Source organism: Tenrec ecaudatus, chromosome 1, assembly GCF_050624435.1.
Source record: "Tenrec ecaudatus isolate mTenEca1 chromosome 1, mTenEca1.hap1, whole genome shotgun sequence".
Lineage (NCBI taxonomy): Eukaryota > Metazoa > Chordata > Mammalia > Afrosoricida > Tenrecidae > Tenrec > Tenrec ecaudatus.
The window spans coordinates 159,006,030-159,150,208 of record NC_134530.1 but is presented as its reverse complement, the minus strand read 5'-3'; the positions used below and the strand labels follow the sequence as shown (position 1 = coordinate 159,150,208).

The following is a 144,179-nucleotide window of genomic DNA, read 5'->3' as shown; positions in this document are numbered from 1 at the left end:
ATGAAACACACAACTTTCCTCTAGTTCTTTGGTGCTTCCTTCCCCCAACTATCATGACCTCAATTCTACCGTACAAATTGAATTAGACCAGAACATGCACACCGCTACAGACAAGAACCCACAACATAGGGAATCCAGACTAGATAAACCTCCCAGGGCCAACAATGAGAGTAGAGATATCAGGAGGACTAGGGGAAGGTGGGGGGGAGGGGAATTGATCACAAGGATCAACCTATAACCCCCTCTCAGGGGGACGAACAATGGAAAAATGGGTGAGGGGTGACGGAGGATGATATAAGATATGAAAATAATAATTTATAACTTATCAAGGGTTTGTGAGGGAGGGCGGGTGGGGGAGGGAGAGAAGAAACGAGGAGTTGATATCAGGGGCTCAAGTGGGAAGAGAATGCTTTGAAAATGATGATGGCGGCATATGTGCAAATGTGCTTGACACACTGGAGGAATGTATGGATTGTGATAAGAGAGGTAAGAACCCCCAATAAGAGTATTTAATAATAAAAAGAAAGTGTTATGACATTAACAACAAATGGCATGATCTTGATTTTCAATAAGCGTGACATTTTGGTGAGCACACTCAGTATAAACATTTAGTTCAGTCCTAAAGCCCTGAACATTCAAAGTGCTACATCCATGGGTCTAGATTTTGGCCAGACTCTGAGTTAGAACAAAATATCTAACTAACAAAGCTTCATATTCCTCCTGGCAGTCAAACGGACGCTTCTGATGGGTTTCAGAGCCAGTAGATTTTACATTTGATCTAGTTGTCCTCTGGTGAAAACCAGGAACATACAGAAAAGGAATAAGACAAATCAATAACAACAACAACAACAACAATAACTATAATTCTAAAGGCAGTCACTTGTGTATATTTCCTGCCAAGTCTTTTAAATGCATCTAGAAAACATTTGTTATCGTAGAATGCAATTATGTTTTCTACTTTTCCTCCTAAAATTATATACTATCAGCATTTATTTTGAATCATTGTTTAAGATGCCTACATGATAATACTGTACAGTGTGTCAGAAGTTAGTCAATCATCCTCCAAGGTTGTGCATTTAGATTATCTCCAATTTTCAATATTTGGATACTTCAGTGACCTTTTTTGTGTGCACAAGCTCTTTCACATATTCAGAAATACTTTCCTTAAATCAGATTCCTGGAAGTGGAGTTGCTAAGCTGAAGAGAAAGGACATTAGAAATTTTTTTCTCCAACAATTTTCTTGGCATATAATTCACATATCATTTGTGCATATTATTCTCTCTGCAGGGCTATCTAGATAAGATAGGTGGGATAAACAATTTGGAGGAAAAAACAATGGGACCGATGGTTCAGGGGGGGGTGCATGGGAGAGGAGGATAGGGGGGAAGGAAGTGGTGTTAACAAACACAGGAACAAGGGAACAACAATGATCCAAAATTGATGGTGAGGAGGGTGTAGGAGGCATGGTAGGGCTTGATCAAGGGCAATGTAACCAAGAGGAATTACTGAAACCCAAATGAAGGCTGAGCATGATAGTGGGACAAGAGGAAAGTAAAAGGAAATAGAGGAAAGAACTAGGAAGCAAAGTGCATTTATAGAGGTCTAAATACAGGCATGTACATATGCAAATATATTTATATATGATGATGGGATAATAGATCTATGTGCATTTATTTATAGTTTAGTATCAAGGTGGCAGATGGACATTGGACCTCTACTCAAGTACTTCCTCAATGCAAGAACACTTTGTTCTATTAAACTAGCATTCCATGATGCTCACCTTCCTGACAGGCTCCCTGAAGACAAAGCGGGCACAGAAGCAAAAGTGGTGAAGAAAGCAACAAAGCCCACATGGAAGAAACACGCCAGCCTGTGTGATCACAAAGTGTCGATGGAATCAGGTATCAGAACAAAAAAATCATATCATTTTGAATGAGGGGGAGTGTGGCGGAGTAGAGACCCAAAGCCCATCTGTAGGCAACTGGACATCCCCTTACAGAAGGGTCACAGGGAGGAGATGAGCCAGTCAGGGTGCATACAACTTTCCTCTAGTTCTTTTTTTTTTTTAAAACAATTTATTGGGGCTCATACAATTCTTATCACAGTTCATACATATACATACATCAATTGTATAAAGCACATCTGTACAGTCTTTGCCCTAATCATTTTTTCTCCTCTTTTCTTTTTTTACATTTTATTAGGGACTCATACAACTCTTATCACAATCCATACATATACATACATCAATTGTATAAAGCACATCCATACATTCCCTGCCCCAATCATTCTCAAGGCATTTGCTCTCCACTTAAGCCCCTTGCATCAGGTCCTCTTTTTTCCCCCTCCCTCCCCTTTCCCCCCTCTTTCCTCTAGTTCTTAAGTGCTTCCTCCTCCCCACTATCATGATCCCAATTCTACCTTACAAATTCAGCTAGACCAGAGGATGTACACTGGTACAGATAAGAGCTGGAAACACAGGGAAAACAGGACCAACATTGAGAGTAGCAACACCAGGAGAGTAGGGGGAAGGTGGGGTAGAAAGGGGAAACCGATCACAATGATCTACATATAACCCCCTCCTTGAGGGATGGACAATAGAAAAGTGGGTGAAGGGAGACATTGGACAGTGTAAGACAGGAAAAAATTATAAATTATCTAGGGTTTGTGAGGGAGGGAGGGAAAAAATGAGGCGCTGATACCAAGGGCTCAAGTAGAAAGAAAATGTTTTGGGAATGATGAGGCAACAAATGTACAAATGTGCTTGATGTATGGATTGTGATAAGAACTGTATGAGCCCCCAATAAAATGATTTTTTTAATTTAAAAAATGCTTTGGGCAACATTCATTCCTTTGGATGATTTGCACCACTGTTTTCCTTTGCTCGTGCCAGTGGAGCTGTTTGCTTAAGGACACATGTTTGTGCTCAGACTTTAGGACGTTCGAGTGGTTGGTTTGGGACCTATGGTGCGGGCGCATCTTTTTCGGAGACACAAAAACCTGAAGAGTGCTCTGTAGATTCCCAGCCTGAGACTGACGGCCGGCCAGCCCGCTTCCTGGTGGAATCAGTAGTTTCCGTGGGCTGCAAGCTTCCCCCAGTAGCTGAAAGCAGAGACTCCTGGAAACTTTTCTTGTTTTTTTTTTTTTCCACTTAAAAAAAAAGTCTTCCTTCTCCAGAGTTTTCAGAGTCCCTTGCCGCCTCTGTTTGTCATGACGTGTCCTGAAGGACAGAATAGAAAATGCCAAACAAGACAGCTGTCCAGGAGGTTTTTCTTCTTAGAGAACTTGACAGACAAATGGCCCAGGGCTCCCTGTTCTGGCCAGCTGAGCACTGAGCTGGGGAAAGCGCTGCTCCGCGGAACAAGTGGGGCAGTGTGGAGGGCCTGAAAGGCTTCCCTGACCAACAGCCGGGGCTCTTGTCCCTCCTCGTCTGGAATGCAGGGCCCTTCGGAAGCCAGCTCTCCAGAGTCCTGCACCCCCAAACTTAAAAAATGTCGTTTTCTTCCTTTTTTTTTTTTTGCCGTCATACTTGGTTTTCCAAGTGAAATTCCTGGAAAGGTGAATTTTGGTTTTGCTTGTTTATGTCTTGGGTTTGGGTGCCAGCCACCGATCCCCAGGCTCCCTGGTCTTCCTTACTGGGAGCAGTGAGGATCTGGGCAGCAGGCTGAGGCGGTCTCCCTGAAAAACCAGTGGTTCAGCAATGGAAGTCTGTTTTCTGACGTCCAAGTCTGAGCTGGAGTTACGTGGAGGGCTAGACCGAGAGCAGTAAGGCGGATTGGAAAGGCTTTCAACGGTGACTGCTCGGTTCTCGGTTTCCTGGGAGGCCGGTCTGAAGAGGCTGAAGTTTACACGAGCACTAACCTACTAGGAGTGAGAAGGTCCAGTCTGCGGACAGGCTGGGCCCAGTGCAGCTGGTCTGGAAAGAGCGGGAGCTGCCCTGTGTAACTTGTGTCTGACGCCAAGAGCTAGTTCTTAGACTTAATATTTAATTTTTTGTACTTCTGTGTCATGTAGCTTTCCTTTTTTGAAATGGATTTGCTGAAAAATAACAACCTTTAACCACTGCCACTTAAAAAGAAGAGGTGATTCCTTTTCATTCAAAGGATCCTTATTCCCACAGAAGAAGGGATGCAGCGGGCAGGCAAGTCCTTGTGGGCTGGTCCTGAGATTCGTGGCCTCTCCAGGCACATAGTTTGTCCAGTGAAGGGGCGGGGACAAAAAGCAAATGTGAAGCGCCATGGCTGGAGATGAGAATCGGGCGCCTTGTAAGGGAAGTGGAAGCGTAGAAGAGTCTAACGGAGGAAATGAACTCGAGTTCACAAGTTCCCTGTTCATACATGAAAGAAAGTAGGCTTTGATTCAAGTTCAGTTTAAACTTCAGATGCCTAGCTGCAGTGAGAAGATGGCTGATGGGGGAGGGAGGATTTGGAAGAATGGAGTGAGAGAAACTAATAGGCAGACTGCTTCGGGAGCAGAAGGGAGAAGGTTGATGGCTTGGGCCTGTTGGGACAGAACCTTGAACAGTAACCTTGGCATTCAGGGCAAGCAACTGACAATTGACTTTCAAACAGTCTTTCATTCAAGCTGCAGCTTGTGCATGGGTGTGACTGCTAGTGTGTCCTCTGCTGGCTTTCATTCTCACTAAATAGCCTGGATATCCGGCTCCTATGGAGTCAAACGAATTATGTTTTTAAAATCTACCCCTTCTAACGCCATCAGGCCCTACAGTTTGGCAGGGCTGAAACCGAGAGGGCACGAGTTAGGAAGCAGGCGATCAGAATTTGGGCATTACTTAGGAAGCAGGATCATCAAGGAAAGCTTTTGAGGAAAAAGATTTTGAGTTATACGTTTAAGTTGTTGTTTGATTTGAACAAGTAGGGCCTCCCACAGTGGAAGCTGACTCGCCCTGCGCGTGAACAATGAGAAGAGGCGATTGCTGTTACTGGTGACCATGTATCCTTTTAGAATTTTTTGTGCCATTGGAAACTTATATTTTAACATGTACATTTTTCTTTTTAAAAAGTAGGAGCATCTATCTTGACATCCTCCTAACCGTTACTTCTTCACTTAGCAATATTATTTGGCCGTCTTCTCACCTCTACGTCAGTCTTTTTAAGGACTGCCTATAGCCCGCTGGCTGTGAATGCGTTGTTGCGGTGCGGTGAATTGCGTAATAAGGCTCTTCTGGCTAATAGTCTTGGTAACTTCTGTCAGATGCCTGGGCCCAAAACCAAACTCACTGCCACTGAGCCATTTCTGACTCAGTGGCACTCGTAGGGTTTCTGAGACTAAATCTCTCCAGGCGCAGATGGCCTCTTCTTCCTCACTGATCTGTGACTAGATGCCTAATGCCCAGCCCACAGTGATGCCCCGGCTTCTGAAAGACGGGATAAACGCCACTCACTGCCATCTGGTTGATTCCCACTCAGAGCGACCCCAATTGGAGAACTGCCCTTGTGTGTTTTGAGACTGTAGCTCTACTGGAGCAGAAAGCCTTGTCTCTCTCCGGAGCAGCAGCTGGTGGGACCATGCAAATGTAAGCTGTTTCTGGTCCACCAAAGGACTGATTAGCTCGCTAATGCGATATATTTGGTACCTGGTATCTTTGTGGGGGGTAGGGTTATGCAAATAACGTTTATGGAACTCTAATGGTGGCTGTGAATTGAGTTGAGTTTGAATGTGGGGATTGGTCGGTTTTGCCATTCTCCAAGGCATAACATCAACCATCCAGGAGACAGAGAGGGGGATTGCATGATGACCAAGAAAAAACAATCAGGGGTAAGGCAAGTGCTCTGGATCCAGGGCCTGATCTGGGAACCTCCTTGATCCAGGAGACCGAGGACTGTGAGACTGGAGCTGAGCGATGGCAAGGCACAGTCGTTGAGAAACAGCAGTGGTGGAGGCAGCAGAAGCAAGAGACTGGCCCAGGGAATGGGAAGCTACCTGCCTCTAGGCAGGCGGCTTCCTTGCAGAGCGAGGCACTGCTGGGCACTACTCGCCTGAGCAGGGCGATGACCAAGGGGTCACAGGGCCAAAGACTGAGGGCCAGAGAGGCATGTCGGAGGGCACAGCCGAGAAGAGGCTGTCCTGACTGGAGAACTGTATCCTAAGTGATTTCTGACTCTGAATTGTAACCGATCGCTTCCCTAATAAACCCCATAGTTAGGAGTATTTGTATGAGTCCTGTGGGGCTGTTGCACCCGGCAGTGGAGTGGACTGTGCCCCTCGAGGGAGCGTGGGTGTGAGGATTGGTAAGCAGGTGGAGAGTGGCGGGCTGTCTGCTTTGCTTCCCAGAACTCACTCTTGGGGTGCTGCTGCTGATCACCCCCCCCCCTTCTCCTCCTGTTAGCGAAGGTCAGATGCTGCCTCCACACCATTTCTACATGTATAATTCATTTAAACTGATCCCCAAACGATGGGAATTCCAGCTGTCTTCCAGGCTTTGGTAACGGAGTTAGACGTTAAGTAATAGAAGAGACTCAAATGAAGGAAAGAAGACTCCTAGGTGCTGAAATGGCTTATACACAAACAGGGTCCCTAGGATTTTGTGGGGGAGGAATTGTTCTTGATCTGCCTTAGCTTTCGAGAGTCCACATGTACGGGTCTAGAGGCGGAAGTAGTTGCTTAGACAGACCTTTGAGTCTTTGCTTTGAACTGGGAAGTGATTTAAGAACTGGGCGTTTGTGGCAGGGATGGATGGCAGCTGGTCTGACTCACTTCACCAATTACCCACCCCCTCCCGTCCCAGGGGAGAGGCTGACACAGCTACAAACATTGCCCATATTCCCTCAAAGTAGAAATGTCTACTTGCCCATCTGCAGCTGCCAGCCTGCAGGCATCTTAAACCCACCTGCTAGCACCCTACGCATGGCGAGAAACAGGACATAGGTTTGCTGGCTTGGATGGAAAGCTGTGGGTTGGAGCCATGAGAGATGATCCACTGGTCCCTCCTCTTTGTTTAAGCGCATTCTCGGGTTGCCTACCGATGTTGAAAGAGGTGGTTTCAGAGCCAGCCATTTACTAGTCACATGATCCTGGACAGGCCTCAATAGTTTGGAGTTTTAGCTCCCCCATCAAGAAAATGATCATGTCAAAGGGTGTATGGTTCGTTTGACTTTTTCCTTAGTCCTTGTCAACTCGCAGTCTGTAAGACATGTGGTCTGACCAAAGCCGATCAAACTCCCTGTCACGGAGTTGACTCATGACGCTGACTCACAGTGGCCCTGTAGGCTAGAGCAGAACTGCCCCTGTGGGTTTCTAGGCAGGCTGCACATCCTCACAGGAGTAGAAAGCCTCATCTTTCTCCCGAGGAGTGGCTGGTGGTTTGGAACTGCTGACCTGTGGAGCACAGCCCACTGTGTGACCACTATGCCAGCAGGGCTCCCGCTGTCCAAAGCCAGTGAAGGGCAATCTGTTCTTTGCAAGGGCACGCCTCCCGGTGTAAGCCTCCCAGGCCCTCAGCCTAGGACATTGCTTCACCTTTGGGGAACTCATATCCGCTTCTTTACCTTGATATTGCAATTGTTGACGGCTGGTGAAGAGACCGTAACAACAGTTATCCATGGGAGTCTCTCAGCAGCTTTCTGGAGTAAGTAGGCCACATATTTTATTCCCATGTAACAGATGACGTAACTGAGGCTCAGAGAAGACACACAATAACCAGCAAGCAAAGAGCATGAAGAATTCACTTCTAGATTCTTTCAAGTCTAATAATGTGAGAGGTAGCTTCCCTGACCTCAATCTGCCTCGGCTTGTAATTCTGTTTGTTTTTTCAAGTTATAAAGGTGAAAATTTCATGCAGCATAAAACGATCATTTTAAAGAAATCATCTACTAACTCTTAGTGCAGTCATAATGGAGTGTAACCACCACTGGATGAGCTTTAACGCGTTTTTATCTTTCCACACTGAAACCTCACACCCCACGCGCGTTCTGCAGCCTGCCTCAGTGGGTTCACCTACTCTGGGCATTTCTGAGTATGGACTCACGGAATGTGGCCACCTGGGACAGACTTCTTCCACACACCATAATGTTTGTAGCAGGCGTCGGTGCTTGCTTCCTTTTGATGGCCGGGCAATATTTCTTTGTATGAATACACAGCAACTTATCCATGCATCTCTTGATGGACATGTGGGTTGTTGGGCTTTCTGGCTATTGTGAACAGTGTTCTATAAATAGGCACCTCAAGGACTTGTCTGGGTCCTGTTTTCTTTCTGTCGCTGTTGTATATCTAGGAGTGGAATTAAAGGCCACACGGTAATTCTGTTTATTTATGTCTTTGAGGAGCCGCTGAACTGTTCTGCACAAGGACTGTATCATCAGGCATCCCCGCCAGCAGTGGGCGAGGGTCCCGTCTGTGGTCTTGCCGGGCCCTGTGATCTCTCACTCTTCCACCCTCCGTTAGTGTAGCCGTCCTAGTGGCAGTTCACTGGTACCACATCATGGCTTTGATTTGTGTTTCTCTGATGATTAATGATGGCTAGAATTTTTCTTCAATTACTTACTGGTCATTTGTATATCTTCTTTGGAGAAATGTCTCAATTCTTTTCCATTTTTTAATTGGGTTATCTTTTTGTTGTTGGTTTGTAAGAGTTTCAAAAATAATTTTGTGCCCCAGACTCTTAGCAGCTATGGGACTTACAGATGGTTTATCCCACTCTGTAGGCTGCTTCTTTTCTGAAATGTCCTTTGCTGGACACAGTATTTTTATTTCGCTGAGTTCTAATTTGTCTGTTTTTTGCTTTTGTGCTTATAATATTGATCTAATAACTAAGAATCGTTGCCATGTTCAAAGTAATGAAAATTTCTTCCCTTTTTTTCCCCTTGGAGTTTGGCTTTAACCCTTATATCTAAGTCATCAGCCCATGTTGAGTTATTTTCTGTACAGGGTGTGAGATAGAGACCCAACTTTTCTTTCACATACGTAATTCCAGTTGCCCCAGCACCATTTGTTGAAGGGACCATCCTTTCTCTGTTGAATGTCTTTGGCACCCGGTTGAAAATCAGTGGGCCATAGATGTATGTGCTTATTCCTGAACTCTCCATCTCACTGTCTTTATGGCAGCATCTTACTGTACGACTGCAGACTTTAAAATCAGAAACTGAGGGAGGGGTTCTCCAACTTTGTTCTTTTCCAAGATTGTATCGGCTATGCAAGGTAGACTTGGAATTCTTAAACTTGCTTCCCCGATCACATTTAGTAAAACACATATCACTTCTGAAATAAATTAAGCAGAGCAGATATTATTAATTCCTTTTACAGATGAGGAAAGAGACTTAGGAAGTGAAGCCTACCAAGGTCAATATGGGGCAGAGTCAGCATGGGAGCTTGGCTTCTGGCCTGCAACTTCAATACATTTCTGTACTTTCATGATTGTTTATTATTATTATTGTACTGTGTAATTCTTTTTTTAATTAAAGTTAGCTAAGTTCATGGAGCCACACACGGACAACTATTGAGCAATGGTGTAATTTTTAACCATCTAGTTGGGAGAAAGGTAAATACAAAGCACGTCAGGCTGTTTGGAGTCTTTGTAAGTGCTTTTTGATGACAGGATGATGACTTTCACTCAAATGTTAGTAACCAGGACCGACTTCGGGAAAGCAGCGGTATCAATGGTAACCCATGTGTGCAACACCCCAGCGCCCAGCCCCCGTGGATTTCATAAGGTTACATCGCGAGAAGGCACTGGTACTTTCTTGGCATTTTAATCTGTAGGAAATTACAGGCTGTAGTGTGGTAGCACATCATCAAGGGATGTCAAGTAGACTACAGTATTATTTTACTTTATGTCACCACTGACATTGTTTTGGTTTCCCCTTACAAACAGCTACATGCACTAGATCTTATTCAGAAAGAGTGCAGCCAGGGCACCCGTGGGGCGGCTGTGCTCGGCCACCATTTCCACAGCGTCACACTCCCGGGGGATGTGCATTAGGGGGATGTGCATCAGGGGATGTGCATCGGGGGATGTGCATCAGGGGATGTGCATCAGGGGGATGTGCATTCCTCTCGCTTGTCCGCAGCGTGTGCTTGTTCCGGCCTGTAGACTTTGCCTCCTTCTGCCCTCCAGGTCGCCATCAGTCACACTGGTGGTTCATTTGTTCCATCCTTCTTGGTTCTCCAGGGCACTGTGGATCGGAAGCGGACCCTGAAAGAGGAGGGATGGACCAGCGCCCAAGATTTACCGAGAGCAGTGTCTTGAGAGTACTAATTAAAAACAGAGAAAAAAGTAGGACTCTCCCAAAACTCAATTTTAAGGTTGGATTTGGTCACTTTCTCTCTCGATGACTTGAGCAACTAAATTTCTCTGAGCTTCATTTGAAATTCTTTAAATTGAGGGTCTTCCCTGCCCTCTTTCCATCACTGTGAAGATTGAAAATTAAATAATGTGCACAAAAACTATTAACAGCCAGTAAGAATATGCTCCTCAACAGGCCAACAAAATATATTAATATAATTACAGTGGAACTCAGTGGTGGGAATGAACGTGAGAGGGACGTCATTCATAACCAATGCATGTCTATCACTTACAAAGTACTGGGGAGATAACAGTGAGCAAGTTAGGCCCTTCCCTGTGGGGCTCATTTGACTCTGCTGATTGGCGTGAAGGAAGCAACTGGAACGTACGATGAGCCCAGGGGAAGAGGAAGGTCCCGAGCTGGAGCACAGGCTCCCACGCTTATTGGACTGCCTGCCTCCTCGGAAAACAACAAAACAAAACAAAACAAAACTCAGCATTCGCCGGACAATTACAAACTTGTGTACTACAGAGAGCCCATAATCCAGGACAAAGCGTAGGCATCTGCTTGTGCAGCCTCCCTGGAATGATCCAGCGCACACCCCACCCTCAGGGGGCAGCACTGCCCACCGTGGAAAATCCCGAGCTATAGTGTTGAGAGAAGAGCGGACAAAAGAGGTGGAGGAAACTGTTTCAGGCAGAAGGACTAGCCAGGGAAAGCCCCGGAGGTTGGAAAGAGGCTGGTGTGTTTGAGGAACAGAAAGGAGGCCTGCGTGTGTGGAAAGGGGATGAGGGCCTGGGGCAGGTGACGGGAGAGGCTTGGTGGCTAGGAAAAGGAACTGTGATGCGATGCTTGGATGGTTTGACGCAGGACCGTGAGTTACTTTACGAAGGCACACCGGTGGCTGGCAGAACGAAGGAGCAGTGAGTGAGAGCCAAGGGTCTGTAGCTATCCAGGGAAGGGGCTGATTTTCACGGAGGACCACAATAATCAGACAGTTTCGATGTTGGGGATAGAGAGTGTGGGGGGAAGAAGGGAAGTGTGTCTTAGCTCTAGTGCTGCTCCCACAGAAGGACCACAGTGGATGGTTTCACCCCCAAACTTCGTTTGCTCCCAGTTGGAAGCCTGAGTGCAGGGCACCGCCCAGGGGACGCTTTTCTCCCCATTGGTTGGGTTGAGGGAAGGACCTTCTTTCTTGTCTCTTCTCTTTCTCGCTCACTCTCCTGCACATCACATGTCTGTTTTAAATTCTAACCATCTTATTGACAGGCATTTCACAAACCCTACATTTCAGGAGCTCGGTCATATCCATCATGACCACTCACTGTGGGTCCCTCTCCCATTGCACCTCCTGTGTTTTGCTTTCTCCGCTTTCCCCTCTCGGTGAGTGCTTGCCTCTGTGTCTACCCAGTTTCTCTGCACAGCTGATGAGGAGTCTTAAAACACACTCTAGGCTGACATGACCTGATGAACAGCAAAGGAGACCCTCTCCCGACGTGAGCTTACACCCACCGACAGCATCACACACACTTTGGGGACATAATAGAGATGGCCTTTGGGTTTTCTGGGTGGCAGAGGCCAGTGGGGGAGCTAGCAACAATGAGTTCAAGAAAAAGAAAATGGTTTGAAAAGGATTGTGGTCGTGATTGTGCAGCACTGTTGCATGGGAGTGAACAGTTGACTGCTCTGATGTCTGGATTACGTCCTAATAAAGTGATCTGAAAAAACAACTAGCTAATAAAATCTCGATGAACATAAGTATTGGAATTTATTGAGTTACCAGAACTGAAACTATATCTTAAAACCTAAATAATTAAAATATAATAGAGGAATTTACCAATTAAAATATGAAACCAAATTTTCAAAGATTTAAAATGATCTACTCAGATCCTTTGCCATGTTTTAAAATGGAATGAGGCATCTTTAAAAAATCATTTTATTGGGGGCTTGTACAACTCTTATCACAATCCATAATGCATCCATGTGTCAAGCACATTTATACATTTGTTGCCATCATCATTCTCAAAACATTTTCTTTTTACTTGAGCCCTTGGTATCAGTTCCTCATTTTTTTCCCTCCCTCCCCCACTCTCCCTTCCTCCAAAGTCCTTGTTAATTTAGAAATTATTATTATTTTTTCATGTCTTACACTGACCAATGTCTCCCTTCACCTACTTTTCTGTTGTCCGTGCCCCAGGGAGGGGTTATATGTAGATCATTGTGATCAGTTCCTTCTTTCTCCCACATCTTCCCCTTCCCCTCCTGGTATCGATACTCTCATTATTGGTCCTGAGGGGTTTATCTGTCTTGGATTCCCTGTGTTCCCAGCTCTTATCTGTACCAGTGTACATGCTCTGGTCTAGCCAGATTTGTAAGGTAGAATTGGGATCATGAAAGTGGCTGGGTGGGGGGATAGGGGAGAAGGAAGCATTTAAGAACTAGAGGAAAGTTGTATGTTCATCAGTGTTATACCGCCCTCTGACTGGCTCATCTCCTCCCTGCAATCCTTCTGTAAGGGGATGTCCAGTTGCCTGCAGATGGGCTTTGGTCTCCACTCCGCACTCTCCCTCATTCACGATGATGTGATTTTTTGTTCTTTGATGCCTGATAGGTGATCCCTTCAGCACCTGGTGGTCGCACAGGCTGGGCCAGTGGGATTCAAGATTGGAGAGCCGCTCAGAAGGTCATGCTAAGGGTCATCTGGATAGATAGTCCTGAAGGACACAGGGTGATCCTGAGCACTTCCCTTGAAGCTTTAAGAAAATTGAAAACTGCATTGGTGAGAACAAGACAAAGAAAGTTGTTTGAAGGAATTGTTCCCACGAGGACAATGCACCTATGTATTCTTGAGGGCAGCAAGGGCTCCGACCAGAATCCTTCTGGGCACTCTTACCCTCCAGCCTAGACATGCCCTTCAGACTCCTTTCTGCTCTCAAAACTCAAAAGAACACTCACAAGGAGCATGGTCCACGCTGCCATCGGACAGTTGAGAAAGAGAGAAACACTGCCTTCAGAAGCACATCCATCGAAATGAAGGATCAGTCGAGGAAAAATAACTGCACATTTTGATCTTTCTGCTTAATAAAAGTTTCTATGATCTCATTTTTATTTACCTTCATGTATAGCCTACAGAAGTGAGAGCAGTAATATGAGTAGACATATGCACACCCATGTTCACTGCAGCATTCTTCCCACGAGCAAAAAGGTGGAAATGATTTAAATGTCAACCAATGAATGAGCGTTCATCTAGTGCTGGTATAATCGAATACTATGTGAGGTAGTTAGTTCATTGTGCCAACCTGGCCAATAAACACACGTGGGGTTAATTGAAGAATGGAGGGATCAACGGCTCCATGAGCCTCACCTTTCTAGTTCTCGGGTCTCTTGCTTTGTGATGGTCGCACCAGGGTGCAGCTGCCTTAGCAGTTCCCTGCTTCAGCTGGCAAGGCTCACTTTCTGCAAGACATCCCTGAGGAGAAGCCACATGGACCTAGCCTGATGCAGCCCTGGGTGCTGGAGCAGCCTTGTAGAGACCCCTGCCAGTGCTGAGATGCTTAAAAGATCACTAATTCGGCTTTCCTCCTGAAGTCAGCGTCATAGTGTGTGTTTTGTGAGATGGAGGAGGAGTTTGTGGATTGGTGTTAGACAGGTGGGTTAATGTTGGATTTGTGGGCTTGGGCAGCACTGGGTTGGGATGTTTTCTTGATGTGCACTTAACTTTTATATAAAACTCTCTCATATACATAAGAGTTTCTGTGGATTTGCTGCTCTAAAGTACTCAGACTAACACAATCACACATAACTTTGGCTTTGGCCTTGCATCGTAGCTCTCTGGACCAGCTTTGCTTCTTACATCTGCTCACCTCCTTTCTTCCAGTGCTTAGAAAGCCATAGCTGGGTGCAGGAAGGTTGGAGGGATGCGGGCAGGGGGAGTATGAGTGAGCCCCATCCTAGCAAAACTCAGCTTAGCCAGTTCCCTGCTTCAGCTGGCAAGGCTCACTTCCTGTAAGACACCCCCCGAGGAGAAGCCACATGGACCTACCCCGATGCAGCCCTGGGTGCTGGAGCAGCCGTGTGGAGACCCCAGCCAGCGCTGAGATGCTTACACATTCACTGATTCGGCTTTCCTCCTGCAGTCAGCATCATTGCATGTGTTTTGTGAGATGGAGGAGGATTTTGTGGATTGGTGTTGGACATGTGGGTTAATGGGTTAATGTTGGACTTGTGGGCTTGAGCAGCACTGGGTTGGCATGTTTTCTTAATACACACTTAACCTTTATATAAAACTCTCTCTTCTACACGAGTCCCAGAAAACCTCCAGCTTAAAATCTGACACATGGACATGAACCAAGCACATGGACTGAACGGTTTCTATAGCTGTGTGAGCCATTTCTCATGCTATAAACATTTCTCTCTATAGACACGTATGGGTGTCGCTGGTTTTGCTTCTCTGGAGAACTGAGCCTAACACAGCAATGTTGATGATCAACCCTCTCTCGCTGCCAAGTAATACAGATGCTCCAAAGGGTGAAACCTTAAACTCTACAAAATTCAAGGACCTGCCCTACTACCAAAGTTGTTAGTGGTCCATTGGTCAAGGGCAATGATGAGCCATCCCCTCCAAAAGCAAAGGTCAACTTGCTGCATCTTGCATCCCCAGACTAGTGCATAGTGCAATGATAAATAACAATTAAACTGAAACATATCGCAATGGGGTCGGCACTAGATAACATTATTCTGAGTGAAATGAATCAATCCTAAAGGACAAATATTGTATATGACCAGAAAGTAAAAAAATAGATTTACCCAGAGAAAGAAACACTCTTTGATGGTTATGATTGGAAGAGCAGGAAGGGCCAATCGCTACCTCACTATCAGACACGTGTAAATGTGGGTGAAAGGAAAGGCAAACGCACTGGGGTGAAATCAGCAGCACTTGCCCAGGGGACAGGAAGCCCCGGAGGGTCCTGCAAGCCGACAGGGCCACGACGGCAAATTCCATAATAGACACAGTCCTGGGACAGACGTAAGCGTAGGCAGTGACAATGAGTGATAATTGTGTGAAGGGATGCTAAGTAGACGTGGGTGATTGTACGGGAGGACACCTGCATCCATAAATATGTGTGATTGTGGACTTTTGTTCACACTCATATTTGTAAGTGCTACGTGCACAAAGGGACTTAAAATTTTTTGTGGGAAATTCCATGATCTTTAATTCCATTTTCCGTGAAATTTTTTGAAGCCTCCTCAAATATTCACATTTATAATAGAGCACACAGTAGGGAATACAATGAGGGAAACTTTTTTTTTTAACAAAAGATCATTTTATTGGGACTCTTACAACTCGTGTCACATTCCATACATCACTTGCATCAGGTGAATTTGTACATATGTTGCCTTCATTCTTTTCTAGACATTTACTTTCTTTAAAAAAAATCATTTTATTGGGGCTCATAGAACTCTTATCACAATCCATCCATCCCTCCATTGTGTCAAGTACATTTGTACATTTGTTGCAGTTTTCAAAGCATTTTCTTTCTACTTGAGCCCTTGGTAGCAGCTCATTTTTTTCTCCTCCTTCCCCCTCTCTCCCTCCCTCATAATCCCTGATAATGTATAAATTATTATTATTTTTTAGACATTTACTTCCTATTGAGTCCTTAGTATCAGCTCCTCTTTTGGCCCCTCCCCCACCCCATAACCCCTGATACATTGTACATTGTTATTATCTTCATCTCTCACTCAGACCGCTGTCTCCCTTCCCCCATGTTTTCTGTTGTTCTTCCCCTGGCGAGGGGTGTATGGTTATGCGTGGATCATTGTGATCAGTTCCCCCTTTCTCCCTTCCTCTCCTCTCTTCCCCCTACCCTTCTGGTATCACTATTCCCACTCCTGTCCCCGGAATCTGTGTGTCATGAGCTTCCATCCTTTCTATACCTGTGGACATGTTCTGGTCTAATCTGAACTGAGAAGCAGCACTGGGGTCCTGGTAGTGGGGGGTGAGGAAACCTCAAGGAACCAGAGGAATACAGTGTGGAGAGAAACTTCTTAGACATCTAATGGAACTGGGCCACTAGGCTTGAAGGTGAAGGACCGTAGTCTCAGAGGACAGTTAAGCCAATTGACCTCTCGGGGGACAGTTAAGCCAATTCACCTAACCGTTCAAAAAGATTCTGTATCCTGATTTGGTGAGTAGTGTCTGGGGTTTTAAAAGCTTGTGAGTGGCCATCTAAGAGACAATGACTGATCTCTTCCCATCTGGAGCAACAGAGGATGAAGAAAACCAAAGATTCACGGAAGCAATTAGCCTAATTAGAATAATGACCCACTCAAAGCACAACCTCCTCCAGCCTGAGACCAGAAGAGGTAGATGTGGTCCAGTTACCATGATGGACTGCTTTGAGCAGGGTGTAAACTGTAGAACAAAATTCAAATCTATAAAAAAAGACCAGACTTTCTGCTCTGATAGAGGCTGGAGGAATCCCCACGACCATGGCCCTAAGACAAACAACCTTATAACTTGGAATGGAAGCCACCCTCTGGGACACCTTGCAGCTAGCTCCCTGGTAAACAGGCCTATAACAGAAATAACACCCAATGAGGAATGCGCTTCTCAGAACGGCAGACTGTGAGACCGAAATGAAGCATATGCCCCAAAGCGAAGAGGGGCGCAGGGAAGCCTGGTGAGGAGAGAGCGGAACTGGGCGGAGCACTGCCCCATCGTGAGGAGAGCAGTCACGGAACAATTTGTGTATGAGTGGGTGGAAAATTAATTTGCTGTGTAAACTTTCACCTAATATGCAATAAAAGTTATAAGTATATTGGGGGGATTAATATCTCTACAAGAGTGGAAGGAATATGATTGAACAGAGAGAGCCTCGGACTGAAATGCAGATCAATGGTTGGCCAGCCCATTGAGGAAATCCAAAGCGAAGATGGCTCATGAGAGAGACGTGCTCACTGGGCAGAAACGTCTGGGCTGACACTGTCACTCCTACTGTGCTCCGTCCTTGGATGGGGCTGTGGGGGCGCAGGATACATATGCCTGCACTCAAAATCTGGGACAGATGCGAAGGCACTGGCATCAGAAGCGACAGCGACCTGCGCTGCTTACTGCTGAGCAACAAGGTCTTTCTTCAAGACAGAACCAAGGCGTGCGCCTCCCTGGCTGCCAGGTCCATCTCTTGTATCGTGAGGATCCACTTCCCGATATACATGTAGGGGCACTTTGTCCAGGGCTCCAGGGGCCACTAGTTCTGAAGGAACTTAGGAGAGCGCTTAGTGCGACGGACCATAGCCACTATTGCTGCAGTCTCGGCTGCAACTGGTAGTGAGTCATCTCCCTCCTCCTTTATAAATTCCGTTCTCGCTCTCTGTGAGACATTCTTCCATCGTCGCCTCTCCTGTCTTGAGTGCTTCTCTGGGGAATAATCACACCCGCATTCTAGGGCATCTGAGCCCTGAGCTACCACACCCTTCATGGGCAGAGCTACACGGTTGGGCAAGAGGTTCCCAAGCGGATCACCAGCGTCTCATACCGACAAGTACTGCCCTATTGTGCAATAGTAGCTCTGCCTTCTTCTTCTGAGCAGGTTCAGTATCCCCACCTTAGGTCTCATTCGTTCAGAGCCGGCAACCTTTCATTCCACCACGTTTATGAATAGGAGCAGTCTTCCACGTGTGAAACAGACTGCATCGAATCCAGAGGCCTGGCAGATACTGCTTCTTTCGTTGTGGATGCAAGATGCAGCAAGTTGACCTTTGCTTTTGGAGGGGATGGCTCATCATTGCCCTTGACCAATGGACCACTAACAACTTTGGTAGTAGGGCAGGTCCTTGAATTTTGTAGAGTTTAAGGTTTCACCCTTTGGAGCATCTGTATTACTTGGCAGCGAGAGAGGGTTGATCATCAACATTGCTGTGTTAGGCTCAGTTCTCCAGAGAAGCAAAACCAGCGACACCCATACGTGTCTATAGAGAGAAATGTTTATAGCATGAGAAATGGCTCACACAGCTATAGAAACCGTTCAGTCCATGTGCTTGGTTCGTGTCCATGTGTCAGATTTTAAGCTGGAGGTTTTCTGGGACTTGGGGGCCCAGGAAGCCAGAAGACAAACCAGGTGGCAAGAGGACAAAGTAGGAAGACCACAGCTGGTGAATGCAGAGGCAAACCGGCAGATCCGATGTTATGGCAGGCTGCTAGTAACTCTCAGGATCAGCGGGCAGTATGGCGGGCCACTCATTGGCTCACATTCAAAGAACCAGAGGTTGATGTGACTTCAGTGGGATTCATACCAGCAAGAAGAAAGAGTTCCCCACAGCATCTATTTATAGACATAGTGTAGGCCACACCTCCAAGTAGATATCATCAGGCCGTGATCTGAGTATGGGGTTGTACTCCATCCTAATCTTTAGGTCACATGATGGTGGAGGCCTTCCTACCAAATACTGAGGCTCCTGGCCCAGCAAGTTGACACCAGGCCGAATGAGCACAATTGCTGTCAATAGTCCCAACTCTGTGATCTTCTCTCTTCCCGTCATTCCCAGCTTGCACACAAACGCCATCACCAAGTGCCTTCATGATGCTGGTGCCCTGTTGCCCCCTGAGGCCCTTGGGGGAATGGTGGGTCTCCGGGGCTTCCAAAGGACATACTCCCACAGTGAGTCTTCAGAACTCAAACCATAAATTTATCCCAGCATACCGGGCTTTCGGATTCTTTCTGCCACTGCCTGACGTGGCAGTCCAGGCATTCCACTGGGCTCAGCGTCAGCCATCACGTTTCCGGCGTGTAGGAACCACCGTCGAGTTCCAGTCTCCAAAACGCACAGGGACAGGCCTGTCAGGAGTGACTCAATGGCAGTGAGTTTGCTTTGGGGGCACCCTCGTGGCAGCACCGTCAGGCTCCATTAGAACACAAACCCAAAAACGTTACTGAAGGGCTAATTGCAGTTCATGAAATGGAGAAACGTAGCATCACCAGTGAAGACGGCGGTGTCTTCCTTTACAGAAGAGACATCTACTTTATGTTTGGCAAAGTGCTCCAAGGGGGTTGATCTCACATCCGAGAGAGAAGTGCAAGGCTGGAGCTCCGGTGGAGCAGTGGGCCAGGCCTGTAGCTGCTACCCCCAGGAGGAAAGTGCAGGGAAGGGGAAGGGAGGAAAATTCACCAGGGCTTTGTGAAATCATGTTTTCTTAACAAGGGCTCTTAGCCACACCTGAATTCCGTATCTTGATACAATTTGGCGAAGGCACTATTTCTATGATGCGGGAGTCTTGTGATTGAATGTCAAGCAGGTCTAGTTGAAGTCTCTGAAAAAGAAAACGGATTCGGTAAGAACAAGAGAGTGTTGAATCAATTCAAATCTGAAGTCTTTTAAAGGTAAACCATTATTTACAGTGTTGGGGTGGGAGGGGGAAACTTAGAGAAAGCCGCACGGTGATTCAGGGGAGCAGTTAAGTCAGGGAACGTAACAAACATAATAATTCTTCATCTAGGTTGGGAATTCTGATTCTTGTCTCCTTTGTTATTTGAACAGTAACATCTTGGCAAAGGAAAAGGCTGACTGAATTTCTTTAGAAAGGCAGAAATAAAATGAAAATCCTAATTTAAAATAGTTTCAATTTAGGCTTGAAGTTCCCCTGTTCAGAGATGCATCATGGCCATCAAGTTGATTGTGACTCATAGTCACCCTAAAGAGTTTACGTTCAGGAGTAGAGAACCTCACCGTTCTCTCGTGGAGCAGCTGGTGGATTTGAACCACTGACCTGTGGTTCACAGCCCAAGGCCTAACCCACATCCCCACCAGGGCTCCTCTGAGATCTGGTAGAGACTCAATATTTTTCTGAGATGTGATATCACAGCACCATCCCTTGGAGTCCTCACTTCATGCCAAGAGTGCCCCACACAATGCATCTCTTCTCCAAGTTTGCTTCTGCCACCCCTGAATAATCACCCCTAAAATCTAGATCCCTGGGAACGTCACACCCCATACATGATGAATATTAGCTCCTTTCCTGCCTTATATAGGGGAGCCCTGGCGGTGCAGCGGCTTACACAAGGTCAGGAGCTGGGATCCACTGAATCTACTAGTCACTCTTCTGGAGAAAGACAGGGCTCTCTACTCTCATAAGCAGTTACAGTCTTGGGAACCCCTTGGGAACCCCCTGGGGCAGTTCTACCCTGTCCTCTAGGGTCGCTATGGGTCAGCCTTGACTAGACGGCAGTGATTTGGGTTTTTTTGGTTGGTTGTTTGTTTTTAGGCACGGACTAATTATCATGGCCGCTGGAAGAGATGGGGCAGATTCTGTTGCCTTTCAGGGAAAAGACCCTGAAGCATCTTTCCTGAGTGGGTGTGTGGGAGTGGAAGGGCTGGGTGGGGGGAGGGGACTATCTCTTGCTGGACGATGGGCCAGCCTATCAGCTCTAAGGGTTCAAAGACATATACCCAAACCAAACTCACTGCACCGAGTTCATTCTGACTCATGGCGACCCTGTAGGACAGGGGAGAACTGCTTTTGTGGGTTTCCAAGACTGTAACCCTTCTTATTTTTTTAAGACTATAATTCTTTCCCCCCCCCCATCGTTTTCTTATTTTCTCTCTCCTGAATCTCCGATCTAATTCTTATTATTTCTTTTCTTTTTCTGTTAGTTGGATTTTCTTGCTGACTCTGCTCTAGTTTCTGTAAATTTTGTGCCAGTGTGTCAGTCATGAGCCTCTCCTCCTCTATGTGCACACGTAATGCTATGAGACTCCTCTGGTGGCTGCCTTTGCTGCGTCCCGTTAAGTTGTGGTATGCTGTGTTTTCATTCTCGTTGGTTTCTAGAGATTTCCTAATTTCATCTCTGATCTGAGCCAGTGCGCTCTCGTTTTGTTTGCCTTTGATTTCTTCATCTTCCTTTTGTTGATTTCCAATCTTATGGCACCGTGGTCAGAGAGAGAGGGCTGTGTGATATCAGTGTGCTTGGACTTAGGAAGGTTCGACTAGCATGTGGTCTATCTTCAAATATGTGCCATGTGGACGTGAATAGAATGTGAATTCTTTTTCATTTGGGTGGAGAGCTCTGTAGATATCTATCAGTCTAATTGTAGTGTTTAGATCTTTAGTCTCCTTGTTGAGTTTCTTTCGGAGTGATCTATCTTTCTCAGAGAGCTGTGTATTGAAGTCACCTACTATAATTGTTGAGGCTGTGATTTCTTTCTTCATCCTTTGCAGTGTTTGCTTGACATATTCTGCTGCATGATTGTTTGGTGAGTAAATGTTTAGAATGCTTAGTGGTCCTTTATGTAATGTTCCCTTGAGCATTATATAGTGTCCATCTTTATCTCTTTTTATGGTTTGCACTTTGAGGTCCATTTTATCTGAGATTAGGGTTGCAAGACTGTAATTCTTTACAGGAATAGAAAACCTCATCTTTCTCCTGAGGAGCGCCTGGTGGTTTTGAACTGCCCACCTTATAGTTAGCAGCCCAATGTTAACAGCACCACCAGGGGTCCATAAAGAAATATGAGGAACAGAAATCTTTTTTTCCCTCTATTTTAATTTTAAAAAATTTTCATTTTAAGTCATGTTATTGGGGGCTCATACAACTCTTATCACAATCCTTACATACATCAATTGTGTAAAGCACATTTGTACATTTGTTACCCTCATCATTCTCAAAACATTTGCTCTCCACATAAGCCCCTGGCATCAGTTCCTCATTTCCCCCCCTCCCTCTCTGCCCCTCCCATGAGCCCCTGATAATTTATAAATTATTATTTTGTCATATCTTACACTGACGTCTCCTTTCACCCACTTACCTGTTGTCCGTCCCCCAGGGAGGGGGTTATATGTAGATCCTTGTAATCAGTTCCCCCTTTCTACCCTACCCTCCCTCCACCCTTCTAGTATCGCCACTCTCACCACTGGTCCTGAAGGTATTATCCACCCTGGATTACCTGTTTCCAGTTCCTATCTGTACCAGTGTACATCCTCTGGTCTAGCTGGATTTGTAAGGTACAATTGGGATCATGATGGGGGGTGGGGGGAAGCATTTAGAAACTAGAGGAAAGTTGTATATTTCATCGTTGCTACACTGCACCCTGACTGGCTCATCTCCTTCTTGCGACCCTTCTGTAAGGGGATGTCCAATTGCCTACTGATGGGCTTTGGGTCTCCACTCCACCCTCCCCCTAATTCACAGTGATATGTTTTTTTGTTCAGATGATGCTTGATACCTTGATACCTGATCCCTTCAGCACCTCATGATCGCACAGGCTGGTGTGCTTCTTCCATGTGGGCTTTGTTGCTTCTGAGCTAGATGGCTGCTTGTTTACCTCAAGCTGCTTGTTTACCCCAGACGCTATATCTTTTGATAGCCGGGCACCATCAGCTTTGATAGCCAGGCACCATCACATTTGCTTATGCACCCGCTTTGTCTTCAGCGATTGTGTGAAAGTGGGCATCATGGAATGCCAGGTTACTAGAAGAAAGTATTCTTGCATTGAGGAAGTACTTGAGTGGAGGCCCAATGCTCATCTGTGACCTTAATACTAAACCTATACATATATGCACATAGATCTATTTTTACATCCTCATATATAAATATATTTACATATGTATCTGCCTTTAGTTAGACCTCAATAAATGACCTTTGCCTCTTAGCTCTTTCCTCTATTTCCTTTGACTTTCCTTTTGTCCCACTATCATGCTCAGTCTTCATTTGGGTTTCTGATTCCTCTTGGTTACATTATCCTTGGTCATGCCCAACTAGGCCTTCTACACCCTCCTCACCACCGATTTGGATCACTTGTTGTTCCCTTGTCCCTGGGTTTGTTAACACCACTACCTTTTCCCCATCTCCTCCTCTCTCATGTCCCCCCTCCCCCGACAGAAAAGTCAGTCTTGTTTTCTCCTCCAGATTCTCATCCAGCCTGTCTTATTTAGACAGATCTGTGGAGATAACAACATGCACAAAAACAAGACAGAGCACAACAAAGCAACAAAATAAAACAACAAGTCAATGAAAACAAAACAAAACAACAAGGAAGAAAACCTTGTACTTAGTTCAATGACTGTTTGCTGGCCTTTAGGAGTGTTTTCCAGTTGAGTTGGTTGAGGCACCAAGCCCTGGCCCCAAACTCTATTTTTGGTGTTCCCTGCGGACTTCGTTGCTTTGTTCCCCTTGCTGCTCTGTTCCATGCCCGTAGTGTTTTGCCTCAGTGTGGTGGGATCAGATCAGAATTCCCACTCTGTGTCTCCAGTGTTGTCCCCTGAAGAAATGGAAATCTTGAGGGACACCCATCCTTAAGATCCCACCCCACATATATTAGGGTCCAGTTCTAGGTTTCCTCAACCAGGGCCCACACCCAGTCATGCCCGAAGGAACCTTGGCTGGGGCTCCCAGCTGCTTGCCTCAGTTGACTGTTCAGTTGTCATTGAAGCGCTACAACTCTATTACATTCCAAGTTGGGGTTTTATCTTTTATTCTGTCATCGAGTAGGAGATTAGGGATTCTTTATAAGCTACTTAAGAGCCTAAGTCTTCAGACTTAGTTTCAATTGTTTATTAATTACCCAGTCTTTCATCACCTCTCTGCAAGATACCAGTGTGATTTAGTAATAAGCAGTCCACTTCATCGTCCTTGTACACACGGCTCCCTTTGCAGTGGTCTGAATCATTGTACTGTACTTACTCCATCAGGCCAGCCTCCTACGTTTTTCGGGAGAAATGTCCCAGGCTCTCTGTACGTTCCTTATTCAAGTAGGGTGTTGAATAAGGAAGCCTGCCGAAGGATCCATGCGTCTGAAGCGTGGTGCTGGTGCAGACTAGCGGAGGCATCGTGGGGTGCACAAAGAGCCAGCAGACATGTCTTGCATGCAGTACGACCGCAAAGCTCCCTAGAAAGGAGGTTGACTAGACTCTGTCTCACACGTTCCAAGGAGAGGACGGGCCCTGGAAACGGCCATCAGACTTGGTAAACTAACAGGGCAGTGAAAAAGAGGAAGACCCTTGGTGAGATGGGTGACACAGTGACTGCGACGATAGGCTTACACATAATGGCAGGGAGGGTGGAGCTGGGCGAGGTGTTGTTTCTATCCGGTTGTACACTGGGTTTTGCTACGAGTCGGAACCAACTCAATGGCATCTAACAAGTTACCACAGGGGACAGTTTCACAAACTTCCACCACTACAAACAGGGGTCCCCTCCTCCAATGGCCCAGCTGCTCATCGAGCCTCTCCTGACAGTTCCTTGGTGCACCTTCTAGCACCCAAAGCCAGCGCCACCCACTCAAGGTCTGGGTAGCATCCGACCTCCAAGTGCAGATGATCTTTTGCTCAATACACAGCACCCCAAAACTTAGTGCTTTCAAGTAACAATTGCTATCTTCTTTATCACAATACATGGGTTCACTGGGTGGTTTGTCTTCTGGTTACCCAGAATGTTGTGCTCACCTTGGTTTTAGCTGAGTGTTTGGATGATGGATGGGCTTCTCTCTGCAGGCGGCACCAGGGCCGGTCTTACCATGTGAGACACAGCCTCAGGGATACCAGCTCAGGCGCCTTACCTGGTAGCAGCATTTTCAGACGGAGAGGGTGGAAGCAAAACGGAAAGATCTCTTAAGGCTTAAGCTCTGAAGTTTACGCACAGTTACAATCTACCGGACAAAGCAACTCACCAGGCCAACCGAGATTCAAATGGCAATTGGAGAAACAGCATTGCCTCTGGAAAGCAAGGGAGCACACTGGCTGTTGATTCACTGGGAGCCACTATGTAAGGATTTAACCCTCTTCTGCTAAGCGCCACATGCCTCCTAGACACTGCAGTACAGCCGTCAGATAGGCACCCGGCTAGAAGTGCCGTGATCCCTGAGGAGGGAGGTTCAGCTGCAGAGATTCATTTGGGAGTCATTAACCAACAGACACGTTGTTTACGTGAATCCTTCTGACTGCCAGGTTCCTGCTTTCTGGTGGAGTCTGGAGGGTGATGAGGCCCAGCAGGTCCCCTGCAGCCTGAGTTGGGTGGAGGTTGGGGGAAGAGGGACGTGCTGTGCTTGGGGTGGCTTTGCTCCACTTCCTCCTTGGTGCTCGGAACACCCACCACCACGTCCTTCCTTGTCCATCTCCACGGAGGGGCAAACACCAGGGATGGAGGCTAGGACAGCTGGCTTGAATGCCGGGACCCAGGACAGGAGACCCCTCATTTCCTGGTTCTGCCATCTAAAGAAAGGCACCCACAGCAATGGGGACAGGCTGGCCCTGCCTCCTCTCGGGTGGCGGTCGCTGTCCGGGAGGAAGAGTGCATACCCAGATTCCCAGGGCCACCACCCTGTCCATCCATTCCCCCAGAAGGCAGTCCCTAGACACCATCCCAAAGCGTCTGACTACACTGAGGCCCCCATTTCTACACCGATCCTACCATTGTTTGCGTTCCCCCCCCCTCCACTACGAACCCCAGGGTGGAGGTGGGGACAGGCAAGGGGCGGGTGGGGCATGTCCAAGAGTTTCTGTCTGTCTCTCATTTCCTGAGCTGAGCTGGGCCTGTTGAAATTGACCTCGAGGGTCTCAGCGGCGCTAAGCTGGGTGTTGGTTAGATCTCGTTAGGCTTGTACTTCGTGTAAGGAATCTAGGTCAGCGGCAGTGGACTGGAGTGGTGGCTGGCTGGGGTGGGGGCATGCATGAAGGTGGAGCGCACACGGGGCCTCGCTCTGCGGGCGGGGAGAGTCAGGGACAGGGAACAGACACGCAGACAGACAGTCACGTGCGGAAAGGCTAGCACAGTCTGTGTGTGTGTGTGTGCGCGCGCGCGCGCGCGCGCGCGTTCACCCCTGCATGTACTCGGGTTTCCTTCCAACCGCTCCATATATGGCGCGGCTGGGGAGCGGGCTGGGGATTGGCTGCGGCGGCTGGAGACCAGGAGACCAGGAGGCCGGGCCCCGGAGCCCGGCAGGAGGGGGGCTGGCGCTGGCCTTCGAAGGTGGCCCTCGGGGCGAACTTGGCTGGCCTGTGAGGCCAGGCGGCGGGGAGCTGCCCAGGGACGTTTCGGGGAGACCGTTGGCAGAGGCCGAGAAGGGGCCAGGGCCATCCCCCCAGGGTCCCGCTTAGCGCCCGGCCTGAGGACCACTCGTGCTTCAATGGATGCATGTACGGATTGTGATGGGCTGTACGAGCCCCCAATGAAATTATTAAAAAACAAACCAAAAACCCTCGTATTTTCTCTCCATCCCCCGCCTTTTCTTTTTCCACCTGAAACACCCCAAAGCTATGCTGTGAGAACAGCAAATGTCACTGCCAGCTGTCCAGGTCACCAGTTCAGGCATCCTTCCTAATGGGCCGGCATCAGACAGTCCCTCTGTTTTCCAAATCCCCATTTAAGCACCTGGTTGGGGGCGGGGGCGAGGAGAAGGAAATGCGGAGGACCGTGCCTTCGGAATAGGAAGCTTGGAGTTAATCTGTTTCTGCCCTCCCTGGGCGGCGGGGTCTGGGTGAGAGCAGAGGAGAGTCATGCGGAGGGAGGGAGGGAGGGCGAAGGAACAGACATCCTGCAAACTGTGTTGTCCCAGCACAGGGTCTGTGGATCTCTTCTTCCCCACTCGCCACCCAGTTACCCCAAATGGGAGCGCTGCGGGGAGCATGGCGCGTAAGAGCCACGAAAGCAGTGGTAGGCGGGCAGAGGCGTCTGGACCTGGACCCCGCGGGGGGCCGGAGTTAGAGCGGCCCAGGGTGATTCTGCTGCCACGGTGCCGGTGCCGACACAGGGTCTGGATCTACAGAACCCTCAGCTATGTTCTAGTGCAGTGTGGCTTTGTATCAAATTCTGAAAAAAGAATTTAAGAAAAATCTTGAAGATAAACTCTCCTTCCTTATTGTCTCTAGTAGTGTCTGCACTCTCTCCTTGAAGTAAAGGGCTGCAGACGCTGCCTGTGGACTAGAGCAGTGACCTTGACAAAGCCCTTACCCCAGGCCTCTCAAGCTGTGCTGTGCCCAGCTCCCAGGTGCTGGCCCACCTGTGTCCAACTAATAAAGCAGCAGCCACTTCCCGGGTGTCAGGCGTTTCTCATACATTGTCAGTACCCGGCCAAGCACGCTGCAGTTCACAGGGGACAAGGCTGACACTCATCTTGTGCCACACCGTGTTTGACCCTCAAAACTTGGTGGAGGCAGAACTTGTACTCAAATCTGCTTCCATAGCCGGCTCATTTCACCACCTGCACTGGAAGCAACTGGGCCCGAAGCCCCCAGGAGCCCCACCCCAGTGCCCGGCTCTTGGTCCCCCTGAAGTCCCTATTTTTTCTTCCTCCCCTCATTTGTCATATTCTTCAGTGCTCCCTCCAACGTCTTCACCCTTTGGGAGCCACAGATCGGCATGTTGGGGGATACATGTCATTCTTGCAGTTTTGTCTTTTTCATTATGTGGGAGTGACAAGGAAGAACAACGAGGAGAACTGCTGGTAAAATAAGATGATTACAAGCATGGAGACTTGTAAAAGTGAAGAGAGTTAGAATCTTAGTCCAGACTTTCAATATTTGTGAGCAGGCTAGTTTGGAAAGGGAAGTTTCTCTGGGGCAGGAAGGCTGGAGAGTCCAGCGCCCTCAGCTGGTGCTCCCCTCCCAGAGAGAACCTGGGATGGCAGAGGCCCCAGGTGGTCTCCTCTGCTTTTCCTCACTCAAGTGACAGGTGCAGGTGGGGGCGGGGTGGATGGCACAGTGGTTATGTGGCTGGGCTGCTCACCGCAAGGTCGAGTTTGAAACCACCAGGTCCCTGGGAAGGAAAAAGGTAAGGCTTTCCACTCCAGCAGTTTCAGGCTCAGAAACCCGGGGGCAGTTTGTCTGTCCCATAGAATCCCTGGTCAGGACGGACTCATGGCACTGAGTTTGGTTTTGTTTAGTTTGCTGCTTATGAAAATACTTCCCAGGGGGAGGGAGCAAATAAACAGGAGGAACGTATTTGCATCAAAATGCGGTAGTTGTGCACAGCTGAAGCCTACCCACTATATTTGCCTACTCATCATTCTTCTAACGGCTCTACAGAACTGTAACTCTTTACAAGAGTAGACAGTTGATTCTCTTGCAGAGTGGCTGATGGGTTTGAACTGCTGACCTTGTGGTTGGCAGCTCAATACATACCCACTACAGCACCAGGCCTCCCTTAATTAAGGCCAGATCTGGGGAAAATCTGTAAAAGTGGTGTGGTGCTCTTCCGTAGATGGCTTAGGGGCTCTCATGGTGCTGGTAGATCAGTGCTGGTTCAAAGCCACCACCTGCTCTGTGGGAGAAAGTTGAGGCTATCTGTCCCTGTACAGATGTATAGCCTCTGAAACCTACAGGGTTGCTGGGAGTTCAGGAGCTCCTGAGTGGTATATGGTTACACCGTGGGCAACTGACAGGAAGGCTGGCAGGGCAGTTCATACCTGCCCAGAAGTGCCTTGGAAGCAAAGCCTGGTGCTGTGCCTCTGCGAAGTCACGGCCACGGGAACCGTGTCCAGCTCTGCCTTACAATGCACGGAGTCACCGGGAGTTGCACCGGACTCAATGGGCACGGTTAAGGTGGCTTGGCCCGGAGAGGATCCAGGTGTGGGGGTGCCCAAGCAGGCTGGGGACTGAGGGGCCTGCATTTCTCCTGGAGCTCTTCTCCTTCTCCCCCTCTTCCTAAAGGGCACATCAGGGCAGCCTCATGGCCAAGGTCCCCAAGTCATTTGCCTCCATTTTCACTCCTTCCTCCCTTCTCACCCTTCGTGACCCCTGGGTCATGGGGTGAGAAATGCAAGGAAGACACTGAGAAACCAGCAGGGGCAGCTCCAAGTCCCTCATCCCCACCCCTTGCGTTTGGTTCACAAGGTGCTCTCGCCAGCCCAGTTCCCAGGCTCCCTCCTGTCTGTCCACCACAGCTCTTCTCTGGACTGTGTTCCTGCTGCAGCAGGCTCGACTGACACTGACTGGGGTCTACCACAGACAGAATGCAAGCGGGCCCTGGCTGCTCCAGGTAGCCAAAGGGAGACAGGCAGGGTGGTGGTGTGAGCACAAAGATGTTTTTCTGAAGCCGGGCTCGGTGAGGGTTGGAAGAGATTGAGGAAGGAGGGAGAGGCGACAGGAAACCCTCGCTTGGCTGAATCAAAGAGGAACCCAGACACAAGTTTGGTTTCCCCTTTGTCCTCCCCAGCTCGGGTCACAAATCAGTTTCATTCTTAGTTCAGTTCTTCCGTGAGGTCAGCTGTCCCACTTCCTTCTGCTGGAGTCCCTGCACCAAATTAACACCACCAATCCAACCCAGCCAGCGCTATATCCAGTGTTGGGAAGAGTATGAGAGGCAAAGGGAAGAAACACACGCCGGAAAGAGAAGCCAGGCGCCTCAATCTCCATCCACGAGCCTGGTTAAGAGCGAGCAGCCAGGGTGGGCCTGGAGAGATTCGCATTCCACAAATCTTCCTCAAGGCGGGGGATACGTTTCACTTCTCCTCTGTGCACGGACAGGTGGCAGTGTTCCACGTCCATCCCTAGCGCTACAGTCGGGCAGCTGAAATTTCACCCTCGGATTGAAAACCTGGAAAGGGACATGAGAGAAGACCCCTCCCACTCTAAATGCATGCCCTTGGGTGTGTGTCTGCTCCTCACAGGGCGCACAGTGGTCACACTGCCACTTTACGACCCTTCCCTCTTTGTCCCACCCTTCAAAATGGAGGAGAGAGGGAGAGAGAGAGAAAGAGAGAGAGAGAGAGAGAGAGAGAGAGAGAGAGAGAGAGAGAGAGAGAGAGAGAGAGAGAGAGAGAAGAGGCCAAGAGGGGAAGAGGGCTGAGGAGGATTGCAGAGGGTCAGGTACTAGCAAGAGCAACGAGTTGTGGTTTTCTTTTCTTTTGATTGAGGTAAATAAAAAAGCTTTATCCTGAAACGTTTGGAGAGAGGGAGTCTGTCCACCCCCGTGTGTTCCACACTCTCTTGCTTCACATCAGGCTCTTGCGGTACTGGCTGTGTTGGGTGCTCTGTCTGAATTGGGAGTCGGGAGTCTGCAGGTCCATCTGTCTGTACAGGTCCCTCAGCTCCTGGACTTCCTGCAGCACCCTCTTGGCCTGGCTCCAATTCGAAGACGCCTCCCCCAGCAGCCGCTCTGTCTCCAGCAACAGCTGCTCCGACTGGGAGTCAGGAGGAGACCCCAGGGGGTCCTTGGCCTTTCGCTTCCCGTCGCCCAGTCCCTGAACTTCGGCCAGCAGCTCCTGAGTCTTCTCCAGTTTCCTTGCTACCAGGTCCTGGATCCGGGACAGCTGCCCCGGGTGGGGCAGGGTGGGGGTTGGGGGGTCTTCGGCCCGCAACTGGACGGCACGGGCTGGGGTAGCGTCCCGTTGAGAGAGGATCTCCTCTAGGGAGGTACAGCGGCCTTTCTCTGTGGGGGTCAACTTCTTGGGTGCCTGGGGTGTATAGGTGGCCCCCCTGTTTGGCTTTTCCCAGGGTCGGGGAAGGCTGCTTGCCCGCTCTGAGGGGGGCTGTATCCGGTCTGAGTCTGCTCTCCGCCGAGTGCCCGCCAGCTGGGCCACAGACTTGTCCAAGTCCACCCGAAAGCTCTCAGCACAGGAGGTTGGCTCCTCGGGCGAAGGGTCTTCCTCCTGGATCAGGTCCAAGGTCAGCATCCCATCCGAGGTAGAAGTGGAAGCCTGGAGAGAAAACGGTGGGGGTTCAGTGGGGGTTCGGGGAAAGACCGCATGGAAGACGTCAGTCAGTGCAGGGCACGTTCTTCCTCACGAGCCCGTTCCTGCTCCTGACGACGCCTCTTCAGTTACAAGTTCTTACTGCCATGAGCACCAAGAACCTGCCTTTCTTTCTCTCTTTCTTTCCTTCGCTCTCTCTCTCTTTCTGGGAAGTGACTTCTCCTGCCTTCCCCCACTCCCCACTTCACGGCCTGTTCTCAGAGCGTCCCGTCCTTCCGTGCTGTGGACCGCAAGCATCAGTGGGGTCTGAGTCCCCTGGGAGGTTGCTCCGCATGGCGCTCTCTTTTGCGACCTGCACGCTCTGAGCCACACACCACAGCCCTCTCTTCTGTGTGGCCCCGGAACCCACGGCCTGACAATCAACCTTGCTCTACACTTCGAATATTGTAATTTACTCAGTACCTTGCTAGGACGAGACACCTGTGGTCTCAGCGTGCCTCAGGGCAGCCCTCCAGGCGCAGGGCAGGGTCAGAAGCCCATTATGCAACTGGACCCAGGCAGAGCCCGTGACAAAGCTAGGTGCTCACTCAGGGTGCAGCCGAAGCCAAGCCTTGGCTCTTTCTACCCTCAACTGGCTCCCTCCTCCCGAGGAACTCAGCGCTCCAGACAAACCAAACCACAGCTTCTTACTCTGAAAGCCTCTGGGCCTCAATGGTGTTCCCCACCCGGGCAGAGAGCCGTCCATCTAGAAAATGGCTTGTCTATTTTTCAGCTCTTCGGTTTTGTTCTTTTCTTGTGGGCATAACTCAGTGTCCCCCCCACCCCCCCCGCCGACCCCAGATGATAACCACCTTGGGAGGAGGGCCTTGTGATCATGCCCCCCCCACCCGCCAAAAAACGATTCCGCGAGGGACTGCGTGTTTGCTTTCTTGCGCTCGGACATACCACAGCCATTAGGTGTCCCCGAGTTGGGGGGCGGCGGGAGTGTTGGATTTTTGCCCGGTCTCGAGTCGGGTGGGCGAGATAGCTGTCCTCCTCAACGGTGACCTGAAGAGATGCACTGTGAGTCATGTTGCTCTTCAGACTCTCGGTCCCACTCTAGCCTCCCTTTTGGCCTGAATGTGCCTAGACTGGGAGATAAACCTACACGATGAACTGCTTCTGGGTAAGGGGTCTGGGGCATGAAGAGGGTCCTTCAGCTGGCCCATTAGCACCCAGTGGAGGGGAGGAGGTGGCACGAGAGCCTTGGGGCGAAGGGGCTTTTAGGGAGATAAGGAAGTAAGGCTGTGTGGGGTGGGTGGGGTGGGGGCAGGCAAACAGGAGGCTGTGAAGTCGGACTCCCTCTTGGTGAGTCCCAGTACCCTCTCCCCACAATGAATCCCCTGACCTCATCCAAGATGCGGTTCTTGGCTCGGGTGATGGCGCAGTTCAGGGCGTTGATCCACAATTCCTTCTCCTCTGGACTCACTGCCAGGAAGATCAGGTTGGGTGCCTGTGAGGGGAACATTCTTGTTTCAGCCAGGGTTTTGGAGGTGGTGCTTCCCCCTGACAGGGAAGAAATGAGGAATTATTATCTTATTATCCTAGACCAGCTCATGGAAGGAGGGGTTCTGGATCCCGAGTCACCCACACATTAAGGAAATCATCACTCGGAAGTGGCTTTATAAACGAACCAGGAATTGTTGAGGGTATTGGCTCTTTGTATGGGGCAGGAGACCATCTGAGGCAATCTGGCGAAGAAGAAGCACTAAAATAAAGGTCATTCAATGTTGGCATGTGGACAGATACCAGTCATATCGCCAGGCTGTTTGGGGAGTTAGAATTTTCTTGCTAGATTCCCTCAGACTAGAGGAATTAGATTCAGCAACCCAGCAGGGTAGAGGGACCTGTGATTTTCTCCCGAGAGGGTGCCTGCGTGCATTAGTGAGCAAGGATCTTTGCTGCTGGACCGTTTACAGGCTGGCTGGTCTGAAGGGAAGGGAAGAACCCAGGGCATCTGAGGCCCGGGAGCTGAGTGAGAACTTGCAGGAGGAAGCTGCTTGCCCTTCTGCTCACGCACACTCACACACACCCAGCCCCCCAATCTCGCGGTGGCTGAGGCGGCGAGACACACATACCGTATCACCCGGCTGCTTGGAGTGGGCCAGGGTGAACTTGCTGTGATTTTTCTTGCTCCTGCTCTTAGATTTCCGGAGCTCTTCGCACTTCTCATAGTCACTCAGGTCGAACACCTCCGGGATGGTTTTCTCATCCTTTACCTGGGGGAGGGGGAGAGGTAAGGTGAGGAAGCTCAGAACTGCTTCGTCCCTCGCCCCAGACAGTGTGAGCTCCGACGTCACGACGAGCAGGGAAGTCGAGGATGCTTGAGGAGAGGGGCCGGGCCGCGGGCGGGGGAGGACTAGCCTTATGCCAGAGCCCAGGCTCATGGAGGCTAGTCGGCAGGTGCAGGAGGAGGGCCACCGTGTCCCCACCTGCCCCGGCCAAGAGTCCACTTTCAGACCCCCTTACCCACGGTCCCCGCGTTGTCCGTAAGAGAATACAACTTACGCACCGTCAGTCAGTGCTGACGGCCACGACCAGCCACTGGGAGGAGAGGGCCGCACAGGCCGCACCAGGGCCATCCGGGGGGAAGGAGGAGCTGCCTCTGCAGGCTCCAGCCGTCCGTCGTTTATGCAGCGGCTGTCTTACCCGCACCAAGCTCCTTCCACTAAGACAGCGGCTCTCAAGCTGTGGGTTGTGACCCCTGTGGGGGGTCGAATTCATAACAGTGGCAAAACTACCGTTTTGATGGTTGGGGGTCACCACAACATGAAGAACTGTATGAAAGGGTCACGGCATGAGGAAGGTGGGGAACCGCTGCTCTAAGACAAACCATTATAAAGAGACTTATCTGCCGCCCTCGTTTCCGGAGCTTCATCACCCCTAAGAGCAGCAGCCCCGTTTGTGCAGCCGAAACGACGACGGTAGCTGCTGCCCCTGCTGCGCTCCTGGGCCAACCCAGTCTCGAAAACCCATGTAGTCGACATGCCTACCTCTGTGGAAAGAGGCAATCATGACCGCAATTGCAGACTTGGCAATAAGGGTCTGCTCCCTCTTTTCATTTTCCAGGGGAGAGCCCAAGTCCCTTGACTGCCAGGAAGCTCTTCCCTGTATCTAGACTCAACCCTTCCTGCTGTAGGACCCCGTTCACACTGAGCAGCTTCCGCCAGCATCTGGGGCTCGGCTCACTTGGTGAACGTCCGCCGAGAGGCCACATTCCTATCCACATTTTCCGCTCCCAGGCAGCCTTTTCTGAACATCACAAAGCAAATTCTACAAACCTTTCATCAAAGGCCCACTTGAAACCTTGCTAATCGTTTTGCCCCCCCTCACCTAGGCCTTCTCTCTACCTGCTCCTGAGAAGCAGTGCAGGAACCAAAGTGCGAGAGGAAACCGAGTCACCAGCTCGGGGATTAGAAAATATCTTCCCCGCTTGCTCCGGAGTCTGGAGCTGAGCACGTTTTCTGGGACAGTTACCTGTAAGCAAGCACCTAACAGTGGCCTCCTGCCTTTCTCAGGAGGGAGCCGCCCTCCCGGACAGGCACCTTCCCGAGGAGCGCCCCACGGGAAGGAAGGCCTTGGAACGGAAGAGCGAGAATGATTACACAGCGTGAGGAGCGTAGCCCACAGCCCCAGCTGGGCCGTGCACGGGGAAGCGGCCGAGGTGGCGTGTGCTGTTGTGTGTCTGCCACACTGAAAGCCAGCACTCTGAACTAGAAATCACGTGTGGCACGGAGGTGGCCTCACGTGTTATCCTTCTGGTTCCCGTCAGCCCTGAGGTGGGGACGGCCTCGCTTCCACTGCCAGTCCATTTATAGTCTTGGGTCGTCCTGGTCTCCCAAATGGCGGCTGGACCCAGGGTGCGGGCGGACAACAGACACAACACACGATCACGCAACCCCATTTGGTTCCGGGAGCTCTGGGGTCTTCCCTGTCCAGGCACAACCCCCTCCCTTTGGAAGGGAGCAGAGGCCTTGGCAGATTACAGGGAGGAGAGGCTGATAAGGGGTGCCGGAGAACAATGTAGGGTGATGCCTCAGCCCCCCTTGCCCCCTCCTCCTTCAGGGCTGAGACTATCAGCAGAGACCAGAAATGTTGGAGAGGAAAGGGCAGGGGTGGGCCGTGGCCAGGGGAAAGAGACTGGCTTGCTCTGTTTCCTTAGGGGAAGGGAGAGGAGGGACCGGAAGGAGGCTGTTCCAGCTTGGATGCAAGCTGATAAGGAGCTCTTCGAGCAAGGGAGCAAGGGACATGAGCAGAGGCGAGGCTTGGGCAATGCAGGGGTGAGGCAAACAGCAGGGCAAGGAAGATGGCTCACCCCAGGAGCCTTTTCTCACGTGTGGCCTGCTTTACAGGCCCTCCAACAGTTCCTAAAGGGCCACTCACCTTCTGAAGCTAACCCATCCTTTCCCCTGAGTCTTTGTTCTTAGCCTCCAGAAAGGAGTATTTTCTATGCTCCTCAAAAAACGATGCTCTCGTGATAAGAGTTGTATGAGCTCCCAATAAAATGATTAAAAAAAACAAAAACAAAAAACAGAACCATGATTAAAAAAAGTTTATTTCTCATTAGGATGCTTAAAATGTGAACAAAGTAAAAACAAATTAAGTACTGCCTGAAATTTGAATTAAGGTTTAAGAAATACTAGAAATATATTTTAAGTAAAGAAACATTTTCTGATATATAGATAAATATATCAAATGTCTTAGAGCCTCTGTTCTATTTTGCAAATAGAAGACAGTACTATTTTTTCTACCCCAAAATAATTTTGTGAAACTTAAATGACTGTGCATTAAATTATCTTCTAAAATGCTCTAAAAAACAAAAACAATGCACAATGCTCTGAATGCCAATTCTTCTGCCACAGGCTCTTCCTAAGGGCCAACCTCTTGGCCATGAGTTAGTCTCGCTCGGGCTGGGAAAGGGTGCCCTTTGAGAACCAGGCGCTCAGTCAGTAACTACTGGGAGGATTGTCTTGGTGGCGGCCCTTGTGGGAGAGCTTGCCTCTGTGAGGGGAAGCAACCCCGAAGAAAGGATGGTACCAATCCTGGGGGGAGGAGGGTTAAGAATTTCCCTACAGTAACACAAATCACAAGTACTACGGACTATACTTTCTTGTTACTGACTTTGGAGTTATTGGGAAGTGGGCTATAGTCCTGTCAGTTTCCCCCGGAGCCTCGGCTCAGTGCCCCCCCATCCCCCCACCGCAAACTGCCTACAAAGAAGAGGAACTTCTAGAGGTTTGCTCCCCCTCTGCGAGTGCCCTTTCCAGCAGGAGGCAGTTGGCCCCAGTTTGGATCAGATGTTCCTGACTCATAGGAAGCCAGACATCCTGGGCTGAGGTCATCCCAGTCCTCCCCCTGCCTCCGAGCCCCTTCCTCTACACTCAACCATCAAGGATTTGCCTTCGCTCTTTGACAAACAAGAAAGAAATGTCTTGTTCCTTCTCCCCTTTCACTGATCTCAAGCCTCCCTCTGACGTGGGAAGTCTGCCCTGTTTGCTCACGCAAGTTTCCTGCCATCGTGAAGTTCAGGAAAGAAGTGAGATGCTTGGACACTTGGGGAGCCAAACCTTCTTTGGGAGTTGTGACTGGAACAGGTGACCCGCCAACAGAAATCTTCCTGTCCAATCCCTCCCTTGCTCCCGAGACACGGCATGACCACATTCCCAGTCTAGGGTAGACAGCTGGCTTTAAACGCCTGGCACAGCTCCGCTTGCCCCCATGGTCTCAGTAGATCTTCTTTTCTTGGACTTGGTGTGTGCGTCTGTCTCAGTACCAAGAAAGACCTCATTTACCTAGCTATAATTAACTGGGTGTCTACCACAGGAAGCAGAAGATGTTAGAACCGAGAAAAACTTCTCAGTTACCCTGGGGGAGGGGGCCTCTGGGGGGGCACTGAATGGTTTATTGGGGCTATATCCACCCAGCCACAGAGAGAAGGGAGGAATAACTTCTGTCCTGTGGAGGGACATTTTTATTTCTATCTATTATTATGCATCCTTGAGCCCAAGAGTGAAGGGCAAGGGGAGATGAGAGTGGATTCCATGATCTGGGCTCGTTTATCTACAGAGTCACTGTTATCCAGAGAAAAAAACCCAAACCAAATTCACTGCCAAGGAGTCGATGCTGACTCACAGGACCCCACAGGGCAGGGTAGACCTGCCCTTGTGAGTTTCCAAGGCTGTAACTGTTTACAGGAGTAAAAAGCCTTGTCTTTCTCCATGGGGAGGATGGTGGTTTCGAACTTCTGACTTCGTGGTCAGCAGCCCAGCTCATAAACATTATGCCGCCGAAATGCAGGGCTCCATAATTCTATTTGGTTCAAATTAGGTCAGGAAAGGCAAGAAGAACTAATGCCTTTTAAAACTATTTACAAGCAGAGTTGGGTGGGCTGTGGGGAGCATACTGTTTAGGGGTTTTGTGCTAAGAGAAGGAACTGTCATGCACAGATGTGCTGTCCAAGGTTGTGTGTGTGTTTTCAGCTACGGCTGGTGTGGATGTGTGGGGTGCTGGGGTGACCGGTGCCATCATGCCCCTGCCGGACAGGCGGACAGGCAGACAGGCGAGGGGAGCTAGCTGTGGGGACAGGAAGAGGCAGAGCACCGGCTGAACAGCGTTCAGTAGCAAGAGCAAAGAAAACCTACCCGTGTGCAGCCAGAGGCCAGGGCAGGGTAGGGGGGCAGCAGGGGCACTTAGAAGTTTGGGGGCATCTTGGGAGGAAACGATCCTTGTCAGGCAGGTATTTACAAAGCACTAACATGCAATGAGAGGTCAATTCAACTCTAATTTTAACTCCCGGCTGCTCACTAAGGGTGCCCTTCCCCTGCAGAGAAGATGGAGAAGGGACAGATCGGCCGCTGAACTTGCTTCCCGAAGAAAATGGGGGGAAGGGGGAGCCGAGGTTGGACGCAGCCGAGCCTCCCAGTGGAGAAACCAGGAGTTAAACAGGAGAAATAGACCCACGCGGGGTCAGGGGCACCTACCTCCTTCTCAGAGATGTAGAGCTGGTCCCCTTTCAGCATCACATAGCGGTTTTTCCAAATCTCCCTGAAAATCCCTTTCCCGCAGAATTTCCGGACCCAGCCGACCTTCTCGGGCGGTGCAGGCTGATGATTTCCATCTTGAGGCCCCTGCGCAGGGCGAGATAAGAGCCATCTGATTGAGGGATGATTGCGTGTCCATCTCCCAGCTCACCTCTCAGGACCCTCCTCAGCCCCTCTGCGTCTTCCCGGGGGCCGTCCACCGGAGGTGGGGGTGGGAGCGAGGGGGGGGTAAAGGCGCGTGCGGAGCCCACTTCTGGAGAGGTGGCTCCCGGGAGGGACTCGCTCCCCTCCCCCAGCTCCCCAATAAACCACCGAGCCGGCGAGGCAGGGGCTGGGCCTGCGGGGAGGGGGCTTCCCGGCTGGCTGCGGTCCAGGCCCCGCCGTCAGCCCGGTTCGCAGCCTGGGGGAACGCGTTGTCTGCCTTCCTCATTGTCTTCCCGGCCCGCCGAGCGCCCTCCGCACACGCTGCGGGTGCCCCAGGGGAGTCGGCAGAAGCTAGCCAAGTTAGACGCCCAAGTAAACAAACAAAGCCGCGCTGCCCGCGCTCCGGGCCGGGGCGGGGGCTCCCCGAAAGCCCCGACGGGGCCGGCGCGCCGGGCACCCAGTCCGCGCCGCCGCGAGCGCACTCACCCGCTTGCTGGGGTTGTTCTTCTTCATGCTCCCGGCGGGCGCGGGCGCGGGGAGGGCGCGGGGAGGGCCCCGAGTCGGGGCCCAGGGCGCTCCGAGCGAGGGGCGCCTAGCCGGGAGCGAGTCGCAGGAGCCCCCGGCGGCGCCGCGCCTCCCGCGCCCGGACGCTCCCCTGGCGGCAGCTCGGGTTACACGAAAGGCCGGCCCCCCTCGCGCACGCCCGCCCGCCCCCCGGCGCGCTCCATGCCGGCGCCCACGCGGCCCGGCCCCCGCTCCCCGGCCCCGGCCCCGCGCCCCCGGCCCGGCCGCTCCCCGCTCCCCGGCCCCGCGCCCCGCTGACGTTGCGAGTTCGGAAGAAAGGGCGAATCGCGGCGCCGGAGAGCGCGCCGCCCCCCCGCCCCCCGCCTTTGTTTCCGACTCGCGGAGGCTGGAGGAGGGGGCCTGCGCCCCGCCGGGAGCCGCTCCCCGGGGCCCGCGCCGCGGGGGGGCGACCCCGAGATGGGTGCCGCGGCGTCCTCCCGACGCGCAGCCCGGCGTGCAGGCAGGGCCGAGCGCGGCGACGGAGGGCAGTGCTGCGGCCGAGGGTCGGCGTGTCGCGGCCGGGACGGCCGGAGAAGTTCGTGCAGGTTGCACGAGAGCCACCTAAGTACGAGGCGGTGCTTCCATCCTCGTGTCACGGCTGCCCTGGAGCTCTCTGGCACGGAGCGCCGCCCTGCCGCGCGGACCCTGAAGAAGCCCACCGTGCCCAGCGCGCTGCAGAGCCCTGGGGCAGAGCCGGAGCCCCCGAGCCCGGCTGGGGGAGCCTCTGCCAACTCCCGCAGCCAGATGCCGGCTCAGTCACTTCGGTATTATTATCTCAGTGGAGAGTGATGAGAAGGGAGTCAGGACATCCACATTTGGGTTGTAGTTTTTGTGATCACTCTGGCCTTGGGCCAAATCCCTGCGTTTGCGGGATAAATTACCATACCCGTCCTCAAGGAAAGTAAGTGATGCCCTATGAAAGTCCCCTGAAAAGACCAGTGCTGTCCTTCAGGGCCTGTAAATGCGGTCGGGTACATGGTTAGACACCATGACCATAATGCGAAGAACAGTTCCTGGCCCAGAGAAGTGAGAAAACCAGAAAAAAAATTTAAAAAACTGTTTCTGGAAATGCCTCAAGGGACAAGCGTTGACCAGATTTCTAGTCTGAAAAGCTTTTTCTGGTAGCTCAAATGAAGGAGGGACCCCCCCCCCCTTGATGGCCAGCTCCCCCCTTTTCTCCTAACCCAGTAAGATAGAGCTCAACCCTCTTCCGGGAGCCATACAAATCCATTCGGCTGCTTTCCATACAGAACTTCTTCCTTTCAGAATGCAGTTTCTTTAAAGCTTCAGTGCCACCTGGTGAGGTAGAGAGAGCATATTACTATTCCCACTGGGAGAATGAGGAAGCCGTGCAGGGCACCTCGTACTTGCCCCTGTTTACATGGAAAGTTAGTGGCTGAGTAGTTAGAACCCAGGTTTTCTCCTTCCTGGTTTACTGTTTAGGTTACACACACCCACACATTCCCAAGCCATCCCTGTCTTCCCACTCTCTTATTTCCTGCTCCCGTTTTAAAAAAATGATGTGAAAATCCAGGGCATTACTCTCCCAGGTGAAGAAACAAAATGGCTCAGTGAACTTAGGCAGATACTAGCCAACATATCTTCTGGGGGCTGTGCTGTCTAGGTATATAAGGAGTGGTTTGGATGTATAATTCCATGAAGCCCGGTTTGTGGGGTTGGGTGGGCAGGGGGTGGGGAGGAGTAATTTACGACATTGCCCACTCTCCTTTTTTTTTTCCCCCAATAACTTTCATTTGCTCAGTAAATGTTTGTCTCCTGTAGCAAGGTAAGGTGTCCTGGCTGGGCAGTGGTTAAAGTGCCCCCCTGCTAATGGAAAGGCCAGCTATGTGACCCCCACCGTTGTCATGATGTGGCAGTCGGTTCCTGTAAAGGTTACAGCCTCGGAAACCATGGAGCAGTTTGACTCCTAGGGGCATTAGGAGTTGGAACCCACTTAGTGGCATTTTTAAAGTTTATTTTTAATGGTGAGCTGCAAAGCACTGGTCTCCCTATGTACTACGTCACATGAGAGCTGGGGCTTTGTGGAACATCAGGCAAAAGGATTGCTAACAAATAAAAACTCTCCACAGTAATTTTCAGATTCCAGAGCAGATGCATGTGGGCTGCAGCATCTTCCCTGCCTGTCTGCTCCTTCCGATGTTACATAAATCTCTGGCTCCCTCTCCTTACTGCTGATGGGCCCTTATCCTGCCCCCTCCCTGTTAGCCTGCACTGCTGCATTGCCTCGTCCTCTCCTGCCTTGTCTTCTCTCACCTTGTCCTCACTCACCTCTCCTCCTACTGACCATAAATACATACTCTTCCCTGGTTACTGTTCAAGCTGATTTCTTCCCTCCCATCAGAGGGCCCTTTAGTGGCTCCTGAATTAGGTGCTCCATAGGACTGTTTCCAAAGACCTAATGCACAAGTGAGAAATCAGAGTAAGGCTCTCTGGGTTCCTTTACACATTTTTATTGCACCCCCTTTCAGTGAGCTTCACAGGACCACACACAATTCACAAAAAGACTCCTAGGTCACCTTTTCTCTTTGGTGGAGACTAGATACTAGGGTTACTCTTGGTGGGGTTACCTCCCTAACTGCACCCCTGGCTAAGACATACCAGTAGCTTAATTGAATATTTTATAAGTAACTCATTTAAGGGAGGGAGAAAGGCAAAATCTGAGATAAGGATTTGTGAATTGCTGCCTGAAAGTTTATTGGGAGGAAACTGTTAACTAAACAGCTGTTTGAAGTAAAAACAAATATCCTTGGCTTTTGCAGAGCAAGTAGGCCACCAAGGTTTTGTCTAGGTTCAACCTATGGGGGAGATTAAAAGCATATGAAACCTTAATGAAAATAATGTTTTCAAAGGAAAAGCTCAAAGTAGTAATGAAATCAGCTCTGTAGATCTTAACTTTAAATATGTTTTGAGTCTTTGACCATTAGTAAAAAAATTCCAAATTCTGTTGGAATCAACACAATGGTAGTGGGTTGGGTTTGGATTTTTGACTTCAAACACCTTGAAGGTTGAGTTCATTTTTCAGACTTTCAGGTATTTTCAGTTGAGTGGGCACAGTGGCTCGGAGCCCGAGTACCGTAGTGGTTACACATTGGGCGGCTAACCATAAGGTCAGCAGTTTGAAAACACCAGCTGCTCCACGGGAGAAAAATGAAGCTTTCTACTCCAGTGACGATTCACAGTCTTAGAATCCCCAGGGGTTCTGCGCTGTCGTGTGAGCCGGAAAGGACGGCAGCATCAAAAGCAGGGACGGTGGGTGCTTTGCTTTTGTGGGGCACAGTGGGAGCTGGTGATGGGTGAAGAAAATGTTTCAGAAATGTCTCTCTTCTTATTTTTCCCATTCTACCGTTATCTTTAGATGAAGGAGGGAAGGGCAAATAATACCACACGGAGGAGAGGTGGTTTATTTGATATATTTTTTTAAAAAAACATTTTATTAGGGGCTCATACAACTCTTATCACAATCCATACATATAAATACATCAATTGTATAAAGCACATCCATACATTCCCTGCCCCAATCATTCTCAAAGCATTTGCTCTCCACTTAAGACCTTTGCATCAGGTTCTCTTTTTTGCCCCCTCCCTTCCCGCTCCCCCCTCCCTCATGAGCCCTTGATAATTTATACATCGTTATTTTGTCATATCTTGCCCTATGCGGAGTTTCCCTTTCCCCCCTTCTCTGCCGTCCATCTCCCAGGGAGGAGGTCACATGTGGATCCTTGTAATCAGTTCCCCCTTTCCAACCCACTCACCCTCCACTCTCCCAGCATCGCCCCTCACACCCTTGGTCCTGAAGGTATCATCCACCCTGGATTCCCTGTGCCTCCAGCCCCCATATGCACCAGTGTACAACCTCTGTCCTATCCAGTCCTACAAGGTAGAATTCGGATGATGGTAGTTGGGGGGAGGAAGCATCCAGGATCTGGGGGAAAGCTGTGTTCATCGGTACTACATCGCACCCTGACTGACCCATCTCCTCCTAAACCCCTCTATGAGGGGATCTCCAGTGGTCGACACTTGGGCCTCGGGTATATATATATACCACAGTGAATATGTGAATATATATATATATATTCTTTTTTTTGATGATGCTTTATACCTGGTCCCTTTGACACCTCGTGATCGCACAGGCTGGTGTGCTTCTTCCAAGTGGGCTTTATTGCTTCTGAGCTAGATGGCCGCTTGTTCACCTTCAAGCCTTTAAGACCCCAGACACTATCTCTTTCGATAGCCGGGCACCATCAGCTTTCTTCGCCACATTTGCTTATGCACCCATTTGTCTTCGGCGATCGTATCATGGAGGTGTACAGCCAATGATATGATTTTTTGTTCTTTGATGCCTGATAACTGATCCCTTCGGGACCACGCGATCACACAGGTTGGTGTTTTCTTCCATGTGGGCTTTGTTGCTTCTGAGCTAGATGGCTGCTTGTTTATCTTCAAGCCTTTAAGACCCCAGTCACTATCTCTTTTGATAGCCGGGCACCATCAGCTTTCTTCACCACATTTACTTATTCACCCACTTTGGCTTCAGCAGTTGTGTCTGGAGAGTGAGCATCATAGAGTGCAAATTTAATAAAAGAAAGTGTTCATGCATTGAGGGAGTGCTTGAGTAGAGGCCCAAGGTCCTTCCGCCACCTTAATACTGAACCTATAGACACATAGATCTATTTCCCCATCCTCATATATATATTTGCATGTACATGTCTTTGTCTAGACCTCCATAAATGCCCCTTGACTCCTAGCTCTTTCCTCCATCTCCCTTGACTTTCCTCCTGCCCTACTACCATGCTCCGTCCCCACCTGGGCTACAGCTATACCTCTTCTCTACGCAACCTTACCCTTGATCATTCCCCACCAGGCCTGCCACTCCCCCCTCACTACCATTTTGGGTCCCATGTTGTTCCCTTGTCCCTGTGTTTGTTAACACCACTTCCTTACCCCCCCCATCCCCCTATCCCACGTCCCCCCGGAACTGTCGGTCCCATTGTTTTTCCTCCAGATAGTTCGTCCAGCCTGTCCTATTCAGACAGACCTGTGGAGACACTAACATGCACGAAAACAAGACAGAGACATGCACATACACACAGACTCACATATGGGTTTCAAACAGACATGGAAAAATTCCATTATCTTTCAATTCCATATTACTTGCTATACAAGCATATGTTTACATACTCGAAAAAACTAGCCTGTAAAATGCGACATTTAAATATTGCCTCCAGGTACAGGTGGTTTCAATGAGTTGTAAAAGAAAAAGATATTTTTTTAATGGGCCCACCAAAAAGTAAAAAACTCACAATTTAGCTCTAGGACAGACATAAGCTTTAAGACTTCACAAGAGCGTGTGTGTAAGGGAAGGAATGGAGAAAAAGAGGTGAAGTGACCTTGTGGCTTCCCTTCCATTTCATGAGCTGCTGCTGAGTAGAATGGGTGGGTTGACAGGAACCCCATCATTTGGCGTAGTGAGTGATCTTATATCCTCAACTCGGAGACAAGAAATCAGCTCTACCGTGATGTTTTTATTAGTCACTGCTTTTTTTTTTTGCACTAAAGTTCTAACTGCTTTACGCGCATTAGCTCTTCCTTCATTTACCCGTGCGATTCTATGAAGAAGGTACTACTGTTTGTTTTCTAGATGCGGCAGCAGAGCCACAAACAGGCTTAAGTAGCTGTGACACAGCTTGGCCCTAGCCCTTCGGACTCCAGAAAAGAGCAGCGACCCAGGGAGGGGCTGTGCTCTGCTGTTTTCACTGGCTGACTTGTCAATCCTAAGTCACAGTGACGCTAAGGCAGAGTGAGAAGGTCCCGCTGGGTTCCCAAGGCTGCAGTCTTCACACAAGCAGGCTGCCTCCTCTTTCTCCCTTGGAAGTAAGTAGCTGGTGGGCTCGAACCAGGAGCCTTGCGATTAGCAGTCAGTCCAGTGCTCAATCCCTGCACCCGTGGGGCTCCTAGTGATGATGTAAGAACTCCTTACTTTCCTAGCATCAATAATTCCACCAGATTCCTACTCCTTTTACAATAAATCAGTATCAGATTTTTTGATTTGCCTGGACACTTTAAAATGTCCTTCAGACAGAGGCAAGGCCTTCCTTCTCTCTCTTTGCTGTAAGGCCAGCCCACGTGCCACCCCTGGAACAGTCATGGCTGTTAACCCCAAAGAAACAAGCCAATCATGGTGTCTTTCAAATAGATTTTTATTGTAGTTCTACATGTTTCTCAGGACCTGGGGACAACGAGTAGACGGCTCTCTGAAGATGGGGCGTTTTCAGAAACGAGTTGTGCAGGAATGCAGTTAATGAAAAGTGAAAGGGCCACAGGGGGAAAGAGGAAGCTGGGAAGTGCAGCATATACACAAAACGACTACTTTAAAGTAAACAAAACTCCTCTAGATGCTGCCAAACCCTTTTCTCAGTAAGATCCCTTCAGAATTCATCAGAAACGGAAGTGATTGTGCTACCAAACACAAGGAATATATTTATTTTACATAAAAATCACAGGAAAATTAGGCTGGACTGAGTGAGCTCAGACTTCTCCGCTCATTGCGGGGTGCCTCGGGGTCTGTGCTGACCGTTCTGGAACTGGCAGGCTCCGGGGTGGGCCGAGGGCCCGAACCACCAGCACGCTCAGAGGCAGCAGGTGGAGGAGAGACTGTGCGTTCTCCCATCTCTCGTCACCATTTCATCTCCTGCTTGCAGATCTCGCTGTAACTTGAGAGCTCTCCTTGCTCCTGCCGTGCAGTCCCGAAGCCAACACTTCCTCTAGGAAACTGACAAATACATTGAACGTTAAGAAAAGGAAAAAGACAAAAGGAGGGGCTTTCTTGTTCATGACACCCAACTAGATGCAAAGATTCGGTGACTAGCATGCCGGGCAGGGATCTCGCTTAGCACAAAGCATCACGAGCATTTTAGTATCCAGACGAGAAGAGCCCTTTGTGCTTTACCGTGTGTGTGTGTGTGTGTGTGTGTGTGTGTGTGTGTGTGTGTGTGTTTAATGCATAAGATTTGTTACGACTAATCTTTCAAGTTTGACATTTTTAATTAGGAACACAGAATTTTAAAACTGGTATTTTATTATGGTGGCTTTTGTGTTTCTCTGATGCTAGAAGCTCTACCGCCTGTATTTCAAATGCCAGCAGGCTCAACCATGATGGACAGGTTTCAGCAAGTGCTTCCAGATTAAGAAAGACCAGGAAGAAAAGTCTGATAATCTTCTAAGAATGAACTAGTGACCGTTCGGTGGCTCCTCAAAGCATATGGTCCGCGAGAGTGCTGGAGGAGCTGCCCCCGTGCGGGGAGGCACCCACAACACACAGGGCTCCACCAGGGAACTTGACAACCACGAGGCAGGTGCAGGACGGCACAGGGTCGGAGCCACCTTAAAGGCAACAAACCATAGGCTCCCTCTCCTTCGCGCTGCAGAATGGGCTCAGAACTTACCATCTCTTAGTTTCTTCCTATCCAAGCTAGTGGGACCAGCCTTCTAAGACTAAATCCCAACACAGTTCCTTACTGCCTAAAGCTGTCCATTTACTTACAGAACAATGTGTGGAGTGAAAGGTGCTGCTCTTCCTAATGTGGTCTAATGACGAATCCATCTGTGTCTGAGAACCAGCACTAAGGTACATGTGCGGACAGACGGAGGAAGCTGTACGCACAGACGCTAATGTTGCCTCCATTTTTAAAACGAAGTTCTGGAGAGGCTGATGACTTGCTCTGTGCTCTCCCTTAGCTGGCTCCGTCTTCCACGGGGCACTCTGCAGGCCACCCGTGCCCGGCTGCCCCATTCCCCAACCCGGCATGAGCTGGCATATCGCCATGCTTTTGCCCCTACTGTAGTATGTGTCTGAGACGATAGGCTGCCTGGTCTCTGCTGATAAAATCTTCTTCATTAAGTTCCAAAGTCATCTTTCCTGGGAAGCTTTCCCAAACCTCATCATGTTGAAATAGTCACTCCACATGGAACCTTGCAATCACCGCGACCACAGTCCCACTTAGCAGGCTATTACTATGAAACATGTGATGTACACATGGTCAGGAGCCCGGTGGTGCCATGGTAAAAACCCTTGGCTGCCAACCGCAAGGTCAGCTGTGGGAACCCCCTAGCTGATGCGTGCGAGAGGAAGCAGTCTGCTCCACACAGATTGCAGCTGTGGAAACCCCGTGGGGCAGGTTCACTCCTTGTCCGATCTGGTAGCCAGACGGACTTGACCCCCAGTGCATTTGGTTCACTCTATACATAGAGAGTCCCTAATTTCAATGGGATTCTATTTCTTTAAAAAATGTTTTATTGGCACTTTATTCACATGTCATACAATTCAATCATATCAAGAAGAGTTGTACAATTATCACCACTATCAATTCTGGAACATCTTCTTTGTACTCATTGTTATTCATGTAATTCTTAAAATCGTGGCAAAAAGACAAAATATTCTCCAACTCAACACCTCTACTTGTGCAAATCACTGCACTGACTGCACTCTCCATGCCGTACAACCGTTATTGATCTTGTTTTCCCTGTTACCGCACCACCATTCACGTAAGCAGCAACCCTTCCTCCTTTACCACAGCCACCACTGCTCACGCTGGGGTGCTTTTTTCTTTTAGTAGTTTTCTTGATATAGTATTCACATGTCATGCACTGTCATAGTTAAACGCTTTTAAAAAGAGTTGTGTCTACATCATTACAATCAATTCCAATGCTCCCTCCCTGCTCCTGCATTCATCGTTTGCTCCGGAAGTCTCCTCCCCCTCATGGCCCGGATTATATCTCTAAGACTGCCATAAATTGTTTCTGGCAGAGTTAAACACCTCCTTGTATTTTTTTTCTCATTATGATGGCTCTTTACTACAGGTATCTTTTATAAATTCCATCTTTATTTGTCTCTGGGTGTTGAAAAGATTATATTTGACAATGACAACATCAGCAAATTATGTGCTACAATATGTAGCAGATATTATAAACGATAAGATGTATCACACCACCACCAACAAAAAAGAAAACAAGGCAAGTGTTTGACTAGGAATGAAGCCAATGCGCTAAGAAGCCCTGTAGGGATGTATCAGGAAGCCCTCGTTTCTTGCCCAAAGGAAATCTGCTACACGCCTAAAGGAAAGGAGTTATTTCCTGAAATTACACTTAAAGATCCTCTGTACATCAAGACCTCACATTCCTGACGGTAAAGAGCAAACATTGACTATTTATATTTGCCAGGCCTAATTTTGTTTCCTAGGGTCATTGTGACTTTTAAAATAAAAGTATCTATTTGGGGACTCTTATGAGTCATTGCACAGAATGCTTAAAAATTATGTGTGATTAACATATTGGTAGCTAGCCTCCAAATTTAGACTATTTAAAAACAACAACAAAAAGAACACATTTTCTACATTTGTTTTAAATTGATCTCACTTTAAAATCAAACTCAAAAGGTCCCTTCCCCCGTGGTACTATGACACAACCCAGTTGACTTCAAGTTAGTACTGTGTACTGAGCACCCAGAAGAGAGTAGGCCCCGCGTGAGGTGGATGAAGACACACCTGTTAGGAGTCCTGCCTTTACGGGAAGCTACGCAACGACAGTCCAATGGGAGAGGTGCTAGAAAGACGGAACGTCTAAGCACTGCCAGAGGGAGAGGCTACTGCTTTCCTCTGTTGGCGCTCCTTCATGGGCTTTCCTCACTCTGCCCAGAAGGAAGGTGGCAGAAGGAGGCAGAACCGCAAAACCCTCACAGTGGGAAAAAAAATCAACCCCAAAAAGCCTAGTGTCACACCTGGGAAAGCAAATTGCTCCACTCTGATAAGGGTCGAAACACTACCACATACAAGAGTTTAGATTTGGAGTATGGATACAATTCAACTGAACAAAGCTATATTTAAATTAAACACACATCCATCTCTTTTTATCGCCAAGCCCCATAGACAGAAATTACACGTGGACCTCTCGTTATATCACAGACACCCAGGGAATCCAGAATCAAATGGAAAAGAAAAAGATCAACAACTTCTCAAGGGTGTGACACGATCATAGAAAAAGAGTTTCAGGAAACTAATGAGAAGAAGCCCACGACACTTGCTTGAGTGGAGGGTAAGCTCTTTACTGTGGCTGAACACGTGTCTGGAAGGCTGGGAATGAGTAGGAGAGAAGATGAGGCTGGAGCTTGTAAAAACTCAAACTACAATCTCCGCTCCATTTTTACTGCTTACAGTGGGGGGGGGCGGACTACCATGTTTTATACCTCTTCTGTACATATGAGGGGCTTCAAAGAGTCTGTGGGGGAAAAAATCCATGATCTTTTAATTCCATTTAAATCCAATCTTTTTGTAAGTCCCTCACACCACACTCTATCTAGAAAGCTGCCCTATCCCTCCAACATGTTGGACCATCCTCTTTTAAAACTACTTCTCAAATGACCCCTCCTCCAGGAAGCTTCTTTAACTGCGTCGCCTTCCCCTTAGAGCTATGGACTTGTTCCTCCATATGTTGTAAATATGCTGTGATGTGATGTGGCTAGGGCTTACCTGTCATGGAACCTGATGAGCTCTTTGAAGGCACAAGTAATACATACATCCTTTCTGTAAATATTTCAAACAGCATACATAAAGCTCAAGTTTTCCTTGATTCTTTTTCCCATTACTCTTTCCAGAAGTGACAAATTATTAGTCAACAAAGTATTCACTGAGAGTCCACAGGCAGTGTTTTAGAAGTTATAGATACAGCAATACACAAAGTAGCAAACAAAACAAAACAAACCCTCTGCCTTCAGATGGATGGGAAGAGAACAATTATTAAGTCAAGCTGGAAATCACAGCCCAGCGGAGCCTATGCAAGGCACTGCTCTAAGTGTGGTAGACATTGTCCTTACAACCGAGAGACTGAAACCATCCTAATTTCCAGCCAGAGACTGAGGCACAGCAAAGCCAATGTCTCACATTTTGCAAGAGAGAGTGGGGACTCCCCATGCAGCCTGGCTTCAGGGTGTGTTTTCCTGAGTACGATGCTACATTGTCTCCCTGTAGTAAGTGTACGACGCTACATTGTCTCCCTGTAGTAAGTGTACGACGCTACATTGTCTCCCTGTAGTAAGTGAGGCATGGAGACTGTTAGGGGAAAAACTAAAGCTGGTTTAATAGGGAATTGGGGGGTACTGGGGGGAGTAGGAGAAGGTGTTAGTAGTATTAAATTTAAAATCCAGAGGTGAGGGAAGGCCTTACTGAGAGAGACTTGAGCCAAGACAAGAAACATCTGGAGGACAGGTGTTTTAGACAGAGGGACGAGGCCCGCTAAGCTCACAAACAGAATGGAGAGGCTAATGTGGCTGAAGTGAAGTGAACACAGTGTTGAGTGATGAGGGTAAAGAAGTCAAGGGAGATTGTGGGGGTGAGTGCAGAAATGAGGTTATGTAGGGACCTTTAGGTCATCGTACGGATACTCATGATTTTACTTTGAGTACGATGGGAAACATTTTGGGGTGGGGAGTGGGGGTGTTGTTCAGTGAGTTGCTACGCCCTGGATTGTGCACGGTCACAGGACCACTCTACTGCTGCACTGAGAACAGACTGTTGGGGGTGAGAGATGAGTTGTAGCAACCAGGGAAATGATGGCAGCATGGACCAGGGTGAGAGATGGTCAGATTCTGGACAGATTTTCAAGATAAGGATCCTAGGATTTACTGATGACTCAGTATGTAGGTGTGTGAGAAAGAGGACGTCACAAAACCTATAACGTTTTACACCTAAACAACTAAAATGATGGATGTGGACGAGAGGGGAAATCTGAGGGAGGATTATATAAAGGAAGAACGATGAGAAGTTTAGCTTTGATGATGTTAAATTTGGATGTTTATTAGACATTCTAGTAGAAATATCAAGCAGGCAGTTAGATATACACGTCTGTAGTCGGGGGAGAGGTTCGGAATAGAAGCAGTGTTCTCAACAATGGTGATGTTACCCACAAGGACGTTTGGCAACATCTGGAGACATTTCTGGCTGTCACAACTCGGGGGAGTGCTACTGGAATCTAGTGGGCAGAGACCAAGGATGCTGCAAAACATTCTGTATTGTTGACAGTCTCCGCAACAAACACTCGTCTGGCTCCAAGTGCCAATAGTGCTGAAGCTGAGAAACTCTAGATGAGAGGGATAACTTTGAGAGTCACTAGCAGATAAACAGAATTTAACTTATAAGACTGAAAGAAATCACCATAACAGAGTGTTACTAGAGAAAGAGATGGTCCAAGGGCTGGGCCTCAGGGATTTCCAAAATAAGAGAAGCTAGCAAAAGAGACAGAGAAGGGCTGAGCCCTGAGACAGGAGGACCAGGAACACAGGCCATGGAAGCAAAGCGTTAAAAGTTTTTCAAAGGAAGTATGTGACTACCGGGGTCAATGCTGCTGACAGGTCAAGGAAAGTGAGCACCGAAGTTGACTCTATGGCAGTGAAGCGTTCGAGTTTTATCCATGATAGAGGCGTAAGACTTCTAAAATTATATTACCAGACAGAATTAAACCCAAGTCATAGTGATTCTATAGCACAACGCAGAACTGTTCCTTCCATTGGGTTTAGAGACTGTAAATTTTTCAGAGATCAAAGAGATTCATCTTTTCCCCACAGAGCATCTGGTGCCTCTGGATCCTTGACCTTGCGTTCGGAGCACAGTTCTTAACACATGCACCACCAGCAATGTGGGTGATTCCAATAACGAACAGTACTTGGACATTAGGAAAAATCCCTGTCATTTACCATGTTAACAAATTAAAAACCAAAGTGATATGATCCTCTCCTTTATGATAAAAATTCTTAGCCAAGTAGGATAAAAAGAAAAACCATTTTAACCTGTTAAATGGTACCTGTAGCAAACATAAAACTTAATGAAACCTCTGATACATACGTAGCTTTCATATAAATAAGAAGAGTTGTCTGTACCAGTCAGTTAGGAGGGGTGGGACTAGTCTGTAAATGGACGACTAGTTATCTATATGGTGGGAAAACAGGAAATTGGGTCCATATTAAAAACTAATTCTATATAAATTAAGATCTCAAAAATGAAAAAAATTAAACATGTAGAAGATATATTATAGTATGTATATTTTAATTATAATTTCTTAAAATATAAAAATGCAAATCATGAAAGATTGATACATTGACATACCGTTAAAATTAGGAAATTTTGTTCATCAAAATAAGCATCAAAAAAGGGGAAACATAATTGTGATCCAAGGATTGTAAATAATAAAATCCAATTCCAAAGAAGGGAATGTTATCAGAGCTTAATTTGTGAGCATCTGGTTTGCAGAAGGCTCTAGAAGACAGTGGAAGTCCAAAATCCATTTGCAGGGTCCACACATGGAGTAAGCCTCTGGAGAGTCCCGTCTGGTCATAGCCAAGGGACGTGATGGCCTTGTCATCAGACAGAGAGCACTGTGAAGTCAATCATGGCACGCGCAGCTAGGTTAAATGGAATATCATTTGATCTCCATTCTGACCCATTTTAAAGCTGCTTCGGTTCTTTAAAAAAAAATAGAGAAGGGGAAACACACATGGACTAAGTCTCTAGTCTCGTTAATCCCCTCTAAACATAGACCAGGAATGTTAATAGCCTTGCTATGAAGTAAAAGACACTGGAAGGTGGATTATTGCAGATAACAGTTAGGGCACACTTTAACACCTTAGCATTTGATCCATTTAAATTTGTTCTATTTTAAAATATTTTCTGCTTTCTGCACAATTGAAGTTTTTATCTGGTGTTCTTTGTTATGCTGTTAATTAAAAAAATTTTTTTGTATCTGAAATCCAGAACAGGTAAATCTAGAGAAGGCAACTGGATGGATGGTTCCTTGGGGCTCTAGCAGGGGAGGAAATGGGGGAGGCAGTGACGATGAGTACAAGAATGGTGACTGCTCTGAAATGGATGGTGGCGAGGGTTGTGCAACTCTTCTGGATGTGATGGAACTATTGACCTGAATGACATGTGGATTGTTGAAGAGCAAGAACTGACAAACCATGGCTTGGGTCAGGCGTTCCTTAGTTCTCAAATGGACATTTTGCACTGCGACACTTTAAAGAGGTGCAGCAGTCTGCCACTTGACCTCCTGACTGCGGCTTCCAAGAGCCTTGATTATGGCCCCAAGCAAGATGAAATCCTTGACAACTTCAGTCTTTTCTCTGTTTATCGGAGTGTTACCTATTGATCTAGATGTGAGGAATTTGCTTTTCTTTACAGTGAGTTGTAGTCCATATTGAAGCTGCAGTCCGTAATCTTCATCAGCAAGTCCTCCTCACTTTCAGCACACAAGGTTGGGTCATTTGCATATAGCAGACTGAAGACTGAGGTGCAGTGACCCAAGTCATGGTGTTTTCGACAGCCTCATGACAGTTGAACGTTGGCTTGGGAAGTCCAAAGAATTGATGCATTTGAATCCTGGTGTGAGTGAGAATATTGAAAGTGCCATGGACTGCCAAAAGAACAAACAGATTGTTGCTGGAAGAAGTACAGTCAGAATGCTCCTCAGAGGCGAGGATGGTGAGGCGTCCTCTCACAGCTTTGAACACGGCAGGATCCAGTGCACGGGAAGGACATCATGCACAGTGAAGCAGTTGGTTGGTGAAAGGGTGGGTTCACATAGTGACGGCAGTAACAGGCTCAGGCTATCTCCACGACTGGGAAGACGGTGCAGGATCTGGCAGGGCTTTGCTCTGCTGTGTACAGGCTCACTATGAGCCGGAACCTACTTGACAGCGCCTAACGCCCTCACTGGGAACAATCGAGACTACATCAGTGTTTCAGAACAGCCACAAGTACAGAAGGAGGATGGGTGACCACTATTCAAAACCAAACCAAACCCACAATACAGCAAAGCCAAAAAATCCCCAAGAAGCAAATCTCCAAATAACCCGGTGGTAGCAACTCTGCATGCTGAAACCTATACACGCCTGATAATGATAGAAACGCTTTGGGAGCCTCAAAGGGTGTACTTTAAGTGAACACAAATAGAAATCAATCTACTGAACTTTTTTCTCTTTTTAGAACACTAGCTTTCTAGATCTAAGGCCCTGTGGCATGTGAACTACTTTCATGGTAAAATTTTATCATGGCCTCCGTATATGTTCATCTGGGATGATATAATTTAGTCCTTCAATTATGTTAGGGTAAGGGATTTAACAATAAACGATTTGGAAGTAAGCAGTAATGAGGGTAAATGCTACCTTACCTCCGTCAATATAGTAGCAACCATAGAACAGCAGCAGTGAGACATATTTGTGGAGTGCGATCTTATAGCAAGATTCTTCTAAGCACTTTAAATATATTTTGTAACATAAACAACACAACTGTATGCAGGTCTGATTATGACCTCGAGTTTACAGTTGAGAGAACGGATGCACAAAATGGTTGAAAAATTCCCTTCAGATCATACAAGCAAACACACGGTAAAAGAGGGTAATCTGGCCCTGGAGCTTATGCCTGTGATTGCTCTGCCGAACTCCCTTTGAAGATCAGAGAGTAGCAATAGCAGGTCCAATTCAAGCTGAGAAGGGCCTGGGGGCTCCTGACTCTGTTTAGGGCAGTTACCCTCCAAGGGGGTGGTCCCGACAGCTTCTAGAGTGATCCTGAAATGCCTGTAAGTGAAGACTGGCTTCTGGACTCCTCTCTCTTTGAAATGCAAATTCGGTCAGAGGATCCTAATTTTTCTGTAAATAATTCAGAGATTGAACCAACTCCTCCTGGTTACAGGCAAAGGTCCAAGTTCTAGTGTTACTTATTTAAGTAGAAATCTATAAAGTGCTTGTTGATAATATGAATCTGCCCTCTTTCAAAAGCAAACTGTCTTCTGAATCCTAAAGCATACTTTCTTTTTTTAAAGTATCCTGTCTACGAAAAACATTAATGCCACTGACTTACTCTACCAGATTACATCATTTTCAACCCTTAGACATCTTCTTAGATAGCGATTAAACTAATAGCCGCCACAAATTAATCAGAGAGAAAAGTATCTCTTTTTTTAATGATCCTTTTAATCCTCTGACTATGTCAAGGAGAAAGTATAATTTCAGTTTAATGAAAGTGTGTCTTGTTTGTAAACAAATTTAATCAGTATTAGTGAGTTATAATTCATTTATGAGTACAATAAAATTCACTCACTTTGAGAATATATTTGTGTAGCCAGCACTTCAATCAGGATATAGAACATTCCCATCACTTGAGCACAGGCTTTTTAAACACACACACACACACACACACACACACACACACACACACACACACACACACTCTCTCTTTCTCTCTCCAACCAGGAGAAACATAAAGTCAACCCTTTGACTACACAATGCCAAACTACTTTCCAGAAAACAATACCAATGTCCACTTGTAGTAGTAAAGTGTGGGCTGCCTCACTACACAATCATCACAAAAATACATCAATAGCTGAGATGCTTATCTCAGCATTATTTATATAAAAATTTGTAAATAATTTAAATGTCCAATGGTGATATTTTTTAATAACATAGGAAAATGTTCTCCCTATAATTAAAAGAAAAAAAACCAGGTACAAACTACAGATAATATGATCCTGTCAAAATGAAACATAAAACAAACATCTCATAAACCTACCTGAAAAGAAAGAAATATGAACAGTGGTACGTTTTGAGTTGTGAACGTTTCTGAGTTTCATGTTTAATTGATTAATTAACTTTTGTTTGTTGAACAATGAGAATGAATTTTTGGGAAAAAAGAAGTCTCATCTTCATCTGTGTGCCAGTAGGAGTTTTGTCTTGGTGAGTCATTAGAGGGAGAAGAATTGAAAAACAAGATCATGAATGATTTTATAGGATTATAGTAATGAGCGTTGCATTGATCTCAGGAGGATGACAGAGAACGCATGTGTTCTTAGGGGTAGTAATTACTAGCTTGGAAGGGAACCTGGCAACAGGAGCACTGCTGATCTAGGGTCACCTTCTATCAGGAAGCGTATTTCTCCATCTCAAAAGTCTTAAGGGTGGTTAAACTGATGGTACTGGAGATGGAAGCGGAGGATGCTTAGGTAACGGCAGAGCTTTGGTTGATGCACCCATCCAGTGTACTCCTTTCCCTTTACTTCCATCATAAATCCCGAGAAGACACACAGGAATTTCTCCTATTAGAACAATTCCACCTCTATGGATCTGGTTCTTGGTCTCCGCTCACAAAGTCAACTTCAAGTGTCAATTGCGACCAACGGGGACTACAACCCTCTAATACTGATTGACTTGTGAATCGATAAGGCAGGCCAGCTCACATTCCCAGCAAGATGCTGTTTCATTTGCAAGGCAGGACCATGTGCTTCAGCAACAACACAACCAGAATAATGGTCCAATGAATAAATAACAGGTAGATCTTATTCACATACATGGAGGAATGTGCATTTTTTATAATAAACACACATATTCATTTTTATTGATAATTCTTTGTTAATATTATCTTCTAGATCCAGGATGACTTTCTAAAACATAATTCATATGTCACGGCACTGATCAAAACCCTATCGTGCTCTCTAACTCAGTGACAGCCAGCCAACAAGCTTGCCACGATCAGGCCCAGGATAGCTCACCTCCTATTATTTTCCTCTCGGTCCCTGCTGTCTCCTTCTGACCCTTGAGCAGAGTGCACGCTTTGGACTGAGGAGCACAGCTCTGGCTGTGCCTGGATGCTCCTACCCCAGTAACTCTTTGGTTTACGCTCGCTCCTTCTTCAGTCTTTGCTCAAGTCTCTTTTCAATGAGGACTCCTCTAATCGACTTATTGAACAGTGCAACTTACTCCTTTACACCAATGATCTCCCTTTACCTGCTCTACCCCAGCCCCCACAGCATTTGTCATCTTCTGATTTACTATAACATTGATTTATAAAGTTTATTATTGGTTGTGGTTCCCCTGCAATAAAATGTAAGCTCCACGAGGATTAGGATCTTTGTTTTTTCTGGAGGTGTCCCAATGCCCAGGAAATAATTTGTTAAATAAGTGAGTTGTTAATTTTATGCTGCTCTCATGTATTCAACACATATGTATCTATTCTAAGCCTCATAATTAGGACAATATGACTTATGATTATTCCATAAAGATGCTGGGGCACATATTTGTAGTGCTTTTGCAATGACTCATGCCATGTATCCTTCCTCCAAGCCAAACCCACCGGATTCACTGCCTGCAGTCGAACTGCTGACACTGTAACTCAACAGCAATAGAAAGCCCCATCTTTCTCCTTCAGAGTGGTGGTGGTTCTGAACTGCTGCCCTGTGGTTATCTGCCCAGTGAGGAGCCAGTATGCCTGCATTTAATTCCTAGAAGTCTAAATTTGTCATTTCCCCCTTAATTAAGGATATATTGGGCCAGGACTACTAATCAGACTAATACAGAAGCCAAGTGATAATAAGAGGGGAAAAGTAATTCCCTGAGAAAGACAAGTGCCGCGACAGGAGATGACAGTGTGTTCAGTGAAACCCCCACGGGCCCCAGGGCCCCAGGACTAAGCACTTAGGGCAGGCACTTGCATACGTTTCAGGTCACTGCTGAATCCTTTACCCAGATCCTTTTTCACGGCAGGTTCTCAGCCTTCAAAAAAGCATGAAAGTTATACCTTTAAAGAGGTCTCTGAGATCAGGCACTATCTTTTACCTCTTTGTAGTTCATTACGTACGAAGGACAGGGAGAACAATGCGAAATGCATATTAAACTTCATACTGAAAGAAAAGAAAACATTGATCGCTTCTCTTTATTCAGAGATAATCTTATGGAGAATGCTGCTGAGGAGAGAATTAGCTTCTGCGAAGTTCCTTGGTGTCTTAGCAGCAAATATACATCTTCTGTTTTAAATGCTGTTCAACTTGAAAAAGATGATCACAATTACACCTAATCAAAGTAGGTCTATAGAAACCTATCACAGGAACTGGAAACACGGGGACCCCAGGGTGGATGATCCCTTCAGGACCAGTGATGTGAGAGGCCATACAGGGAGGGTGGGTTGGAAAGGGGGAACTGATTACAAGGATCTACATGTGACCTCCTCTCTGGGGGACGGACATCAGAAGAGTGGGTGAGGGGAGACGTTGGACAGGGCAAGATATGACAAAATAATAATTTATAAATTACCAAGAGTTCATGAGGGAGGAGGTATGGGGGAGGGAGGGGAAAAAATGAGCTGATGCCAGGGGCTTAGGTGGAGAGCAAATGTTTTGAGAATGATGAGGACAATGAATGTACAAATGTGCTTTCCACAAATGATGCATGTACGGATTGTGATAAGGGTTGTATGAGCCCCTAATAAAATGATTAAAATTTTTTTCTGTACCTATATATTATATACTAATATACTGTAGGATAAATCCTAGTTGTAGACTTGCTAGATCTTGATCTTGATCAATGGTGTCAAACTACCCTCTAAAATTTAGTGATCTATATTCCTACCAATTATATGAGTACCCATGTAATAAAATTCTTGCCAGTCTCAAAAAAAGAAAACTATCATGTGACTAGAGCAGGTCTGCACACATAGAACTCGGCTTCATTGTCACCCGTGCTTCCGTTACTGGGGTGAAAAAACAACCACTCATGAAAGAAGCAGTTTGAAGACGTAAGGTACTTGAGAAAGAGTATCTTAAGTTACCAGTTAAATAGCAAGTTGTATTTTATATTCATATTATATACTTCCTTTTAACATTCAAAGGGCATGCAGGTAATTTCTGACTTAAGATGGGAGGAACTTATTTATATATTACCTCAGCAAAAATTACATTATTTTCATGAAATATGCCAGAGAGGGGAAAAATTACTTTCTAGTCCTAAGTGTTTCTAGTTTTGTTTATAGCTGAGCAAGGTGAATATTCTTTAGAAATGGAGCTATCCTAGTGTCTTTGTACTCTCGTGCTGCTGCAACAGAAACAGTATAGGTGAGTGGCTTTAACAAGCAGAAATTTATTCTCCTGCAGTTTCTCACATACTACCATTGAGTCAATTTTGATGCACAATGGTTGTGCAGGATAGAGTAGAACTGTCCCTGTAGGTTTCAGAGGCTGTAAACCTTTATAGGAGCAGAAAGCCTCCTCTTTCTCACATGGAGTAGCTGGTGGTTTCAAACTTCTGACCTTGTGATTCCCAGCCCAATGGGAAAACTACAACATCACTAGGCTCCTTCCCACAGTTTAAGAAGCTAGAGGCCTGAAGTCAGGGTGTCAACCACTGGGGAAGGTTTTCTCTCTGTTGGCTCTGGGGGAAGGTATCATATCGATGGGCCAGGCATCCCTTGGAGATCTCGGCATCAAGCTCCCCCTATTCCTAGGAGGTTCTCAGCATAGGAACCTGGGTCCAAAGGGTGCTCTCCACTCCTGGCTCTTCTTTCTTAGTGGTAGTCGGCTTTCTCCTTTACTAGCTTCCTGCTCCTTTTCTCTTTTGTAAGATGAGAGGTGATGCAGGGCACGCTTCCATCCGATAGCAAGGCTGTGGTCTGAAAAAGGGTCTTTCATCCCACCTGACCTCCCCTCACATCAGATCACACCGTGGGGATACGTGCAACATTACATTAACTGCCAAGCCACTGAGAATCATGGCCTTGCCAAGTTGATACTTATTTTCTGGGAGACATAACTCAGTCCATGAGCCCAGTAAGACTTTTGAAGTTGCTAATAATGAGGAGTAAGGGCGCATGTAAGTTCCTAGGAGAGAGGAGGCTACTCTTGACCCATTTGCACTAAGTAATGTACCCGAAGCTATAAACTAGTAAGTGGGAATGCTGGGATTTGACTGCAGAATACATTTGTATTAATCTCCAATTTTATTTAAAATTTTTGTCAAAAGATCAGGGGTCATCGAGTGACCTGTTGTCCAGAAAAATCCCATGACAAGTATTTCCCATACCAGAAGGATGTTGTTGTTAGGTACTTTCCAACCCTTTTCACCGTCACTGATACCATGATAGAGGGGACTGCCCGCAGGCTTGGTTTTCTTGGCTCTGCAATCTTTATGAAGCACACGGTCAGATTTTCCTCTTGCAGCAGAGTCTCAGAGTTGGTTCAAACTGCCAACTTATGGTTAGCAGTAGAGCACTTACCAGTGTGCACCATAAAAGTGCCCTCTCTAGAAGAATTCCCCTGCCATCGAGCTAATTCCAACTCACAGTGACGCTATAGGATTGTTCCCTAGGGTTTACAAGACTGCAAATCTTTATAGGAGGAGACCGCCTCAACTTTCTCCTGCAGACTGGCTGGTGGATTTGTACCGCTGACCTTGTGGTTAACAGTCCAACGGTTAACCTATTACGTTACCAGGAGTCCTACCGAGAAGGATCCCATTGCCATTCAGTCGATTGACTCATAGTGACGCTATAAAGGGTTTCTTCCCTTGGAGTCAATGACCTTGAGGTTAGTTGCCCTTAGCCTAGCCCAGAGCACCAGCAGGGCTCTTTTGGGAAGGCCACCATGCTCTTGCCCATAGTCAGAAGGGATGGCGATTTCTTTCCCACGTATTGGGGACACACCAATCTACATCTCTGTGGAACAGCACATACCATATTTAACACGAGTCTAAGTATCAACGGAGGGCACATCTACAGGTTTACTGCTTTCTCACCACCACAGCCTCTCGGAATAACAGCTCTGTGCTGTGGAGCTCCCAGGATCAAGGCTGTTACCTTCATCATGTACTCCTTTTAGCCATTTCCGTAAAAGAGATACCATGTAGCACACAAGAAATTGCACAATAGAAACTCCCATAAATATAAAACCCTAACAATTCACAGAAACCTATGATTCCATTTCCCACTCACTCCAAATTAAGGTTTTTATTGCTAACTCACAACCACCCTACTAGAATAGTCAATGTACTAAAATTGTGGTTTTAAATACACACACACACACACACACACACATTTTTCCACTAACTGAGCGAAGGATTTTAGTACATGTTAAGAAGCAGTAGGAGTTGTGAACTTACTGAATATGCTACTAATATCCAAGGCAGCTTAGATTCATCATGAGCATTGAGTCATTCCATTAAAAGCTGAAACTGTCTGCGTTGCTCTCAGTTATTTATAATAATTGGTCTCTGAAATATAAATTTCATTGTTTACTTACTGGCTAGAGGCTAGATATATAAAGTAAATTTTAAAAACCTGATATTAGACATTTATGTATATGGAAGAGCAACTAAATTTTTTTCCAAGTTGGCAATTATCATGGAAACTCCCTTTCCGTTCATTGGTCAGGAACCAGTGAAAATCCTGTCCAAGGCTGCACTGCACCTTCTCTTGCCCGACACTTGCTCCAGGGAGGTGTGCTCTGATGTTAGCACGCAAGGCGCGCCGACAAAGAGGCAACAGCACTCACCATAGTCAGAGGCCTACAGCTTTTGCAGGATGACTTAACTCCTGACGTTTTCAAAAAAGATAATTTGCTCAGAAATAGGACATTCGTTTAAGGGAAAACCTATATTTTTCCTATTTATTTTCACAGTAAAATGAAGTTTTGGTCACAGTAGTATTAATTAGTGAACCATCTGAAAGATGTATAAAAATCTTTGCTAATGTTTTCTACCTCAATCCAATATTATAAGCAGTCACTCTAAAACATCTGATATTTCAGGTTAAGAGGAATATGCTATTATCTGTAGACAATGCCATAGAACTATAAAACACTCAGTGGAAAATATTAATTCTCAGAGACTCTTTCAGTGTATGTGCTGCCAAAGCAAGCACTCTCAGAGAATCTTTTAAGGGCCAAATAATCCTTCTGACTTAAAATCTAATTAAAAGCAAATAATTTAACCAAACATATATGAGAACCCATTTGGATCAAGAAAATAAAATCTGATATAACCATCATTATGTAATAAAACCTTTGAACCCTAAATTACTAAATATTATTTAGACACAAGTATAGCATCAAGCATTCAAATAATACTTAAATGGATATGTATAGTCATTAAAAGCAAGGGCTCTGCCTTCACATTCTGATTAGCCTTGTTTAATTAAACAGATTAACAAACTTCTCTGTGTTCAGTTTCCATAAAAAGAGTGAAGAAAATATTATATATCTTATATGAAGATTAAAGAAGTTAATATGTGTGAAGTACTTAGTATAGTACCTAGCACACAATATATGCATAATAAGTATCAACTATTATTACTGTTGTTAGAAACAGCAGCAACACAAGAAGAAACTTGAATGCAATGGCTGCGATAGTCTAGTGTTACTTTTGTGCTTAAAAAATATCCAATGATGCTCATTTGAATTAGGTACAAAAGCCCTAGTTTGCCATTTCAGGACGCAGGGATGCCCTTCCAAATATTACCTGATGGTTTTCAAATTAGAATAAAGCTCACATAATGCCACTGCCATATTATACTCCCCAAGACAGTAGCTACACTGACCCTTCCATTTCTGAGATATGACAGACTATACAGCAAAGATTCTCTTGTAAACCAAAACTAGAAATGCTGGACAAAAAATGGACAAACATCCTTTAAAATGAAAAACTAAGCTCAAGCTCTTAATGTGATAGAACTTTCCAAGGCTCATAAGGGTTTGTGTTTTTGTCATAATAGAACCGCCAAAGTAAACCAGAGTGGCTCATCGCCGTGGACAAACAGATATGTTTGGGGCTCCCACTTAACTCTCGCCCCGATCCAAGAACAGTTCGTTCTGATCACATGGCCCTGCTTGATACTCGCCTTCACGAAATGATCACTGAAGACAAGGTGCTACAGCTAAGTGTGGCGAGGAAAGTGGACGGTGCCTGGCTATCAATCGGAATAGTGTCTGGGCTCTTCAAGGCTTCTATTCAAACAAGCAGCCATCTAAGTGAGGTGTCAACTAAGCCCACAGGGAAGAAGCACACCAGCTTGTGTGACCCAAAGAGGATGATGACAAAATACAAGCATGAGAAAGGGAAAAGTGTCAGAGCTTAAATGGTGGACACCCAGTTTTAGAAGGCTACTGAGGACAGTGGGAGCCCAAGATCCATGCGCAGGCTATCTAGTCAGATTAAGGCTCTGGAAGATTCCTGCTAGCCACAGGCCAGGGACTGGTTGATGTAAATTTGGTTATGGTGGATTGAACATGGTATAATCTTAACTTGGTAAATTGACCTCCTTCTTGACCCAACCTGAATTTGTTCTAGGGTCAAATATTTCTTGCTTGTTTCATGATGGCAGGAATTTCTTCTCCGGCTTTTAAAATATTGATGGTTGTCTTTTTTTTCCTACTATTTATTTGTATTTTTATCTTTATATTATTATTTTCTTCTTGCCTATCTACTATCTATCTATCTATCATTTATGTTGGGTTTCACAGTTTGTGAAGCACAAGAGTAAATACATAGTAAATAACTGATTAAATGGTTTATCGGGGATGTTGGGGGAGGGGTCGAAGGTGGGAGGGTGAGGAGATTTGGAGAGCAAACAATGAATATGGGAGAGCACTAGAAATTATTGCGATGATGTACATACAATTCATTGTAAAAGACTTAACCATGGAAGATGGAAGAGAATGATATGTGAGTGCTATATCAAGAAAACTACTAAGAAAAACCCCAAATAACCCAGACTTGACCAGCGGTTACCATGAGTGAGGGGGAAGGAGTTCTTACTTTAATAGGCATTGAGTTTATATCAATGGTGGTGGACTAATTTGGAAAAGGACATCACTAATGGTTGAACAATACAGAAAAGTCTAATCAATGGCACTGAATGATAAAGGTCGAAGTTGTGGAATTGCAGAGTGTTTTGTTGTGTATATTTTTGCCACAATTAGAAAAATTACATGAATAATGATGAGCACAAGAAGGAAATGTTCTAGAATTGAACATGGTGACAACTGTACAACTCTTCTAGATATGATTGAATTATGAATTGTATGACATGTGGCTGAAGTGCTAATAAAACTTTTGAAAAAAGAAAAGGAGTTAGAATTGAGACTCCCACATTATGTAGAGGCCATCACTAAAAATAAGACCACAAAAATAAACTAACTAAATTTAGACATTTTATCTGCATGGGGATATAAAAGGAAGCTTCAAAATCCTGCCAGTGAGAAAAATTTATTTCAAAGGAAGGCACTGAATCTGCAGCTCCGGGAGAGGGACATGTCTGATCAGAGCACACGGGAGCAGATGAAGGGCGAGGAGGAGAGAGGGGAGCACAGCCTGGCCCACCAGGCCTTGAGGACGATGATCCCGATTAGAGCAGCCAGTCCACAGAGAGGAACACATGGACAGCCCCACTAGGAGACCAATATCCCTCACTGACCCACAGCCCTACAGGGGACAACACCGGAGACACAGTGTGGGAATTGAGCCCAATCTGATTCCACCACACCGAGGCAAAACACTAAGGGGGTGTAACAGAACAGCAAGGAAACAGAGCAGCAAGGTCCCCAGGGAATGCTGAAGATGGACTTTGGGACCAGGGCGTGGTGCCCCTACAGACTGGACTGGAAAACACTCCTAAAGGCCAACAAACAATCCTTGAACTAACTACAAGCTTTTCTTTCTTGTTGTGTTTTGTTTTCTGTGTTTTTTGTCATTGTTTTGTTGTTTTGTTGTATATTGTCACTTGGTTTTGCTCTGTCTTGTTTTTGTACATGTTATTATCTCCACAGGTCTGTCTAAATAAGATAGGCTGGATGAACAATCTGGAGGAGAAAACAACGGGACCAACAGTTCTGGGGGGACATGGGATAGGGGGAAGTGGGGGGAAAGTTAGTGGTGTCAACAAACCCAGGGACAAGGGAACAAGTGATCCAAATCGGTTGTGAGGAGGGTGTAGGAGGCCTGGTAGGCGTGACGAAGGGCAATGTAACCAAGAGGAATTACTGAAACCCAAATGAAGACAACATGAGAGTGCAACAAGAGGAAAGTCAAGGGAGCTACAGGAAAGAGCTAGGATGCAAAGAGCATTTATAGAGGTCTAAATAAAGGCATGTACATATACAAATATATTTTTATATGATGGGGAAATAAATCTATATGCCTATATTTATAGGTTTAGTATTAAGGTAGCAGAAGGACATTGGGCCTCCACTCAAGTACTCTCTCAATGCAAGAATACTTTCTTCTATTACATTGGCATTCTATGATGCTCACCTTCCCGACACAACCGCTGAAGACAAAGTGGGTGCATAAGCAAATGTGGCGAAGAAAGCTGATGGTGCCAGGCTATCAAAAGATATAGCGTCTGGGGTCTTAAAGGCTTGAAGGTAAACAATCGGCCATCTAGCTCAGAAAAAACAAAGCCCACAAGGAAGAAGCACACCAGCCTGTGCGATCACGAGGTGCTGAAAGGATCAGGTATCAGATCAAAAAATCTTATCATAGTGAATGAGGGGGCAAATGCAGAGTGGAGACCCAAAGCTCATCTGTAGGCCACTGGACATCCCGTACAGAAGAATCTCGGGGAGGAGACGAGTCAGTCAGGGAGCGATGTAGCAACGATGAAACATACAACTTTCCTCTAGTTCCTAAATGCTTCCTCCTCCCCCACTACCATGACCCTGATTCTACTTTACAAATATGGCTAGACCAGGGATGTACACTGGTAGATGGGAACTGGAAACACAGGGAATCCAGGGCGGATGATCCCTCCAGGACCAGTGGTGTGAAAGGCGATACTGGGAAGGTGGAGGAAGGGTGGGTTGGAAAGGGGGAAACAGATTAGAAGGATCTACATGTGGCCTCCTCCCTGGGGGATGGACAACAGAAGAGTGGGTGAGGGGTCCGACAGGGCAAGATATGACAAAATAATAATTTATAAATTATCAAGGGTTCATGAGGAATGGGGGAGAGGGGATGGAGGGGAAAAATGAGGAGCTGATGCTGGGGGCTTAGGTGGAGAGCAAATGTTTTGAGAATAATGAGTGCAATGAATGTACAAATGTGCTTCACACAATGGATGGATGTATGGATTGTGATAAGAGTTGTATGAGCTCCTAATAAAATGATTAAAAAAATTTTTTAAATCCTGCCAGTGATTCTGCATGGTTCAGGAACTCATAAGTATAAAAATTAAAGTAAAATATTATTCAGGCTGACAGTAAACTTAGGATACCTCATGTATGAAATATAAAATTATGCAGGAGAAATACATCTTCACTCAGGAATCTCATGGATCAAACTCTTTTTCAGATAACTTGCAATTCAAAACTATAGAACATATGAGAAAATGAGCCATCATGAGCTAATGCTAGGAGATACAATGCTAGAATTAGATTTCTAAGCACTTTGGATTATAAAAGTAATATGGTTAAAGAAAAATGATTTCAAACTTGAGGAAACAAGGTGATAATTAACAAAAATATTAGGCAAATTTGAAAAAGAAGCAAATAGAACACACAGGCCTAAAGACTCAGTCGGCAAATTAAACAAAGATGAAATATAGCTGAAGAGGAGGGGGGAGCGGGGAGGGAGGGGAAAAAAAAGAGGACCTGATGCTAAGGGTTTAAGTGGAGAGCAAATGCCTTGAAAATGATGAGGGCAAAGAATATAGAGATGTGCTTTATACAATTGATGTATGTATGTATTGTGCTGAGTTGTTTGAGCCCCTAATAAAATATTTTTTAAAAATAACAAGAGCAATTAAGCCACACACACACACACACACACACACACACACACACACACAAGAAATATAGCTGAAGAGAGAATGACCAAAATGGAACAATCTCAAAAAAATTATTCAGAAAGCAGCAGAAAGAGATAAACAGAGAGATAATATAAATGAGATGTAAAGAGACATGAAGAATAGAGGCCCAGCATAAATCTCATAGGAGTTCCACAAGGAGAGAACAGAGGAAATGGGAGATTGGCAACATGCAAAGAAAGAAAGGATGGCACATGTCCAGTAACTATGCCACACATGAATTTTTATAAGTGACATAAATAATAATGAACCCACATTTAGACACACATATTGAAGCTAAACACCAAAGACAAAAATAATGTTTAAAAGAATCAGGAGATATCTACAAATGAAAAGCATCGATATTGTGAACAGACTCCTAATAGTAATTGAAAATAGTATTTCATTGTCTTCTTACTTTTCAGTGCTGACAAAAAACATGAACCCAGAATTCTATGCTTAGCTAAAAGAAAGTATTTTTAGACAAAGACAAAAAGTTGAAAGAATTACTGAAAAATATGGTTGAAAGAGAGATGTTATTTAGTAAGAAGAAATTAGATCCGATATAATGGTCAAAAAGTAAAAAAAAAAGAAGTAATGGACAGGATCAGAGAAACTAAATGGAGAAAAAGAGTAGTGGAAAACATGTTGGTAAATCTAAATAAAAATCAAATATAGAAAAGAATGACAATTGTTCATTTGTGTTTATTAAAACAAGGTGGAACCAAAATACTGGACAATAATAATTTGTAAAATGGGTACAAGGTGATCAGAGTTAAATTATTCTAAGATTTTTGCATCATTTGGTTGAAAGAATTGTGACAAGGAGAGTGGATGAGGCTTCAAGGAGGCTGCGTGGTGATTAATTAGATGTTTCACTTTGGATATTTCATTGCACTGTCCAGTTATCATCTGTACACTGTTCCACACATATGTAGTACTTCTGTAAAAGTTATCAAAGAAAACCTTATTGTACAGCTTATACCAAAATAAAATTCTGATTGGTCAAAGGTATAACTTTCAATGAGTGATTTAAAATAGATAAACAAAAAGAGATCAGTCTTTATATAGTTCTGGCCAAGGAAGAACTCTCTCAGCATGATACTGCAGGCAGAAACCACAGATAACTTTGACCACTTGATTTTTTTAAAGTACAAGCTGTTAAAAAATAAAATAAAATAAAGTACAAGCTTTACACAATAAAACCAAACACTGTTTTTAAATAAGAATATCAAACAAGGGGAAAGAATTACAAAATATATGCAAGACAAATGGTCAATGTCTTTAGTAATATATGTTTAATTTTTTCAATTATTAGAAAATAAATAAGACTACCCAATGGAAAAAGAAAAATGGGCAAAGAACATGAATTGACAGTTTGCAACAGAAATATGTAAATGGCCAATCAGTTCTGGAAGCTGACAGAGAGGTTACATAATTTTCCCAGGCACAACAGTAAGAGGTAAAAGTTAGGATTCAAACCCTAGCAATCTGACCCCAAATACACATATTTCATGAATGAATAATTACATGTCTAACACTGAATTGTGTTTACTCACAGATAAGAAAATGCTGACTAGGGAGATGGACAGCAGAAAAGTGGGTGAAGGGAGCCATTGGTCAGTGTAAGACATGAAAAAATAATAATTTATAAATTATCAAGGGTTCAGGAGGGAGGGAGGCTGGGAGAAAGGGGGAAAAATGAGGAGCTGATACCAAGGGCTCAAGTAGAAGGAAAATGTTTTGAGAATGATGATGGCAGCATGTGTACAAATGTGCTCAACACACTGGATGTAAGTATGGATTGTGATAAGCGTTGTATGAGTCCCCAGTAACATTATTTTAAAAAGAAAATGCTGCTCATTAGACAGAATGTACAAGGACATCCCTTTCTACACACATACTCACCTAAGTGTCTTTATAGGCTTAGAAGAAAAGAATGAAAAAGACAACGTAATAGTGATTTGTAGATGCAGTTTTTTAAAAAAAATCTTTCTACTTTCTGAATTTAAAGAAATTCAGAATAGGCAAGTATTAGTTCCACAACAATGGGGAAAAGTTATCTTTAAAATAACAACAAATCCCACAAATATGAATAGTGCAGAGTGGGAAAAGCACAAACATCTCCATGCCTCCCAGTGGATCAAGTCACCAGGCACCAGGTTCAGTCAAAATGCCAAGCTCTGTGGCACCGTCCTTTCTGTCTGTCCGACCATAAGCTGACGAATAAATCTTCCTAAAACACTGTGATTCTCATGTAATTTCACTGCTTAAAAACCTTAAATGATTTTCTATTTTCTACCCAATACAGTACACATTCGTCAGCTTAGAATGTAAAGTTTTCTACAATTCTGGCCTTAAATTTATTTTACTTTGGTGTGAGTATTCTAGTTAATTGATAACTAGATACTCCTCTTCTTGCATGTTGACTACAGCGTTCGATGACTTGTTCATGTGGGTGATGCTGCCTAGAATGTGCTCCCCACCACAGGACCTGTTCCTCCCTAATGCTTACTTAGGCTATCTGGTATCTTCTACATGACACATTTGCTAGTTTCCCTCGGCTGTTCTGAGAATCCACAGTTCTTTTATCTGGCGTTTCAGGTACTATTTAAATTTTTTTGTAATCTTTTCTAATAAACAGTGATTTTTATGAGGTAGGATCTTTACCTTATTCTTTTTAATCTTCTTACTACTCTTGAATGAATGCGTTTATGAACAAGTAAACAAACAAAAGCCCTTACAGAGTTCATTACCATTCGTGTCACAGGCATTGCCAATTGGCATTGCCAATCTGTGGCAATTCAATTTTCCCTTTGAACACCTCGAACTCACGGCCAGGGAGTCTATTGCAGCGCACGGTGACTCTACTGGAGAGGGTGGAACTGGCCCGGTGGGTTTTGGAAACGGCAACCTTTTACGAGAGTAGAAAACCTTGTCGTTCCCCTCAGAGGGGTTGGTGATTTTGAACAGCTGACCTTGCCGTTAGCAGTCCTACATGTACCCCCTAAACCACCACAGCTCTTTGCCTTTCGACACAGGAAGCGTAAATGATCAATAGTACAGGTTGGCCTCCACTTTCGAACTCTCTAAGCTAGTAAAGTGATTTACGAACCTAAGGCACAAACTCCTCTGACACAAACTCCAAATTACTTTATGAACAGATATATAAACAACAATATTTTGGTCAGCATTAACTAGACATTTTCTACGTAAAAGGAACCTGAACTTTCTTTTCTGGTAGAGAGGCGAGTTTGAAGGAGTTTGGATGTTCTCCTTTACCTTTTCGTGTTGTGTACCGTGCTTCCTCCCAGGACAGTCCGAACACCAGGAGTGGTACGGTTTAGGTTATAAACCGTCAGCGCCTCTTCATAGGTGGCGCCTCCGATCACGAACACAATGATATCCTGGGGCCTGTAATCACGAAGAAACAGTCAATGTCACAGGACTATATATGTTTAAAAAAAAAGCAAAACATGTGTTGTTATTATATGCAGAGTTTTAATTTCTAAATTTTCTTTTTTGGTGGAGAAGCAGAATGGAATAAAAGGTTTTAAAAAAAGTTTTAATGATCTGAAATTGGCAGGAAACAGAGCAGGAAATGCTGACTAGTGATTTGCTTTCTGTTTATGAGCGGATGTCTTATAATTTCTGTGCTGTGGATTTTAGAATAGCACAATGGTGTTTACTGGGACCAAATGGAGAAATATTCTTTTTATATTCAAGAGGCAGCAGAGTGCCCCACTCTGGTACATCAATATAGCAACCATTCATGCGCTACTCCACATCTCTTTCACGGATACGCCCTTTGTCAGACACTTAGCACAGGGCCGTTACAATGGGCTCTGTCCAGGGACCTCAAAGCATGTTGGAAAGGACTGGCCTATTTGGAGGTCCCCATAACGCGGGCTCCAAAAACACTCAATATTTTGAGTGTATGAGAAAACTGGGGCTCAGATTAATGATACTTCTAGAAACTCCGCCTCCTCTTAAAAATCGTTTCTCTGAATCTTTTGATCAACAAGGAAAAAAAGAAGATGCCATGGAAACCTTGCAAGAACGAAATCTATGGGCATAGCTTTGATATGAATACATGAGCTCCCCCACTGGCTTTATTTGGGTCACATTGTGTTGCTTTAATGTGGTTCAATGTTTATCAAAATGGCTTTATTACAAAGTGTGAGCTTCTCCTACCAGCTCCTTATGACACACAAGGAGATCAGTGTTTTCAAAACTTGCTTGTTTAAAAGCTTGCTTGTTTTCCTTTTCTCAAGCTATCTAAAGGAAATACAATTACTTAATCATAAGCAACTAATTTTGTTAAATCACTTACTGAGTGAGCATTATTTAAAACCAATCAAGTAGAAGCATCTGTTTTATAGGTTACAGCATAAGACTAGGCAGAAATATATTTAATCAATTTATGCCTACATGTGTATCTGTAAATCATAAACAAACAAACAAACACCTTGCATCTCTTTTCTATTTGTTTCTGACACCTTGAAGGAATCAGTTGAGAAAATATGGAAAAGAAATCATGTGTCATGGCTACTTTAAAAATTTTAATTATTTGACAAAAATTGTCATTTTAATCATGCCTAATTCTACTCTCCACACAACACCCAAGTCAAAAACTTTAAGCGATCACTTATTTTTCCTTCTCTTCTGTTTCCAACCTTCTCACATTGTTCTTGTTCAGTTAATCACTGACTTACGTCAATTTCAACCTGTTATTCAGTTTCTCCTGCTTGGTTGTGAGCGCACTGGGATGGTTACCAGAGGAGCCTTAATGTGTAGTGGTTACACGAGGGGCTGCTAACTGCAAGATGAGCAGTTCGAAACTGCCAGCTGCTCCATGGGCGAAGGAGGAGGCTTTCTACCCCCATGGTCAGCCTGAGAAACCCACAGGGGTAGCTCTATCCTGTCCAGAAGGGTCACTCTGAATTGGAATCAACCTGATGGCAGTGAGTTTGGGCTCAGTTTGCCATAATTAACCATTTCCTTTTCTGTTCCAATTTGTACTCCATTTGCCACTCTTGTCTTCCAAAACAGATCTGATCAAGTTTTCTCTACCCAAGGTTAGAGGTTAGAGTAAAGCATAAATTAATGCTATATTGATATCCTAGTCTCATTTCTCTTCCTATACTCACTTCTTTAGCCCTATCACCAGAAAGCAAGTTTTATGAGGTTAAAGAGTTGGATTTAAAAAAATATATATTTTATTGGGGACTCATACAACTCTTATCACAATCCATCCATTGTGTCAAGTACATTTGTTGCCATCATCATTCTCAAAACATTTGCTTTCTGCTTGAGCCCTTGGTATAAGCTCCTCATTTTTACCCTTCCCTCCTGGCTCTTCCCTCCCTCATGGACCCTTGATAATTTATAAATTATGATTATTTTGTCACATCTAACACTGTCCGACGTCTCCCTTCAACCAGTTTTCTGTTGGAGAATTGTTTATTTTTGGTTACTCAGCACCTAGTATATAGTGGGTACTCAAAAAATATTTGTGCCACAAATAGTCACTCATTCAGTTTTCTGTTCCTCGAGATAATGTAGCAATCTAACTGAAAATCCACTTGCCAGTTACTTTGCTCACAGTTTTGCAAGGCAAAAGTCACACCAAGGAAGCAGAAACTCAGAAAGGTTAAATAATTATCCCACGGTTTTCTTACTTAAACTTATCAGTCAGGTTTTGGCCATCACTATATGTAAGTTGGAGCTCTCGTGGCAAAATGGTTACGCACTGGGTTGCTAACCTCAAGGTCAGCAGTTTGAAATCACCAGCCATGAAAAGATCAGGCTCTCTAATCCTACAGATTAGAGAGAAATGCAGTTCTACCCTGCCCTATAGCGTCACTATGAGTTGGGACTGAATCAATGGTAGTGAGTTTTTGAGAATTATAGTTATGATTTGGAATTGACCAGATTACAGTAAGTTGTTTTGTTAGTTTGGATTCCACTTAATAACAGCTCCTGTCAGAGTCACACTGTTAAATCCAAATGGCTATTTTCCCCCCTCAATCCTTACCTTACTTGATCTGTCAGCACTTTTTCAGTAAGTCTATCGCTCACTCCCCAATATACTTTCTTCGCTGGCTTTCCGGCATCACTTTGTTTTCTTCCTCCAGCACTGGTCGCTAAGTGTTAGTGTCTTTTAATGGTCCTTGCTCATGTTCTTGACAATGTCAGAGTGCTCCTGAGCCCAGTCACTGCTCCTCTTCATTTCCAGTCTACACTGATTAGATTTGCTCTATCTAGTGTAGTGCCCACTGTTAGTATTAGGTGGAAAGTGAGTCATTGCCAACTCACAGCAACCCCATGTACCATAGAATGAAACACTCTCCAGCTTTGCACGAGCCAATCATTGATTTGTTTGAGCCCATTTGGTAGCCCTGGATCAGTCCATCTCATTGAGAGTCTTCCTCTTTTCTGACACTCAACCCATCACAATGTCCTTCTCCAGGGACTGGTCCCTCCTGATACGATTCCAAAATATGTGAGAAAGTCTCATTTTACTTTTACTAAGCACTCTGGCCATTAGCTATGTGCTGTTTAAGTCAACCCAAAGTAAACAAAATAAAAATTCAGTTCCTCAGCATCACTAGTCACATTTCAAGTGCTCATTGGTCACCAGGTGGCTAGTGACTACCTTCTGGATAGCACAGCCATTTCTATCACTGTATGAAGTTCTATTGGATAGAAGTACCCTAGACAATCGCATATACTTTTGTATTTTTGTTTAAATTCATCTGTCTACTGATGACTCGCAAATTTCTAACTTCAACACAAACTTCTTTCCCAAACTCCAAACTTCTATATCTATCTGTTTAACTTTTCTACTCAGACATTTAATAGAGTTCTCAATTTAGAATGCCACGAAAGGGCTAGTATCTTCATGAAGGTTTTTAAGGTAAATAACATGATTAAATTTGCCTTTTAAAAGGGTAACTTTGGTTCCTAGCTGTATGAGAAATTAATTGAAGGATGCCGATGGGAGAAGCTGGGAATGAAAGGCTACTGTAACATTCTGGGGAGATAGGATGAAGAATGGAACTAAAGAAATATCAGAAGGGGTAGAGAGAAAGCATTAGATTAAAAAGATACAAATAAAAGTAGATTCTTCAGGGTTTGGTCAATGAGTCAGTATGAAGGCTGAGAAAAAAAGGAGTACATGAAAACATTTAGGTTTTGGCTTTGTTTTGGGTGAGTAGTTCTGTGGGGTGGGGGGGGGGTGAGGGGCGTGGATCCAGTGCTATAAGAACATGCCGGTAAGTAGATGGCATTCCACCAAGCCAGGTCTCTGTTGTCACAATCTGGGGTAAGACAAGATGGAAGACTGGGGTAAGGACATAGGCAATTAAAGTGTTCAGAAATAATAAAATTCTCAAGACTAAAAAGATTCTACGTTTCCACTCAGAAAAGGAGTTATCTTTTGACAGTTAGATTCCCTGTTCCTTGCTCCCTGTAGTGAGGGACAATTCTGCCCTGAGGCCCGTTAGGTAGCTTATCTGAGTAAACACCCACACTGTAGAGATTATCTCAAGGAGGCAGGGAGCTGCTCCCTTGATGTGGTACTGTCATCATTCTTGGTGACTGATGAGAGGAATCACACAATAAAATGTTTGTTTTGAGCTCTTGATCTGATAAGCTAATTTAAAAAGCAGTTAAGCAGCCTAATGAGGACCACCCAGGAAAATGCTGCTGCTGCTGCATAGCTGCCCTATGATCATCACTTGCTTCTAGGGTACATCTGTCTTGTAGAAAAGAAAGCCAAGAACTGGGAAGGAATAAATCCACTCTAGTATACCCAGGAACACTCTTTTAGCCTGATAATTTCAGGGTACCAGAGTATTTCTGTATTACTGGAGAGGAAAGAAGATGTCATGGACAGTAAATGAGGTGGAAGTTACAGAAATGAAAGAATAATGTCTATCTATATAAGATAGGCAAGACAAACAATCCTGAGGAGAAAACAACAGGATCAACGGTTTGGGGGAACAGGGGAGAGAGGGAGGTGGAGGAAAGGAAGTGGGTGTTAACAAATACAGGGACAAAGGAAAACAAGAGATCTAAAATCAATGGCGAGGAGAGTGTAGAAGGCCTGGTGGAGTTTGATAAAGTGCAATGTAGTCAAGAGGAATTACTGAGAGCCGAATGAAGGTAGAACATGATAGTGGGACAGGAGGAAAGTAAAAGGAAATAGAGAAAAGAGCTAGGAGGCAAAAGACATTTATAGAGGTATAAATATAGGCATATGCATATGTAAATATTAATATATAACTATAAGGATATAGGCCTATGTACATATATTTATATGTTAAGTATCAAAGTAGCAGACAGACATTAGATCTGTCTACTCAAGTCCCCCGTCAACACAAGTACATTGTGTTCTAATAACCTGGTATTCTGTGATGCTCACCTTCCCTACACAATAGGTGAAGTCAAAATGGGTGCATAAGCGAGTGTGGTGAAGAAAGCTGATGGTGTCCAGCTATTAGAAGATATAGCATCTGGGGTCTTAAAAAGGCTTGAACTTAAACAAGCGGCCATCTAGCAGGGAAGCAACCAAACCCACATGGAAGAAGCACACCAGCCTGTGTGATCACAAGGTGTTCACAGGATCAGGTTTCAGGCATCAGAAAACCCCAAACAATCAAATCGATGCGAACAAGGGGGGTCGGAGTGGAGACCCAAAGACCATCTGTAGACAATGGGACATCCCTCACAGAAGGTTCACAAGGAACAGAGGAGCCAGCCAGGGAGCAGTGTAGCACTGATGAAACACACAGCATTCCTCTAGTTCTTTCCTGCTTCCCGCTCCCATCACTAGCATGAGCCCAGGTCCACCTTACAAATCCCGCTAGACTGGTGCATGTGCACTGGTACAGATAAGATCTCTCAACACGGAATCCAGGACAGATAAACCCCTCAGGAACAGTAATGGGAGTAGCAATACCATGAGGGTAGGGGAAGGTGGGGGAAGAAGGGAGAGAAAGGGGAACTGATCACAATGATTGATGTATAACCCCCCCCCCCACCACTACCAAGGGGGACAAACAACAGAAACGTGGGTGAAAGGAGACAGCAGATGGTGTAAGATATGAAAATAATAATAATTTATAACTTCTCAAGGGGTCACAAGGGTGGGAGAGAGGGATAAAGGAGGAGCTGACACCAAGAGCTAAAGAAGAAAGAAAATGTTTTGAAAAGGATGATGGTAAGATATGTACAAATGGGCTTGATACAATTGATGTGTGGACTGTTATAAGAGCTGTAAGAACCCTCAATAAAATAATTTATTTTTAAAAATTGAAAGAACAAATTACAAGAATAAACGGACTCAATTGTATACCCAACAAAGACAACTATGTCATATTCTGCCATGGAAATATTAATAAAGGTTTTCCTAAGCTTCCTACTACTTGCTTAAGTCAGCTTGAGGAGGAACAACATCTATGAAAAACAATTTTGGGGGATAAATATCCCTTACATTTTCCCTTCTCATTCCATTCTCCAATGACTTTTAAAAGTAGATGCTTTCAAGAGGCCAATGTTAAAATATACAGCAAATCTTTTTTTGTATAGGATGGCCGAAGCTAAGTGGAATAAACAAGTTCACTTCTTTGTGCACATCTTCCTGTGCTCTGTAATTCACCATGGCAACCCAAAGCATTAATTAATGCAGATGGCAGACATCAGAAATCAGGAGCCAGTTCAAGCTGTATATAGCTACACAAGGACACACTGAGAATCCAGCTCATTTACATCCTACTCTGTTAGAAAAAGTGTTCACTTAAAGCATTTCTGAAAATTATTATTTCTATACTTGGATAATTAACAACTTTAGCTTTTAAGAGGAACACTTTATCTATTTTTGTGGACCAGTAGACTTCAAGTTAAAATTCAGTTTTAAAATACAATAATAATAAAAAAATACACTTACAGTGCTAAAGATCGTATGAACGCGTACTGTGTGTCTTGAGGGGGTGGGGCTGGTAGGGGGGTAATTGTAGAAGGCCAAAGAGAAAGGACTGCTGATTTTATAGAAACAAAAAATAAATGATGGCAACAAGATACAACTATATTTACATAAAAGTAAAAAGTATTACTTTTTCCCCCAATTGAGTAATTCTGGAATGCATGACCAGATAGGGACATTTCTCACCAAATGCATAAGTTGCTGGTTTTATCAGGGACAAGAAGCAATTCTGGAATGAGAAGGAAAAATGAACTAAACAGAAATGGTTCAAATCCTGTCTGCAGAAGCAGCTGTGTCTACCTACAGATACAGCTATAATGTCACACAGGTTAGTCACTAGTTTAAAAGTTTTACAAAGTTGCATTATCACATCTTCGCTGATGCTTTCTAATATTAAAATGACAATAAAACCATGGAATTCTATCATGATGGGATTTCAGTTATCATCAAGATAACTAACATCAGTGTTTTTTCTCAATCTCGTGATTCAGGGTTAAGACAGTGGCTAGGGCTGAGAGTGTAGCTAAGTGGCAAAGCATAAAAATAGTATAGGGTTTCAGATAAATGGCAAAACCTAGATTTTCTAGTAGTGTAAACTAAATTTATTCTCTCATTTAAAATGTCCAATTGTAAAGCACGGCATACCAACTGCTGTAAGAAACCTGACAAATGCCTATTGAACACACATTATTTGAAACATTAAAATACAATTAAATAAAAAGTTATATCATGATGAGACTTAAACTATAATCAAGATAACTAAAATAATGTTTCTGAAGGACATACATATTTATATATACATATGCATATAGTCATATTTACGCTTACATATACAACCCACACCACTGTCATTGAGTTATTTCACTCATATCGACCCTATCTAGGATTTCCAAGACTGTAAAACTTCAGAGGAGTAGACAGCCTCATCTTTCTCTTACAGGACAAGTGGGTTTGAACCACTAACCCTGCAATTAGCAAGTCCAATGCTTACCAACAGGGCCACCAAATGTCTTTATGTTTAGATGTAGACTATTTTTTAAAAATCATTTTATTAGGGGCTCATACAACTCTTATCACAATCCATACATACATCAATTGTGTAAAGCACATTTGTACAGTCATTGCCCTCATCATTCTCAAAACATTTGCTCTCCACCTAAGCCCCTGACATCAGCTCCTCGTTTTCCCCCTCCCTTGCCGCTCCCCTGTCCCTCATGAACCCTTGATAATTTATAAATTATTATTTCATCATATCTTACACTGTCCAATGTCTCCCTTCACCCACTTTTCTGTTGTCCGTCCCCCAGGGAGGAGGTTATATGTAGATCCCTGCAATCGGTTCCCCCTTTTGTCCCACCATCCCTCCATTCTCACCACTGGTCCTGAAGGGAATCATCAGTCCTGGATTCCCTGTGTTTCCAGTTCCTATCTGCACCAGTGTACATCCTCTGGTCTAGCCAGATTTGTAAGGTAGAATTGGGATCATGATAGTAGGGCGGGGAGGAGGGGGAAGTGGAGAGGAAGCATTTATGAACCAGAAGAAAGTTGTTTGTTGCTACACTGCACCCCAACCGGCTGGTCTCTTTCCAGCGACCGTTTTGTAAGGGGATGTCCAGTTGCCTACAGATGGGCTTTGGGTCCCCACTCCCCCTCATTCACAATTATATGATTTTTTTGTTCTTTGATGCCTAATACCTCATCCCTTCGACACTTTGTGATCACACAGGCTGTGTGTGTTTCTTCCATGTGGGCTTTGTTGCTTCTGACCTAGATGGTCCCTTGTTTATCTTTGAGTCTTTAAGATCCCAGACGCTTTATCTTTTTATAGCTGGGCTCCAATAGCTTTCTTCACCACATTTGCTTATGCACCTGCTTTGTCTTCAGCAATTGTGTCGGGAAGGTGAGCATCATGGAATGCCAGTTTAATAGAACAAAGTATTCTTGCATTGAGGGAGTATGACTATTTTTTTTAAACAAAAAAGTTTGGTTAAAAAAGAAAAGTTTGGTCAAAGCTACCGGAAAATTTCAGAGTATCAATTTTTCTAAACAAAAAAGGGATATTATTGCATCTTGCGTTTCTAGCTAGTCTTTAGAAGTTTTGCATATTACTCTACAAATGTATGCCATTATGTTTTAAAGAATATGCAGTATTATACTGTAATTTAGGTAATCAGTCTTCTATTGATGAAATTTAGTTCTTTTCAGCGTATTTATTTTTTGCTATTGCAAATGTTTCCACGAGCACTACTTGTCTATCTGTGCAAGGATATCCACATGCAAACGTTTCAAGGCCTCTGCTGCCTTCATCCTGTTGAGTAGGTGGCAGAGGTATCTCCGGTGCCTCTCACAATAGTTCTATAGCATTTTTTTTGCCTCCTTCTTTCAAAATTTCCACTGTCTTAGATGCTCATAGTGTAGTTGTATCTCTTCGCTTAATCTTCTTTTCTAGTCATTTTCTTGTTCCTTAAGGACTTAAGTTTCTGGCTTACTGTCCCTTTTATTATTCTTGTTCCTTTCATGATTTTTAGTATATCTGACATTGTGAACTATTCATTTAACATCATGGTCTCTTTACCGACACTGATCTTTTCTTCCACCCATAGTCATTTCACAATCTAAACAAGCATCTATACCATCTATGAACTCTTGTATTCAAGATTGTGTTCTCCAATAACCACTTCCTAATACAGCCCTAAAGAAGCCCTAGTGGTGGAGTGGGCTGAGCTGTTAACCTCAAGGTCAGTGGTTAGAACCCACCACCAGCCTCTCAGGAGAAAGACGAGGCCGTCTACTACCATAAAGATTTAAAGTCTCAGAAACTCAAAGGGGCAGTTCTATCCTGTTCTATAGGGTCACTATGAGTTGGAATCAGCTCAATGGCACAGAACTGTTGAGAGTTACAATGGAGCCCTGGTGGCATAGTGGGGTACGTGTTGGGCTGCAAATGGCAATGCCAGCCATTTGAAACCACCAGGAACTCTATAAGAGAAAGATGAGGCTTTCTATTTCCATAAAGATTTATAGACTTGGAAACCCACAGAGGGTTTCCTGTGTAGTATTCTTACTATAGGGTCGCTAGAAATAGGAATCAACTTGATAGCGGTAAGTCTGGTTTGGGTTTGGAAGCATCTAACAAGGAACCCTGTGGTTCGATGGGTTAAGCACTGGATGTTAAGCTAAAGGCTGGCTGTTCGAGTCCATCAGCCACTCAGCTGAGCGGGAGAAGATGAGGCAGTATTCTCCATGATGATTCACAACCTTGGAAACCCTGTGGGACAATTCTAGTCTTCCCTGTAGGGTCACAATGAGGTGAAACCAACTTGATGACAGTGGATTTTAAGCTTCTAATTAATTTACTTAACCTACTTTTTTACCATCCAATCCCCTCCTCCAGTCATCACGTCCCCAACTATGCCACGCATCCAGCTATCTGTCTTCTCTGTACTTAACCAGAGCAGCCAAGAGTTGCTGGAGATAATCATATGACTAGGCTCACCAGCTGCTCTTTAAATCAATGACCACGAAACTTCTAATGGGCACTCAACCAGCCTTAAGTGTTACTTACATTTCCCTTACACAGTTTCACTCCTAGCTACAGAATGATGACTTCCCAATGTTGCCTCTTTTGTACTCTTCCTTTTAATTGCTGATACTATTTTATTGAAAAAAAAATAGAAGCAATCAAACAGGATTGCTCCCATGTTCCTACGTCAGAACTCCAAATCTCTTGTATTTATAGATACAGGTAGTCCTGTGAAATATTTGACTAACTACAAACGGCACTTACAACCACTGTGTTTTTCACAACATATTATTAGTAATAAGTACTACATACAAGGTTGCAGAACATAATTTGCTGATGTTATTATTCTAATGCCAATACCCAAAGGCAATCAACATAGAATTCATAGATATTAATAAGAAAAGGTAATAATAGTGAAACCTAAAAAAAAATTAAAGAGGTATTTGATTTATGTCAGAACCAATTTACACTTGACTCATCAGAATGGAATACTGCTATAAATTGGGAATATTCTGTTCTCTAATCCTATTAAAACGAATTAAGTGCCTCTGCTTCTACCAAAGGTAGTCCCTCAGCTTTGCTTTGGATCCTTTAAGCACTTCACTTCCACAACTTTTATTGTTTTCTGCATTATTTATTGCTCCTCTACTGTATCATTTCTACCTGACTACAAATATGCTCTAGAATCTCCCATCTTGAATCTTTTCTCATTAAAACTATAATTCTAGCTACCACCCTATTTCTCTTTCATGTAAAACATCTTCAAAAGCAACAGATACATCTGCTGTGTCCAGTTTATAGTCTTTTTCTAATCTGGCTTCCAATCTCATTGAACCTAGGAAATAAGCCCACCAAAAGCCTTTACACGGCCAAACATAATGGATTCCTTATTGTCTTCACCTTCTTTCCTTCTCAGAAGATTGGATTCAGTTTGCCATTCATTCCTTTGTCTATTGATACCATGTTGTACTGGGTATAATAGTGTTCCCCCCCAATCCATGTCTACCTGGAATATCTGGCTCTTCTAGCTGTCGTCTTTGTAACTCCCACCTACAATTGTAAAGAGGTGAGGGTAGAAACTGATGTGATTATGAGATTCGGCTGTGATTGATTCATGTTGCTCTTGTTGTTAAGGTGCCGTCGGGTAGATTCCGACTTGTAGCAACCTTATGTGTAATAGAATGAAACACTGTCCATTCTTGTGCCATGCTCACTATTGTTTCTATGTATTTGAGCCCATTGTTAGAGCTACAGTGTCAATCTATCTTATCAAGGGCCTTCATCTTTTTAATTGTCCTAGTACTTTACCAAGCACAAAAAGCATTTTTTTTAGTTGTATTTCTTTCAAGACAGAGCTGTTTGTTCCTTTGGCAGTCCATGGTACTTTCAATATTCTTCACCAGCACTATAATTCAAATGCATCAATTTATTCTGTCTTCCTTATTCAGTGTCCAACTTTCCTATGCATATGAGGCAATTGAAAATACCATGCCTTCATGTGCACCTTAGTGTTCAAAATAACCTCCTTGCTTTTCAACACTTTCATGTGGTTTAGTGCAGCAGATTTACCCAAGGCAATGTGTTGCTTTGATCTCTTGACTGCTGCTTCCATGAGCATTGATTGTGGATCCAAGCTAGAGTGAGGAGGACTTGAGGCACTTGCTGATGAAGATCAAGGATTACAGCCTTCAGTGTGAATTACAACTCAATAGAAAGAAGACCTAAATCCTCACAACTGGACCAATGGATAACATCGTAATATATCGAGAAAAAATTGATGAGACTTTGTCTTATGTGCTTTGGACATGTTGTCAGGAGAGATCAGTCCCTGGAGGACATCATACTTGGTAAAACAGAGGTGCAGCAAAAGAGAGGAAGGCTCTCAATAAGATGGATTGACTCAGTGGCTGCAACAATGGGCTCAAATATAGGCACAATTGTGAGGATAACACAGGACAAGGCAGCATTTCATTCTTTTGCACCTAGGGTCACTATGGTTTAGAACTGACTCAATGGCACCTAACAATAACAAGTAGTCTTGCCCTGAATAAGCCATTCTTCCTATAAAGTGATGCTTTAAAACATAGTTCATAAATAAAATAATTATTGATAAAATAATATTTATAAATTATCAGGGGTTGGGGGAGAGGGGAGCAGGGAGGGAGGAGAAAATGAGTTGCTGATGCCAGGGGCCCAGGTGGAGAGTGGGTGTTTTGAGAACAATGATGGTAACATATGTACAAATGTGTTGGACACAAATGATGTATGTACAGATTGTAAAAAGAGTAGCATGAGCCCCTAGTAAAATGATTTTAAAAAAACATAGTTCAGTTCATGTTACCTCCTTAAAGCTCTTTAATTCCACTGACGAAACCTTCTATTATATTTAATATGTTAATCTCTTTTGATTGATGCTATAAGGCCGTCTATAATCAAACCTCTATCTTTTCAATTTCTTCTCCTTACTCACTATGTTCCAACAACACTGGTCTCTTTCTCTTCTATAAACTTGCCGAATTCTCTCTTCCATTACAGTCTTTGTTCTAGCTGCTCCCTCTGCTTAGGATGCTTTTACTCCTGTTCATCCTGAGAATCTTTCTTGTCAGTCAAAGCTCAGCTTAACTATCACCTCCTTAGAGAGTTCTGTTCATCTACAATAACCCTCCCCACCCTACAAAGTTACTCTGTATTCGTTACTCAAAGTTAATGACTCTGTATGTTACAGTGCTTATTCAAATTTTATTCCTTATTTTGTTTATCACTCTCTTCACACAAATACCCCGAGGGCAGGATCCTTTCCTATCATTTCTGTGTGTTTCAATCACGCGAATGACACAGACGATAGCTTTTGCAAAGCATGCAATCCTCTCATGCGTCAGTGTCTTACATAAACTACGAGCACTATTTGCAATGTGGACTTTCATGTGGGCACATCATCTGCAAAAAATGCATTCACTGAGATATTGAAGCTATTTAGACATTTGTTAAGTAAAAAGATGAAGCAATTTAACTCTCAGCTGTATACATATAGTTGTATACAATTTGTTATTGGAGGTGTTCTGTCCCAGAACTCACAGAGACTCCTCGTGGGAGAGAATGAAATGTTGCCCAGTCCTAAGGCATCTTCACAAACGTTGCTATGTTTGGGCCCATTGCTGCAGTCACTGTGTCCACCCCTCGTGTTGACGTTTCCCTCTTGCTTACTGACCTTTTCTAGGCAGTGGTTCCTCCGTGTCCCAAATACTTGAGAGCAAGTCTCAACAACCTTTCTTCTAAAGGAGCATTCTGTTGTACTTTTTTTTAAGACCTAATTTTTAATTCTTTGGGCAATCCATGATATCTTTAGTGTTTTTACCAAAATGCTAATTGAAATACATTGATTCATCTTTCTTTCTTATTCACTGTCCAGATTACACAAGCATATGAGGTGATGAAAAATGCTGTGTCTTGACACAGTACTCAAAGTGACCTCGTTGCTTTTTGCCACTTTAAAGGAGTCGTGTGTAGCAGATTTGCCCAGTGAAAAGACAGCGTTTGCTTTCTTGATTGCTGCTTTATGGGTTTTGATTGTGGATCTAAGTAAAATGAAATCTTTGACAATTTCAATATTCCTCTACTTGTCGTTAGGCTGCTTATTGGTCTAGTTGTGAGATGTGATCCACACTGAAGGCTGTGGTCCTTGATCTTCTGCAGTCAGTGCTTCAAATCCTTCTGGCATTCAGCGAGCAAAGCTATGTCAATTTCATAGCCCAGACTGTTAATAAGTCTTCCCCCAATATGGAGGCTGTATTCTTCTTATGAATCCAGCTTCTCAGATTATTTGCTCAGCATACAAACGGAATAAATACACGCCTGACATACACCTTTATGTGATTTTAAACCAAGCAGTATCTGTTCAAACCATTGCCTCTTGTTCTAGGTATAGGTTCACATATTAGGTAACAGTGACAATAACAAATGTTGCCAACTAATATGCATTTTTTAAAAAGCATCATTTTGAAATCTGGAAATGGATCATCCAAATTAGAAAGCGTTGCTGTTGTGCAATAAACTCCAATACACTCTGACGATAGCCGATGGTTTCCCTTTAGAAACAAGTTGCTAATTGCTCGTTCAGTTATTCTTATGAACTTCATAAGCAAATGATTATTTTTACTTTTATCATGTATGCTGGAAAGCTAAAGAAGAGTTATATTCTTTTTCAAAAAGTCTCTCATATAGGTGAATACAGGAACCCTGGTGGCAGGGTTAGTGAGTTAAGAGTTTGAACCCATTAGCTGCTCTGAGGGAGATAGAGGAGGCTTTCTACAGCTGTAACGACTGGCAGCCTCAGGTACCCACAGGGGCAGTTCTGTTCTGTCCTACAGGGCTACTGTGAGTTGGAATGGACCAACTGGTAGTGAGGCTGTTTTAGTATAGGTGAATAAACTTGGGCGGGGTTTCTTTCTTCCCACTTAGCTGTCATTTCTGAAACCTTAGACACTTTGTCTGAGTAAGTGTACCTCTTGAATTCCTTTCTTTTTTGAAAAAAAAAATCATTTCACTGGAGGCTTGTACAACTCTTATCCCAATCCATACATCCATCCATTGTATCAATCACATTTGTTACCATTATCATTTTCAAAACATTTTCTTTCTACTTGAACCCTTGGTATCAGCCTCTCATTTTCCCCCTCCCTCCCTCATGAACCCTTGATAATTTATAAATTACTATTTTTTCATGTTTTACATGGATTGTCTCCTTTCACACACTTTTCTGTTGTCTATCCCCCTGGGAGGGGCTTATAGTAGATCATTGTGATCGGTTCCCTCTTTCTGGCCCCACCTTCTCTTTACCTTCCTGGTATGGCTACTCTCAATGTTGGTCCTGAGGGATTTATCTGTCCTGGATTCCCTGTGTTTCCAGCTCTCATCTATACCAGTGTACATCCTCTGGTCTAGCTGGATTTGTAAGGCCATGGTGGGGAGAGGGGAGGAAGCATTAAAGAACTAGAGGAAAGTTGTATGTTTCATCGGTGCTACACTGCACCCTAACTGGTTCATCTCTTCCTTGTGACCCCTCTGTGAGGGGAAGTCCAATTGCCTATAGATGGGATTTGGATCTCCACTCTGCACTCCCTCTCATTCACAATGATATGAGATATTTTTTATTCTGGGTTTTTGATGCCTGATACCTGATCCTATCGACACCTCATGATCACACAGGCTGTTGTGCTTCTTCCATGTGGGTTTTTGTGGCTGTTTGTTTACCTGTACCTTTTGAATTTCAACCCAGATGTTCTGACTCTCAACCTTGGAATTTAAAAAAAGAAGTATTTTTGTTTTTGCTCTTTTGAGAGACATGGTAAAGAAATATATATGTATATTTTATCATATAAATGATTCATTTATGTACCTTAAAAATATTTTCCCCTTTTAGAAATTCATTATGAGGGCAAGTGAAAAAATATTGCTACAAACCCCTAGAAATTCTTTTTACATTAACCTCTTTCAAATTTTATTCCCAGGCTTCTTCAGCGTATCTGGCTGCAAAGAAGGAATCATGTGTAAGCAAAAACGTAAGAGAGCTGCAAAGTCCGAAAGCTTGGGCTTAAAAATATTAGAGATCTAGATTTTATCAGACCCATACACAATTTAACAAGCAGTCGTCATATAAAAGAGCAGCTCCAAGTCACTTCCTCAAGTTCATCTTCCGCAGAAGCCGACTCAAACCAGTTAACCTCATTCTTGGATGCCTCATCCAAGTTCTCCACAATATCTGGGACCTCATCCTCCTCATCCTCTCCTGTAGCAAGTGGGGCCTGACCATCCACAGATCATTTTGGCAGTGCTTAGGCCAGTCTCCTTAAGCTAGTCAGGCTGTCTGCGCCCAGCTGGTTCAAGATGCTGGGGAGCATTTGTCAGCTGCTTTGTCTCTGCCTGGCGGGTGATGGTGAAGGTGATGCTGGGACTTTGGGGTTGTTAAAGTGGATCACCATTCCCTTTATCTCGTAAACATAGTCACCTCTTCAACCCCAGAGACACTAATCACCCCTAGCTTTTTTAAGAACTGCAGTGTTTTGTCATCTGCTGTGGCTGTCCTGTGACCCACCACCTTCTTTCGGCGGGCAGTTCCTTTCCCACCAAGGCGCACTTGCGCCTGCAGTTTGGTGAGTTTCTCTTGATTCGTGATCGCCTCCTTCATCTTGTGGGGTGGAAATGGGGCCCCATGGGGGAACTAGGGCTGGCACTGGGGTCTTTGGCAAACCAGCTGAGATTAGCGCACACATGCGGGGATGCAAGATGGGAGCCAGAGGGAGGCTGGAAGTGATCCAGCCAGAAATGCTTATTAAACAAAAATATCAAAATGTTAAGTTGCTGTTTCTCAACATATCCTTCATCTAGATAAGTGGTATTCAACCTTACTAATGGGCGACCCTTTAATCTAGTTCCTCATGTTGTGGTGACACCCCCCACCCCCATAAAATTATTTTCGTTGCTACTTCGTAACTATAATTTTGTTACTGTTCACACATGGGTTTGGATTTCTGGCAGGCCCTGCCCGTGGACCTCTCATAGTGTCCCATGCCAGAGTAAACCGGAGCCCACAACCATCGCCTTGCCTCCTAGCCCGTGGGCTTCCGGCACTGAGGCGGACTGCACAAAGAAAAAAAAGAAATTTGTTACTGTTATGAATCGGGTGACCCCTGTGAAAGGGTCGTTTGATCCCCAATCACAGGTTGAGAACCGCTGAGCTAGATCAATACACTTCCAACGGCAATGTTTATCTCTTTAACGCTTCCGTAGGAATTATGCACTCTTCAACTGAAACCACAACAAAGAAAGCTGCAGTTTCGGCATCCTGGAAACTCATCCTATGTTCCTTTTCAATGCTGAATGGGGAACAAAATAAGTCTACAGGGACAAGCTATGGCTGTAAGGTGCATGCGGTAAGGTTTCCCAAGGAAATTCTCTTAAAATACTTGGTATATATCCTAACGAATTATGAGCCACAACACAAGTATGTGTTCCATGGTCATTGCCTCACCATTCAATATAACAACAACAACAAAATGGAAACAACCCAAAGGCCCACTGATGGAAGAGGGGTAAGCTCTGGTGCATAACAACAGAACACTAGGCAACAGGGAAGAACAAAGATGAATCTGGTAAATGCCTCATAACATGCGATGGACCTGGAGGGCATTATGCTGAATGGAATTAGTCAATCACAAAAGGACAAATATTGCATGAGACCACTATTATAAAAATCAAGGACAGGATTTTACAGTAAAAGAAACATTCTCTGATGCTCATCAGGGGTAGCGGGGGAGTGAGGGTAAAGTACATGTGTTAACTTGGGTGAATGGGAAGGCAATATACAATAAGAAGTGTGTGAGGGAATGCAAGACACTGGGAGACGTTAAAGGCAATAGAGGTAAATAATGTTATATTTAGGACTGTGCATTAATGGTGATTTACAAGCAGATACTTGGAAGGAAGAAATGGGTGTATCCCCACAAATTCATGTAGCTAATATGGGTACTTACTTTGCTGCAAATATATCCATGAGTGTGGTGGAGCCTACTGAGAACAAAATTATGAAAATTTCTTGACATAACCAAAGACCTTAGAAGGGATGAACTGCTGGGTCTGGAAGCTCAGGACTTGGTCTCAGAGGCCACCAAGGCCATAGGCATAATATCATCTACAAAGACAATGTTCTATATCCTATTTTGGTGAGTACCAGTTGGGGTCTTAAAAGTTTGAGAGTGGCCGTTTAAGGTGCAACTATTGGTCTCTCCCCATCCAGAGTAAAGGAGCGTGAAGAAACGTGAAGCTACATGGAAACAGGCCAGTGAACATTAGTCTTCAAGACCCTGTCGTCGGAAGATCTAGATGGTGCCTGGCTATCACTACCAACTGCTCTGAATGGGAATCGCAGAAGAAAGTCCTGGCCAGAGTGGGAGAGAATATGGAACAAAACCCTAAATCACAAAAAGACCAGACTGGTCAGTTGTATAGAGACTGGTAGAGCCTCCAAAATTATGGCCCTTAGTCATCCTTTAGGTCTGGATATGAACTCATCCCATGGTGCACTTTTCAGCAATAAATGGGTCTATATGGGCAACAATGACACCAGTGAGGTATGCGCATCTTAGATAACCAGCCACTTGAGATCAAATTGGCAGCGTTTACAATGACAAAGTTCAGAAGGGACAGGGAAAGGAAAGAATAAAAACAGAGTACAGGGAAGAAGTGGGATAGGCATGTCATATTGTGGGGACTGTGGTCAGTGACATGAAACAAATCACTTAGGTAGAACTGATGATCTGCTCTGTAAACCTTCCCCCAGTACACAATTGAAAAAAAGAAGACAGAAATGCTCTAGGACAGCCCTTGTTACACATGACGAATAAGCAGGGGTACTGTTGTGACAGGTAGAAATTCCTGGCACAACTTGCCCCATTTTTTTCTTTACCAATGCAGTTTTTCAACTTTCTTAAAATCTCATAATAAGCCCCAGTGATCATCCCATGCCCTTTGTAAAATCTATCAGGACTATCTTTTTGGAATCCCAAAAACAGTTGCTATACCTTCTGAGCTGATCTTTCTGCCTTGAATTTAACAGGTCCAGCAGCTTCCCTCGGAAGCTAGTTTTCACTGGACTATTTTTTTGAAGGTGCCCTAGTGAGACTAAGACAGGTATATTACTGAATGAACTTGTTTCCAGCCATCCACTGATTACAGAGCCAGGTTTAAGCTTGTTTTGCTTGGAATAAACCTGCGCATGTATAAGCTGCCCCTCAGCAGCAATACTCTGTAACTTACACTTGTATGTTTAAAACATGATTCTTCTGGGGCTGAAATAATAGAATAAACCTGCAGTAACATTTCTCACACCAGGAACCAGTACAAATATTACGCCCTTTCTAACATGTAGCTCCAATTGAAAACAGAAGAATACAATTTAAAGCTAATTAGAATTTGTATATATTTAAAATTTCAGGTTAGCTAAAGTAAGTTTTTCTGGACAAACTGTATTTTAAGAAAAAACACACTAACCATTGGATTAAAATGATAGCAACTGGTAATTGCTAATATCTCAAGAGATCCTTTTCTTCTATGGAACAAATGCCATGCATGCGTTAGGTCTCTCAGTCTGTATGCTGGCTAGATTTGGAGAAGTCCAGTGATCACCAAAAATAGTAACAACCTGCTCGGGATGGCAATCAAACAGCAAATCTATTTTGGGCTGTGATGTTTGAAAGTCCAAATACCAGCTGCCAGAGAACTGAACCTTAAATGGCATAAGTTAACTGGTCTGATACCAAATGACAGAATGTAAGGACTTAAGGTCCTCAAACAGCATGTTTCTTTACACTAAAAAAAAAAAAAAAAAAAAGCTCCATGCTTACCAAGTAAAATTATTATCAAATCTGCCATGGATTCAATTGTGTCTTCCCCTAAATATGTATCAACTTGGCTAAGTCATGATTCTTGGTGGTTTGGCAGTTATATAATGATATAGTTTGACAATTACATGATGTTGTCATTGTCAATTATGTAATAATATACTCATCCCACCATTTTGTGGTCTGATATAATTATCCTCTTGTGATGTATCCATCTTGTGATGTGTTGCAAGTCCTGACCTTTATGTATTAATAACATGTATATCAATGTATAAATATATATGTATAACTGGCACAGTGGCTGCAGCCATGGGCTCCAACATGACAACAATCGTGAGGATGGGGCAGGGCTGAACAGTGTTTATTTCGTTCTATTGTACATGAGTCAGAACTAACACCTAACAACAATATGTATTAATAATGCTTTGGCTATGTTAATGAGGATCAGCTATGTCCGTGACACCAATGAAGCAGACTAGGGTGGGATGCAATCCCACTCAAGAGACAGATCCATCTGACAGAAGAGGAGTGTCTTAGTTACCCAGTGCTGCTATAACAGAAATACTGTAAGTGAAAGGCTTTAACAATCGGAAATTTATTTTCTCTCCGTGTAGGAGGCTAGAATTCCAAATTCAAGGGGTCAGCTCTAAGGGAAGGCTTTCTGTGTTTGCTCTGGGGAAAGAACCTTCTTTCTCTTCTTTGCATAAGTGGGCCTGGTGTTCTTTGGAAATCTCCAGGTGTTTTGGCATCAATCTTTCTAGGATCTAAAAGATCCTCAGGTCCCAAGGGCATGCTCTACTCTTGGCTCTTCATTTTGGTGGCACTTAAGTCCCTCTTACTTCTCCTCACTAATTAATCCCTTTTATATCTCAAAAGAGACTAACTGACAATATAACTTAATCCGATAGACTGTTTCCTGCCTCATTAACATAACTATTTCTAATCTAGCTTCATTAACTTCATAGAAGTGAGGATTTACAACACACAGGATAATATCATTAGAACACAAAATGGAGAATAATCACAGAATAATGAGAATCATGGCTCAGCCAAGTTGACACATATGTTGGGGGCACACAATTCAATCCATAACATAGAATTTTCCTGGCATCACCTTTAATTTACGTGATAAAAGGAGAGAGAAGCAAGCGACCTGATACCACCACTAATGAAGAACCAAGAGCAGAGCTCATCCTTTGGAGCTGAAGACCTCCTGGACCCAGGGGGAGACAGATGCCAGACACATGGCCTCTCTAAGGAACATTGGTCCACAGACGTGGAAAGCGTTGTCCTAGAGTTGGCATGCTGAATTCAGATTTTGAACTGCCTAAACTGTGAGTCAATACATTTCTGCTCCTTAAAGTTGTCCGTTTTTGGTATTTCTGTGATAACACTATGAGAGGACTAAGACACAAACCTAAAACCAAAAGAATCTTAGAATTGAAACAATAGGAGGAAGAGGAAAACAACATATATTGTGTCTTTAGCATTATTTCAATTTCACTATTTGTTCACTGTTTCTGGTTCTTTTATTTTTTGGGGTCTATTATTAATATATATAATTTTTCCTTACCTGTCTCTGAGTGTGCTGGGGCCTAGGTAAGGATATTGGTTTTCCTTAAGTCTTCCTTTGATGAGATGGTCCAGAGTTTCATGTAGGAATGGTTGATGCTGCGTATATACATTTTCTACTCCCTAAGACAGAGCAAGATGTTCTTCTTATCATTTGGGGGAAACTTTCAATATAACAATTAATGTAGTTCATATCAGAAAAACTTCAATAGAAGTTTTATGGGTGAATTCAGATAGAAATTTTAGGAGATTTAAAATTATTCTCATTACCCAGCAATGTTACAATCTTGCAAAAATACTCCATAATTTAAAGCTATTACCATAAAGATTTCTAAATGAAATTTGTGTAAATCCTTTATCATCTTTTCATAACTCTTGCCCTTTTGTGGAAGTTTTACATGACAAGTACAGTAACAAAAAGGAAAGGCCCGTGTAGGAAAATAGATTGGGAACATTCAGGAAAATGGAAATTTTTCTGGAACCAAGAAAGGCTAAGCATTAAAATGAATTTTTGACCACTTTATGATAACAGGTTAATATTTGTTACAGGTCTTAGTTGTGTGCTTCATCTTTGGTTTCCTCCAAAGATAAATTACCATACAAACCTCTAAGGATACACAAATGAAGTAAGACAGCTGTGACTAAACAGACCTAGTTGTCTCTTTTACTCTTGGGCTGTTTTCTGCATATATCTCTAGTTAGTTCCAACTCATCTACTTGGTCCAATGTTGTCACTGCTCAATTATACAAAGTATTTAAAGAGAAAAAAAGTGTTCAAGAGGATAGCTGCTTTAATTTCACTTAATTGACATAGTATGCAGTCAGCAACAATCCTGAAAAAACTTTGAAGATCACATTCATTCACTCACAGACTCAAGGGCGTCAACTGGTCCTCCTTTAAAAATTATACCTTCAATCCCTTGAGGAACTGTTTGGTAATAGCCACAGCATCTTTGGGGCTGAAGAGATCGCTGCCTCTGACCCGTTTACCACCATAGTCCACAACGGCTGACACAAGCTATGGAAACAAAAGAAGCATCCTTTTATTGCTTGGGGATCAGAAAGCTCCTTTCATAAGAAAATGCGGGGTTTTTTTAGGTAATGAAAGCATGAGAGGGCAGCACTATATATTCCTGTGAATAATAATCTGTCAGAGGTAAGAATGTAACAATGACGTTGGTTCCTGTTTGGTGGGCTTATTGTATAAATTGTTACCTTTCGATACTTCTCGGAAACACCTTTATTCCTGAGGTCCATCATTAGTCCTGGGAGGCTGTTGCTGCTGTGTCTCTCATAGTGTAGAGCATACAGCATCACCAGACGAGCAGCATCAAACTCTGTCACCTTGGGGTTCTGTAGGAGCCTCTTTACATTCTGAAGAAAGAGAGAACTGTTACTTATTCTCCATGCCTGTCGAGTGATCCACTGCGTGATGCCTCAAAAACTCCAAATCTAAACTCACTGCCATGAGATCGATGCTGACTCACAGCAACCCTCCGGGACAGAGCAGAACTGCCCTGTAGTTTCCCAAGGCTATAAATGTGCATGCAGTAGTCTCATCTTCTTAAACTGCCAACACTGTGGTTGGCAGCCCAGTGTGTACTATTCACCAGGCTTCCTTCATGATGTCTGAGACCTAATAATTATTGACTGTCAGTGAGACATCTGAGTTCATAACTGAAACTATTGCAAAGGCAATATGCAGGGCATATGTTTAGTAACTGCCTCAAGTATAGTAAATTAAATGTCTTTTGCCCAAGATAAGACTTAATGAGGGGAAAAATTCTCATTGTAATGGCTGTAAAGCAAATATGAATTTAACTATGGATAGTTTCTCTTTTCATTTCCAATTACCAAATTGTAATTTCCTTTCAACTTCTAACAATAGAGCATACAAAGAACTGACCAGTTGACTTATGAAACTCTACTCTTTTCTCTTAGTGCCAGTGACCGACCAGGGAAATGGAGGCAAGTTGAAAACTTATTTTGGTTCCAGAATCTAGACATTTAATATTACCCTTCATTTACCTTAGAAATATCAAACAGAAATGCAGGTACTTCATGTTCTTGCCAAAACATTAGTGCACTGACAGAGCAAGAGATTTTTCTGCTTTTTTAAAAAACTTTTTTTACATAACTTTTATATAGGAGGATAGAGCTAAATCTGTAAGAAGCACAGGAAGCAGCAGGATGACACAACATGGTTTGCAGCAATATCAGATGTGTAATAGTAACTACTCTCTAAATTGAGTGTTTGAACTTTGATGATGGCAGGTACTGACAACAAAGTGAATCAGAAGAAATTTCAGGTTTTGTCAATCTTCAGATTGAAGACTCTCTATATAGTAAAGATTTATATGTATTATGTAGCAAAACCCATAATCTGATCCAAGCCAGCAAATGCATTCTGAGCACCCTCTAAGCATAAGGCACCATGCCAGGCACTTTAGGGGTTGCAGAGATTGAGCTCAAAATGCTTTCCATCTTCAATGAGCTCAGAGGCAAAGGAAGAGGAAGGAGATGAAACTATTCTGCTATAAAGCATGTTTCTTGTATGTACATTAGCTCCATAGGATTGATAAATAGGAGTATGGTGTCAGTTCAACCCAGAAAGCTCCTATGTAATTTTTCTAGTATATAAATATTTGTAAGAGACCATGGGCAGAGTTGCTTGTGATTAAAAAAGCTTTAGCAATATATTAGGAAAAATGATGAAAATTCTGTAGTAGCTGGCTTTGTGGCTTTAAGAACTGCTGTTCTTTCCTCTAGGATAAACCATCTGGAAAGGAGCCTTAGAGCTACAATATATAATGAACTCTCCAGCTACTCTGTAGGAGAAGCCCTGGAGCTCTGTTCCTATAGTGGCAACTACAGCCTAGGAAACCCCATGGGCAGTTCTACCTTGTCCTATAGGGTATCTAGGAACTGAGTTAATGGCCATGACAACAACAGCAAACTCTCTGGGGTAAGAGCAAGTGCAAGTTCATCTGTGATAAAGAGCAGAACAAACAACAACAAACTAACTGATCGCGAAGGCCACCATGCTTATCCTGTATGTTTCATTATGGTGAAACTACTTTCTATGAGAAGCCAAAGTTTTCCAAGACCTTGAAGCAAAAAACATGAGCCCCAAGAACAAGGCTGCAAAGGCATGATTGAGTTTCATTGTTTGGTGCAAATGCCAGCAGAGATTTAATTGTGCTCACATTTTATCACTTGTTATCAAAGATTGTTATCATTTTGTGTAGGGTTCTGACTACAAAGTGGTCTGCTTGTAACCCTATTTTCCCTCATAGCCATTATTTATAGTACATCATTCTGCCAAATGTAAGGCTGTTCAGGAACACATATGTGGTGTTATAAGAGAAACATATGCATGCAAAAGACAAGACAAAACAAAACTAAAAAGCTCAAATTCAGAGCAATGGGGCCAGGGGAGAGGAAAGATAAAATGAAGGAAAAGTATATCTGTTGCTGAGAAATCAGAAAAGGCTTCGTGAAGGAGGTGACATTTGCGAAAGACCCTGAAGACTCCTAAGAGTTGGAATTAGTGTGAGACTGAAAGAAGTGATACTATTAGTAGAAACATAGAAATCAGAGGAGAAAATGGTTGGGTTAAAAGAACCATGGATGACACTGGATTTTGAGGACATAATTATTAACATCTGTATGGTACTTTAGGAGCCCTCGTGGCTCAGTGGTTACTGTTAGACTGCAATCCAAAGGTCAGCAGCTCAAAACCACCAGTCACTCTGAGAAAGGCTGGGCTTCCTACTTCCACAAACAGTCTTGGAAACTCACAGGGGCAGTCCTACCCTGTCCTATGGGGTATGATGAGTTGGCATTGACTCCATAGCAGGGAGTTTTAGTTTTGCTCTTTTGGCATGGCACTTTATGACTTAAAGGTGTCACACACACATGATCATTTTAGTACCCCACAACACTGATGTCCAATATGTACGAATTTTTTGAAAGGGACTGTGATGCAATGGAGGATTTCCCAGTTAGCTCTTCAGTAGATAGTTCTTGGAGCAGGATGGTCTGGCTTCACAATTAATCCTGTCTTTCATCCTTACTGGATTCAAAAGGGAGACATTTTTCTATACATTTAGACCTGTATTCATATAGGGCTGCTATGAGTTGAAATAGACTCAATAGCAGTGGGTTTAGTTTGGAACTTTTTGTTATAAGATTTCTTCATTCTCTTCCCATTTTGTAGTACTTTTTCCATGTAACAACCACAGACTCCTATCCATTTAGAATATCTGTTCAAATGTTTCACTCTTTTCTACTATAATGTAAAAAAAAGTCAAGGTATAATTTATTAGCAAATATATATTCACAATTTCACATGTATCTCAATCAACTTGGCCCTAGTTAAAAATGTCATATTATATGAGGGAGCTTCAAAAGTAGAGGAATTTTTTTTTAAAAAGTATAGGAAAATTAAATGAAAAAAATGAATATTTTAAAATGACATTTTCCACAAACTTTTGAAGCCCACTCATATAATCCCATCAGACAGCTCTCTGTTGTCACTTTTCTTATAGATTTCTTGCTCTTACAGTCACAGTCTTTTCACCCTGAAGTTACTCAATTTCTGGTCACCTGTCTCTATACTTTTAAGCAAATCTGATATGTTCAAGTAACAACCAACCTACAAAACAGTGTGAGGACACATAATATTTGCTGCAATAAGTTTATATACTTTGATTTAATCCATTTCCAATTACCTACACTTAGATCTTATCTCTGCTTCCTAGGTAAGAATCCATTTCTATTCCTTGACACTTAGGCCTGGTATTTAAAAGAGCCTGAGTCTTAGCTCTCCTTCACACACTTGGCCCAGATCTGATCTAGGACAGATCTTAGTACTCAACTCATGGCTCAGGTCAATGCTCTGGTTGGATTTATCTATTTCCTTATGCCAAGGGACCAGTAGGTACAATATGAGCTTTCTTCTCTTTTAGTTATCTAAATCCTTAGAAAAACAAGCCCTTTTTGTCTACCTAAATCCTGTTTTCCTTTGACTTAACTTTGAACTATTTCCCTCATGGTTACTTGACACATAACTTGACTGACAATGGAATCCGTGATATTGAAATGTACGGGTTCTCAACAGAGAAGTCAGGAGTTCTGGTGGCACTGTCAGGGAAGTAAGTGTTGACCTGCTACGACAAACTCGGTGATTCAAATGCAATAGCTGCGTCACAGAAGAAAGATGAGGTTCTCTGCCCTTGTAAAGATCTGTACAACCTCAGAAGCCCTATATAGGTTTGTTTCGGATGAGTTTAAAACAGAGAAGAAGAAGAAGAAAGAGAATTGTAGAGACTTGGAATCACACAGCAGGTATGTGCTACATTGTATTATGTTGTAAATATGAAATAAATTATAAGCTTTTCTGTTTCTAGTTTCTTAACAAATTTACCATAAGCCTTGAGACTACTGAGAGAGAAGAGTGTATTATCACATAATAACAATGACTGAATATGAGCAAAAGCAAAAACGATCACCAAGAAGACAAGATTCAAAACCTTCCACCAAACTCTAACATTCGTGTAGGCCTATTTAAGGAAAAGGAAATTACTGTCTTTTGAAATAACATTCACTTATAGAATATCTATTAAAAAAACATTTTGTTCCTGATCTTCAGAGATTGTTCTATTTTTTTCCTGGTTGGCTACTCATTCCCCCTCTGCCACTCTCCCATTCCCATCCCTCACAAAACCGTGATGAAGTAGCATGTGAAAAAATTTTTTTACAATGACATATCTACATTAAACTATTATTTATAATTATAAATGAAGTCAACAATTTTAAAAAGTCTTCATTTTTTCCCTTTCATTTAAACTAAAGACCAGAACTTCTTTCTTGATAATCTATTACCACATATTCAATGCATAGCAATATAAACCAATAGTGGGTCAGCAAGACAGAGCTGGCAGAAGCTCCAAACATGTTGCTATGATAAAATTGAGTCTAATCTAACAGTGAGAGAGAATTTAGTGCTTTGGGATGATAAACAGTTTATCTAACAAAAACGATAAGGTAGCCAAGAATCAAGTCCACTGATTGGCAACTACATCTGAGTCAGTGTTCTTCTTAATGATTAGCCAACATTAATTCTGGTGTTGCTTCCACCAAAAGGAAATAAAAGACTTAAGAGATGAGATAACAAAATCCAGTAGCAAATTAACAGACTTTAGGAGGCAGAGAATCGTACAAGTGACCTAGAGGATAACCAAGCAGACCTCAACAAAGAGCAGTCAAATAAGACAATCAGAGAAGCTGAAGAAAACCTGAGAACCATATCTGATGCTATGAAGAGGTACAATATTAGAATAATTGGACTACCAGAACAAGACAGAACAAAGTCGTCAGCAACGAAAATAGCAAGGGAATTCTTAGAGGAAACTTCCCCAGCTTAATAAATGAAAATCAGGCAACCATTCAGGAAGCTGAAAGAACACCAGTTAGACTGAATTCCAAGAAGTCATAAAGACACATAATAGTTAAATTATCCAACTATGAGGAAATGGAGATCATAAGAGCAGCTAGGGAAGGGGGGTGCAGGGAGGGAGGGGGGGAAAAAGAGGACCTGATGCAAAGGGTGTAAGTGGAGAGCAAATGCTTTGAAAATGATTAGGGAAAATAATGTACGGATGTGTTTTATACAATTGATGTATGTATATGTATGGATTGTGATAAGGGTTGTATGAGTCCCTAATAAAATGTAAAAAAAAGAGCAGCTAGGGAAGGTACCCAAATAAGTATATGTTCATACCTATCAGCAGACACGATGAGAGGAAGAGGGAATAGAGTAACATATTCCAAAAATTGAAGGAAAATAACACAAATCCAAGAATACTATAGATGGCCAAATTATCTATTAAGATAGATGGAGAAGTAAGAGTCTTCTCAGATAAGAAAAAACTCAAAGACTACAGAAAAAGAAATCCAGCCGTACAAAAGATCCTTGCAGACCCAGTATGGGCAGACGATCAACACCCATCGAGACCATCACATAGAACAACTCCATCCAGAGGGTGATAACGAGAAAACAGCCCCCAAGATAGCATTAGCTCAATAGTGGAAAGAAGGCAAGAATGAACCACAAACACACACACACACACACACACACAACACAAACTGATAAGATAGGTAGGTAGGACAACACCCAACACAAAAGGTACAAGATGACATCACAGAGTCTACAGATAGATGTAATAACACAATATTAATGACCTGAATTCAGGCAAAAAAGACAGAGGCTAACAGACTGGCTCAGAAATATAACCCATCGATCTGTTGCCTACAGGAGACACATCTAAAGCTTACAGACAAAAACAGGTTTAGAATTAAAGGCTGGAGGAAAATATACCAAGCAAATGACAATGCATAATAAGCAGGGGTAGCAATCCTAATCTCTGACAAAATGGATCTTAAGGTACAAGCCATAACAAGAGACAGAGAGGGGCACTATATAATGCTAAAGGGAACAGTAGACCAAGAACCAGTGAGCATAATAAATATAAATGCGCCCAAAAAGAGACCTGCAAAATTCATAAATCAAACACTCTAAGAAAGAAAAAAGAAATCACTGGCTCAACAATTATAGTACGTGACTTTAATACACCACTCTCTGGAAAACACAGATCAAAGGGAAATAAACTCAACAGGAGGCTACAGATCTAAACAGTACAATTGGATGACTTGACCTGATATTCAGAGCTTTCCACCCAAATGCCAACAAATTCACATTCTTTTCAAGCCCACATGGAACATAATCAAAGATAGACCACGTGCTGGGACAAGTTGAACCTTAGTAAATTCAAGCACATAGAGATTATATAGACATCTCTCCCCGATTATTGTGCCATAAGGCTGAATATCATTAGAAGGAAGATGAAAAAAACAAGGGCAAACAATTGGAGGATGATTAATTCTCTATTGCAAAAGGAGAGGGTATTAGCCCAGACCAGAGATGAAATCAGAAAGTGTCTAGAACCCAATGAGAATCAAGACGTACCAAAACCTTTGGGATACAGCAAAGGCATGTATCAGAGGAAGGCTGATAGCAATACATGCACACATGAAAAAGGAAGGGAGACTTGTGGTTGATATGCTGGCACAAAACTTACACCAATTAGAGCAGAGTCAACATAACAATCCTAATAGCAAAATGAAAGAAATAATAAAAATCAGAGCTGAGATATAGGAAAGGGAAAACAAGAAAACTATGGAAAAAATTAATGCAGCTAAAAGTTGTTTCTTTGAAAGGATTAACAGAATCGATAGACTGCTAACAAACCTAACTAAAGAAAGGAACACATTTCAATAGCAGGGATGAGGGATGAAACAGGGGGCATTACAACGGACCCTAATGAAATCAAAAGGATAATTATTACACAGTACTGTGAAGGTCTGTACTCTAATGAATTCAACAACTTGGAAGACATGGACAAATACTTGGAAAAACAATCCCTTCCTAGCTATCCCAGATATTCCTCAATATTATACAAGCTATATATGAAAAACCAATAGCCAAATGTGGTAATCAATGGAGAAAAGATGAAAACAATTCCATTGAAAAAGGGGACCAGACAAGGATGTCCCTTATCCCCACTCCTATTTAACATCTTACTGGAGATCCTAGCAGAGAAAAGACACCAAAGGTATTCATCTGGGGAAGGAAGAGGCGAAACTATCATTTTTCACAGACAATGATTTTACACATTGAATATCCCCCAAACTCCACAAGTGGAGCGTTGAAAGCGATAGAGGAATATGGCAGAGTGGCAGGATACAAGACTGCTATACACATCAGACAAGATCACAGAAGAGAAAATTAAAAAGGTAGTTCTCTTTACAACAGCCAAGCACAAATTGAAATAAAGATATACCTGACTGAAAAAAACCCCAAAAGATTTGTAAGATGAAAACTACAGACAGAACACTACTACAAGAATCCAAGTGTGACCTCAACAAATGGAAGAATATCCCATGCTCGTGGATGGGGAGACTCAATATAGTAAAGATGTCAGTTCTGCCCCAGGCACCATATAACTTTAATGCTATCCCAATACAAATACCATCATTCTTCTTCAAAGAATTGGAAAAACTGATTACCAACATCATATGGAAAGGGAAGAAGCCCAGAATTAGCAGAGAACTCCTCAAGAAGGAGGGCAAAATGGGAGGGCTTGCTCTACCTAATTTTAGCATGTATGATACAACCACAGTGGTCAAAACAGTGTGGTAATGGTATAGCAACAGATATTCAGACCAATGGAAAAGAACTGAAGACGCAGAAATAAAAACATCAGCACATAGACAACTTATTTTTGATAAGGGCCCCCAAAATATCAAAGGGAAGTGGATGCCCTCCTCGATAAGTGGTGCTGGAAAAAATGGTTATCTACCTACAGAAAAATTAAGCAAGACCCTAACTTCACTCAATGCAGAAGAATAAACTCAAAGTGGATCACAGACCTTGAGGTAAAACCCCAAATAATTATGACCATTAATGAGGGAATTGGGACAAACTTGAGAACCTTGGCACAGGGAATACATAGGCTATCGGAAATAGGGAAGGATACAAATATAGAGGAGTCACAAATTGACAAATGGGATATACTGAAGATACAACACCTGTGTACATCAAAAGAATTCACCAAGAGAGTAATAAGAGAGCCCACAGACTGAGAAATCATCTTTATGATACATCAATGACACATCAGTCAAAGGCCTTATTATTAAAATCTAAAATACTATGCAAGTTTACAATAAGAAAAAAAAAACTGCCCACTGAGGAAGTGGGTAAAGGACCTGAACAGAAGTTTCACAGGGGACAGAAATCTGAATGGCCAATAAACATATGAGAGAATGTTCCCGATTATTAGACATAAGAGAAATGCGAATTAAAACAACTATGAGATACCACCTAACATCCTGAAAGATAGTACAATTCAAAAAGTCAGAGAGCAACAAGTGTTGGAGGGGCTGTGGGGAAACAGGAACTCTAGTCCACTGCTGGTGGATCTGTAGGTATGTACAGCCACTATGGAAATTGGATGGAGAGTGAGCTACCATACAATCCAGCAGTCCCCCTCCTGGGCATATACCCAGAATAGAGAAGAAGGAAACCAATATTCATCATGGTGTAGTTCACAATTGCAAGGAGTTGGAACAACCCAAATTTCCATCAACAGACAAATGGATAAAAAAAACCTGTGATACAGTTTGCCTTGCATGCCTCAGGGCAGGGACAGGACCCTTGCAACTCCACAGGCAGAGATCAGGGTTCAGCTACATTGTTGCTTGTCTTTACATCTCTGCTCTCTGTCCCCCCACGGTCTGGTCTTTGAAGGTTGCACCGGGGGCTTTATCTCTGCTAAGCTGAGACTTGCTGCTGCTGCCTTGGGGCAGGGACTAAACCACAAAGGGGAGTGGGACTCGGCTACACAGTTGCTTTTGTTTCCCTCTCTTCCCTATATTCCTGCACAGTCTAAACGGTCTTACTTTTAAATATTTTTCCTTCTCTTTCCGGTTCTCTCACACTCCACTGCTGACCTCTAGACCACTCCCCTTAGCCTAGGGCATTTACACATGCACCACACCCAGCTAAGTGAGCTCCACTCTGTGTAGCTAGCCCGAGGCTATGGAAAGTCCTGCTTTCCCTCCAGGGGATACTCTGCCCAACTTCTCACTGGGGAATTCCTGCCTGTGTACCTGGGGGCATAAGGCAGCTCGGCCAACACTCATCAACATTCCAAGCTGTTGCAGGAATCTCTTCCCAACCTCCGCAACACCAAAGCAGGCAACCCACCAGCCTTTTGGGGCACTCCTCTGATAGGGAAGCCACAGGAGGATTAAGTGTTAGTAAAATTAGCTGTAGGCAGTTCGAAGAAGCATTCCTACAAGTCTCCCAGAGAGAGCCGGTGCTCTTCAAGTCCCTGGAAAATGACACCTGGCTTCCCAAAAACAATGCAATGCAAATAGCTATCAGCCCTAACTACCTCAATGAAAAAACAGGAGAAACAAAAGGCAATGGCAAAAGATGTCCTGAACATAACATACATAGAAGAACCAGAAACTTAGCTGCCACAGATATAAATTTTCAGAACGCTGCTTGGAGTCATACAGGATATGAGTGAAACAATACAGAAAAAAGGATGAAATGATAGAGGGGATAAAGGCCATATACCAAAGGGACCTTAGGGAGGAGATAATAAAAGTCAGTAGCAGAAACACAGACCTTGAGAATCGACTGGAGGAATCAAAGAACCACATCAGTGACTTGGAAGACAACAAAGCAGACTAACAAACGTGAACAAAAATCTAGTAAGATCATCAGAGAAGCTGAAGAAAACTTAAGAGCTATGTCTGATGCTATGAAGCGGAACATTAGAATTATTGGCTTACCAGAAGAAGACACAACAAAGAAGTCATCTGCAACAATAGTGAGAGAATTCTTGGAGGAAAACTTCCTCAGCTTAATGAATGAAAACCAGGAAACCATTCAGGAGGCTGAAAGAATACCAACTAGACCGAATCCCAAGAAGTCACCAAAGCACATAATAGTTAAACTATCCAACTTTGAGGAAAAGGAGAAAATCATGAGAGCAGCTAGGAAAAAACAAGCAATCACATATAAAGGTTCCCAAATAAGAATATGCTCAGACAGAGTGGAGTAACATATTCCAAAAACTGAAGGAAAACAATACAAACCTAAGAATACTCTACCCAGCCAAATTATCGATCACGACAGATGGAGAAGTAAGTCTTCCCAGACAAGGAAAAACTCAAAGAATACATTAGAAGAAACCCAGCCCTACAAAAGATCCTTGCTGACCCAGTATGGGCAGAAGAACAATACTCACCAAGCATAAATAAGAGACTGCCACATAAAACAACCTCACCCAGAGGGCAACACAGAGAAAACAAACCCCAAGATAGCATTGGCTTAAGGATGGAAAGAAGTCAAGAATCACACACCCACATACCCCCCCACACACACACAAAACACACTAATGAGAAAGGAAAGTAGGAAAACTCCCAACGCCAAAGGTATGACATCAGAGTCCGCAGATGGAGATAATAACCCTGAATATCAATGGCCTGAACTCAGACATTAAAAGACTGAGGCTAGCAGACTGGCTTAGAAAACACAACCCATCAATCTGCTGCCTTCAGGAGACACATCTCAAGGCTACAGACAAAAAGGCCGAGAATCAAAGGCTGGAGAAAGTGATACCAAGCAAACAGCAATTCAAAAAAAGCAGGGGTTGCAATCCTAATCTCAGATAAAATGGACCTCAAAATATAAACCATAAAAAGGGATAAGAAGGGACACGATATAATGCTTAAGGGAATGGTAGACAAAGAACCACTAAGCATTGTAATCATATATTCCACGAATGAGAGACCCACTGAATACATCAACCAAACACTCCAAAAGATTAAAAAAGAAATCACAGCCTCAACAATTATAGTGGGTGACTTCAACACACCACTTTGAGAAAGATAGATCAAAAGGAAAGAAATTCAACAAGGAGGCTAGCGATCTAAACACCACAATTAGACAATTTGACCTGATGGATATTTACAGAGTTTTTCATCCAAATACAAAAAATCTCACATTCTTTTCAAGCTCATATGGCACATACTCGAAGCTAGACCACATGCTGGGGCATAAGGCGAATCTATATAAATTTAAGCACATTGAAATCATACAGACCTCTCTCGCTCTCTGACCACTGTGCCTTAAGACTTGAAATATACAAAAGGAAGACAAAGAAAACAAGAGCAAACAATTGGAAGATGACTAACTCTCTACTGCAAAAGGAGTGCATACTGGCACAGATCAGAGATGAAATTAGGAAATTTCTAGAAACCCACGAGAATGAGCAAAACTTATGGAACACAGCAAAGGCAGTCATCAGAGGAAGTTTCATAGCAATACATGAGAAAGTAAGAGAGACTCATGTTGATATGCTGGCACACAATTTACAACAACTAGAGCATAGTCAGCAGGACAATCCTACTAATAGCAAAAGAAAAGAAATTATAAAAATCAGGGCTGAGATTTAGAAGAGGGAAATAAGAAAACTATGGGAAAAAATAATACTGCTAAAAGTTGGTTCTTTGAAAGGATAAACAGAATTGATAGACCACTGGTAAACCTAACCAAAGAAAGGAGGGAACATATTTCAAAAGCAAGAATAAGGGATGAAAGAGGGGTCATTACAACAGAACCTAATGAAATCAAAAGGATTGTTACACAGTACTATGAAGGATTGTACTCCAATGAATTCAACAATTTGGAAGACATGTACAAATTCTTAGAAAAACAATACCTACCTAGACTATCCTTGGTGGACGTCAAGAATCTCAACAGACTCATAGCAATAAAAGAAATAGACAAGGTTATCAAAGGATTACCAACAAAAAAATCCCCTGGACCAGAAGGCTTCACTGGGGAATTCTACCAAGCATTTAGGGAAGAATTAACACCAATCCTACACAAACTCTTCCAGAACATAGAAAAAGATGGAAAACTCAGAAACTCCTTCTATAAAGCTAGTATAACTCTGATACCAAAACCTGGCAAGGATCCCACAAGAATCGAGAACTACAGACCAATATCCCTAATGAAAATCGATGCAAAAATCCTTAACAAAATACTAGCCAACAGAATACAAAAGTATATAAAACAAATAATTCACCATGACCAAGTGGGATTCATACCAGGGATCCAGAGATGGTTTAACATAGAAAAGACCATTAGTATTATTTATCACATTGACATGAAAAACTATAAGAACCACATGATAATATCGATATAGAAAAAGCATTTGACAACATCCAACACCAATTCCTGTTTAAGACACTTCAGAAGATAGGAATGGAAGTAAAAGTTCCTCAAGACAATACAAGCTATATATGAAAATCCAACAGCCTACGTGGTAGTCAATGGAGAAATGACTAACACAATCCCACTGAAAAAGGGGACCAGACAACGATGGTCCTTGTCCCCACTCCTATTTAATATCATGCTGGAGGTTTTAGCTAACAGCATAAGGCAAAGAAGAGACATCAAAGGTATTCATCTGGGGAAAGAAGAGGTGAAACTATTGTTATTTGCAGATTATATGACTTTGTATATGGAAAATCCCAAAAGTTCTACAAGGGGAGTACTGGAAGCAATAGAGGAGTTTGGCAGAGTGGCAGGATTCAAGATCAACAAACAGAAGTCCATTTGACTGTTATATACATTGGGTAAGACCAAAGAAGAGGAGATAAAAAAGGTGGTACCCTTCACAATAGCCAAATACAAATTTAAATATCTAGGGATATACCTGACTAAAAGAACAAAAGATCTATATAGGGAAAACTACAGAACACTATTACAAGAAACCAAAAGTGACCTCAACAAATGGAAGAATATCCCATGCTCTTGGATTGTAAGACTCAATATAGTCAAGATGTCAGTTCTACCAGAGGCACTATATAAGTTTAATGCAATCCCAATACAATTACCCTCATCTTTCTTCAAAGAAATGGTAAAACTGATTACCAACTTCATATGGAGAGGGAAGAATCCCAGAATTGGCAGAGAACTCCTCAAGAAGAAGGACACAGTAGGAGGGCTTGCTTTACCTGACTTTAGCACATACTATACAGCCACAGGGGTCAAAACCACATGGTATTGGTACAATGACAGATACTCAGACTGATGGAAAAGAACTGAAAATCTAGAAATAAAATCATCAGCATACAGACAACTGATCTTTGATAAGGGCCCCAAAGATATCAAATGGGAAGGAGATACCCTCTTTAACAAATGGTGCAAAAAAAATGGATATTTACCTACAGAAAAATGAAGCAAGACACTTATCTCACTCCATGCACAAGAATAAACTCAAGGTGGATCACTGACCTTGAAGTTAAACCCCAAACTATTAGGGCCATCAATGAGGGAATTGGGACCAACTTGAGAACTTTGGCGCAGGGAATACACAGGCTATCAGAAATAGGGAAGGACACAAACATAGAGGAGGCACAAATTGACAAATGGGATATACTGAAGATAAAACACCTGTGTACATCAAAAGAATTCACCAAAAGAGTAATGAGTCCACGGACTGGGAAAACATCTTTAGCAATGACACATCAGACAAAGGCCTTATTACTAAAATCTACAATACTCTGCTACCTTTCAAAAAGAAAAAAACTAATTGCCCACTTTGGAGGTGGGCAAAGGACTTGAACAGAAGTTTCACAGGGGCAGAAATCCGAATGGCCAACAAACATATGAGAAAATGTTCCCAATCTCTAGTCATAAGAGAAATGCAAATTAAAACAACAATGAGGTACCACCTAACACCCTCAAAGGTAGCCCAATTCAAAAAATCTGAAAGCAACAAGTGTTGGAGGGGCTGTGGGGAGACAGGAACTCTCTCATCCACTGCTGGTGGACTTGTAAGTATGTACGACCACTATGGAAATTGAGCTGGTGCTATCTAAAACAGATGGAAATCGAGTTACAATACAACCCAGCAACCCCCCTATTGGGCATATACCCGGAAGAGGTAAGAAACAAACCAAGGCCAGACATATGTGCTCCAATGTTCATTGCGACACAGTTCATAACTGAAAACAGTTGGAAGCAACCCAAATTTCCATCAACTGACAAGTGCATTAAAAAACCGTGGTACATACATACAATGGAGTACTATGCATCGCTAAAAAGCAGTGATGAACTTATGAAGCACATCGCTGAATGGGAAGAACTGGAGGAAAATATGCTAAGTGAAGTAAGTCAGGCACAAAAGGTCAAGTACAAATGAGTCCGCTGAGGTAAACGTTAAAAAAAAATGCTAAGGGGCATAGGGAAAATGCTACTGTATACAAAGATTCTTGAGGTGAGGACCGTGTAGTATGGTAGGGACCAGATCAAATGCAGGGATGCACATGGTAGACAACTGGGGAGGGGGTGGGGAAAGGAAAAAATAATGATGAAAATAAGGAAGAAATGGGTAGCAGGGGCACGGGGCGCTAACGCACCCAAGGAGAGGAGTATTATTTATATCTCCACAGGGAAAGAGGGACCAGACTTCAATCCAGTGCCCCAAAGTATGAATGCAACATTCTGGCGTGGAGTAGGGAACCAGTGGAGAGGTCTGGGGGTCTGGTCCCAGTCCCAAATACTAAGTGGATGCCTGCCCCTCCCCCCCAAACTTATTTCAAAGGATGGCACTGAATCTACAGCCCCGGGAGAGGGACATATCTGATCAGAGCACATGGGAGCAGATGAAGGGGGAGTAGGAGAAAGTGGAGCACATCCTGGCCCACAAGGCCTTGAGGACGATGAACCCAATTAGAGCAGCCAGTCCACAGAGAGGACCACATGGCCAGCCCCACTATGAGACATGACGCTCACTGACCCATGGCCCTGCGGGGGACAGCATCAGAGACACAGTGTGGGAATTGTGCCTGATCTGACCCCGCCACACTGAGGCAAAGCACTGGGGGAGTGCAACAGAACAGCAAGGGAAGGAGCGGCAAGGTCCCCAGGGAATGTTGAAGGTGGACTTTGGGGCCAGGGCATGGTACCCCAACAGACTGTACTGGAAAACACTCCTAAAGGCCAACAAACAATCCTTGAACTAACTACAAGCTTTTCTTTCTTGTTGTGTTTTTTTTTGTTCTTTATCAATGGTTTGTTGTTGTTGTATATTGTTGCTTGGTTTTGCTGACTTGTTTTTGTGCATGTTATTATCTCTGCAGGTCTGTCTAAATAAGACAGGCTGGATGAACAATCTGGAGGAGAAACAATGGGACTGACAGTTCCAGGGAGACATGGGAGAGGGGAAAGTGGGGGAAATGTAGTGGTGTTAACAACCCAGGGACAAGGGAACAACAAGTGATCCAAGTTGGTGGTGAGGTGGGTGTGGGAGGCCTGGTAGGGCATGATCAAGGGTAATGTAACCAAGAGAAATAGAGGAAAGAGCTGGAGGCAAAGGGCATTTATAGAGGTCTAGATAAAGTCATGTACATATGCAAATATATGTATATATGAGGATGGGGAAAGAGATCTATGTGCCTATATTTATAGGTTTAGTATTAAGGTAGCAGAAGGACATTGGGCCTCCACTCAAGTACTCCCTCAATACAAGAATACTTTCTTCTATTACACTGGCATTTTATGATGTTCACCTTCCCGACAACCGATGAAGACAAAGTGGGTGAATAAGCAGATGTGGTGAAGAAAGCTGATGGTGCCGGGCTATCGAAAGATATAGCGTCTGGGGTCTTAAAAGCTTGAGGGCAAACAAGCGGCTATCTAGCTCAGAAGCAATAAAGCCCACATGGAAGAACACATGAGCCTGTGTGATCATGCGGTGCTGAAGGGATCAGCTATCAGGCATCAAAGAACAAAAATCCTATCATTGGGTGCACATCTCCATGATACGATTGCTGAGAACAAATGGGTGCATAAGCAAATGTGGTGAAGAAAGCTGATGGTGCCTGGCTATCAAAAGATATAGCATCTGGGGTCTTAAAAGTTTAAAGATAAAGAAGCAGCCATCTAGCTCAGAAGCAACAAAGCCCACATGGAAGAAGTACACCAGCCTGTGTGAACAGGAGGTGTCGAAGGGATCAGGTATTAGGCATCTAAGACCCAGAATAGAAGCATACCCAAGGTGAATGTGGGGTGATCATGGAGTGGAGATCCAATGTCCATCTGTAGACAATTGGATATGCCCTCATAGAGGGGTCACAGGGTAAAGATGAGCCAGTCAGGGTGCCGTATAGCACTGATGCAACAAACAAATTTTCTCTAGCTCTTTGGTGCTTCTTTCACCCCACTATCATGACCTCAGTTCTACCTTACAAATCCAGTTAGACCAAAGCATGCACACTGCTACAGAAAAGAGTCCGAAACACAGGGAATCCAGGACAGATAAACCCCTCAGGGCCAACAAGGAGAGTAGAGATACCAGGAGGATTCGGGGAGTGTGGGGGGAGAAAGGGGGAACTCAATCACAGGAATTAACCCAGAACCCCCTCCCAGGGGGATGAATAATGGAAAAGTGGGTGAGGGGCGATGGAGGACGATGTAAGATATGGAAATAATCTATAACTCATCAAGGGTTTGTGAAGGAGGGCGAGGGAGGCAGGGGGAAGAAATTGGGATCTGACATCAGGGGCTCAAGTAGGAAGAGAATGCTTTGAAGATGATGGCAGCATATGGGGAAATGTGCTTAACACATTGGAGGAATGTATGGATTACGCTAAGAAATGTAAGCGCCTACAATGAAATATATATTTTTAATTTAGCGTTGCAATAGATCTTCTGCTAGTTAACACGATTTTGATAACAAACACTGGTTACGTGTTGGTTTAGAGATAAAAGGCTAATTTTTTCACTCTAAATTATCAAAATAAAAGTCACCCCAGTATGTCCCAAATAATTTTCTTATGATTGTAGTGAGAAACAGAAGAAAGTTTCTGAAACCAGGGAGAAATCCAAGGTCATCACTGGATTGGAACAGATGCTCTGGATGCCATGGATAAAAACAGAGCGTACCAACAAATAAAGGAGGCTTTCTATTCCCATAGTTACAGTCACAGGAATCCACAGGAGCAGTTCTACTTGGTCCTACAGGATTGCCAGGAGTCAGAATTGGTTCAAGGCAATAAGTTGAGCATACCATCAACTAATCGTACTGCTAATACGAAAGTTAACATTTGCTGAATGTTACAAGTACTAGGTGCCACAGTAAGTGCTTTGCATATACTGGTTGATGGTCTCTCACAAGGATATTTCAGATAATGCTGGTACTTTTCTACACTTTACTGAGGTTCAGAGTGGCTAAAAGTCACTTTCACATGCCACTATCAAAGGCCTAAGCTCTTAGCACACTATACTCTTTGGAATAGCACTGCTCTTCCTTAACTTTCCTAGCAAATACTTCTTGAGTCTTTCCTGTGCACCGTTAACAGGCTGTTTTGAAATCTTTTCCCACTGTGAGCAAGAGAATGAGCAATAAAATAGGCTGACCCCAAATGAAAAGCTGTGATAGGCTGTGGTATAACAACATAAGAGACAAAAACTAACTGTACAAACAGCTCATTTTGGGGTAGATGTTGCTCTTCATGATGTGAAAAATCTTTACTAATCAAATGAGTCTCCTTTTTTCTGAAGATATGGATACTGCTATGCTGGTACACTGTACTTTGGTTCTAGTGAAATTCAAATCCATTTTTTGTTAGTTCGAAGTGGCAGCAATGTACAGGTTAATTTTTAGCATAGCATTTTTCTCTCACCATGACAGTTACCAATTAATAACGCATCTCTGCTCAAAAACCTCAATTCATTGCCTCATGACGTATTATCAACTAAGGTCAAGCCACGGAATGCCATGACCCATCTATGGGTCAGGACCCTGCCATCCACTCATTATCAAACAAAAGTTCCCTTTATAGACTATTTAAATCATCTTGCCAAAGAAATCCTTTATGGTAGGGAGTCCAAATCAATTGCTCACTGTAAAACCCCAATACCATGAGTAAGAAAATCTTCAAAAGATAGCTTTTTAAAATGTACCCTGCATCACAAGGGGAGTTCATATTTTATAAATCATTTTACTAGGGGGGCTCATGCTAATTATGTATTTTTTAAGTGAACAGTAAAAGAACATTTTAGGCAAAGAATTAGAAACTATTTCCAGCTGCTTTCCATATGGTAGAGAAACAGAACTGAAGATAACTCTGCTAATGATTGAATTTTAGTTCTATTGTTTTAAAGGGAAATATAAAGTGGTAAACATAAAGAATTTAAATCTACTTACAGAAAAGAACACTTTTTGTTTTTTATTTAATAAGAAACAGAAGGTTCACTACATTGAGATAAATAAAAAAGTTCTCATAGGAATACTTTTATTAGGTCCACAAAACAACTATACACTATCATTACTAGTGCTGTTCAAAGTAAATTGACCAGTCAAGTAAATTATGAAGAATTTTTATAAAGGAACAGCTGTTACTGATTGTAAAGAGTCTTTAGATTCTGATTTGAAACAGTCTTTGAGATATGTGGGTAAGTAAAATAACAAAATTTAGAAATGAGTGTACAATATGGTACCATTTAAATTTTAAAAAGATACACACATTTACACTCACACAGAATAACTGTAGGAATGCATGTGGAACTAGCAACAGGCTCAATTTTTACTACTGATCCCTTTCACCAGGTAATTAAATGATCTATTTAACAGCTCCAACTCTATATAATTATATAAAGAAATATTCTTTTTTCTTTTTTTTTTACTTATCACCAGCATTTATGAAACCAGGCTCAGGGAAAGAACTCAGCCTGGGGACACATGCAGGGTCTTAATGTAGTGAATGTTTAACAAAAATATTCTTAGATATAATACCAAAAGCATAAGCAACAAAAGACAAAAATAGATAAATTGGAATTCATCAAAATTAAAACAAAACAAAACCTGTTCAACTACAGACTTTAACAACAAAGTAAAGGGAGAAAACTTTTGGGAATAAGATAAGAGTTTAATATTCAGACTTATAAGGAGTGTTACAATTTACAACTTAACAACAAGACCTAATCCAACCAAAAGATAAACCAAAGATTTGAATAAGCATTTCACCAAAGGTGATATAAGATGACCAGCAAGCCCACGAAAAGATGCTCAGCGTCATTATAACTCTTCTCACTGCCTTGAAGTCGATTCAGACTCACAGTAACTCCACAGGGCAGAGTAGAACTGCTCCTTAGGATGTCAGAGTCTTTCGGTCTTTACTGGAGCAGACAGCTTCACCTTTCTTCCATAGAGCAGTGGCTCCATTGAACCACTGACCTTGTGGTTAGCAGAATGCTTAACCTGCTGGGCTTCCAGCACTCATTAGTCTTTAACAACAACAACAAAGACTCCCCAAAACAAACTCACTGTCTTCGAGCCAATTCCAACTCATAGTGACCCTATAGGGCAGGGTAGAATTGCCCTTGTGAGTTTCTGACACTGTAACTGTTTATGGGAGTAGAAAACCCCAACTTTCTCCGGCAGAGTGGTTGGTGATTTCCAACTGCTGACCTTGTGGACTGCAGCCCAACAGTAACCACGATGCCACCAGGACTCCTTTCATTAGCCTTCAGGGAGATGCAAATCAAACCACAATAAGATACCACTTCACCCCCATCAGAATGGCTAAAATAAATAGAAACCAGAAAACCAAAAATGTTGGCAAAAAAAGTAAAGACATTGAAAACCTTTATCTATTGCTGGGAGGTATGCAAAATGATATAGACACCGTGGAAAAGTTTGGTGGGCCCTCAAAATATAGACACAGAACTACCACAGAACCCAACCATTCCACTCACTGGTAAGTACTCAAGAGCAGCACACACACATGTCCACCAGTGCTCAGTGCATCACTATTTAAAATAGCCAAAAGGTGGAAGCCACTACAATGTCCATCAACAAATGAACAAATAACAAAATGTGATCTCTGCCCACAAGGGACTCCTACTTGACAACAAAGAGAAACAAAGTCCTGATACACGCTACCGGTATGAACCTTGAAAAATCATGCTTGCGAGAAGGAAGTCAATCACAGATATCTGTGATCTCACTTACATGAAATATCTACAACATGCAAAGAGATAGACCAAAGTTCATTAGTAGTTACCTGGAACAGAATGGAGAGAAAAAGGGGAGCTATTGTTTCGGAAGATTTGAACGTGTATTTATGGGATGGCAGCATGGTAAAGGGCAGTGGTGATGGTGGCACAGTAGCAATGTAAATGGTATCACTGAACTGTACACGCGAAAAAGGTTGAATTGGTAAATACTGTGGCATACAAATATTTTATCACTAAAATAACACTAAAAACTTAACAACAGATGTGAGGATGGTTCAGAACTGGGAAGTGTTTTGTTCTATTACCATCTCTGACTTGGCTTTTTCTGTTTGAAAGCATCCTTATTAAGTTTCCTGCAAGTTGAGCTTCCATCACCTCGACTCGTTACATGAGATCCGACATTGGATCTCTTTGCCTATTTCAGCACACACACATTCCTCTTAGAAGTGTCTCCACTAATTTGTTCATGTTTACCAATTCAATTTTATCTCCTTAGTTTTCTTCCACACCCACTCTGTCATACTCCTGCATCTTTGCTTTTGCTGTTATTTCTGACTGAAACCCTCCTCCAAATTCTAGTCATTCTTTAAAGTTCAGCTTAATATTATCTTCCCTAAGAAACTGTCCCTAATGGTCTCATAACCTATTATCATCAGTATAATTTGACTTAATTAAATGCTATCTTGAAATAACATCTACTCCTTTCTTATGTCTTAGTTGTCTCTTCAACTATTAGATTTCTTGAGGCCAGTATCTGATGTCATTTTTCTTGTAAATCCTGTGGCAGCACCTTATTACTCAAGCTTAAAGGCTAACCATAACCAGACCCTAACAAGGCTGGATGACACTTTGATCAGACCGCTAGCTTCCAGGACTGTGAGAGAATAGATTTCTGATTTTTTAAGCCACCTGGCCTGTGGTCATTTGTTAGGGTAGTCCTAGGAAATCAATACACAGCCACGAGACTCTCAAATCAGTAATGTACATAGAGTATAGATCCACATATTTATAAAATAAAAAGCAGTACTCAATAATAAACAACCTTTTTTGGCTTAGCTAAGACATCTCATCTTGTACCCCGCATCAGTTCTACTGATTATGCCCTCCCTTAATTTGTTCTTCACATCTCCATGTCTGCGTTCTCTGACGAGAATGTAGCTCCCCTCTCTGTTTGATGCACTCCTCCTTATTGATCTGTTCAGACCCAAATCATCTTTCCTATGAAGCCTTTCATGCTCACCTTTCAGGAAACCAGTTGTTCCTTCCTCTGCATTTCCAAATATCTTTTTCTAGCACTTAAAGGAGTCTTGGTGGCGCTGTGGGTCAGGTGTGGGACTTACTCATGTTTGTATCTGTCCTGGGTTGACGAGCGCTCCCCAAGTATTCATGTCCACCCAGAACCTCTGGTTGTGGCCTTACTTGGAAATAAAAGTCTTTGCAGAAATTAGTTATGATGAAGCCATTACTTATCCAGTGTGGGTCTTAAATGCAATACTGGTGTCCTTATAATATGGCTATAAGACCACCAAGGTAGAGAATGGAGAGCTGCAGCTTTAAGACAAGGAACATCCAGAACTGCCAGCAACCACCAGAAGCTAGAAAGAGGCAAGGAAGAATTCTTCTTCTAGAGCCTTGAAAGGGAGCATGGTTAGCTGACACACTTCTCTCAAAATTCTAGCGTCCAGGACCTTGAGAGAATTAATTCATTTCTTTTGTTTGAAACCACCGGGTCTGTGGTAACTTGTTATGGCACCCTAAGAAATAAATACGGTGTCCAGTCCCTGGACGACAACACTATGCTTGGTACAGTAGAGGGAGTGACAAAGAGGAATGTCCTTGATGAGATGCACTGACACCGTGGCTGCAACAAAGGGCTCAGACATAATTACAATTGTGAGGATGACGCAAGACCCAGTAGTGTTTTGTTGTTGTACACAGGGTTGCTGTGAGTCAGAATGGACTCGATGGCACCTAACAACAACAGATTCTCAAATCATGATGCACATGTAGCAGACATTTGCGTAAGTGAAGAATGAAATTAGTTAAATTCAAAACAAAGAAATGTTTTCACGTATAGCTTTTAAAATTCTTCTCAGCAACTTAGTGAAGTCAGGAATATTATACTTATTTTACCAATGAGAAAACTGGCTCAGAGATTACGTTAGTAGCCCTGGACCACAAAACCAGTAAGTGGTCAACCAAACACTGCAACTCAGATCTCTTGTTGCAGCCTGGCGTTCTTTCTGGTAGACTAATTTGGTAAAACTCAGCTAAATGCTTGAACCCTTTAGAATCCACATGGTACTTCCCCTGTGGCAATACGGGACCCTCTATCTTAAATAATAACAATTTGTACTCTCGACTCAACTCCTTGTTGGACTATAAATTCCATGTTGGTGAAGAAGGATTACTTGCCTTTGTAGCTCTTGCTCTGCCTGGCACAACACTTCACACCTAGAAGTTGTTTATCAAATGAGAGTAGGTAGACAGATACCTGGAGAGCACTCGAATGGTCATTCTGACAGGCCAATTCTTGCTCAACCTCTGACACCTCCAGCAGATTCCGTTCACTGACCAACCGAGACAGCTCTCCGACCACTGTCACATGCTTTGATACAGTCCCAGACATCTTCTTAAACTGTGGGTAATTCTCAACAAACGCCTGCCACGAGAAAAACATCAGCAGGAGGGTCTGTTATTTCTTGACTGAGGACAGCCATGTATTAAGAAAAAAAAGCGGGGATGGAAAAAAAAGAAAGGCTCAGACTAAGGAACTTTCAATCACATGACATTTTGCTCCACTTAAAAAGAGAAGAGCTGATATGTATCACAGACTGAGCTCTTAAACAGTCTAGAAATGACTGCAGACTGGAAAGAAGTCTAAGGCTTATTATATTTTTACTCTATTGCTTCCTAAAATGGGATATAAGCGAAAGTAAGCCTTAAACAAAACTTAAAGTATCAAGGTAGAAAGCAGATCTAGAAAATTCCAGGAATGTTGCATCTTGCAGCATTTCCAAAGGCTTGCATGTTAGTCCTATATATGCACATTCAATTTACCTTCATGTCTGCGATTGATTCTAGTCTTTGCTGTTCTTTTGGCTTCTTCTTCTGAAAATCTTCCATGAGATTCTTTATATTGCTACCAATCTCAGCAAAGTTCAGATACATATTCTGTGAAAAATACAGTTAGAAAATAAATTCGACCAACAGGCTGAACTGTGTGGCAATTTAAAATAAGAAGTGTAAAAGAATGACGTATATGGTCGGAATTGAAAGGCAAGAATTCCATTATAATGACCAATTTGGACACAGACAAGGATACTGTTGATGAATAACACCATTGCTATTCTCACAAAGGACTACTAAGTAGGAAAGGAAGCAATTAAATCGGGTCCCTACATACTTGTGGGGAAAACTGCTGAGAGTCGGAACTTGTCTTCTGCTTTTTCTTGGGCTGCAGTCTAGCTATGGTCTTTCCTCATAGGCAGTCCTACACAGACTCCCATTCTGAGAAGCCAATCCTGATCTTCCGACAGACACACAATTACGACATAAAAGGAAATACCAAACACCTACGTTTGCATAAAATTCATCATTTTCAGCAGACAGGACCACTTCTCTCAAGTCTTTACTGATGCCTGGCACTCGGGAAAGATCAATCCGATTGTTGTTTATGCCCAGAAGTTCATGGACCATGGCCTGATACGTCCACTGAATAAACAATTGTGATAACAACAACAAAATTGATAACAGACAAAACATAGAAGCAGTAAATGTTCAGGGAAACAAAATTTAACAGTATTTCTTAGGAATTAGCCTTCTTTATAAGGAATTTCTCTATTTAATTCAAATTCTATTAATGTTATGCTATATTACACATTAAGATTATCATTTTTATTGGTTTAACACCCAAATGTCAAAATACTTTTAGATTTTACACTTTTGGCAGAAGAGGTAACAAGATTAATTTTCCTGATAGAAAGAAAACAAATTAGATCTATCATTAGCTCCAATTTTTGCCTGTGAATTAAGAGTGTATTTTTTGGCTTCACAGTTAGGGCTATATTGGTACTGCAGTTGCAAGCTGTACCATTTCCTGTACGCTTCTGTGGTTTTCTGCAGCCTGAGAAGGGTGTGCTTGCAGATCTGAGTGGTGCTATATTTATCCTGGGAACACTAATATTATCAGAAAGAACCGTGAGTTGATCAAAATAGGCATATTCAGCAGCCTGCCTCCGTATCCATGTTATTTAATATTTTTACTTATATGAATTGTGAAGAAGGATTGATTTCAGTCTTACCAAGCGTGACCTTATTTAGTAGAACTAGAAAGGAAAATCCTCAAATTCTGCCTTCACACCATTTGTGGAAAATGGATTAATGTTGTCATAAGCATACTAGACAAAACCAAGTCTTTCCCAGCAATTTACCTCACAAAATCTTGGTATGCTAACAAGGTTAACATTGATGCACTTCATCTAGATTTATGGAGAAATCACTTAAGAGGTTATAAAAGTTACTTTATTCCTAAAAGATTTGCCATAGGAACCCTTGAAGAGGCAAGTTCCATTAAACCAAAACCTGCTGTCGCCAAGTCAATTCTGAATCGTAGCAACTGTGTGCAGAGTTTCCGAGGCTGTAAATCTTTACAGAAGCAGACAGCCTCATCTTTCTCCAGCGAAGCAGGGAGAGGGTTTGAACTGTTCCCCTGTGGTTTGCAGTCCAACACTTGCATACGAAGTACAATGAAATGTTCCTTGTGCCCACAGGCAAGGTAGCACGGTGCGCATGCCCCCCCACAGCACTTACTCCAGGGGGGCTTCCAGCACTCAGTGGGAAAATGGGATAAAAATACATGGGACTTTCCCTCAAACTTCCTGAAGCCCCCTCATAGAACTGAAATGATCTGTCTCCTTAAAAACCATAAGTTCTTTGAGGACAGAAATTTTACCTTTTAACCTTTGATCTCCAGAACCTAGTATGTTATCTGGTACATCACAGGAACTCAGGGAAATCTGTTGAATGAATAATTGGCTTTCTTTGGAAAACAGAATTACAGGCAATTATTTTTCTTTCTACTTAAAAAAAAATATTTTCCAAAGTTTCTTTAGTGATCATGCCTTTTTGGAATTTTAGAACTATAAGGATATCTTATACCATGAACTTCATTCTATGACCACAGATTTCCCTTAGCACAATTGTAACCCTAGAAGAAACTGAACTAATGACTCATCTTCCCCTCCAATTCATGTTCACTACGAACAAAGCACTATTATGAGCGAGACACTGCTCTTACACTTGACAGAGGACAAACACTGGTGAACACAGTCTCTCTCGAGGGAAGGGGTGAAGCAGGAAGGGTGAAAATAATCACAGGTAGGACAGGTCAAGGAGGAAGAGCATGTCTGACTGAGGCACATTTAACTTTAAGAAGTGAAGTGACTTTTGAGAGGTTTTAAGGAGGTGTCTTGCTAGGTGGCGATGGGAAGAGAAGATAGTCTAAATAGTTCACACGGAGGTTGAACTCTCGGGGATTTGGTTGGGGCAGAGGTTATGCATATATGGAACCATGATGGCAGGATTCACAGGTATATTTGAGCAGCAGTGAACTGTCCCCTTGCTAGGCAAAACTGAGGAATTTATAAGACTTTTAAGCCAAGGGAGAAATAGTATTTAAGTGGTGCTCTAAGGAAAGTAATTTCAAAACTGTGTGTCTGTCTATGGAGTAAATTAGAGTGAGAAGAAATGAAACACGGACCATCAACTAGATGACTATTTCAGTGTTCAGGGAAAAGATTGAGATCTGCAGTAAGGTGGCAGCAGTCAGAATGGAAAAGCGTAGACAGACGCGTCACCGGAGTAGCAGAGTGAACATAATTTCCCAGTCGCCTTTATTAGGGGTAGGGAGCAGTGGCAGGATGAGGCAGAAGAAGGGGCTAGAGCAGTGGTCCTCAACCTTCCTAACGCTGAGATCCTTTAATACCGTTCATTTTGTGGTGACCCCCCAACCATAAAATTATTTTCATTGCTAATTCTTAACTTTAATTTTGCTACTGTTATGAATCGGGCGACCCCTGTGAGAGGGTCATTCGCCCCCCCAAAGGGGTCGCGACCCACAGGTTGAGAACCGCTGGGCTAGCCAAATGGCGAAACCAAAACATGCTTCACAAAGCAAATATAACAATCACTGAAAGGGAGGAGTTAAATAAAAACAAGCCAAAAACGGGGGGAGGACGAGCAAGATGTCAACGAAGTAACACCCATGGGAGGGACTCCGCAAAGACTCGCCTGCAGAGGGGCCACGGAAAAGGACGTCCTACACTACAGACAGTGTGATTCTCAGCATAAAGAAGACACAAAGTTCTTAAACCAAGACAGCAAGAATGCCTGCCATTTGCCATTGGCCCAGCACTAGCTGGGGTAGAGCAGATCCCCAACTCTCCAGACTGGCAGGAGCTAGCGAGGGCGGCTGAGCACCTGAGCTGCGCTTCTACCCAGCAGATACACGAGGCACACAAAAAAACAGAACCGCTGGGTGGATCTTTTGTAGAGCGCATTTTTCCCACAGGCAGCACTGAGCAACTCGCACTGAGCTCGTGCACCCAGTGGCGTACCTGGGAAGGGTCTCTCTGTCACAGTGAGTTTTGTCTGGAAAGCACTTTCCATGGAACCATGTTTTTTGTGATGGCCAATTTAAGAGAACAGTGTGTGGCTATGAAATTTTATTTCCTGCTTGGGAAAAATGTGGCAGAAACTGTTGTGATGTTGAACACATCTTACAAGGACAGCGCTATGGGAAAAACTCAAGTGTATGAGTGGTTTTCTCGTTTCAAAAAAGGTGGAATGTCTATTGATGACAAACCTCATTCTGAATGTCTGTCAATTTCCTAAACAGTTGAAAATGTTGAGACTCATAGTGTGTTTGGAGTTCGTTTCACTAGGTCAGGCTGTTAATCAAGCTTTCTATTTAGGGGTTCTAAAAAGATTGCATAACAGTGTGTGACCAAAAAAAGGCCTGATGTGTGGACAGAGGACTAGTTTTGCCACCACAACAATGCACCTGCTCACATAGCCATCTCAGTGCTCCAGGTTTTAGCAAAAAACAGCATGCCTCTCTTGCCCCACACACCTTACTCACCTGACCTTGCTCCCTGTGACTTCTTTTTGTTTCCTTGAATGAAGAGGGACATAAAAGGGCAGTGATTTGAAGATGTAGAAGAGGTGAAGAAAAAAATGAGGGAGGTGCTGTCAGCCATCCAAACAGATGTGTTTGAAAATATTTCCAAAAAATGGAATCGCAGATTTGACAAATGTATTAAGGGTAATGGAGAGTACTCTGAAGGTGATAAGGTTGTTTTGTTAAAAAAAAAAAAAAAGAAGAAGAAGAAAGAAAGAAATGTACATACATAGCTTTTGGGGGAAATTCTGTTTGTTTGCAGGTACCCCCATAAGCTCAACTAGGCATGGCTCTGGGCCCAAGCATGCTCTGTTCTGACCACCTTGTTGCAGGGGATTGAAAACATAGCCTACCAAGAGAGCCCCTGGGCTCTGGGCAGTTTGGAGAGGCGTAAATAGTGAATAATTAATTCTCTACAATAGCGGGGAATCTCCAGCCCCACTGGACACAACTAATCCTTGGTCCCAGAGGTACAGCACTGCACTGGCCATCTTAAAGTACCCCTGGTCATTCTCCTGCTTTCCCCTCTTTGGCAGCAGATAACACACCCATCTGGTCCATTAGCAAGGTATCAGCACAACAATACAAGTAGACTCTTCACCACCAGTTTTAGGAAGCACCTGCAGGGACTTTGTGTGTGAGATAAGGACCCTAATAAGCCCCAGTGCCCAGAGACCACTCAGAGCTAAGGTACTAGATAGACTAAGTGACCAATTGCATAGCTGTACCAAGACACCAGCCCTTCCTTGGTCAGCACTCCAAGTTGCTCAGATAGCAACCTGCCCTTTGAGTAGGCTATTGTTTCATCCCTCCCTCCTAGACCATCTAGATAGGTGACAGCAATAGACCCCCTACCCCCAACTCCCAAATGTGACTGAGAATCACAGTCTGAAAGTGACCCCCCCCAAGTGGGATCACCTACATCATCCCAAAATAGTTAAACCTGTCCCCTCCAACCTGACCTACCAGAGGTCTATTCCTGTAAAACAATTAACCTAAATAAAAAGAATACAGGACTCCCAGTCCTACCAGACCCCAAATCATTCCCCTAGCCTCAATCTCAATCCAACTCTTACATCCTAAAAGACCACAAGGTAGTCAGACAACATTAGCAGACACCGTCCCCAACTGCTCAAAAGACCTCCGCCCCACACAGTCCTGCTTCCCCCAGGACAAGGTCTAGACCCAGCTGTTCTGTTGGTACTGTGCTTGCTCTGTGTCCTATCATTCCTATATCCTCCCCTCTTGAACACACAGTTGGGCACTATTCCTTTAATTCATCCTTAATTGCATCTGTCGGTCTATGTAAGGACATATATGTATGTATGTAGGTGCAGACACACGTACACACATAATTTTACTTTTGGGAGTTTTTTTTTAACATATTATTGGGGGCTTGTACAACTTTTATCACAATCCATACACAAATCCATTGTATCAAGCACATTTGTACATTTGTTGCCGTCTTAAAACATTTTCTTTCTACTTGGGCCCTGAGTATCAGCTTATTTTCCCCTCCCTCCCTCCCTCCCTCACGAACCCTTGATACTTTATAATTATTGTTCTGTCATGTCTTACACTGTCTGACGTCTCCCTTCACCCACTTTTCTGTTGTCCGTCCCCCAGGGAGGGGGCTATATGTAGGTCCTTGTGATTGGTTGGTTCCACTTTCTCCCCCACCTTCCCCTACCCTCCTGGTGTGGCTCCTCTCATTATTGGTCCTGAGGGGTTCATCAGTCCTGGATGCCCTGTGTTTCCAGCTCTGATCTGTTTACCTGTGTACATGATTTTATGTTTTTGTTTTCTAGTCCTTCAACACATCATCATCAATCCACAAGTTAGCAACCAATCAGAGACAAAGCTCCGGGGCAGAGCTTGGGGCCCAAACAAACACACTGTAACAGCTCTTCCACTTCTTGCTCTAGTAGTGTTTCTATTGTTATTTTAATACTTTTATAGCTTGCCCTTTCCTTCTTTAATTTTAATATCTAAACTTTTGCCTCATGGTCCTTTTGCCCATCTTTTTTCCTTTCTTTTCTTCTCATCACTCCTTCTCTTTCCTTCTGATCCTCATAAAACCAACAGCTGACATCACTCTTAACTCTGTTCTGTCTTCTCTCAAATCTTATCAGCCGTTCCTTCATCATTGCAAAACAAGGCTCCCCCCAGCCAATTAACACAGCCTGAGCTCCCTCCCTTTTCTTTTTCTCTCCCTCCTCTAACACTTCCTCTGCCACTCTTTGATCTTCCCCCTAATACTTAATCTAACATGGTGCCCAGATACTTCATATAAAGGATCGACCACCCCTCTACCGCACCACCTAACAGTTAACTACACCCACAAAACCCCACCTTCCTAGCGCCCTAAGAGCTGCACCAAGGAAACAGCAGGCGGTATCAGTTCACATCCACACACACACACACAAAAGAGAAACAGACACAAATAACCCAACACCAACCAGACCTAAATGAAATGCCTGAAACTGAACAGTCTATGGAATTACCAGAAAAATAACTTTAAAAGAATGATGATTGCACTCATACAACAAATGAAGGGAGCGCCTGAGAGGAAAGGTGAAAAAAGTAGAAAAGCTTAGAAACCTCACTACATCCTTTACACAAAAGTCAAACACTGCAATAGCAGAATTACACAATACTATAAAAGAACAGAGAAACAGAATTAAAGAGATGGAAATCCAAATTAGTGGGCTTTTAGAAAAATCTAGAATCTAATTTAAATATAAGCTTGAAGAGAAATCTATAGATTCCAATCTAAATATACAGAACTCTACAACAGCTCAATAAGAAAATAACAAACAACCCAATTAAGAAACGGGAAAAAGACATTAACTGACAGTTCACCAAAAATGAAGTACATTTTAAAAGTGATATAATTATGGATGTGTATGATATGAATATTATATCAAAGAAACTACTAAAAAATAAATTACAAGACGTTATAAAAACTCAATTATTGATTTAAAAAATGAAGCACAAATGGCGAATAAGCACATAAAAAATGTTCACCATCACTAGCCAGCCAGGAGATGCAAATTAAAACCACAATGAGATACCTTATGCCAGGTGTCCTCCAACTATGGCCCACAGGCCACATGTGGCCAGCCGAGGACATTTATCCAGTCCGCTGGGTGTTTTTGCCCCGTTTGTTTTTCACTTCAAAATAAGATATGTGCAGTGTGCATAGGAATTTGTTCATAGTTTTTTTTTTAACTATAGTCCGACCCTCCAACAGGTCTGAGGGACAGTGAACTAGCCCCTGTTTAAAAAGTTTGATGACCCCTGCCTTATGCCCACAGTGCTAGCCCAATTAAAAAACAAAACAAAACAGAAAACAACAAATGCTGCAGAGGTTGTGGAGAAAGTGAAACTAATATACACTGTTGGTGGACTTGTAAATAAATACAGCTATGGAAAACAATATTGTGGGACATAAAAAGACTTTTCCCAGCTTTGTCTCCCCCAAAGATATACCAAACATTAGAGGCTATTTGCCAGCATATGGTGGGAGGTCAGATGCTTAGAGACATCCTCCCTGAAGGCAGTCAGTTGCCAGACAACTGTCTGGTCCCACCACAGGTAGGGCCCTCCCCTGCTGTTAAGGGCAATGGGCTACTTCTCTCTAAAGGCTTGCCTCCCTGAGTCTAGTCCCTGTAGGTGGGGTTTATACCCTACTGATAATGGTTTCCATGGGGATCCAGAGAACAGGTTAAATCTGCTCAGTGACGTCCAAAGTTAGGTGCCATCCTGAATCTAGGGTCTGCCCATCTTGTCACATGTGTACCCCCAATACCTCCTCTTTCTATTGCGTGGTTACCCCTAGATCATCCCCCTCTCATTACTGTAGCACCTATAATACAACCCCTTCCTGTGACATATGTCTTTACCTGTAATTAGGGAACTGGTATACCCCCCAAAATATATAAACCTTGGTTAGCAATAAAAAGCTCTCTCCCTTGCCTCCCTCTCAACCTGGTGCTCCCCCCTGGTTCCCGACCCCTCGTTCCCTGTTCCCTTTCCCCTTGTCCTCCTTCCCCTCCCCCTCTCTCCTGCCATCTGGTCTCCCATCTCCACATGGACGACCAAGTGGGGCTGAGGTGCACATGCTACCACGAAATGTGTCTGACTCCATTTATTTCAATCTCTCTTCTAACTCACATGCTCTCTATGGCTTCATACACACACACACACACACACGGTACAATTGCGCCTATCAAACCCGTGACTAGTTGTGGGGGGCTGGCCTTTCCCCCACACAATATGGTGATACTTAAAGCAAATGAGAATTGAAATCCTGTATGATCGATTACTACCACTACTAGGCATATACCCAAAGAATAAGACCCAGAACATGTGTGGATGCACGCCCATCCATGTTTACAGCATCACAGTTCACAATAGCAATAAACTAGAAGCAGCCCACATACCCAACAGTGGGAGCATCGATAAAGAAACTATAGTACATTCACATAATGGAATACTATGCATCCCTAAAACACAATGATAAAACAATGAAATACCACATGGCATGGAAGATTCTAGAAACCATTATGCTGGATGAAGTTAGTCAATCACAACAGGGCAAATACTGTAATGAGTCCACTACTATAAGGAGACACACCAATTACACAAATCTTAGAGACCAATTCCCAGCAGTAAGTCTGCCTACTGGTCATAAACCATACATCACCCCTCCTTATGTGCACTTCATAAAAAGCACCTCAAAAGAGACCTCTTTGGCTGGGGTCACTTCATCAAGGAGTGGGAAAGGGAGATGACCACCCACTCAATGCTTAACAACACTGAGACGAGACTATGACAAATCAACAGGCCCCCACAGGAATAAGGGGGGAATCTTACTAGAAAATTAAATTAAGAGCAGGAGAAGGGAGCATCCACATCTCAGAAAAGGCACTTCTATTTCTGTTGGTGCATATGGTGGTAAGCGGGAGGAGCAACCTCCCACCAGGAAAGGATGCTAAACAGTAATTGTGTGGAACCTAAGGGGAGAATGAAACCAGTTCTATGTTCTATGTTCAAAGTGTCTTCCTAACCCTTGGTGTACCCCGTCATGGACTACGCACCAGGATGATGCGAGACGCTAGCCTTACAGGGAACATGGCATGCCCTTGAGCCACCCAGAAAGACGTGACGTGGAAGCCCGACGGAAAGACCTGAAGGAGTGGGTGCACAGACACAATAGCTGATGCAATGGTTTATCGAGGATGGGGTGAGGGTGCGGAGGGTGGAAGAGGGAGAAGAATTGGGGAGCAAACAATGAGTGTGGGGGGGGGAGGAAGCCCTAGAACTGATTTTTAAAAGTGATTTAACAATGGAAGTGTATGACATGTGAATTTTACATCAAGAAAACTACTCAAGAAAAGAAACCAAAGTTGACCAATGGTTCAACGGTTACCATGGGTGAAGGAGGAAGAGCTTTTGTTTAGGGGGCATTGAGTATATGTTAATGGTGGTGGAATAATTTGGTAAAGGATATCAATAATTGCATAACAGGATATAATCAATGGCACTGAGTTATACGTGATTGGAGAACGCTTTGCTGTGCATATTTTTGCCACAATTAAATAAAAACAATTACACTAATAACAATGAGTTATTAGCTATTAGGAAGAAGAAAATGTTCTAAATTGAGTGTGGAAATGATTGTACAACTCTTTTGATATGATTGAACTACGATATGTGAAAGAAGTGTCAATAAAACTGGTTTTTAAAAAAGGGATCATTTCCACTCCTGTTTCTTCATTTTGCGAGTGACTACTTAAAACCGTCTTTTGATGTTGTTCACAAAGGCCTGTTTCGCACCTGATTCAGCAGCGGCGTGATGGCGTCGTCGCAGCGATCTAGAATAAGGAGCAACGGAGGCACCTCAGTCCGCCGAAACTCAAAAAGCTCATATTCTTTAGTTATGACTTGCTGTGGACGGAACAGAAAGATGGTCCGGTCAAGCAATTAGTTGCAGATAAAAATGACGTCAAAAGGAAATTAAGACACAGAACCACATCTAACAATAGTTCTTTGTACCTGCTTAAGCCTCCTGTAAAAAGAATGAAAAGCCTCACAAAATTCAGTCATATTCTGTCTAGAGAGATTAGAAGTTGAAACTCTATGTTTTAAAATGTTATTTGTATACTTTATAAGTGGTTTGATTGAACCAAAAAAGGTTAACTTGAAGATGTTTCCTGAGTTAAAACCTAAGGCTTTTAGCTCTAACTTGGTGCTTTTGGCTTGGGATTGCAGGTATCTACTTCATTGTCAGTAACCTAACACCTTCTTGGTTCTACATTTTTTTCCCCTTTCTGAAACAGAAAGCAGCATCTGCTCCATAAAGAAATAAATCACTTTTGTGTTCTGGAGCCAGGGGCTGGAAGGTCATACCTTAACACATTCGGCAAGTCTCTTCGCTGCCTCGGATGAAAGCTGATACCGAATCATGGGGCACTTCTTCAGAGACAGAAGGAGAGCGGTCAGTCCTTGAGTTGTTCTGGATAGCTGAGCTGGATCCCAATTTCGACCCTTTGTGTTAAAAACATTCGGCAGAAAATATGTTGGAATTTTCTTGTACAAGGCCGATTATCTGATGAATTAATTTTTAAAAATCTCTTTCTTCGTTACCTGGCAGCAGCCCAGAATATTCAGGGAGAACAGATGTGGATTCACAGCAATGTAGTCACCATAAAACTCCTGTGAGGAAAGAGCACCAAGACGAGTCAGTGCCTAGCTCCCGTTGTGTCATCCACACTGCTCTCAGATGTGATCCAATGCCCAGTGCCAACTCACGAAATTCACATGCAAGAGATACAAAGAGGGCTTAATGAGCAACGGAGTAACGAGGCTTCATACAGGGAAAATTGTAAAATAGCAACAACAAATCTTTCCACAAAGAGCAAAGTGTGTAATAGGCATATATGTTTCCCCCAGAGACCTACCTCTCCATACACTTATCAATTAGTAAAAACAAAACCTTGCTATAGGATATGCAGTATTACACTCAAGACTTAAAAAAAAAAAAGCTTGCTGTCCAGTAGAGAATATGATTTAAAATTGGTCATTCTTTTTTTATTCGTGTATAACCATGCACATTCTTCTAAAATATCAAAAATGTTTATTTTTGGTCTCTAAAGATATTTATCACATGTGAACAAATCACAAATGTATTCAAGTTAAAGAAGGAAAAGGTAAGACGACATGTTCCAATGTGGTACATGATATGCAGAATGAATGTTAAGAGTTTCCAAGTGCTAACCTAACAACAAAATTCTGCTTGTTACCCCCAAAGCAAGATCATCACAAACACAATGTTTAGAAACATTCACAACCTTTACTTCCTACCCTTTCACAATCAGACATGGTCCTGTTGATGAATACTGTTACAGCGTGGTTCATAAAGGACACATCTGATTCCCCCTCACCCTGTGAAATCCTTTTTACCAATCCATCAGCCTGTCTCCTCATTTGCATTCTCACTGGTCCCTCTGTTTCTGTCTCTATTTATTTTGATATCTCTTCCAAATTTTCTAAATGTGAGTATCCGATATCGCCACTGAGTTAGTGCATAATCTAATGCAACATACACCCATGGCATCTGCTAAACGGGCTCGCTTTCTTTGAGCGTCACCTTCCTTAGTTTTATTTTGTAACCATTTTCAGGGCAGTCTATGGACATAATTCACAGAGCACGCAGCCCAATGGTTAAATGTCTGAGTTATGCAACCATCACAGTGATCGGTTGAGAGCATCTTCTCCATTCTTGTACTCAGTAGCTCCCTGTTTCCCCAACCTTAAGAAACCATTAATCTAGTTATTCTCCTGATAGATTTACTTATCCTGGATTTCACATAAAGAAAAATTAAAACAAACAAACCGAACAACAACAAAGACCATCACAGAAAACCTCAATCCAAAAGGAAGCAGAAAATAAAAGCCGTAACAAATTTTAAATGTAATAAGGTGCTACATGTTAACCTAACTGTATCTGCGTGAACCTACTTTCCAGTTTATCCTGTCTGAAGACGAGGCTATTCACAGTCCTGGTCCACAGTGAGAGGGGATTTACTGGAGGCTTCCTCCATGTGGGGGCTCTGAAAATGGATTTGGGGCTCTTGCTGTTACCCACGGCCCTCTACCAACTAAGCACCTTCCTTATTTTTACACCCAATTTTTAAAAATCGGCCAACATAAGAGATGTGTTAGTGAGACACAATGTTTACCTGAACCTCAGCCACAACTTCCTGTTCATCAGCTTCAGCCAATGACTTCACATCACTCTTGCTGATCACATTACTGAAATCTGAAACAGGCACATAGGTTGTGGTTGGCGCAAAGATCACCTCGGTAACTATCAAACGCGAATGCCGACCGCGAAAGCCCGCCAGCTAAGTAAAGCTTGGTACGATGTACATGGGCACATACAAGAGTGGGGAAAGCATTCAAATTTGAATGAGCAACACAAATATGCTTGAATTCTAAATAATACTAAAAAAGGAAAAAGATCACCAGTTAGAGGAAACCAACTCATTGCACTGAACAGTAAAAAAGGGAAAGAAGTGAGCTTTGATCTTATCTTTTGTATATCTACTACACCCCTGGGTAACAATAGGGGAGGGGAAATTTCTCATTATGGAATATTCACACCAAAATAAAGAGGGAAGATAGTAACAACATTCAAACACCCCCATTTTTAATACTCGAATGCATTAATGGATCTAGGCATTGAGCCTCAACAGCTGCGACAATCATAATAAAAGACAACTGCAGTCAAAGAATCGCTTTGGATTCTAGCAGTCTGGTTATCAACAAATAAAGAATCTTGTAAATTGTCAAACAAACAAAAAGACAACCAACAGCACGCGACATCCCCTACAAAGCAGCGGTTCTCAACCTGTGGGTTGCAATCCCTTCGGAGGTCGAATGACCCTTTCACTGGGGTCGCCTAAGACCACTGGAAAACTCATAAATATTTCACAATATATAATTACATATTGTCTTGTTATTAATCACTATGCTTGAATTATGCTTAATTAGTTCAATTTGTAACAATTAAAATATATTCTGCATATCAGATATTTACATTATGATTCATAACAGTAGCAAAATGACAGTGACGAAGTAGCAACAAAAATAATTTTATGGTTGGGGGTCCCCACCACATGAGGAACTGTATTAAAGGGTCGTGATATTAGGAAAGTTAAGAACCACTGCTATAAAGTATTCTGGCCCCAAAGAAATGGAATCTGAATTAAGCTCTATTTAATTAAGCCTTTGGAGCCCCGGTGGTGCTGTCAGGTGAGCATTAGACTGCTAAGTGCAAGGTGAGCAGTTCAAACTCGCCAGCCATTTCTAAGGGAGAAAGATAAGATTCATGGCCTCAGAAACCCCATAGAGCGAGGCTCTGAATCAGAATCAAGTTGATGACAGTGGATTTGAGATTTTGGTTATCTAACAACCACTAGAAGTCCTGGTGGTACTGTGGGTAAAGTACATGGCTGTGACCCAAAGGTTGGTGGTTTGGACCCACCAGCTGCTCCAAGGGAGAAAGATGTGGCAGCTGCTTCTGCAGAGTATACAGCCCTGAAAGTGCTATGGTCCCGTTCTACTGATTGTAGTTCACATTGGAGTCCACTCAACTGGCTTGGATTATCCAATTATTGGATATATAACTATCAGTAGCTGTCCAACTCCCAATTTACAGGAACTAGAAGCTAAAGAAACATGCTGAATTACAAGAACCTGTTAAACTGCTTCATGGAGATATAATCAGCAAAATCTAGACTGTGGACAGTTTTCCATATAATTCAGTTTCTGCATTATAATAACAAACAAATTGCAAGGAAACAAGAGAGATAACTTAATGAAGATTGAAGATACTTATAAATAACAATAACCAACAGCAACATGTGTACTTGATTTAAAGATACAAACTTGAAAAAAATACACAAAATAAAAACAACCCAAACCCAGACATGTGAAAATTAGAAAATTTGAATACGGAATATTTGAAAATAATATAGAATTATTTTTCATTCTTATTTTGATATACCAGTGGCATTTCTTTCTTTTTAAAATTAGACCCTATTTTCTAGAAACACATCCTAAGATATTTGCGTAAAGTTAGATGATGTGGTCGTGGAGCAGATAGCAGGTACAGCTAAAAGATTGGCCATGTCTTGGTAACTGCTGGAACCAGATGATGGCTACATGGGGATTTACTATACTATTTTGTTTCTGTGGCATTTTACAAGGTCCACGTTAAAAAAGGGAGGGGTAAACTATAGAAGAGATTTAATATACAGGAAAACATATAAATAAAATTGTAAGTTATGGGATGAGAAGAGAGCTAATTTTATGTCAACACAAATTATGCTGTTAAGTTTGTAATGAGTGCTCACTTCGGCAGCACATATACTACTACAACTGGAACAATACAGAGAAGACTACATGGCCCTATACAAGGACGACTCGCAAAAAGAAAGTTGGTAATGAATCAAATGACTACTTGTAGTTTACCGCAAATCAATTTAGTAATTTTAGTTTCTCAAATGATCTTTTGAGATTGATATTGCTTTCCATGGGTTTTAGTGCTAATTACTTTCATATAGATCATACTTATATATGAGACTCCACAACATTCATGAAAAAGTGGAATTAAAAGATAATCGGTAATTTCTACAAACTTTCGAAGCTCCTTTGTGTATGTATGTGTGTGTATAGTAGAGGTTCAAAGAAATGTAATTAAAAAAAATTATTATTAAATTGTAGCATGTCCTGGAGAAAGGCTTAGACTAAAGTCTAAGTATCAAAACCCTAAAGTGACAAAACCTCTAAGAAAGTTTGAAAACGTCTCCTATTTCCCACAAAGGGTTTTGCCTTGCGTTTTAGAAATGTCACCAACTATCGTACTCTAATGCTATCATCTCATAGCGACCTACAGGGCTAGGAAGAGTCATAGCGACCTACAGGGCTAGGAAGAGCCTTGGGGACAAGGCTGCAGTCTGTAGAACCCCTATGATGCGGTGGCTGGTTAAAGCACTTGGTTATTAATTGAAGGTTTGTGGAAAATCGGGCAGATCCACAGCCCTGGAAACCCTATGAAACAGTGCCACTCCTTACTAGAGTCACTATGAATGGAATCCACTGATGGTTACAAGTTTGGGTTGTAATCTCAACAGAAGCACGTTGCCACATCTGTCTTCCGTTGAGTGGCTGGTGGGTTCAAACCAATGAATCACGGACAGATAGCCAAGCACTTATCTTCTAAAGGTCAACACAAAGAGCCCTGGTAACACAGAGGCTATGAGTTGGGCTGCTGATTGCAAGGTCAGGAGTTCAAAACCACCAGCCACTTCAGCGGAGAACAATGGGTAGATTTCCCACGGTGGCGGTTCTACTCTGTCCTTTAGGGTGGCTCTTAGTATTGGCTCAAGGCAGTGAGTTTGGTAAAGATCAACAGTGACATCTAGAGGAGAACAGATGTAATGTCTAAAGAGTTATTTAGAGAAAATCTATATAAATAACATAGTCTCTAAATACACGGTTTATGTCCAAACCAAAAAAAGAAAAATGCTGTACATGTAAGAGATTTTTACCTTTTAAATATCAGACAAAGTAGCAAAGCGAATGGGAATGTTTTCATCTGGTATGTAAAGTAAATCTCTGCTTTTCAAAATACACAAAAGGATAATCTCATAATATAATAAATCAGTACCTACACCCCAATTTGTGAAAGTATAAAACAGGAATATATACATATTTTCAATATATACATTTACATAAGTAATATACATATACAAATATAGCAGACCTGAGATGTTAAATTTGACTACACAGAATTTTGCTACGTCAAAACATCCTGAAATACAAAGTAGAACTTAAACATGTTTTTTAACCTTTGTGATCAATGATTAATTGAAAGCATATTAAGCACCTCTATAAAATAGAATGCTGATCACAATTTTTAAAATACTTTCAAAGAGCATAAAAAAATAGACTTTTACAGTGATGAATCTGTTCGCTAGATGATTTTCATGTATCCAAGAGAGCATTCTAGCTAGGATGTTTGAATAGATGAAATACTTACAAATAAAATATGTACTATATTTGGGTCTCCGGAGCTCCTGGATCAGACAATCCACATTTTCCTAGGAAAGAAATAACAAACAGTAAGCAAAATATGAGAAGTGCTTAAGAGAAAAAAGTAATAAATGTCACCCACTGATTTATTCAAACATCTGTTGAGTCCACTGTATAAGGAAATCGACATTAAATGTAGAGGGAGAATGGAGATTGTAAATGAAAAAGAGATACATAAGATATAAATGGTCAGCCGTTTGCCTTGGAGACAGCCTGGAAACAAGGTGGGTCACCAGCAGCGCTACTGGAGCCACCCGCGAAAATTCGGCCAGGGTTCCCATGTGCTCAAACCCGCATGGTCTGATCCGGAATACGGCCTCAATATGTGCCACCGTGCCTCCGTCAGTACATGAAGGACATCGGCTTCATCAAGCTGGACTAAGTGATCTTTGGATGGACCATCCAAGACAGCTACCCAACAGAAGAAACAATGCCAACTTTGTACATAAAATTTTAAAAATCAAGTCTAAAAAAAAGAAAAGCTATAGTGGTCAGAAATAATACATGTATATACAAGGGGACTTAGAAAGGTTCATAGAAAAAATTCCATTATTCCATGTATGTATGAAGGGCCTCAAAAAAGTTTTAGAACATGAAATGAAAAGATAAAGGAATTTTTTCTATGAACCTTTCAAAGTCCCCTTGTATATACATGTATATATAAACATTAAACATGAGTTAATCAATGTAACTTCTTGGCTACATTGAGGTAAAGAATAAAGGAAATTGATGTTGAACAAATAATGTAAAATCGTTACTTCTGCAAACTGCTTGTCCATAGATCATCTGATCAAAACTTTTATAGAGAACACCAAAATACTTACTTTTAAAACATTCAAGAAAAATATAGTTAATTCGCTTTAAGCAGTCCTAGCTGCACAGTGGTCAGTGCTAGGCTAACTGAAAAGTCTGTGGTTCAAAGCCACCCTTCGCTTTCCTGGAGAAAGGTGCAGCAGTCTGCTTCCTGAAACATTATAGCCTGGGAAGCATTATGGGGCAGTTTTCTTCTGTCCAACAGTATATGCACTTTAAATTTCGGTTTATTGAGTCCAAGACTGACCAATGGGGCAGTGTTTGTGAAGTATCTGCAAATAAAACCAAATTCACTGCCCTGGACTAGACTCCCCTGTGGGTTTCCAAGGCGGCATCTGTTTTCAGCAGTAGAAAGCCCTGTCCTCCCACAGAGCGGCCAGTGATTTCCAAGTGCTGATAGTGTGGTTAGCAGCCCAGAATGTTACTACTCTGTCATTTGGGGGCAAAGGCCTTGTTGGCTGGAGCTGCAGTGGAGGAAAAGAGTTGGAACATAGGAAGGTTAGAACCAGAAATCAGATCAACCAGCTCAAAGAGGAGTTTATAGTTAGGCTAAGATTTAATCATAGAAACAAAATTGAGCCACTATAGGTTCTTGGATATAGCTGTGAAGAAAAGTGTACTCATTCAGGTCAATGATGGCCGTAAATAAGATTAAATGGCAATGGAATAAAGTACAATGGTGTGTGTCTTTCTTAGGGTAGTAGCTCTAGAAGTTTCAAAGAATTTAAAAGGCATATTGAAGAAAAATTGCTGTGGGGGGGGTGAACTTGTTGTAGAGAGGAGTGAAAGTTATAATTCTCAAAATCAGGATAGGTATGATGGCATGAATGATGACAATAAAATTTATTTTGTCTTCTTACTGCTTTCAAACCAGTATTTTGCATTTGCCTGGGTGGCTGGCACCCAGTTCACAGTACCTTTGTAGGTCGGAGAAAACAAATTGCCTTCAGGTGTTTCATAATCTCTCGATTTTGAGAGTCAATGCGTTCAAAGAGGTACACTTCCTTCTGAAGAATCTCTGATTGGGTGTACACCATACTCACTATTCCAGTCTGTAAAGAAAAGGAATCAACTAAGATCAGCCTAGTTCAGAACAAAAGCAAGCAGCAATACCTAAGACTTAAAAAAAAAATTCATGAATTCTTAGGTAGAACAAATGCTAATACACCAAATGTATGAACATGTACTGAGCCTGTGGGCAATGTACCCAAATGAAAACATGCTCTCTTTGAACACTGATGACCCAAAATTTGCATCCCCTTAAATCATTGTTTTGTTTTTTAAAGTCTTTGACCAACAATAACCTGTCATTTCAGTTTTACTTTAAAAATATATCATTCATCGGAAATGATGAGACCATTCAAATAAAAATCTCGTAAGTGCCCTGCCTCACATCAATTATTTCTTGATAGACACATTCAGAAAGGATTTTTTATTTCAATAAATTGCTTCTGACACAAATGTTTCTGTGGGCAGTGGTTATAGTCCTTTAGTCTAAAAATCCACTGGGCAAGCTTGATGGGACTTTTCAATTCCCCTAAATAACTGACTCTCGTTAAAAAAATCTTTCACTAAATACTAAATCTACTGTGGAATGGGGCCAGTTATTGGGAAGGAGGGCGGCTTACTTCATAAATACTGAAGGAAAAGCAAACTCACCGTCTCTTTATCCATGAGAAGTATTTTCATACCAGGGCCGCTGTCCTCTATCATTTTTGAAATATACTGCTTCACAGCAAAAACCACGTTCATGGTGGCGAATTGACAGGTGCCCCTCGGCCCTTCCCGCCCCCAACCTGGCTAAATTAACCCCCGGCCTGTTGGCGGGGTCTCCGCGGCTTCCTCCCCTCCCCACCCCGGCTTCCGGGAGTCCGGCGGCGGCGGTGCTGGGAATTGTAGTTCCGCCGTGCAATCTGGGGACCCGAGCTTCCGGGAGTCCGGCGGAGGCGGTGCTGGGAATTGTAGTTCCGCCGTGCAGTCTGGGGCCCCGAGCTTCCGGGAGTCCGGCGGCGGGGGAGGAGCTGAGACGCAGTGGGCGGCCACGCGCAGGGAATCCCGCCCTCCTGCCCTGCCGCCCTCCCGTGGCGCGGGGGACCCAGGCTGCGGCCTGAAGCATCTCGCGGCTGGGGGACGTGAAGCTCCTCGGTGCGGAGGAACGCAGCCGAGCTCTGGCTCTGAGACAGGACCGGCCTCGAGTGTTTGGGGTCACGGGGTGCCAGACACGTTTTCTTGGGGACGGAAGAGGGGTGGCGCGGGATTGGGCAGGTGGTAATGCACGAGAGGTGTTTGTTGGCGGGGCCGGAGGGCAGTGAAGGGGGAAAGTGAAGGCCCAGGTTCTGGGCGCCCTTCACGAGGCTGACATCCAGACCTGGTACAGAGTCGGAGCCGAGTTGGGCTCAGCAGGGTTTAGAGTAGCCAGTGTTTCAGAAGCGACCAGCAGACCTTTCTCCTGAGGCTCCTTCCCTGGGGCCGTGTGCACCATCCGGGCCTGCCCGGCCAGCACCGGGCCCTGTAAGCAGCCGAGCTGGGCTGGCATTGGTGTTATAAAGACTGAGCTACAGGAGTGAATAAATACGAGTATTTGATGAGCGAACAAAGGGAACGCCTTTAGTGATATTCTGAGAGAGGCCTTGGGTTCCGCAGGAGGGCCAGAAGCTGCGGCAAACTGCCAAGCCTGCTGCTAGCCCTGCACGCCGACTCGCCAGTGCAACCCACGCCTCTGGGTCAGAGCCAAGGACCCCACCAACTGTGGGCAGGACCGCGTTAAACCGGGCCAAGAATGGGAGGGAAGGGCCTCTTCCGAGCAGAGCATAGCAAACAACATGAGGATTTATTTTTTCCTTTCTTCTTTCCAAACCTCCCAGTAGCTTGCCCTGTCCTCACCTCCCACCCTCCAGCATGAAGATTTTAAGGGAAAGTGTTAATCACACATTTTGATTTACGAAACCACAAAAATCTGGCAAGGAAATAAAATTGACCACCATCATCTGTGTGCATTGTACCCAACTTCATCCTGCCATCTCTCCAAAAGAGGGTAAATGTTTTCCTTTAACTTTGGGGAATTGTAAAAACAGGAAAATAATAAACACCTGCATGAAGTCAGTGACTGTTAATATGAACACCAAAATAACAGCCAGTGTTTGCTGGGACAAGGACCCTGGTAGCACTGGGTTACTGCTGTAGTAACTGAGCACAAAATCAACGGAGGGAACCCACCAGGCCTCAAGCGGGCTGCCGTGGGGGAGGGAAGGGAAGCTATGTGCTTCCGTAAAGATTTACAGTCGCAAAGCCGGTGCATAGCAAATGTGAGGAAAGCGATGGTGCCCGATTATCAAAAGGTATAGCGTCTGGGGTCTTAAAAACTTGAAGATAAACAAGCGGCCATCTAGCTGAGAAGTAACAAAGCCCACACAGAAGAAGCATACCAGACTGATCACGAGGTTTCGATCGGATCAGGTATCAGGCATCAAAGAACAAAAAGTCATATTGTGAATGAGGGGGAGTGTGGAGTGGAGACCCAAAGCCCACCTGTAGGCAACTGGACATCCCCTCACAGACGGTGGTGAGGTAAAGACGAGCAGTCAGGGTGCAGTGCAGCAGCAATGAAACATATAGCTTTCCTCTAGTTCTTTAATGCTTCCTCTCCCCCGCGCCCATCATGACCCCAATTCTACCTTACAAATCCAGCTAGACCAGAGCATGTACACTGTACAGATCAAAGCTGGAAACACAGGGAATCCAGGACAGATAAACCCCTCAGGACCAATAATGAGAGTAGTGATACCAGGAGGGGAAGGTGGAGAAAGGAGGAACCGATCACAATGATCTACATATAACTCCCTCCCTGGGGGATGGACAACAAAAAAGTGAGTGACGGGAGACATTGGTCAGTGTAAGACATGACAAAATAATAATTTATAAATTATCAAGGGAGGGTTGGGGAGGGGGAAAATGAGCTGATACCAAAGACTCAAGTAGAAAGAACCTGTTTTGAGAATGATGATGACAACAAATGTACAAATGTGCTTGACACAGTGGCTGAATGTATGGATTGTTTTAAGAGTTGTATGAGCCCCAATAAAATAATTTATAAAAAAGATTTACAGTCTCTGAAATCCACAAGAGCAGTTCAACCCTGTCCTACAGGGTCGCTATGTGTTGGAATTGAAGCAATGGCATAGGTTGAGTAAGAGTTTGTTGAGATCAGTTTGATCAATCAGTTTCAACATTACCAAATAAACTCTCGGTATATTATAAAAACATCCGATTAAAACGAAACACGGAACATTAGCCCAGGTGTTAAAATCAATACCTGCAATATTATATACAGTTCTCACATCCCATAAGGATGTTAGAATCCACTTGAAATGTAGGTTTATGTCACCTCTAAGGAGCCGTGGTGGCGCAGTGGTCAAGTGTTCTGCTGGGAAACGGAAAGGGTGCTTTAAACCCAGCAGCTGCCCCACAGGAGCAAGGTGGGACGGTCTGCTTCCGTGACTATTGCAACCTGAGACACCTTATGGGGCAGGCTTGCTTTGTTTCTACCTCTGAAACATGAAGAATGTGTTCGCTGTTTTCAACTTTTCTGCCAGTTAAGTAAAACTCTTCAAAGAGTATTTTTCTATTTCTTAGCTATTATTTGAAAGAAAACATGATAAAATGAAAATATGAATCTTTACAGGGATAAAACAAACACCCAAGCCCACTCCTGTCCGTCCGTTCTGGTGCTATCTCGTGGTATTTTGGCTGTCAGTTTCACCAGGCCTCTCTTCTGTGCCCCTTTGCACTGGTCTCAAGTGATAACCTTTAGTGGAGAACAAAAAGTTGGGGCTAAAATGCTATTCTTAAAAATAAAATAAAATGCCATTCTTACACATATAAAATGGTCATATATTAGAAGGAAAGAAAACACAAAGCAATGTTAATGAAACATGAAATGCACTACAAATTCTGGAAGACTAATATTAGAAATTCACTGCCAATCTGTTTCCCTTGGGGTTTTTGGTTCTGGTGTCTTGACGTAAGTTGCTGTAGTATATTCTACAGGAGCCCTGGTGACACAGTGGTTCCATGCTCAGCTGCTAATCCAAAGGTCGACCGCGTGAGGCCGCCTTGGGAGGGAGACGTGGCAGTCTGCTTCTGGAAAGATGGACAGCCATGGAAGCCTACGGGCATTGCTGCCCTGTCCTGTAGGACAGCTCTGAGTCAGGATCGACTGAACTGCAGTGGCCTGGGGTTTGGCTCTTTTGGGGTATCCTAAGATTGTTTTCCATCAGCATTTTTAAGAACAAGGAGAGAGGTGAGAAAGAAGCTGGCTCATGAATTTGTGTTTTTTAAAACGATAGTCATCTTATTAGTAATACATGAAAAAGATATGTAGCCTTTTGGTTATTTATACTTGGATATTTGTAACATTTTGAGCGAGGAGGGAAATGCTTATTCTGATAAGGCTTAATAACTTATTCCATTTCCTGTGAAATTCCGTGGATGTCAGTGACGTTGTTATTTTATACACTGAGTGATTAAATATGGGACGTAAGTCATTTGAATAAAATATGTAAATATTTATACATTTAATGGATGCTGTCATGATCCTGAACTTTGGCAGCCTGCTTCCTTCCTGAAGAAAACCATGCAAGCCATTTTAAGAGGTTCCAGATTAAGAATTTCTTTCGTATCTTCTTGGCTCTGAAAAGAAGACTGAAACCAGGGATAGAGTTCAAATTCCTGCTTTGTGCCCCCAGAATGACTCTTTTATTGTAGCCAATGGATAGTGAATTCAGAAGCCAAGATGAAATGCCTTACTTGTTTTTTTTTAGCTGTAAGCAATTTGTAATAAGTATTTTCAAATGTAATCACAAAACATTGCATTTTTATTACATTTTTAAAGCAAATATGATAACCCACAAATATGAGTGACTACAATTGCTGCACAAGTTTATAATGCAGTTACTTGAAATTTTAATTTTTACTGAGTCCAAGAAATTGAAGTTTTAATGACAAAAATAATTAGCTTAAAATGCAGTATTTAACATTTATGAATTTTATTTAGACCTGTGTACAAATGAAATAGAAATAATTCTGGATAATGTCATATACTTCAACTTTCTTCAAAGTATATACTATTCAAGGTTTAATTATCTAGTTTATTTTAACCGTTTATTTTCACTCAAGATCATACTTTCCCTCATCAGAACTCAAGGCTTCATTATATAAAAAAAGAATATGTAAATAAGGGACAATAGAATTGTAATAACAATATTCCAACTCCTAGCTAGATTATAAATCCCTTTGTTGCCGTTCTCCTTTCTGCTACCTTTAACCCTTTACTCAAGTCTTGGATAGGTGGGAAACAAAGATAAAATGCAATGAAATTCAAGTTCATTTGACTTCATTCTAGTTAGAATTTTTGTTTTGAATTAGAGAAAGGATGTTTGTATCTATCTCATGAAATTGTGGATTCAATGAAATGTTCAGAAAGTATTTTACACAGAGCCTGACTTGCAAGGTAAGGATTAGAAAATACATAAATTTTATGAATCATGAAGTTTCGATAGTAGCAAAAGAGCCTGGATAATATATTTCTCCACTGAAATAATTGCCTCCTCACTGAGTGACCTGGTGATTCATAGCCCAATGCATAACCGCTGTGCTATCTGGGCTCTACCACCAGACATAGTCTTGGCCAGTGCCTAGACCCAAGCTTGTTTGTTCAACTAAACGCACTTTAAAGTCGCTTGAGCGGTCTTCTTGGGGCACAAGGACAAGTTGCATTTGTGATGTAACTGACCAGAAGCCAAGTAAGACCCCTGCATTTGCTGTGTTGATGGAGTCAGTATCTGCCCCCTAGCCCCAATCTTTGCCCTGCACAAGCAAGTGGGAAGAGAATCACCCTTGTTTTCCTAAAATATCGTCCCCTTTGAAGTGCTGCTGGGCTCCTGTGCTTCATTTTGTTTTCTGTCGAAGGCCTTACTTAGCCAAGGCACTCTTTTTTAAAAATCATTTTATCCACAAATATACCCATTGTGTCAAGCACATTTGTATATTTGTTGCCATCATCATTTTCACAACATTTGCTTTCTACTTGAGCCCTTGGTACCAGCTCCTCATTTTATCCCCTCCCTCCCACCACCCCCTCCCTCATGAACCCTTGATCATTTATAAATATTATTTTGTCATATCTTACACTGTCTGACGTCTCCCTTCACCCACACTTTTCTGTTGTCTCTCCCCCAGAGAGGAGGTTATATGTAGATCCTTGTAATCGGTTCCCCATTTCCGCCCCACCTTCCCTCCACCCTCCCAGTATCGCCACTCACCACTGGTCCTGAGGGGTTCATCTGTCCTGGATTCCCTGTTTCCAGTTCCTATCTGTACCAGTGTCCATCCTCTGGTCTAGCCGGATTTGTTAGGTAGAATTGGGATCATGATCGTGGAGGAGAGGAAGCATTTAGGAACTAGAGGAAAGTTGTATGTTACATTGTTGCTGCACTGCCCCTGACCGGCTCATCCCCTCCCCGCGACCCTGTTGCAAGGCACTGTCTTTGGGCTGCCGCCTAAAACCTATTTCTGCTGTATCTCTCCCCTGCTCTCCTGTCACCAACGATTGGTTACAGATGCTGCTTTATAAAGCAGAGTTGCTTGTAGTTTCACATGATGATTGAGATCAGAAAGCAAACATCTAGCCTCTTACCCAGGTACATCTCATGACGTTGAACAAAGGTGCCCAGGCTGGGTTTGGTTCTGGGACAGCCCCCTCCTTGCCAGGTGCAGGATATAACACAGACTTTGATTCCACAGGGGAGCTGGAAGCAAGCTGTGCCTCCCCAAAAGTGGCTTTTCTACCTTTAGATGAAATATTAAGTATGCTTCTAACCTAAGAACAAGTGCATCCTCCTTCAGAGGAAACTATTTCTCTCTTTTTTTAATCATTGTATTGGGGCCTCATACAACTCTTAATACAATCCATCCATCCACGGTGTCAAGCACATTTGTACATTTTTTGCCATCATTTTCACAACATTGTCTTTCTACTTGAGCCCTTGTATCAGCTCCTCATATTTCCCCTCCCTCCCCTATTCTCCCTTCCTCCCTCATGAACTCTTGATAATTTATAATTATTTTTTCATGTCTTACACTGTCCGATGTCTCCCTTCACCCACTTTTCTGTTTTCTATCCCCAAGGGAGGGGATTATATGTAGATCATTGTGATCAGTTCCCCCTTTCTACCTCCAACTTTCCCTTACCCTCCTGGTATTGCTACTCTCATTATTGGTACTGTCCTGGATTCCCTGTGTTTCCAGCTCTTTTCTATACCCCTGTACATGCTCTGGTCTAGCTGGATTTGTAAGGAAGAACTGGGATCATGATAGTCGGGGGGAGGCTACATTAAAGAACTAGAGGAAAGTTGTATGTTTTATCGGTGCTATACTGCACCCTGACTGGTTTGTCTCCTACTCGTGACCCTTCTGTAAGGGGATGTCCAGTTGCCTACAGATGGACTTTGGGTCTCTACTCTGCACTCCCCTCATTCACAATGATATGATTTTTTGTTCTTTGATTCCTGATCCTATTGACACCTTGTGATCACACAGGTTAGTGTGCCTCTTCCATGTGGACTTTGTTGTTTCTCAGCTAGATGGCCGCTTGGTTACCCTCAAGCCTTTAAGATCCCATATGCTTTATCTCTTGATAGCCGGGCATCATCAGCTTTGTTTACCACATTTGCTTATGCACCCGCTTTGTCTTCAGCGGTTGTGTCTGGAAGGTGAGTATCATGGAATGCCAGTTTAATAGAACAAAGTGTGCTTCTGTTGAGGGAGTACTTGCGTAGAGGCCTCATGTCTGTCTGCTTCCTTAATACTAAACCTATAAATATATGTACATGGATCTATTTCCCCTAAGTCATATATGGATATATTTACATATGTACATGCCTGTATTTAAACCTCTATAAATGCCCTTTGCCCCCTAGTTTTTCAGAGGAAACTATTTCTAATAGAATCTGTAACTGAGCAGCCATCATGAGGGTGTCTCCTAGATATCTTTGTGTTCCCCCCTCCCCCATTCTGTAAGAAAGAACACCTGAAAATAATAATCATTTATCAAGGGGTCATGAGGGTTGGAGGGGAGGGAGGGAGGGAAAAAAGAGGAGCTGATACTAAGGGCTCAAGTAGAAAAAAATGTTTTGAAAATGATGACAACATATGTACAAATTTGCTTGATAAAATTGATGTATGGATTGTTATAAGAGCTGTAAGAACCCCCAATAAAATGATTTATAAAAAAGAAAAAAGAAAAAGAAAGCAGACCTGAGTGGAACTCAGTGTTTTTGTTTTGGGGGAAATAAATGACTTAAAATCATTTGAAATCGTTCTCTTTTATGACTATGGAAAGTGTACACTACACCAATTAAATAAAAAGCTCATTGTTTTGTCAAAAAAAAGGAAAGGAAATGACTTACTGACTTAGAACTTTTGCTTCACTAGAAACAATATTTAATATTGTGACCATGAGGAAATATTTTATTTACACATATTTCAACTTTAGGCAAATGAAGCTTCTTTAATGTAGCACATTACTCTTCAAGATTTTTCTTTTAATAATTGTGATAAGACACCTTTAGTTGAGCATTTGCTATATGCTCAGCCTTTTACAGATCTTGTTTAGCCTTTACAACTGGATTATTCTCAGATTACAGATAAGCTGAAGTCCAGAGAAGTTGAATACCTTTTTAAAAATTATTTAGAAAAAAAAGATTATTTAGAAAGTAGGAAAAAAAAAAAAGAAAGTAGGTAAGCACATCGAGATAAGAATTGAGATAAGCATATCTTATTTCTGTGAGCATTTTACCAAATACTACTTTGTCTCAATCCTTTTGGAGGGGGCAGGGAGGAAGATAGTCTTTTTAGAAACTGGATAATCTTTTCTTTGAGGATAGAGAATGTTTTTTTTTTCTCCATCTCTTCTACCGAATGCAGCGTCCTGCACACAGTGGATACCCAATAAATATTTAATGTTGGTGATATTCATTACTGGGCAAAACAGTGTGTGTTCCATAGAGTTTTACACAGAACAAACTGAAGGTCCAATACAATTATGTGGGTGACTCATGCCATGAATTTTAGCAAGTGATCTGGAATAATTGAGGGGCAAGTATGGACTTTCCTCTAAATGACCAGGTCAATTATAAGGCTACAGACTCACACAGACATTAATGGGGGATGGAACGCAAAACAGTGGAAAAAATAAATTCTGGTGTTTTGGTAACAAATGGTATGCCACTTGCTTTTTTCCTATTTTCTGGCAGTGACTAAAAAGAGGATCAATTTCATAGATTTGTTGAATTTACTCCAAGCAAGCATCAGCTTTTGAAGATTATTTAACAGGGCTTTGAACTTTTTCCGTAGTCAGACAGAGGGCGCCCTTTGACTACCAAGCACATGCCACAACTGCCTGTCACATCCACGGTTGTCATCTGAACAAGGGTTTATGAATGAAAGAGCGCATTGTTTGAGCTAAAAAAAAAGATTGTAGAATTCTTGTTTGATGCTGACATAAATCTGCTTTGGGCTTTAAATCTTATTAGCTGTTATGTAAGTTGACAGCTTTAGAAAAAAATCATTTTGGGAAATTAGTTTAATGAATATATACCATCACATCCAAAAATTGAAGAACGGGAGTGTAACTATGGCTGTGTTTGTGTTTGTTGAAATAATTGTAGTAGATCTGTATATTTGTATACCCCTTCCCCCACTAGGTCACACATACTAAGTACTTTCCAAGCATTATTTTCACAACCTCTCAGTGACATGTAATACTATTATCCTCATTCTAAAAAAAAAAAAAAAGCTTAAAGATATTAAGCTTTTCAAGGTCAGTAACTAATAAGTGACAAAATTGGGACTTGAGTCCTGGAAATGTGAACACCAACATTCACGCTTTTAGCTGGAATATAGGAAAAGACCACGACCCCTGTAAATGACTCAAAATATACAATTGATTGAGAGGGCTTTTTGCCTTTAATTTCCAGTTATTATTGAAAGTAAACAGCAACATTTAGAATCACCATGACTTAATTTAGGAATAATATTGAGAAATCTGAGTTTTATCTCCTAGTGGCCTTGTCACTAAGTCTCTGGTGTTATAGAATGATTTAATTCCTGATCAGAAGCACACTCAAGTTTAGGGAATACATGATAGACTGAACACAAAACAAGAAAAGATTGAATTGGAGCCCAAGTAGTCTGACTGACAGCTGTCTTACTGCTGACAGCTGACTGAGCTTCAGAAGGGACACAAGCCCACTGTACTTCTGTGTCTCAAAGGAAGGAAATGGACCAGAGGCTTTAGTCCATACATCTCTCTGACTCACTTTTATGTCTTGTCTTTGGAAACCAATCTCCTGTTTTATAGCTGCAGACTGTACACGCCTTCCTGAGGGTGACAGTGCCGAGGGGAAGCCTCCACAGGGGCGCCAGGTCTAGAGTCTTTGCCTTTGACATTTCTGAAGGCATGCGCTCCTTTCCCTTTGTGCACAGGGTTCCTGCAGAGTTTTTTTTTTCCCAAGCCAAATTG

General features: G+C 43.3%; 2 protein-coding genes, 1 non-coding gene and 2 pseudogenes across 6 annotated transcripts; 1 reads left to right on the top strand and 4 right to left on the bottom strand.

Moving 5' to 3' along the window:
* Window positions 1–30,049: 30,049 nt before the first annotated feature.
* Window positions 30,050–39,198, bottom strand: PLEKHO1 (pleckstrin homology domain containing O1). 2 transcript variants are annotated; one of them, XM_075561078.1, is made up of 6 exons: window positions 38,568–39,198; window positions 37,878–38,024; window positions 32,976–33,116; window positions 32,246–32,350; window positions 31,804–31,905; window positions 30,050–30,864 (listed from the first exon to the last, which is right to left on the bottom strand). In XM_075561078.1, the coding sequence occupies exons 1-6, from the start codon at window positions 38,592–38,594 to the stop codon at window positions 30,160–30,162; spliced, it is 1,227 nt and encodes a 408-aa protein (XP_075417193.1). In that variant the 5' UTR covers window positions 38,595–39,198; the 3' UTR covers window positions 30,050–30,159. The 2 variants fall into 2 exon arrangements, with proteins under 2 accessions (XP_075417193.1, XP_075417202.1); XM_075561087.1 differs by lacking the exons at window positions 37,878–38,024; window positions 38,568–39,198 and having other exon boundaries at window positions 32,246–32,403; window positions 32,976–33,115.
* Window positions 39,199–44,845: 5,647 nt separating this feature from the next.
* Window positions 44,846–134,448, bottom strand: VPS45 (vacuolar protein sorting 45 homolog). 3 transcript variants are annotated; one of them, XM_075561057.1, is made up of 15 exons: window positions 134,261–134,446; window positions 133,519–133,653; window positions 131,736–131,796; window positions 127,870–127,949; window positions 126,275–126,343; window positions 126,038–126,175; window positions 125,465–125,575; window positions 116,023–116,157; window positions 115,504–115,617; window positions 114,938–115,105; window positions 91,989–92,147; window positions 91,684–91,791; window positions 90,775–90,896; window positions 69,578–69,709; window positions 44,846–45,435 (listed from the first exon to the last, which is right to left on the bottom strand). In XM_075561057.1, exons 1-15 carry the CDS (start codon window positions 134,351–134,353, stop codon window positions 45,348–45,350), a joined length of 1,713 nt encoding a protein of 570 aa, XP_075417172.1. In that variant the 5' UTR covers window positions 134,354–134,446; the 3' UTR covers window positions 44,846–45,347. The 3 variants fall into 3 exon arrangements, with proteins under 3 accessions (XP_075417172.1, XP_075417164.1, XP_075417180.1); XM_075561049.1 differs by lacking the exon at window positions 44,846–45,435 and adding an exon at window positions 67,061–67,238 and having other exon boundaries at window positions 134,261–134,447; XM_075561065.1 differs by lacking the exons at window positions 44,846–45,435; window positions 116,023–116,157 and adding an exon at window positions 67,061–67,238 and having other exon boundaries at window positions 134,261–134,448.
* Window positions 85,401–86,087, bottom strand: LOC142437039 (transcription factor BTF3 pseudogene; annotated as a pseudogene).
* Window positions 86,318–86,452, top strand: LOC142437735 (small nucleolar RNA SNORA42/SNORA80 family). The gene has a single exon (XR_012782260.1). It is a non-coding gene; the product is annotated as a small nucleolar RNA SNORA42/SNORA80 family (small nucleolar RNA).
* Window positions 111,110–111,211, bottom strand: LOC142438374 (small nucleolar RNA SNORA72; annotated as a pseudogene).
* Window positions 134,449–144,179: the final 9,731 nt, after the last annotated feature.

Coding starts and splice junctions, on each gene's coding strand:
- PLEKHO1 (XM_075561078.1), bottom strand. CDS start 38,594: ATGAAGAAGAACAACCCCAGCAAGCGG. Junction 32,351..32,975: donor CCAAGCAGCCGGGTGATACG/GTATGTGTGTCT, acceptor TTCCCCTCACAG/GCACCCAACCTGATCTTCCT. Junction 31,906..32,245: donor AGAACCGCATCTTGGATGAG/GTCAGGGGATTC, acceptor GCATCTCTTCAG/GTCACCGTTGAGGAGGACAG.
- VPS45 (XM_075561049.1), bottom strand. CDS start 134,353: ATGAACGTGGTTTTTGCTGTGAAGCAGTATATTTCAAAAATGATAGAG. Junction 115,106..115,503: donor AATCAATCGCAGACATGAAG/GTAAATTGAATG, acceptor TTCTCGTGGCAG/GCGTTTGTTGAGAATTACCC. Junction 92,148..114,937: donor ACCATTCGAGTGCTCTCCAG/GTATCTGTCTAC, acceptor CTCTTTCTTCAG/AATGTAAAGAGGCTCCTACA.